Source organism: Nerophis ophidion, linkage group LG06 (genome assembly GCF_033978795.1).
Source record: "Nerophis ophidion isolate RoL-2023_Sa linkage group LG06, RoL_Noph_v1.0, whole genome shotgun sequence".
In the NCBI taxonomy this organism is placed as follows: Eukaryota; Metazoa; Chordata; class Actinopteri; order Syngnathiformes; family Syngnathidae; genus Nerophis; species Nerophis ophidion.
This window is the reverse complement of record NC_084616.1, coordinates 71383658-71527836: the sequence shown is the minus strand read 5'-3', so window position 1 is coordinate 71527836 and position 144179 is coordinate 71383658. Positions and strand designations below refer to the sequence as shown.

The window sequence follows — 144179 nt, the reverse complement described above, 5'->3', positions numbered from 1 at the left end:
AAAAAATGTATATTTTGTTGATTTCTTACTGTACCGAAAATGAATCGAACCGTGACCTTCTAAACCGAGGTACGTACCGTACCGAAATTTTTGTGTACCGTTACAACCCTAATATATATATATATATATATATTAGGAGTTGGAGAATTCTAGCTGTAAATATTGTAGCGGCTGTCTACGGGGTGAGACTTCCGGGGAATTTAGGGAAGTGACGCTATTGACAGGGAGCGTTGGTTCGAGTTTTGCCGGGAAAAGGAAATAGACTTCTTGGTAAACACTAAGGTGAGTGTAAAGTCAACATTTTTAACTCCAGTAAATGAGTTATTTTAGTATTTGTGAGTCCATGGAATCTTCACTTTTATCTCCCGTTGGATCTACATCGTTCGAGGATGGAGACAGGCTAGCTGTTAGCTTCAAGCTAACCAACACCCGAGCAGACTCCTCCACCTCAAAAACATACTTTGCAGGTCAAAAAACGGGGCAGTTGTTTGCCTTTTGAAGTGTTAATGTGCGAGAGTGTTCAAAAGTAGTCTCTTGGAGAAGTGGCTGACAAGTTAGCATCGCTGACAGTGACGTCATGACTGTCATTGTTTACTGAAGCAGAGATGGTGACTGTGTGTTATGATAAACGCGATAGATTTATCAGATTTAATTTTTTATCATCTATAGCAGAGGTGTCAAAAGTGTGCCAAAGAGGCCATTTGCGGCCCACAGCTAATGTTTTAAAGGCCCACGGCACATTCTAAAAATACTATTAAAATAAACTAAAACATAACAAAAGTTAAATAAAAAAGCTTAAAGGTGAAATGTAATTTAGAAAAAGTTGCAATGTTGACTGCAAAAACAAAACTGTTTTTTTTTCTTTCAAACTGTCGTTGCTCAAAACATAATATTGAATCAAAATCAATGTTTTTATGAATTATTGACCTATCCGAGGTTCCCATTACTTCACATCAAATATTCCACTAAGAAAAATATTTTTAGTGGAAGATTTTGCATATTTTGTGTGTTTGCCATTAAAAACATAGGTTTGTTTGACAAAAAAGGGCGGAAAACAAAAAAACAACATAAAAAAACTAAACATTTTGAAATGAGGGAGAGATGTGCTGTTGATGTAGACTCCAGAGATGTAAGCGTTAAATTTAAAATATATGTATTTTACACCATTATCATCATTTCATGACCGAAGCAAAAGACTTTTTACACTTTTATACTGAAATAAATACAGCTACAACTTGTTAAATAAAAACATAGAAAAAAACTACCAGCAGCGGTTAAGTTTAGATCCATGAAGGAAAGAAGAAAGTGAATGAATGTTTATAACTGAATACATTTACATATGTATACACATTTGTTTTCTTTTTTTTTTAATGAATTAAGTAACGTTTATCACAATCTTTTTCCAAAACACGATATGGAATGTGAGCTACAACAGGATAATGAATACGTTTATCATTTGTTTTCAAAACGCTTACAAAAAAGTGGGACCCCAAAAATTTACTGTGGTACCCCATTTTTATGACTTGATGGGGTCCCCGGGACCCCATTTTAAGAATCCCTAGCACCAACACAGCAGTCAACAGAGGAGAAAAAATGCTTTATTTCCATCCTTCCATTTCCTACCGCTTATTCCCTTGTGGGGTCGCTGGCGCCTATCTCAGCTACAATCGGGCGGAAGGCGGGGTACACCCTGGACAAGTCGCCACTTTATCGCAGGGCCAACACAGATAGACAGACAACATTCACACACTAGGGCCAATTTTAGTGTTGCCAATCAGCCTATCCCCAGGTGCATGTCTTTGGAAGTGGGATTTAAATAAATATATTATTTCTAAAGCAAGTTCGAGTATCATTGGCAAATTTTCACCTACTCCCGGCCTTGGCACGCATATATTGTGTCCTCTTTTTGGGATTTCACAATATGGTCAGCCTACCGTAAACATAAAAAACAAAATTCAAAAAAATGTTATAACGACAGACAGACCTGAAGTTGATCTCAACATTCAAGCGTTAAATGAAAAAAATAATAATTTATGACTTATTTCTAAAATTCTTATGACTGATACCCTTCCGGACACCTGGGACCAAACTTGAGGAAAGCCATAAAGGTAAAAAAAAACAACTATTGTATTGATTTAAAAAAAGAAAAACATCAAAATGGCCCCCCCGCATACTTTGATTTTTCAGTCTGCGGCCCTCAGCGGAAAAAGTTTGGACACCCCTGTTGTAATGCATAAAAACAACAAAATGGCGTGAGCCGGTCTCGCTTCGCCTCGAATTCATTTTCAGTTGGAATTGAACACGCACAGACACGGACAGGGCTTTGTTGGCGTTGAAAAGACGCTCAATTCACAGTCCAACATCGTGGCGACCGTCCCCTCTAAGATTACATCCACGTTTAGGCGTCGCCATAATCATGTTTATCAACGTTATTCCACGGGAGAGTTTTTTTTTTGTTTTTTTTAACACATCTCAGCTCCGCCATGCCGTGTGACGGTCGCCTCCGTGATAATCCACTTTAGCTTTGTCCACCAATATTTTGAAATTGTACTCCCACGGGTTTATTGGATTTTACCATTGGATACGGTTCCACCAGAGCCATGAGAGGAAGGCATTCCAGGCGCGTCCCGAACAGGGTGAGTAGTAAGCAGTGAACTAAAATGTCTGCCCTTCTTTCTCCTCTTCCCTCCGCCCTGCTGCATTGTTCTCTTCTCCTTCTCTGATTGGCTGGTTGTGCACATGCGCAGACGGCCTTGATAAGAGCTCAGTCCTGCCTTGATACTGAGTCTTAAAATAGTAACACTGCAGATGAACGTCATACCTGTGTTGTACTTCCCTGTTGTCATTTGTTACATTATTACATTATAATACAACTATCCTAAAATAGTTATTTTGCTTTTTTTTTTTTTACAGTTATGTAGTGCAGTGGTTGTCAACCTTTTTTCAGTGATTAATTAATTCAAGTACCCCCTAATCAGAGCAAAGCATTTTTTGGTTGAAAAAAAAGAGATAAAAAAGTAAAATACAGCACTATGTCATCAGTTTCTGATTTATTCAATTGTATAACAGTGCAAAATATTGCTCATTAGTAGTGGTCTTTCTTGAACTATTTGGAAAAAAAAAGATATGAAAATAACTAAAAACTTGTTGAAAAATAAACAAGTGATTCAATTATAAATAAAGATTTCTACACATAGAAGTAATCATCAACTTAAAGTGCCCTCTTTGGGGATTGTAATAGAGATCCATCTGGATTCATGAACTTAATTCTAAACATTTCTTCTCAAAAAAAGAAATCTTTAACATCAATATTTATGGAACATGTCAACTCTGAATATTGCATTGTTGTATTTTTTTTTCACAGTTTATGGACTTACATTTATATTTTGTTGAAGTATTATTAAAAAAATATATATATATAAATCCATCCATCCGTCCATCATTTTGCGCGTGTCTGAGGTCGGGTTGCGGGGGCAGCAGCCTAAGCAGGGGAGCCCAGACTTCCCTCTCCCCAGCCACTTCGTCTAGCTCTTTCCGGGGGATCCCGAGGCGTTCCCAGACCAGTCGGGAGACATAGTCTTCCCAACGTGTCCTGGGTCTTCCCCGTGGCCTCCTACTGGTTGGACGTGCCCTAAACACCTCCCTAGGGAGGCGTTCGGGTGGCATCCTGACCAGATGCCCAAGCCACCTCATCTGGCTCCTCTTGATGTGGAGGAGCAGCAGCTTTACTTTATATATATAAAGTATTTTTGAATTGTTGATATTTTTTAGAATATTTAAAAAAAATCTCAAGTACCTCTTGGCATACCTTCACGTACCCCCATTTGAGAACCACTGATGTAGTGGACATTAGTATCACAAATAGACATGTCCGATAACGGCTTTTTTGCCGATATCCAATATTCCGATATTGTCCAACTCTTAATTACCGATACTGATATATAGAGTTGTGGAATTAACACATTATTATGCCAAATTTTCTTGTGATGTCCCGCTGGATGCATTAAACCAGGGGTCTCAGACACGCAGCCCAATTGCGGCCTGCGAGACGTTATTTTGTGGCCCCCACCTTAATATGAAAGTTTAATGTTAGTGCGGCCCGCGAGTTTTATATGAATGACGCTTGACAGCGTTGTGTGCGGAGCTGGAGTAATCTACCAATCCTGGTGTGGTGATTGGTAGATTGGCTCCCCGTTGGCTCCAGACAGAGGAATTTTTTGTTATTTGGGTCCAAAATTGCTATTTTAACGTTCTGGGTTGCCTACCCCTGCATTAGTGGAAAAGGGGCAAATGAGTGAAAGTGACAGAGACGTTGCCAGGGAAACAACGTTTTTTTTACGTGCCTGGCTGCAGTCACACAGGGAATCCTGTCCGTCAGTAATAACAGTCCCCGATAACCTGGACCAATTCAAACCGTTATTTGTTTGTTTTATTGTTTAATTTGAATTGCCGCACATGATGAACATTACATATATTTCTATTTGCCCCTATTTTAACGTTCTGGGTTGCCTACCCCTGCATTAGTGGAAAAGGGGAAAATAGAAATATATGTAATATTCATCATGTGAGGCAATTCAAATTAAACAATAAAACAAACAAATAACGGTTTGAATTGGTCCAGGTTATCGGGGACTGTTATTACTGACGGACAGGTGTCCCTGTGTGACTGCAGCCAGGCACGTAAGAAAACCGCCGTTTCCCTGGCAACGTCTCTGTCAATTTCACTCATTTGCCCCTTTTCCACTAATGCAGGGGTAGGCAACCCAGAACGTTAAAATAGCAATTTTGGACCCAAATAACAAAAAATTCCTCTGTCTGGAGCCAACGGGGAGCCAATCTACCAATCACCACACCAGGATTGGTAGATTACTCCAGCTCCGCACACAACGCTGTCAAGCGTCATTCATATAAGACTCAGAGAGCCGTCACTTTTTTGCGCTCGCCATCCTGGTACTTTCCCGGCTATTATCCGCCAATCGCCATGCTGCTGTAGGGAGGAAAAGCGAACGACACACATTGCGGAAATAACATTATTGTCCATCGTCGGCTGAATAGAAATATATTCCACAACCCCAAACATGTCTTTTTCAAAGCTTGCAGTGAAAAGGGTTAGTGATGAGCAAAGACAATTCCAGGAAAAGTGGGAGATGCAATATTTATTTGTTGAGCACAGAGAAAGTTGCGGTGCACAAGGAATACAATTTGAAACGTCATAATACAACTAGACATGCTGAGGAGTATTGAAAAAATGTTTAAAGAAATATTTTCTCGCGGCCCAGCCTCACCCAGACTCTGCGTCCAGTGGCCCCCAGGTAAATTGAGTTTGAGACCCCTGCATTAAACAATGTAACTTTACCGTGAATTGATTAAAGTGGACCCCGACTTAAACAAGTTGAAAAACCTATTCGGGTGTTACCATTTAGTGGTCAATTTTACGGAATATCAATCAATCAATCAATCAATGTTTATTTATATAGCCCCAAATCACAAATGTCTCAAAGGACTGCACAAATCATTACGACTACAACATCCTCGGAAGAACCCACAAAAGGGCAAGGAAAACTCACACCCAGTGGGCAGGGAGAATTCACATCCAGTGGGACGCCAGTGACAATGCTGACTATGAGAAACCTTGGAGAGGACCTCAGATGTGGGCAACCCCCCCCCCCTCTAGGGGACCGAAAGCAATGGATGTCGAACATGATACTGTGAAAGTTCAATCCATAGTGGCTCCAACACAGCCGCGAGAGTTCAGTTCAAAGCGGATCCAAGACAGCAGCGAGAGTCCCGTCCACAGGAGACCATCTCAAGCGGAGGCGGATCAGCAGCGTAGAGATGTCCCCAATCGATACAGGCGAGCGGTCCATCCTGGGTCCCGACGAGCGGTCCATCCTGGGTCTTGACTCTGGACAGGCAGTACTTCATTCCTGGTCATCGGACCGGACCCCCTCCACAAGGGAGGGGGGGACATAGGAGAAAGAAAAGAAGCGGCAGATCAACTGGTCTAAAAAGGAGGTCTATTTAAAGGCCAGAGTATACAGATGAGTTTTAGGTGAGACTTAAATGCTTCTACTGAGGTAGCATCTCGAACTGTTACCGGGAGGGCATTCCAGAGTACTGGAGCCCGAACGGAAAACGCTCTATAGCCCGCAGACTTTTTTTTGGGCTTTGGGAATCACTAATAAGCCGGAGACTTTTGAACCCAGATTTCTTTCCGGGACATATGGTACAATACAATCTGCAAATAGGATGGAGCTAGACCGTGTAGTATTTTATACGTAAGTAGTAAAACCTTAAAGTCACATCTTAAGTGCACAGGAAGCCAGTGCAGGTGAGCCAGTACAGGCGTAATGTGATCAAACTTTCTTGTTCTTGACAAAAGTCTAGCAGCCGCATTTTGTACCAACTGTAATCTTTTAATGCTAGACATGGGGAGACCCGAAAATAATACGTTACAGTAATCGAGACGAGATGTAACAAACACATGGATAATGATCTCGGCGTCTTTAGTGGACAAAATGGAGCGAATTTTAGCGATATTACGGAGATGAAAGAAGGCCGTCTTAGTAACGCTTTTAATGTGTGACTCAAAGGAGAGAGTTGGCTCGAAGATAATACCCAGATTTTTTACCGAGTCACCTTGTTTTATTATTTGGTTGTCAAATGTTAAAGTTGTATTATTAAATAGAGGTCGGTGTCTAGCAGGACCGATAATCAGCATTTCCGTTTTTTTGGCGTTAAGTTGCAAAAGGTTAGCGGACATCCATTGTTTAATTTCATTAAGGCACGCTTCCAACTGACTACAGTCCGGCGTGTTGGTCAGCTTTAGGGGCATGTAGAGTTGGGTGTCATCAGCATAGCAGTGAAAGCTAATACCGTATTTGCGTATGATGTCACCTATGTACTGTACTGTGCAATCTACTAATAGAAGTTTCAACCAATCAATCAAAAACAAGGTTTTCCAAAATAAGAGAACAACTTCAACTCCAGTTATGAAAAAAAAAATGCCAACATGGCACTGCAATACTTATTATTAAAGTGACAAAGTGCATTTTTATTTTTTTTGACATGCTTCAAAACAGCTTGGAATTTGGGACATGCTCTCACTGAGATAGTCCTGATACCCATTTCAACTGTGGGAAATAATATACTTTGACTTTCACAAAGTGCATTATTTTTTTTATTTTTTTTAAACATCCCTCAAAACAACAGCTACAAAAACAATGAAGGCACACAGCTTCAGTCCAGAGTATACTAGACCTACGTCGGTGTTTTATCAGATATGTACCGCTCCCTACAGCGGCGTTTTAAAGAGTCATTAATTTTATTTTTTGAAACCCATCCAACCGATAAATTCCGATATTACATTACTACCTTTTAAAGCTTCACGGTGGAAGAGGGGTTAGTGCGTCTGCCTCACAATACAAAGGTCCTGAGTAGTCAGGGTTCGATCCCGGGCTCGGGATCTTTTGGTGTGGAGTTTGCATGTCCTCCCCGTGAATGCGTGGGTTCCCTCCGGGTACTCCGGCTTCCTCCCACTTCCAAAGACATGCACCTGGGGATAGGTTGATTGGCAACACTAAAAAAAAAATAAAAATAAAAATTGGCCCTAGTGTGTGAATGTGAGTGTGAATGTTGTCTGTCTATCTGTGTTGGCCCTGCGATGAGGTGGCGACTTGTCCAGGGTGTACCCCGCCTTCCGCCCGATTGTAGCTGAGATAGGCGCCAGCGCCCCCCGCGACCCCGAAAGGGAATAATCGGTAGAAAATGGATGGATGGATGAACATTTTAAAGCATTTATTGGCCGATAATATCGGCAGGCTGATATTATCGGACATCTCTTATCACAGATCACGCCCTCGACAGCAGTTTTTCATCTGTTTTGAGAAATTATGGATGGCCAAAAATGCATTGCTGGTTCTTAGGAGATATTTTCCTCCATTTCTTTGCAGGGGTGTCAAACAGTCATGGCTGCTCGCCGAGGGCCAGTTGTTACTGTGTGAATATATATGAATTTTAATCTATCATCTCCTCATGATATTATTACACAATTCTCTCCACATTTGATGATAAATGTGTTTTACGCACAAATTGATGGATGAACGCACTTGCTTTAGAAATCATACGTCTGTGGAACAAGCATTTTATTTTATGCGGGCCGCATAGTACATAGTATATGATATATTGTTATTTTTTGAAAAGAAATGCTCATAACAATTTTAAAAAGTTAAAGTACCAATGATTGTCACACACACACTAAGTGTGGCGAAATTAACCTCTGAATTTGACCCATCACCCTTGATCACCCCCTGGGAGGTGAGGGGAGCAGTGAGCAGCAGCGGTGGCCGCGCCCGGTAATCATTTTTGGTGATTTAACCCCCAATTCCAACCCTTGATGCTGAGTGCCAAGCAGGGAGGTAACGGGTCCCATTTTTATAGTCTATGGTATGACTCGGCCGGGGTTTGAACTCACAACCTAACGATCTCCCCTAACCCAGGGGTGTCAAACTCAAATACAGAGTGGGCCAAAATTTAAAAACTGAACAAAGCCACGGGCCAAAATTGAACAAATTAACCTTTTAATAGGACCTAAACAAGTTTGGCATTGAATATTGAACAAGCAAAGCTTATGTTACTTTATAGTGACATGCAAAATCGAGTTTCAAATAATAATTAAAAAAATATCAATGGCATATCAAATAAAATTTGAATAACAATGTAATAGGGACGGCGTGGCGCAGTGGGAGAGTGGCCGTGCGCAACCCGAGTGTCCCTGGTTCAAATCCCACCTAGTACCAACCTCGTCGCGTCCGTTGTGTCCTGAGCAAGACACTTCACCCTTGCTCCTGATGGGTGCTGGTTGGCGCCTTGCATGGCAGCTCCCTCCATCAGTGTGTGAATATGTGTGTGAATGGGTCAATGTGGAAGTAGTGTCAAAGCGCTTTGAGTACCTTGAAGGTAGAAAAGCGCTATACAAGTACAACCCATTTATTTATTTATTTAATGCCTTTTTTCTATTTGCAGCCCTCTGAGGTAAGTATCAAAATAAACTTTTTCCAAAGGCTATTAGTACATTTGAAAATAAAATAACAATAATGAATGAATCAAACATTCAATTAGCCAGAGAAAGTGCAAGAAAAAAAACATTAATTATTGCTCAGTTTGCTAAACTGATTTGCTTTAACACCGAATATAAAACAAGCAACGCTTATATAACTTAACAGTGCAAAATCCATCCATCCATCCATTTTCTACCGCTTATTCCCTTTCGGGGTTGCGGGGGGCACTGGCGCCTATCTCAGCTACAATCGGGCGGAAGGCGGGGTACACCCTGGACAAGTCGCCACCTCATCGCAGGGCCAACACAGATAGACAGACAACATTCACACTCACATTCACACACTAGGGCCAATTTAGTGTTGCCAATCAACCTATCCCCAGGTGCATGTCTTTGGAGGTGGGAGGAAGCCGGAGTACCCGGAGGGAACCCACGCATTCACGGGGAGAACATGCAAACTCCACACAGAAAGCAGCCCGAGCCTGGATTTGAACCCAGGACTGCAGGACCTTCGTATTGTGAGGCAGACGCACTAACCCCTCTGCCACCGTGAAGCCCCCAGTGCAAAATCAATTTTCAAAAAACAAACGAAAGAATATCAATGGCATATTAAATAAAATGAAGATAAAAAAAAATGGTGGTAGCAGGGGCGGGGGTCGTATAGTGTAGCGTCCCGGAAGAGTTAGTGCTGCAAGGGGTTCATGGTATTTGTTCTGTTGTGTCCATGTTGAGAATGTTCTCTCGAAATGTGTTTGTCATTCTTGTTTGGTGTGGGCTCACAGTGTGGCGCATATTTGTAACAGTATTAAAGTTGTTTACACGCCCACCTTCAGTATGGGTGTTGACCAAGTATGCATTGCATTCGCTGCGGTGCGTAAAAGCCGCATTTATTATGTGACTGGGCTGGCACGCTGTTTGTAGGGAGGAAAAGAGAACATGACGACAGGTTGTAGAGTACGATAAAGGCAGGGTCCTCAATATTGTTGTCCGGGTGGAAATCGGGAGGAATTCGGGAGAATGGTTGCCCCCGGGAGATTTGCGAGAGGGGCACTGAAATTCGGGAGTCTTCTGGGAAAATCGGGAGGGTTGGCAAGTAAGAGTATTAGCGGTGAATGCGGTGTTACAGCAACACCACTGTTGTATAATACCGGTGGGCCAGCTCTAATGTTAATTTGATATTGCCTTAAGGGCCAAATTAAATTACACGGCGGGCCAAATTTGGCCCGCGGGCCAGAGTTTGACACCCATGCTCTAACCACTAGGCCACTGAGTAGGTATTTAGGTTTAGTAGTGAAGTGAAGTGAATTATATTTATATAGCGCTTTTCTCTAGTGACTCAAAGCGCTTTTACATAATGAAACACAATATCTAAGTTACATTTAAACCAGTGTGGGTGGCACTGGGAGCAGGTGGGTAAAGTGCCTTGCCCAAGGACCCAACGGCAATGACTAGGATGGCGGAAGCGGGAATCGAACCTGCAACCCTCAAGTTGCTGGCACGGCTGCTCTACCAACCGAGCTATGCCGCCCCACAGGGGGTCAGCAACCCTCGGCATGAGAGGCTCTTTAGCGCCACCCTAGTTGCTCCCTGGACCTCTTTCAGAGATGTGTGGAAATGGCAAAAGATGAAGAGAAAAAAAATATCTTGTGTTTTAAAATATTTTCTGTAGGAGAACAAAACTCGACACAAACCTTACTAATTGTTAAAAAATCCCACTGTTTATATTATACATGCTTCACTGATGAGAGTATTTGGCAAGCGTCGTTTTGTCCGACTGATTTCAGCGATCCTTGAACTCATTGTAATTTGTTTACAGCAGGGGTCACCAACCTTTTTGAAAGCAGGAGCTACTTCTTGGGTACTGATTAATGCGAAGGGGCTACCAGTTTGATACACACTTAAATAAATTGCCAGAAATAGCCAATTTGCTCAATTTACCTTTAACTCTATGTTATTAATAATAATCAATGATATTTATCTTTCAATCAATCAATCAATGTTTACTTATATAGCCCTAAATCACTAGTGTCTCAAAGGGCTGCACAAACCACTACTACATCCTCGGTAGGCCCACATAAGGGCAAGGAAAACTCACCCCCAGTGGGACGTCGGTGACAATGATGACTATGAGAACCTTGGAGAGGACGAAAGCAATGGATGTCGAGCGGGTCTAACATGATACTGTGAAAGTTCAATCCATAATGGATCCAACACAGTCGCGAGAGTCCAGTCCAAAGCGGATCCAACACAGCAGCGAGAGTCCCGTTCACAGCGGAGCCAGCAGGAAACCATCCCAAGCGGAGGCGGATCAGCAGCGCAGAGATGTCCCCAGCCGATACACAGGCAAGCAGTACATGGCCACCGGATCGGACCGGACCCCCTCCACAAGGGAGAGTGGGACATAGGAGAAAAAGAAAAGAAACGGCAGATCAACTGGTCTAAAAAGGGAGTCTATTTAAAGGCTAGAGTATACAAATGAGTTTTAAGGTGAAACTTAAATGCTTCTACTGAGGTAGCATCTCGAACTGTTACCGGGAGGGCATTCCAGAGTACTGGAGCCCGAACGGAAAACGCTCTATAGCCCGCAGACTTTTTTTGGGCTTTGGGAATCACTAATAAGCCGGAGTCCTTTGAAGGCAGATTTCTTGCCGGGACATATGGTACAATACAATCGGCAAGATAGGCTGGAGCTAGACCGTGTAGTATTTTATACGTAAGTAGTAAAACCTTAAAGTCACATCTTAAGTGCACAGGAAGCCAGTGCAGGTGAGCCAGTACAGGCGTAATGTGATCAAACTTTCTTGTTCTTGTCAAAAGTCTAGCAGCCGCATTTTGTACCAACTGTAATCTTTTAATGCTAGACATGGGGAGACCCGAAAATAATACGTTACAGTAATCGAGACGAGACGTAACAAACGCATGGATAATGATCTCAGCGTCATTAGTGGACAAAATGGAGCGAATTTTAGCGATATTACGGAGATGAAAGAAGGCCGTTTTAGTAACGCTTTTAATGTGTGGCTCAAAGGAGAGAGTTGGGTCGGAGATAATACCCAGATTCTTTACCGATTCTTTTTACAGATTTACAGATTTTTTATCTTTGTGGAAACACTGATCATCTTCATGATTTCTCACATTAAACATATATAGAAATAGATACGTATTTTAAAATGGGTTTTCGTACATTTTTTTTCCTTCTACGGAAGGTTTTTTTGTAGAGAATAAATGATGAAAAAAACACTTAATTAAATGGTTTAAAATAGGAGAAAACACGAAAAAAATGAACATTTAATTTTGAAACAAAGTTTTTCTTCTATTTCAACTCTTTTTTTCAGCCGAAAAAAAGAAGAGAAAAACTAGCTAATTCGAATCTTTTTGAAAAAATTAGAAAAATAATTTATTAATAATTTTTCCTGAGTAAGATTAATTTTAGACTTTTGATGACATGTTTTAAATAGGTTAAAATCCAATCTGCACTTTGTTCGAATATATAACAAATTGGACCAAGCTATATTTCTAACAAAGACAAATCATTATTTCTTCTAGATTTTCCAGAACAACATTTTTTAAAGAAATTCAAAAGACTTTGAAATATGACTTAATTTTTGTTCTACAGATTTTTTAGATTTGCCAGAATATATTTTTTTTAATAATGTTAATTATAATATATTTGAAGAAATATTTCACAAATATTCTTCGTCGAAAAAATCAGAAGCTAAAATGAAGAATTTAATTAAAATGTATTTATTATTCTTTACAATAATAAAAATAAAGAAATACTTGAACATTGATTAAATGGTCAGGAAAGAAAAGAAAGGAATTTGAAAGGTAAAAAGGTATATGTGTTTAAAAATCCTAAAATCATTTTTAAGGTTGTATTTTTTCTCTAAAATTGTCTTTCTGAAAGTTATAAGAAGCAAAGTAAAAAAATAAATTAATTTATTCAAACAAGTGAAGACCAAGTCTTTAAAATATTTTCTTGGATTTTTAAACTCTATTTGAGTTTTGTCTCTCTTAGAATTAAAAATGTCGAGCAAAGCGAGACCAGCTTGCTAGTAAATAAATACAATTTAAAAAATAGAGGCAGCTCACTGGTAAGTGCTGCTATTTGAGCTATTTTTAGAACAGGCCCGCGGGCGACTCATCTGGTCCTTACGGGCTACCTGGTGCCCGCGGGCCCCGCGTTGGTGACCCCTGGTTTACACGTACAACTTTCTCCGATGCTGTCACATAGACATGTTTTGTGCCACTCCTTTGTCTAATTTTTTCCACCAAACATTTTATGCTGTGCTTGAATGGACAAAGGGGAGCTTTGTTGATGTTATTGATTTGCTGCAGTGCTAATCAGGCATATCAGTCAATCCATGACTGCAAGCGAATCGATGCTAACACGCTATTTAGGCCAGCTGTATGTAAATATTGCATCTTTATGCCTCGTTTGTAGGTATATTTGAACTCTTTTAATTTCCTTTACTTACGTCCTCTGTATATTTGCATGTCTCATGACACTTTATCTGTAATTTAATATTGGTTCCTTTTCTCATAGTTGTTTCTGTGCCATGTTGTTCCAGACCACAGCAAACATTACCCAGCTTGCACAGATTGTTATAAATCCATTAGAAGAAGACTACCGTTTCCTTGAAATTGGACACACACATCTATACATTTGGCCATTTTGAGCCAGTCCTTTCCAGAATTAATCTCATCCTGTGAGAAGCCCCAAATTTACGAATGATATCCGATGTTGCAAAAATGTGTAGAATATACTGAAATACAACACTTCCGTCAACAAAGTTTTGTGTCAGCCTTTGATAGTAGGCTAATATAGACACTTACGTCATGTGTTGCCTTCATTATAACACTTATATAAGGCTTTTAAGTTTTTGCGGCTCCAGACAGATTTTTCTTTTGTATTTTTGGTCCAATATGGCTCGTTCAACCTTTTGGGTTGCCGACCCAAATTTTAAAAGTCTATTTCTGCATTCCCCAACAGTGCTTATCAATGCAGATTGTCCACCTTTGTACTGTGCTCACATGCTTTTTTGCTCGTTACTTATTAGCCCCAAAACGACGGACCAGGTTAAAGTGAAACTCAAGTTATGTTAGACAGAACATAGCGAAAGGCAGGCGAAGAACGTAGACTAATAGAATTATGCAAATTTTAAAGCCATGATGTGGAGACGTTTGACTGACTTATGAAAATATTTATTGACTTTTTAAAGAAAAACGAAACACATCAGATAAGTTCAAGTTCAATGGTTGTTACCTTTGCATTTGAAGTTTAAGGACAAGTACAAGGAGTTCTATGTACAGTACAGGAATACTAAAATATTAGTTGCTCTGACTTTTTGAAGTACACTTACATTTCTGCGGTCATTATTCTGTGGTACTTATATACATACTTTAGTGCATCCATCCATCCATCCATCATCTTCCACTTATCCGAGGTCGGGTCGCGGGGGCAACAGCCTAAGCAGGGAAACCCAGACTTCCCTCTCCCCAGCCACTTCGTCTAGCTCTTCCCGGGGGATCCCGAGGAGTTCCCAGGCCAGCCGGGAGACATAGTCTTCCCAACGTGTCCTGGGTCTTCCCCGTGGCCTCCTACCAGTTGGACGTGCCCTAAACACCTCCCTAGGGAGGCGTTCGGGTGGCATCCTGACCAGATGACAGAACCACCTCATCTGGCTCCTCTCGATGTGAAGGAGCAGCGGCTTTACTTTGAGTTCCTCCCGGATGGCAGAGCTTCTCACCCTATCTCTAAGGGAGAGCCCCGCCACACGGCAGAGGAAACTCATTTCGGCCGCTTGTACCCGTGATCTTATCCTTTCGGTCATGACCCAAAGCTCATGACCATAGGTGAGAATGGGAACGTAGATCGACCGGTAAATTGAGAGCTTTGCCTTCCGGCTCAGCTCCTTCTTTACCACAACGGATCGGTACAGCGTCCGCATTACTGAAGACGCCGCACCGATCCGCCTGTCGATCTCACGATCCACTCTTCCCTCACTCGTGAACAAGACTCCTAGGTACTTGAACTCCTCCACTTGGGGCAGGGTCTCCTCCCCAACCCGGAGATGGCATTCCACCCTTTTCCGGGCGAGAACCATGGACTCGGACTTGGAGGTGCTGATTCTCATTCCGGTCACTTCACACTCGGCTGCGAACCGATCCAGCGAGAGCTGAAGATCCCGGTCAGATGAAGCCATCAGGACCACATCATCTGCAAAAAGCAGAGACCTAATCCTGCGGTTACCAAACCGGAACCCCTCAACGCCTTGACTGCGCCAAGAAATTCTGTCCATAAAAGTTATGAACAGAATTGGTGACAAACTTTAGTGCAGTAGTTCTCAAACTTTTTTCACCAAGTACGACCTCAGAATACACTTGGCTCTCCAAGTACCACCGTAATGACCAACATTAAAATAAAGTAGTGTAGCATTTATTATAAACAATTCAGAGGTTTTATTTAACACCCATCCATTTTTCTTCGGGGTCGCGGGGGGCGCTGGAGCCTCGCAGCTACAATCAGGCGGAGGGCGGGGTACAGCCTGGACAAGTCTCCACCTCATCGCAGGGCCAACACAGATAGACAGACAACATTCACACTCACATTCACACACTAGGGCCAATTTTTTTTTTTTTAGTGTTGCCAATCAACCTATCCCCAGGTGCATGTCTTTGGAAGTGGGAGGAAGCCGGAGTACCCGGAGGGAACCCACGCATTCACGGGGAGAACATGCAAACTCCACACAGAAAGATCACTACTCAGGACTACTCAGGACATTCGTATTATGAGGCAGACGCACTAACCCCTCTCCCACCGTTGTTATTTAAAGGGGAACATTATCACCAGACCTATGCAAGCATCAATATACTGTATACCTTGATGTTGCAGAAAAAAGACCATGTATTTTTTTAACAGATTTCCGAACTCTAAATGGGTGGATTTGGGCAAATTAAACGCCTTTCTGTTTATCTGTCTTTTAGCGATGACGTCAGAACGTGACGTCACCGAGGTAACACACCCGCCATATTCATTTTCACATTACAAACACCGGGTCTCAGCTCTGTTATTTTCCGTTTTTTCGACTACTTTTTGGAACCTTGGAGACATCATGCCTCGTCGGTGTGTTGTCGGAGGGTGTAACAACACTAACAGGGAGGGATTCAAGTTGCACCACTGGCAAGAAATCTGCCGCCAGACCCCCATTGAATGTACCAGAGTGTCTTCACATTTTACTGGCGATGCTAAGACAGACATGGCACAGAGATGTATGGATAACCTGCAGATGCATTTGCAACGATAAAGTCAACGAAATCACAAAGGTGAGTTTTGTTGATGTTGTTGACTTATGTGCTAATCAGACATATTTGGTCACGGCATGACTGCCAGCTAATCGATGCTAACATGCTACGCTAATCGATGCTAACATGCTATTTACGCTAGCTGTATATACATTTGAAACCAGATACCCACATTTAATGCAAAACAAACACTTACCAATCGACGGATTTAAGTTGCTCCAGTGTCACAAGATGCGAAAGTCCTGATCGTTTGGTCCGCACATTTTACCGGCGATGCTAATAAGGCAGCCATGCTATGGCCGAATAGCGTCAATAGCTATTCGCTCAATAGCTTCAATTTCTTCTTCAATTTCGTTTTCGCTATCTGCCTCCATACTCCGACCATCTGTTTCAATACATGCGTAATCTGTTGAATCGCTTAAGCCGCTGCAATCCGAGTCTGAATCCGAGCTAATGTCGCTATATCTTGCTATGGTAACCGCCATGTTGTTTGTATTGGCAGCCCTGTATGACGTCACAGGGAAATGGATAGTGGTTTCGAAGATAGCTAAAATAAGACACTTTAAAGCTTTATTTAGGGATATTCCGGGACCGGTAAAATTTTGCAAAAAACCTCAAAAAATACAACAAGCCACTGGGAACTGATTTTTTATTGTTTTTAACCCTTTTGAAATTGTGATAATGTTCCCCTTTAACAAGTGTATTTATTTTTGTGGCCAGGGTAACACACATGTTTGAACAGTAACACTGTGTTTGAATGTTGTTTGTTGGCATCCGTAAGTCTCGGAAGACAATGGATTGGCGCCCCTTGGATGTGATTTAGTTGGTCATGCAGCGTCTGCTGTGGCCGTACGGACCCACACTGGAGTGACAGTCTCTGTCGCACTTGGTTCATTTCCAGGTCGAGTCAGCTACGGGATGTAAGTGCCTGCTCTTTCTCTGAGCTCGCTTCTCATCTGCAAGCTTGCAAAGTTTTGCCTCGCCAGCTTTCGGTCCAGTGTTCACGGTGTGTCTCCGGCTGGATCTGTCCTGAGCAAGCTCTTCCCAAGTGTTCAGGTCCGTGTCGAGCGCTTTCAGGTCATGCTTGCAGACATCCTTGAAGCCAAGATGTGGCCGTCCCGTTGTCCTCTTGCCCGAGGCAAGCTCTGCGTGGAGGATGTCTTAGGGCATGGGTGTCAAACTCTGGCCCGCGGGCCAAATCTGGCCCGCCGTGTAATTTCATTCGGCCCTTGAGGCAATATCAAATTAACATTAGAGCTGGCCTGCCGCTGTAACACCACATTCACCGCTAATACTCATACTCGTCAACCCTCCCAATTTTCCCGGGAGACTCCCGAAGTTCAGTGCCCCTCCCGAATTTCTCCTGATTTCCACCCGGAGAATAATATTGCGGGCGGGCCGTAAAAGCACTGCTTTTGGCGTTCTCTACATGTCGCCACGTCCGCTTTTCTTCCATAAAAACAGCGTGCCGGCCCACTCACATAATATATGCGGATCATACACACACACAAGTGTATGCAAGGCATACTTGGTCAACAGCCATACAGGTCACACTGAGGGTGGCCATATAAACAAGGTTAACACTGTTACCAATATGCACCACACTGTGAACCCACAGCAAACAAGAATGACAAACACATTTCGGGAGAACATCCACACCGTAACACAACATAAACACAACCGGACAAAAACCCAGAACCCCTTGCATCACTAACTCTTCCGGGACGCTACAATATACACCCCCGCTACCACCAAACCCCGCCGAAAAAAGGCCCTAAATGTATGGAGAGTATGGCTTCTGGATCCGCTCATTGTTTAAAGTGCCTTGATATTAATCAATTGCCGCTACATAAATACAATTAGCTTGAGAACATTGATTAACAGTAGAAATGTCCGATAATATCGGACTGCCGATATTATCGGCCGATAAATGCTTTAAAATGTAATGAAGAAAATTATCGGTATCTGTTTCAAAAAGTAAAATTTGTGACATTTTAAAACGCCGCTGTAAGGAGTTGTTCTGGGACATAAGGAGAAATACAGAGCGCCAATAAACCTTAAAGGCACTGCTTTTACGGTACCGGCCCAATCACATAATATCTATGGCTTTTCCCACAGACAAGTGAATGCAAGGCATAATTGGTCAACAGCCATACAGGTCACACTGAGGGTGGCCATATAAACAACTTTAACACAAATATGCACCACACTGTGAACCCACACCAAACAAGAATGACAAACATCCGCACCATAACACAACATAAACACAACAGAACAAATACCCCGAACCCCTTGCATCACTAACTCTTCCGGGACGCTACAATATACACCCCCGCTACCACCAAACCCCGCCCCAACTCAAACCCGCTGGCGAAAAAAGGCCCTAAATGTATGGAGAGTATGGTTTCTGGATCCGCTCATTGTTTAAAGTGCCTTGATATTAATCAATTGCCGCTACATAAATACAATTAGCTTGAGAACATTGATTAACAGTAGAAATGTCCGATAATATCGGACTGCCGATATTATCGGCCGATAAATGCTTTAAAATGTAATAAAGAAAATTATCGGTATCTGTTTCAAAAAGTAAAATTTGTGACATTTTAAAACGCCGCTGTAGGGAGTTGTTTTCGGACATAAGGAGAAATACAGAGCGCCAATAAACCTTAAAGGCACTGCTTTTACGGTACCGGCCCAATCACATAATATCTACGGCTTTTCACACAGACAAGTGAATGCAAGGCATAATTGGTCAACAGCCATACAGGTCACACTGAGGGTGGCCATATAAACAACTTTAACACAAATATGCACCACACTGTGAACCCAAACCAAACAAGAATGACAAACATCCGCACCATAACACAACATAAACACAACAGAACAAATACCCCGAACCCCTTGCAGCACTAACTCTTCCGGGACGCTACAATATACACCCCCGCTACCACCAAACCCCGCCCCAACTCAAACCCGCTGGCGAAAAAAGGCCCTAAATGTATGGAGAGTATGGTTTCTGGATCCGCTCATTGTTTAAAGTGCCTTGATATTAATCAATTGCCGCTACATAAATACAATTAGCTTGAGAACATTGATTAACAGTAGAAATGTCCGATAATATCGGACTGCCGATATTATCGGCCGATAAATGCTTTAAAATGTAATAAAGAAAATTATCGGTATCTGTTTCAAAAAGTAAAATTTGTGACATTTTAAAACGCCGCTGTAGGGAGTTGTTTTCGGACATAAGGAGAAATACAGAGCGCCAATAAACCTTAAAGGCACTGCTTTTACGGTACCGGCCCAATCACATAATATCTACGGCTTTTCACACAGACAAGTGAATGCAAGGCATAATTGGTCAACAGCCATACAGGTCACACTGAGGGTGGCCATATAAACAACTTTAACACAAATATGCACCACACGGTGAACCCACACCAAACAAGAATGACAAACATCCGCACCATAACACAACTTAAACACAACAGAACAAATACCCCGAACCCCTTGCAGCACTAACTCTTCCGGGACGCTACAATATACACCCCCGCTACCACCAAACCCCGCCCCAACTCAAACCCGCTGGCGAAAAAAGGCCCTAAATGTATGGAGAGTATGGTTTCTGGATCCGCTCATTGTTTAAAGTGCCTTGATATTAATCAATTGCCGCTACATAAATACAATTAGCTTGAGAACATTGATTAACAGTAGAAACGTCCGATAATATCGGACTGCCAATATTATCGGCCGATAAATGCTTTAAAATGTAATAAAGAAAATTATCGGTATCTGTTTCAAAAAGTAAAATTTGTGACATTTTAAAAAGCCGCTGTAAGGAATAGTTCTCGGACATAAGGAGAAATACAGAGCGCCAATAAACCTTAAAGGCACTGCTTTTACGGTACCGGCCCAATCAGATAATATCTACGGCTTTTCACACAGACAAGTGAATGCAAGGCATAATTGGTCAACAGCCATACAGGTCACACTGAGGGTGGCCATATAAACAACTTTAACACAAATATGCACCACACGGTGAACCCACACCAAACAGGAATGACAAACATCCGCACCATAACACAACATAAACACAACAGAACAAATACCCCGAACCCCTTGCAGCACTAACTCTTCCGGGACGCTACAATATACACCCCCGCTACCACCAAACCCCGCCCCAACTCAAACCTGCTGCCGAAAAAAGGCCCTAAATGTATGGAGAGTATGGTTTCTGGATCCGCTCATTGTTTAAAGTGCCTTGATATTAATCAATTGCCGCTACATAAATACAATTAGCTTGAGAACATTGATTAACAGTAGAAACGTCCGATAATATCGGACTGCCGATATTATCGGCCGATAAATGCTTTAAAATGTAATAAAGAAAATTATCGGTATCTGTTTCAAAAAGTAAAATTTGTGACATTTTAAAACGCCGCTGTAAGGAGTTGTTCTCGGACATAAGGAGAAATACAGAGCGCCAATAAACCTTAAAGGCACTGCTTTTACGGTACCGGCCCAATCACATAATATCTACGGCTTTTCACACAGACAAGTGAATGCAAGGCATAATTGGTCAACAGCCATACAGGTCACACTGAGGGTGGCCATATAAACAACTTTAGCACAAATATGCACCACACGGTGAACCCACACCAAACAGGAATGACAAACATCCGCACCATAACACAACATAAACACAACAGAACAAATACCCCGAACCCCTTGCAGCACTAACTCTTCCGGGACGCTACAATATACACCCCCGCTACCACCGAACCCCGCCCCAACTCAAACCCGCTGCCGAAAAAAGGCCCTAAATGTGTGTTTTTATTTAATTTGATATGCCATTGATATTTTTTAATTAATATTATTTGAAACTGGATTTTGCATGTCACTCTAAAGTTATATAAGCCTTGCTAATTCAATATCCAATGCAAAACTTGTTAGGGTCCCTATTAAAGGGTTAATTCGTTCAACCTCGGCCCGCGGCTTTGTTCAGTTTTAAATTTTGGCCCGCTCTGTATTTGAGTTTGACACCCCTGTCTTTGGGGATCCGGCCATCGTCCATTCGACGCACTTGGCCCAGCCATTTAAACTGACGGAGGAGAGTGACCATGCTGGGAATCTTGGCTTGCATCAGCACCTCGTTGTTTGTCAGACGATCTCTCCATATAATCCCGAGTATGCGACGGAGGCAGGGCAGGTGAAAGGCACTTAGCCTCTTCTCTTGCGAGGAGTACAGAGTCCAGGATTCGCTGGCGTTCAAGAGAATGCTTAGCACGTTCATTGTCAGCATCCTGTTGTTCCACACTTTTTGCGACAGCCTGGCCAAGGTTGTGGATGCCTTGCCGATCCTTTTCTTGATCTCTGCTTCCAGTGATGGTGGAACCCAGGTATGTGAACTGGCCGACGACATCTAGTTCATAGTCTTTGATGGTGATACAGAGTGGTTCAGCATCCTGGGCCATCACGTTTGTCTTCTTCAGACTGATAGTCAGGCTGTACTCGTCGCGTGCCTTTGCAAAGCGGTCCATCAGGTTCTGTAGCGCTTCTTCTGTGTGGGTGGCCAGAACTGCGTCATCTGCAAACAGCATGTCTCTGATGGTTACCTCCCGGACCTTGCTCTTTGCTCTTAGGAGAGCCAGGTTGAACAGTCGGCCGTCTGATCGAGTGTGGAGGTAAACGCCCTCGGTCGACGATCCGTAGGCGTGCTTCGGCAGAACGGCAAAGAAGATGCCGAAGAGAGCGAGAGAGGGTATTTGAATGCAAGTGTTTGAATATAGGAAATTAAAACGCTGGACTTTAATCAAGGGAGTCTTCGGTGTACTACGAGGTGGATCCAGTTCGAAAAATAGTGGATCGTATTACAAAAGTGTGAATATTAATTGTTTTATGAAGCAAAATAATGTAGGAAAAAGCGAGTATGGTCGGGCTATGGCTATATCCATCCATCCATCAATTCATCTTTTTCCGCTTATCCGTGGTCGAGTTGTGGGGGCAGCAGCCGAAGCAGAGAACCCCAGACTTTGTCCAGCTCCTCCCGGGGACCACAATGAGTTCGCTAGATCACTAGAGCAGTGATTTTCATACTGGTTCCACCTAGTGCTATGTCAAAGACCCACTTTATTAAAGTACAGTGTTTTATTTTCCTATATTCAAACAAGGGCTGTAGCTATATTGCTACATTACAAATGGGTTGATGTAATTAATCAAAATACCAATATAGTATTCATCTACTTACAGTTAAAAGCAGAACGGAAGTCAATTCAAACCACAATCAAATAATCTGAGAGTAGCATATGTCAGGATATTCCCCAAAAAATTGCTGGTATGGAAGCTAACGCTTAGGTCAGAGCTAGGCAAATATTTTGACTTGGGGGGCCACATTGAGAGAAAAAAATGTGTCTGGGGAGACCAAGATTTATGTGTGTATAAATTATATGTAAAAATCTACTTTACAGTATGTGTGTTTGGGTCCCTTTTTTTCCGGAACACTAAAACCAAAAGTTAAAATGTCCGATAGAGTTCTAAAAACGTTATGAACGACCGCCTCAAAAAACGGAATGGAATTTTACAGTTTTTTTTACTGAATAAGACACCCAAAATGTGCATTAAAATAGAGAAAGTGGGATTTACAATATTAACTATGAACGATAAAACACTGAATATTAACAACATATGAACATCATTCTTCTTTTACTTCTCGATAGTTGTGTATCTTTTACAATCAAGCAAAACACAACAAAAATGTAACAAACAGCAAAATATGAATGCAAAATGTAATAAACCCCTACAAAATTGTTACGGCGTGGTTGCAGCTTGCTGCAAGGTTCGTTCCCCCCGGGGTGCAAACTGAACACTCCGGACTAGACTTGCAGGTAGGAACGTGATTTAATTCTCAGAACACAATCAAAGCACCATCAAGAACAGAAAACAAGTTGAAAGGAAACACGTGCCAATCGCACTCAAAGCATGGGCTAGCACACAAGCAAAACTCACATAACAGGAGCGTGAAGCAAACAAAGAACCCAGGCTGACTGACTGGCAAAGGCAGGCTTCAATAATGCCTCTGATTAGTGCTCGAGAAACAGGTGAGTATCCCGAACACCAATCAGAGGCAGGTGAAAACAATTAGCCACCATGGCGACCAAAACAAACTCAAGGGTACACTAACCAGGAACTGACGGAGTCCGAAACTAACAGAAAATAACAAAACATGATTCGGGCCATAGATCATGACACAATATGATATATTACAACGTAAAAATACGCTTCCGTATTTGTTTCTGACAGATGTGTTTGGGGCTGGCTGCTCTGAAAACAAACCCCGCCCACTCTGCTTTGTTCCTTGTCCGAGCTGCTGTGACGTAGATTACCGTAATAACTCCTATAACACTCAAAAGCGCAGATTTCGAACATTGAAATACTTTTTATAGTTCAAGACTTACGGTAATTAAAAAATAGCACTGCACATCACAATGGCAGAGACAGTTTTGTCCAAAAACAATTATGTAGAACATCCCGACGGGTTGGATTGAAAATCAAACCGGGCCGCATGTGGACCGCGGGCCGAATTTTTCCCCAGATCTGACTTACCTGCTCTGACCAGTGCAATTATTCCTCTACCTCTCAAACTCACTGCATGGACAAGAAGCCAGAAAAGGGGAAACAATAACTGCTGTATTTTAATTTGATCACAAATTGTGTCTTAATTTGGCAGTTTTCTGTTTCTAACTTTGTTTAAAGGGAATGAAGTTATGTTATTACTTGAACTCCTCCCAAGTGGAGGAGTTCAAGTACCTAGGAGTCTTGTTCACGAGTGAGGGAAGAGTGGATCGTGAGATCGACAGGCGGATCGGTGCGGCGTCTTCGGTAATGCGGACGTTGTACCGATCCGTTGTGGTGAAGAAGGAGCTGAGCCGGAAGGCAAAGCTCTCAATTTACCGGTCGATCTAAGTTCCCATCCTCACCTATGGTCATGAGCTTTGGGTCATGACCGAAAGGATAAGATCACGGGTACAAGCGGCCGAAATGAGTTTCCTCCGCCGGGTGGCGGGTCTCTCCCTTAGAGATAGGGTGAGAAGCTCTGCCATCCGGTAGGAACTCAAAGTAAAGCCGCTGCTCCTTCACATCGAGAGGAGCCAGATGAGGTGGTTCGGGCATCTGGTCAGGATGCCACCCGAACGCCTCCTTAGAGAGGTGTATAGGGCACGTCCAACCGGTAGGAGGTCACGGGGAAGACCCAGGACACGTTGGGAAGACTATGTCTCCCGGGATCCCCCGGGGAAGAGCTAGACGAAGTGGCTGGGGAGAGGGAAGTCTGGGTTTCCCTGCTTAGGCTGTTGCCCCCGCGACCCGACTTCAGATAAGCGGAAGATGATGGATGGATGATGGATGGAAGTTATGTTATTATCATGACCGTGGTACACTCATCTCACGTGGCAAGACGACATATTGGGTTCACGAGAACCAGAAAAGACAAGATTTGAACATTCACTTTAAGCTTTTAACCTACGCATTAGCTTTTAATTGTTTAACTTGTTTCCACAGATACAATCTAAACTAAACAATTATAAAAGTCAAAATAAATATCATTAAATGCATTTTTAAGGAGCCCTGCAATGAGGTGGTGACTTGTCCAGGGTGTACCCCACCTACCGCCCGAATGCAACCTAGACGGACCCCCCATAATCCTAAAAGGGACAAACGGTAGAAAATGGATGGATAGATGGCATTTTTAAGGAGCTTTCTGGGTCTTCCGTAGTTCTGTTTGTGTGGTGTGTGCGCAAAGCACTTATAGGCCTACTGAAACCCACTACTACCGACCACGCAGTCTGATAGTTTATATATCAATGATGAAATATTAACATTGCAACACATGCCAATACGGCCTTTTTAGTTTACTAAATTGCAATTTTAAATTTACCGTGAGTTTCGTCTTGAAAACGTTGTGTTATGATGTGTACGCAAGACGTCACGGGTTTTTAGGAAGTATGAGCGCTACGCACACACACAGCTAAATGTCGTCTTCTTTAACGGCATAATTACACAGTATTTTTGGAGAACTGTATTGCTGAATCTTTTGCAATTTGTTCAATTAATAATGGAGAAGTCAAAGTAGAAAAATGGAGTTGGGAAGCTTTAGCCTTTAGCCACACAAACACAAGGTGATTCCTTGTTTAAAATTCACGGTTGTATCAAGGTTTATACAACTCTACAGCAGTGTTTTTCAACCAATGAGCCGTGAGATACAGTCTGGTGTGCCGTGGGAGATTATGTAATTTCACCTATTTGGGTTAAACAAACATTTTTTCCAACCAGTTTTTATAATCTGCAAATGATGTTCCGTTGTAGAGTGCCGATGCTGTCTAGAGCTCGCCAGAGTAACCGTGTAATACTCTTCCAAATCAGTAGGTGGCAGCCGGTACTTATTTGCTTTATAGATGTCAGGAACACGTTGTGTTAACGCTTTAACCAAAAATAAACAAAAGGCATGGAAGCTTAGGGAAGGCTATGCAGAACGAAACTAAAACCTTACTGGCTACAAAGTAAACAAAAACAGAATGCTGGACAACAGCAAAGACTTACTGTGACGTCCACAAAGTACATCTGAACATAACATGACAATCCACAATGTCCCCACAGAGAAGGATAGCAACAACTTAAATAGTCTTGATTGCTAAAACAAAGCAGATGTGAAGACCAGCGTTTAGGGAAGACATGACACTGCTACAGAAAAACACCAACAAAACAGGAAAAGCCACCAAAATAGGAGCGCAAGACAAGAACTAAAACACTACACAGGAAAACCGCAAAAAAAGTCTAAATAAGTCAGGGTGTAATGTGACAGGTGGTGACGGTACACCTACTTTGAGACAAGAGCTATAGTGATGCATACTTGGTTATGGTTTAAAATCATATCCAACAATTGCGATGACGACTTTTTACCGTCAAATGAGTTTCATTTTTTAATGGTTTCAATCAATCAATCAATGTTTATTTATATAGCCCTAAATCACAAATGTCTCAAAGAACTGTACAAACCATTACGACTACGACATCCTCGGAAGAACCCACACAAGGGCAAGGAAAACTCACACCCAGTGGGCAGGGAGAATTCACATCCAGTGGGACGCCAGTGACAATGCGGACTATGAGAAACCTTGGAGAGGACCTCAGATGTGGGCAACCCCCTCCCCCCTCTAGGGGACCGAAAGCAATGGATGTCGAGCGGGTCTAACATGATACTGTGAAAGTTCAATCCATAGTGGCTCCAACACAGCCGCGAGAGTTCAGTTCAAAGCGGATCCAAGACAGCAGCGAGAGTCCCGTCCACAGGAAACTATACCAAGCGGAGGCGGATCAGCAGCGTAGAGATGTCCCCAACCGATACACAGGCGAGCGGTCCATCCTGGGTCCCGACGAGCGGTCCATCCTGGGTCTCGACTCTGGACAGCCAGTACTTCATCCATGGTCATCGGACCGGACCCCCTCCACAAGGGAGGGGGGGACAGAGGAGAAAAAGAAAAGAAGCGGCAGATCAACTGGTCTAGAAAGGAGGTCTATTTAAAGGCTAGAGTATACAAGTAGAGTGATTTGCCTTGAAACCGGATTGAAAGGTTTCACATAGATTGTTAAACGCTAAGTGTTCATTGAGCTGCTCTGCAACAATTTTTTCGAGGATTTTTGAAATAAAGGGAAGGTGAGACACCGGTCGGTAGTTAACCATGAGGTCAGGATCAAGGTTAGGTCTTTTATGGAGAGGAGGAATAACTGCTTTTTTGAATGCTAGGGGAACAGTGCCCGAGGAAAGTGATAAGTTTATAATATTTAGCACTGAGGGACCTAATAATACAAAAAGCTCCTTGATAAGTTTCCCAGGAAGTGGGTCAAGTAAACATGTTGTTTCTCATTGTCATCCCATTGGGTTGAGGTTTTTTTCTTGCCCCGATGTGGGATCTGAGCTGAGGATGTCGTTGTGGCTTGGGCAGCCCTTTGAGATGCTGGTGATTTAGGGCTATATAAGTAAACATTGATTGATTGATTGATTGATTGATTGATTGATTGATTGATCGATTTCTGCTGGTGGTGTGCCTCCGGATATTTTCATGGAAAAAAAATGTGCCTAGGTTCAAAAAAGGCTGAAAAACACCGCTTTTACAGTATGTGCCTGGTTTTTACATCACGACGATTATATTTAATCACACACACACACACACACACAAACACACACACACACACACACACACACACACACACACACACACACACACACACACACATTTGAATATGAATGTGTGCTCAACTGTATCATATAGCGCACTGGTGTCAAACTCAGGGCCCGGGGGCGGTATAAGTCGGTCGGTGGAGCGACCGTGCCATCAACTTGAGGGTTCCAGGTTCGAGTCCCGCTTCCGCCATCCCAATCACTGCCGTTGGGTCCTTGGGCAAGACACTTTACCCACCTGCTCCCAGTGCCACCCACACTGGTTTGAATGTAACTTAGATATTGGGTTTCACTATGTAAAGCGCTTTGAGTCACTAGAGAAAAAGCGCTATAGAAATATAATTCACTTCACACATCAGGCCCGCCACAAACATCGTATGTGGCCCGCAAAAGCCTGGTAAATATGTGTTAATAAAACACATATACAACCCAAACTCACAAGTGTCTCAAAGGGCTGCACAAGCCACAACGACATCCGCAGATCAGCGCCCACATAAGTGTCAGGCTTGCCCCTGACAGTTTGTCTATGTTTTAGTTTTTCCCTCTGCATTTGTCTTTCTTTCCTCTGTGTGTGTAGTGTTTCCTGTCAGTGCTCTTATTTTGTCTGTTTCCTGTGTTTCTCCCTGGGCGCTGTTTCCCCTCAGCTGCGGCTGATTGGCACCCGGCCACACCTGGTGTCAATCAGCCCGATCCTATTTGTACCTGCTTTGTACCTCCAGTCAGTGTTGGATTATTGTCACGTATTGCATGCCGCTTCTGTATTGTCGATGACTTCCGTATTTTCGCTCCTGTCGTGTCATTGCAGCGTAGCGGTAAGCTATATTTCGGTATCTTTTTGTAGCTTACTGTCTTTTGTTCCCTTCCTGCTTCCGTTTTGTTTTCATTCTACAAGTAACGACTTCTGTTTTCCTGTTTGCTACCCGCTAGCTTCCATGCTAAGCTCCTTTGGTTTTCTAGTTCCCATACTAGCTCTTTTAGTTTTGTTATCCGCCTCGTGCGCGCAAGCTGCGACCCCCCCATCGTGACATAAAATACTTCTTACCATTAATGCGACTTCTTGAACAGGTGCGGTAGGAAACGGATGGATGGATTTAAATGCATGAGAATGTTTTATATTTTGAACGTTATTTTTAGCACTGTAAATTCCAGCCGAATTATTCATAATTATCGTGTTAAGAAATGTCAGCTAGGATTTATCTGAGACCCAGATGCAGTCATCAAAAGAGCCACATCTGGTTCTCGATCCATAGGTTCCCTAACCTTGCTTTAATGCGATGTGGCCCTCAATGAAAAACAAGTTTGACACAGTGGAACATGGAGGCTTGACTGTGTGAGCGCATGGCAGAGCAATGATGGGATCCTCCTGGATCAGTCGAATGCGGTCTCAGATGTCAAAGCAGCAGGGCTTTTCTCACGCATGCGTACTGGCGTGTGATCTCATCCGTAGGAAGGAAGAGTCCGGTGGGGGGGGGGGGGTTCACACATACACACGCACGCGCACGCGCACTGACAACATTTAAGCCACGCCTGCGCGGTGGTGTCCCAGTCATTACAAACCCAAGTTGCTGCATCTTTTTAGGAAGCTCCACGCTTTCTCTCTCTCGCTCTCTCTCTCGCTCAAAGGTCGCATGGTGTCAGGGACGCGCCTCGTCACGGGAACGTCCCGGAGCGCGTTCACGAGGTGCAAGGTCGCGCTTTAAAAAAAACACACACAAAAAAAACAAAAAAAAACAGTGAAGCGTATCAAACAGCGTGTGCGGAGGCAAGAGGGCAACCTAATGATCTACATTTGGGATACCGCGACCAGTCCGTGATCTTTTGCCTTTTTTTTTTTTTTTTTTTTTTGCATTGGAATAAACTGACAGAGCAGAAGTGATCTGTATGATCGCGGCACAGGAGCGCGCAGTATGGTTCGGGAAACCAGACATTTATGGGTGGGAAATTTACCCGAAAATGTGCGAGAGGAGAAGATCATTGAGCACTTTAAGCGGTGAGTAATTTTTTTATTTTTTATTTATTATTATTATTATGATTTTTTTTTTTATGCATAACCAGCACCGGCCTCTCTTTAAACACACATTTTAATGAAAGCATCATTGCCACTTGTGCATGCAAACTGGAGGTTTAATTAAGTGCAGACCACCTGTCCACCTGGTAAAAAAAAAAAAAAAAGGTGCATAAAGCAACTCCATTTCATCAATGGCATTGGAATATAATGTGCATAAAGCCATACTGTTTGCGTTGCCGACATTTTTCCGCCAGCTGAATGTGATTGCACTGCAGCAACCGATTTCGCATTGCCCCGATCGACACACAACGGTTATCTTTGTTGTTGTTTTTTTTGTTTTTTTCCCCCTCTTCTTGCTGAATCAGCCCGCATCGCGTCAAGATAGACGATTGTGTTGTGTCGATGCCGAGGCGTGTTTTTGTCGGCGCTGTCAAGGCTTCAAGGAAATAACATGTCTACCGTTTCCCTGCTTGCAGGCGTCGTCATGTCAGCCCCCCCCCCCGAGCAGCATAATTCATGCACGCCCAATAAAATAATAAAAAAAAACTCAACACGTCTGCCTCCGTTGCACATCATGCACCCGTTATCAATAAATGCGTTCCGTCCTGCAGGATTGTTACGTGTTGCAATGGCGTTGGTGGAGGACTTGCCTCTGCAGAGGCAGGATCCTGAGGAAGGCAGCAAGAATGCATGCAGGTGCATGACAGCCGTGTGGTGATGTGATGATGGGGGGGGGGGAAGAAGGCAAGGCAGAATGAGTAAGCAAGTGAGAGGGAGAAATTTGTAAAATGGCGTCGGAGGCTATGTGTGCAGAATTGGGGAGACCTGCATGCATGCCATGCTTGTGTTGGCATGGGAGAGGTGGGCTCTCCAGGGTGGTGATATAGGTTTTTTTTTTGGGAGAGGGGGGGGTATGGAAGGCAGCAGATGTGTGACACCAAAGCTTTCTCACCAAGTCCCATCTCCCCCCCCAAAAAATAAAAATTCTGCTATACAAGTACCAACATGTCCAATATTGGTGTATTAAAGACCTACTAAAACCCACTACTACCCACCACGCAGTTTTATAGTTTATATATCAATGATGAAATATTAACATTGCAACACATGCCAATACGGCCGGTTTAGTTTCCTAAATTACAATTTTGATGTCTTCGAAATGTCGTGTAACAAGACGTCCCGGGTTTATAGGAAGTATGAGCGCTGCACACACACACACAGCTAAAAGTCGTCTGCTTTAACGGCATAATTATACAGTTTTTTTGGACATCTGTGTTGCTGAATCTTTTGCAATTTGTTCAATTAATATCGGAGAAGTCACAGTAGAAAGATGGAGCTGGGAAGCTTTAGCCTTTAGCCACACAAACACACGGTGATTCCTTGTTTAAAATTCCCGGAGGTGAAACTTTCCTATGGATCAAGAGAACATGGATCCCGACCACATGTCAACCGGTAGGTTTCGGTGAGAAAATCGTGGTTAAAAAGTCAGTTCTTACCGGAGAAAAGCTGAGCTTGTGCCGTCCATAGCTGGCGTCGACTCCCCTGAGACACTGCGCGTCAAGACACCCGTGGATACACCCTTCCGACTATCAGGTACTATTAAACTCACTAAAACACTAGCAACACAATAGAAAGATAAGGGATTTCCCAGAATTAACCTAGTAAATGTGTCAAAAAACACCGGAATCCGTCCTAATGCAATCGCGTTTTTTTTTTCTTTCTAGTCCGTCGCTATCAATATCCTCAAACATGAATCTTTCATCCTCGCTCAAATTAATGGGGAAATTGTCGTTTTCTCGGTCCGAATAGCACTTTTTGTTGGAGGCTCCCATTAAAAACAATGTGAATATGTGAGGAGCCATCAAACATGTGACGTCATCGTCTGCGACTTCCGGTAGAGGCAGGGCTTTTCTCTCAGCACCGAAAGTTGCGAACTTTATCGTGGATGTTCTCTACTAAATCCTTTCAGCAAAAATATGGCAATATCGCGAAATGATCAAGTATGACACATAGAATGGACCTGCTATCCCCGTTTGGATAAGAAAATCTCATTCCAGTAGGCCTTCAAAGGGGAACATTATCACAATTTCAGAAGGGTTAAAACCAATAAAAATCAGTTCCCAGTGGCTTATTTTTTTTTTCGAAGTTTTTTTCTAAATTTTACCCATCACGCAATATCCCGAAAAACGTCTTCAAAGTGCCTGATTTTCACCATCGCTATAGTGATGGTGTGAGAAGTGAGAGTGAGAAGAGGTTTTAAATTAATTAGCGCCCCGGCGGCAATTCAAGGAAATACAAGAGGTTTTATTTTAAAAGTACCGTATTTTTCGGACAATAATCCTTTTGATTTTCTCAACTCGACAGTGTGCTTGTAACCCGGTGCGCCTGATCATTTTGGTTGTGCCTACCTACCTCAAAGCTATTTTATTTGGTACATGGCATACTTGCCAACCTTCCTGATTTTTCCAGTAGACGGTGGCACAGGGGTTAGTGCAGTGGTTCTGGGGGTACTTGAAAGTATGCCAAGGGGTACGTGAGATTTTTGAAAAATATTCTAAAAATAGCAAGAAATCAAAAATCCTTTATCAATATATTTATTGAATAATACTTCAACAAAATATGAATGTAAGTTCATAAACTGTGAAAAGAAATGCAACAATGCAATATTCAGTGTTGACAGCTAGATTTTTTCTGGACATGTTCCATAAATATTGATGTTAAAGATTTCTTTTTTTGTGAAGAAATGTTTAGAATTAAGTTCCTGAATCCAGATGGATCTCTATTACAATCCCCAAAGAGGGCACTTTAAGTTGATGATTACTTCTATGTGTAGAAATCTTTATTTATAATTGCATCACTTGTTTATTTTTCAACAAGTTTTTAGTTATTTTTGTATCTTTATTCCTTACCAAGGATGTCGTAGTGGTTTGTTTTGTGGTTTGTGCAGCCCTTTGAGACACTAGTGATTTAGGGCTATATAAGTAAACATTGATTGATTGATTGATTGATTTTTGCAAATAGTTCAAGAAAGACCACTACAAATGAGCAATATTTTGCACTGTTATACAATTTAATAAATCAGACACTGATGACATAGTGCTGTATTTTACTTCTTTACCTCGTTTTTTCAACCAAAAATGCTTTGCTCTGATTAGGGGGTACTTGAATCAAAAAAAATGTTCACAGGGGGTACATCACTGAAAAAAGGTTGAGAACCACTGGGTTAGTGCATGTCTCACAATACGAAGGGGGCTCGGGATCTTTCTGTGTGGAGTTTGCATATCTGTCGTAAACTTCCCCCAGAACTCATTGCAAACAGACACGGCCTCGTGAATTGATTCAAGTGGACCCCGACTTAAACAAGTTGAAAAAATTATTCGGGTGTTACCATTTAGTGGTCAATTGGCAGCACGGTGGCCAAAGGGGTTAGTGCTTGTGCCTCACAATACGAAGGTACTGAGTAGTCCTGAGTTCAATCCACCGGGCTCGGGATCTTTCTGTGTGGAGTTGGCATGTTCTCCCAATGACTGCGTGGGTTCCCTCCGGGTACTCTGGGTTCCTCCCACTTCCAAAGACATGCACCTGGGGATAGGTTGATTGGCAACACTAAAATTGGCCCTAGTGTGTGAATGTGAGTGTGAATATTGTCTGTCTATCTGTGTTGGCCCTGTGATGAGGTGGCGACTTGTCCAGGGTGTACCCCGCCTTCCGCCCGAATGCAGCTGAGATAGGCTCCAGCACCACCCTCAACCCCCAAAAAGGACAACTGGTAGAAAAATGGATGGATGAATGGACTCCCGATTTTCAGTGCCCCTCTCAAAAATCTCCCTTGGCAACCATTCTCCTGAATACCTCCCGATTTCCACCCGGACAACAACATTGGGGGCGTGCCTTAAAGGCAGTATATTTCGCCTCCTCTACAACCTGTCGTCACATCCTCTTTTCCTCCATACAAACAGTGTGTCAGCCCAGTCACATAACATTTTACAGACGCACACAAGTGAATGCAAGTCATACTTGGTGAACAGCCATACAGGTCACACTGAGGGTGGCCGCATAAACAAACTAAACACTGTTACAAATATGCGCCACACTGTGAACCCACACCAAACAAGAATGACAAACACATTTCGGGAGAACATCCGCACCATAACACAACTTAAACACAAACAGAACAAATATCCAGAACTTCTTGTTGCGATATCTCTTCCGGGACGCTACAATATACAAATCTGCTACCACCAAATCCTGCCCCCCCCCACACACCTCACATCCATCCATCCATTTTCTACCGCTTATTCCCTTTTGGGGTCGCGGGGGGCGCTGGCGCCTATCTCAGCTACAATCGGGCGGAAGGCGGGGTACACCCTGGACAAGTCGCCACCTCATCGCAGGGCCAACACAGATAGACAGACAACATTCACACTCACATTCACACACTAGGGCCAATTTAGTGTTGCCAATCAACCTATCCCCAGGTGCATGTCTTTGGAAGTGGGAGGAAGCCGGAGTACCCGGAGGGAACCCACGCATTCACGGGGAGAACATGCAAACTCCACACAGAAAGATCCCGAGCCTGGATTTGAACCCAGGACTGCAGGACCTTCGTATTGTGAGGCAGACACACTAACCCCTCTGCCACCGTGAAGCCACACCTCACACACATATCCCAAATTCCAAGCTGCTGTTTTGAGGCATCTGCGATGAGGTCTCGACTTGTCCAGGGTGTACACCGCCTTCCGCCCGATTGTAGCTGAGATAGGCACCAGCGCCCCCCGCGATCCCAAAGGGAATAAGCGGTAGAAAATGGATGGATAGATGGATGTTTTGAGGCATGTTAAACAAAATAATGCACTTTGTGACTTCAAACCAGCTTGGTTGGTAGAGCGGCCGTGCCAGCAACTTGAGGGTCGCAGGTTCGATTCCCGCTTCCGCCATCCTAGTCACTGCCGTTGTGTCCTTGGGCAAGACACTTTACCCACCCGCTCCCAGTGCCACCCACACTGGTTTAAATGTAACTTAGATATTGGGTTTCACTATGTAAAGCGCTTTGAGTCACTTGAGAAAAGCGCTATATAAATATAATTCACTTCACTCTTTCTCCCGAATTCGGAGGTCTCAAGGTTGGCAAGTGTGGTACATGGTGAAATAAGTGATTATATGCATCAAGTGTTAATTCAAGGCTAAGGCAAAATATCGTGATATATATTGTGTATCGTGACATGGCCTAAAAATATTGAGATATCAAATAAAGGCCATATCGCCCAGCAATACTTGTCCTATTTGCCTTTTTTTTTTTGTTGCATCTCTCAGCCACCGTAGCTATCCGCCATTCTTGTTTTGCCAACTGATGCCAATGACGCCACAGATGAGCGGATAGATCATTAAAAGTGTTGAATTTCATATAAACTATTGTGTTCTTAAAGTTGTAATATCGATAAAAATGGATTTATTTCCATCTAAATCAATGTTGGAATGATACCTATCTTCCAGAAGGTAAACCTGCCGAGCTCAGATTGATGATGTTGAATCTAAAGAATTTAAATGGACATATCGATCAATCTCAGAGGCCTTGTGGTTTGAGTGTCCGCCCTGAGATCGGTAGGTCGTGAGTTCAAACCCCAGCCGAGTCATACCAAAGACTATAAAAATGGGACCCATTTGCCTCCCTGCTTGGCACTCAGCATCAAGGGTTGGAATTGGGGGTTAAATCACCCAAAATGATTCCCGAGCGCGGCCACCACTGCTGCTCACTGCTCCCCTCACCTCCCAGGGGGTGAGCAAGGGGATGGGTCAAATGCAGAGGACCAATTTCACCACACCCAGTGTGTGTGTGTGTCAATCATTAGTACTTTAAAGGGGAACATTATCAGCAGACCTATGTAAGCGTCAATATATACCTTGATGGTGCAGAAAAAAAGACCATATATTTTTTTAACCGATTTCCAAACTCTAAATGGGTGAATTTTGGCGAATTAAACGCCTTTCTGTTTATCGCGCTGGAGGCGATGACGTCAGAATGTGACGTCGCCGAGGTAACACCTTCTTCCGCTTATCCGAGGTCGGGTCGCGGGGGTAGCAGCCTAAGCAGGGAAGCCCAGACTTTCCCTTTCCCCAGCCACTTCGTCTAGCTCTTCCCGGGGGATCCCGAGGCGTTCCCAGGCCAGCCGGGAGACATAGTCTTCCCAACGTGTCCTGGGTCTTCCCCGTGGCCTCCTACCGGTTGGACGTGCCCTAAACACCTCCCTAGGGAGGCGTTCGGGTGGCATCCTGACCAGATGCCCGAACCACCTCATCTGGCTCCTCTCGATGTGAAGGAGCAGCGGCTTTACTTTGAGTTCCTCCCGGATGGCAGAGCTTCTCACCCTATCTCTAAGGGAGAGCCCCGCCACACGGTGGAGGAAACTCATTTCGGCCGCTTGTACCCGTGATCTTATCCTTTCGGTCATGACCCAATGCTCATGACCATAGGTGAGGATGGGAACGTAGATCGCCCGGTAAATTGAGAGCTTTGCCTTCCGGCTCAGCTCCTTCTTCACCACAACGGATCGGTACAACGTCCGCATTACTGAAGACGCCGCACCGATCCGCCTGTCGATCTCACGATCCACTCTTCCCTCACTCGTGAACAAGACTCCTAGGTACTTGAACTCCTCCACTTGGGGCAGGGTCTCCTCCCCAACCCGGAGATGGCATTCCAAGGTAACACACCCGCCATATTCATTTTCAACACATTACAAACACCGGGTCTCAGCTCTGTTATTTTCCGTTTTTTTGACTATTTTTTGGAACCTTGGAGACATCATGCCTCGTCGGTGTGTTGTCGGAGGGTGTAACAACACTAACAGGGAGGGATTCAAGTTGCACCACTGGCCCGAAGATGCCAAAGTGTCTGCCGCCAGACCCCCATTGAATGTGCCGGAGTGTCTCCACATTTTACCGGCGATGCTAAAGCAGACATGGCACAGAGATGTATGGATAACCTGCAGATGCATTTGCAACGATAGTCAACGAAATCACAAAGGTGAGTTTTGTTGATGTTGACTGCCAGCTAATCGATGTTAACATGCTACGCTAATCGATGCTAACATGCTATTTACCGGCGGTGCTAAATCAGACATGGCACAGAGATGTATGGATAACCTGCAGATGCATTTGCAACTATATTACCTTTCCTTCCACCCACATTTAATGCGAAACAAACACTTACCAATCGACGGATTTAAGTTGCTCCAGTGTCACGAGATGCGAAAGTCCTGATCGTTTGGTCCGCACTTTTTACCGGCGATGCTAACGCAGCTATTCGGCCATGCTATGGCTATGAATAGCGTCAATAGCTATTGGCTCAATAGTTTCAGTTTCTTCTTCAATACTTTCATACTCCAACCATCCGTTTCAATACATGCGTAATCTGTTAAATCGCTTAAGTCGCTGAAATCCGAGTTTGAATCCGAGCTGATGTCGCTATATCTTGCTGTGCTATTCCCATTGTTTGTTTACATTGGCAGCACTGTGTGACATCACAGGGAAATGGCCAGTGTCTTCGCAGAGAACGAAAAATAAGGCACTTTAAAGCTTTATTTAGGGATATTCCGAGACCGGTAAAATTTTGAAAAAAACTTCAAAAAATACAACAATTCACTGGGAACTGATTTTTATTGTTTTTAACCCTTTTGAAATTGTGATAATGTTCCCCTTTAACCTAACTAGTATTTTTCTCATATTGTCCCCAAGTTTGTGTGTATTTGTGTTCAGAACGGTCCAGTTACAAGTTGGCTCCTGTTTAAATTTTGATGTCAAATTTGACCAATTTGCACACTTGTACAGAGCACTTCACCGTAAGTTTATTTTGAATCTCTTGCGGTTTGCACGGCACAAGTACGGGGAGCGTGTGGAGGATGGCCGCTACATAAAGTGTGTCAGCAAAAGCACTGTATGCAAATGTCCAAATGAAACACAAGCCTCTTTCACAATGCCTGGAAAAGGCAGCATGTCTTTATTTGACCTTTTGACCCCAGTCAACATTCCGGACAAATGACACTGTCACAAAACGGGGAGAACAAAGTCCATCCATCCGTCCATTTTTCTACTGCCTGGCCATTTCATGGCTTCAGAGTGTGGGTATCAGAGCTGTAACAAAGGCTGGATACCACCTGTGTTTAAAAGGAGTGTGACAATATATCGCGATATTTAACCTTACGAGATGATTGTTCCATCCATCCATCCATCCATCCATCATCTTCCGCTTATCCGAGGTCGGGTCGCGGGGGCAACAGCCTAAGCAGGGAAACCCAGACTTCCCTCTCCCCAGCCACTTCGTCTAGCTCTTCCCGGGGGATCCCGAGGCGTTCCCAGGCCAGCCGGGAGACATAGTCTTCCCAACGTGTCCTGGGTCTTCCCCGTGGCCTCCTACCGGTTGGACGTGCCCTAAACACCTCCCTAGGGAGGCGTTCGGGTGGCATCCTGACCAGATGCCCGAACCACCTCATCTGGCTCCTCTCGATGTGAAGGAGCAGCGGCTTTACTTTGAGTTCCTCCCGGATGGCAGAGCTTCTCACCCTATCTCTAAGGGAGAGCCCCGCCACACGGCGGAGGAAACTCATTTCGGCCGCTTGTACCCGTGATCTTATCCTTTCGGTCATGACCCAAAGCTCATGACCATAGGTGAGGATGGGAACGTAGATCGACCGGTAAATTGAGAGCTTTGCCTTCCGGCTCAGCTCCTTCTTCACCTCAACGGATCGCAAAAAAGCCATTATCGGACATCTCTATTAAAAACGATTGGAACAATCGTTTTTAATAGAGATGTCCGATAATGGCTTTTTGCCGATATCCGGTATTGTCCAACTCTTAATTACCGATTCCGATATCAATCGATACAGATATATACAATAGGGGAATTAACACATTATTATGCCTAATTTTGTTTTGACTCCCCGCTGGATGCATTGGACCAGGGGCGCTCACACTTTTTCTGCAGGCGAGCTACTTTTCAATTGACCAAGTCGAGGAGATCTACCTCATTCCTATTTATAATTTATATTTATTTATTTATGAAAGAGACATTTTTGTTAACAAGTTAATGGTGTTTAATGATAATACAAGCATGTTTAACACACATAGATTCCTTTCTTTCATGAAGACAAGAATATAAGTTGGTGTATTACCTGATTCTGATGACTTGCATTGATTGGAATTAGACAGTGGTGCTGATGACGTCCGCATTTTCAAATGGAGGAAAAAAAAAAGTCCTCCTTTCTGTCCAATACCACATGAAAGTGGTTGGATTTGGCATCTCATTTGTCCAACTTGCATACTCGTTTTTAAACACTTTGTTATGAGAGTAGCATATGTGTGTGGCCCTTTAATGTCTGGCAGCAGGTGAGTGACGTCAGTGAGTGTGCGGGTGGGCAAGCAAGTGAGAAAGCGGTCGCTGAGGGCGGGGGAGAAATACATTGGCATCAAACGCCGTAGCTTGCTAGCTTGCGCACGCTAGCTTTCTGAGACTCTTATTTTGTTAGCACAGGCAGGATGAAACAGGTCTTTTATGGTGAAGACAGGAACTGTGCAGTCGGTCTTTAGAGTTTTGACAGTAGGTACGGAGTCTCTAGAAATAAAATGTGTTTCTCTGCGTCCGCCCTGTTAGTGATTTTTTTCTTAAATATGAGCTCGCAGCAGCCAGCGTCATCTCACAAGATCCTCGGGTGCCGAGAATGTCAAACAACTGACGAAAGTGAAGTCTTGGTATGATTGATGATTGCTCATTTTTATGTCTATTTTTTAATGCCTGGCTAGAGATCGACTGACACACCCTCCGAGATCGACCAGTCGATCGAGATCGACGTAATGGGCACCCCTGCCTTAAACAATGTAACAAGGCAGGGTTTCCCACACATTCATTTAGTGTATATATATATATATATATATATATATATATACTCTGTATATACATATGTAGGTGTGGGAAAAATCACAAGACTACTTCATTTCTACAGAACTGTTTAACCTCCTAGGTAACACATGAGCCAATCACCACACCCTACGCCTGCCTGTACCCACCCACTCTGTGCCCTATATAAACCATTGTATGTGAATGCTTCTATTGCAATCTCCTGATGATTGAGGGAAACCTTCATGAAACAGTTCTGTAGAGATGAAGTAGTCTTGTGATTTTTCCCACACATACATATTGCGCTCTACCACGGTATCGAGCACTATTCTCTGGATAATCCAATCAAGACATATATATATATATATATATATGTATATATATATATATATATATATATATATATATATATATGTATATATATATATATATATATATATATATACGTATATATATATATATAGTATATATATATACGTATATATATATATATATATATATATATATACATATATATATATATATATATATGTATATATATATATATATATATATATATATATATATATATATATATATATATATATATATATATATATATATATATATATATATATATATATATATATATATATATATATATGTCGTCTCTTTTCATCGCATAATTACACAGTAATTTGGACGTCTGTGTTGCTGAATCTTTTGCAATTGGTTAAATGAATAATGGAGACGATAAAGAACAATGCTGTTGTTGGAAAGCGGTGGATTGCAGCTGCCTTTAGCACCGAAACACAGCCGGTGTTTCTTTGTTTGTTGTGAAGCTTTAACACGGAGCGGTCAAGCGAACATGTTTCTCTACGTCAACCACCAAGTTTTTGGATGGGAAAATTGTGATATTAAGTCAGTTCTTACCGGAGACATCCGGGAATTATACCTCCTCCTACTGCAGCTCAAAAAGACAGCTGTGATCTTGGCTCCTCGGCTTCTCTCAGAGATACTGGCGTTCACCGCAGCCATCCGACTTTCAGGTATGACTTTACAATCTCACTAAAACACTATTAAAACAATAATCAGATAAGGGATTTTCCAGAATCATCTTAGTAAATGTGTCTGATTAGATCTGAAACGCTCACACTGCCGCCGCCTGGAGCCGTCGCCTTTTCTTTTTGTTTTTGTTTTTGTAGTCCTTCACTCTAACTTTCCTCATCCACGAATCTTTCATCCTCGCTCAAATTAATGGGGAAATTGTCGCTTTCTCGGTCCGAATAGCTTTTGCTGCTGGAGGCTATGATTGTAAACAATGTGAGGATGTGAGGAGCTCCACAACCCGTGACGTCACGCGCACATCGTCTGCTACTTCCGGTAAAGGCAAGGCTTTTATATTAGCAACCAAAAGTGGCGAACTTTATCGTCGATGTTCTCTACTAAATCATTTCAGCAAAAATATGGCAATATCGCGAAAGGATCAAGTATGACACATAGAATGGACCTGCTATCCCCGTTTAAATAAGAAAATCTCATTTCAGTAGGCCTTTAATAAAATGTAACAGGATTCGCAAAAAATGTAAATATAGAGGAACTATTTTCTGCAAGTTATGCTCAGGTGTGAGCACGGCTAAGATGGTGTGGTGTTACTGATTACAAACACCTTGGTATCAACTCCAGTTTTATTACTCATTTTATCTAGAGGGGGGGTTTGCCCACATATGCGGTCCTCTCCAAGGTTTCTCATAGTCATCATTGTCATCGACGCCCCACTGGGTGTGAGTTTTCCTTGCCCTTATGTGGGCCTACCGAGGATGTCGTAGTGGTTTGTGTTGTGGTTTGTGCAGCCCTTTGAGACACTAGTGATTTAGGGCTATATAAATAATCCTTGATTGATTGATTGATTGATTGAATTTAGTTAATATTGGCTGTTAGCGTGTCACTCCCAGTGATCAGTGATTCCTTCCTTCCTGTGTTGCCCAGTTACCATAGAGCGGGTGCCATTGTTCATGCAACCAACCTTGTTTCGCAACTTCCCGTTTCTTCCGGGGAAGAAAAAAAAAAAAAAATTGTTGTAGAACACTCTTTTTTTATTGTATCAGTTACGTGTCTATGAAGATTAATATCGATATACGTGATAATCTCTAATGGTTCTGATGCCGAACATTTTGAGGGATCTCTGTGTGAGGCTCACACAATTGTAATACAAACCAATTAATGATGTTTGTGTCAAAATTGACATCCTTTTGCAATTGTGCTTGATGTCTTTTCTTCTGTCAGAAAGTAAAAGCAAGTGGACACAATTTATTAGGGACGGCTAATAAGATTTTTCTGGTTTTGATTACACTTTCATTTCTGTTTAATGATTCGGTTCCTTAACGGTTCTCATATCGATTCGTATTTAAGGAGAAAAAAGGGCAAATTAGCATAAATTTTGTTTATTTTAGAAGTAACATGACTTTAAAAAGCCTACATGCAGGCCTTGAGAGGCATGTACAGTGGGGCAAAAAAGTATTAAGTCAGCCACCGATTGTGCAAGTTCTCCCACTTAAAATGATGACAGAGGTCTGTAATTTTCATCATAGGTACACTTCAACTGTGAGAGACAGAATGTGAAAAAAAATCCAGGAATTCACATTGTAGGAATTTTAAAGATTTTATTTGTAAATTATGGTGGAAAATAAGTATTTGGTCAACCATTCAAAGCTCTCACTGATGGAAGGAGGTTTTGGCTCAAAATCTCACGATACATGGCCCCATTCATTCTTTCCTTAACACGGATCAATCGTCCTGTCCCCTTAGCAGAAAAACAGCCCCAAAGCATGATGTTTCCACCCCCATGCTTCACAGTAGGTGTGGTGTTCTTGGGATGCAACTCAGTATTCTTCTTCTTCCAAACACGACGAGTTGAGTTTATACCAAAATGGATACATGGATGATGGTGTAAACTCAACTCGTCGTGTTTGGAGGAAGAAGAATACTGAGTTGCATCCCAAGAACACCATACCTACTGTGAAGCATGGGGGTGGAAACATTATGCTTTGGGGCTGTTTTTCTGCTAAGGGGACAGGATGATTGATCCGTGTTAAAGGGGAACATTATCACCAAACCTATGTAAGCATCAATATATACCTTGATGTTGCAGAAAAAAGACCATATATTTTTTTAACCGATTTCCGAACCCTAAATGTGTGAATTTTGGCGAATTAAACACCTTTCTGTTTATTGCTCTTTTGGCGCTGACGTCAGAACGTGACGTCACCGAGGTAGAACAGCCGCCATTTTCATTTTCTACACATTACACACATCGGTCTCAGCTCTGTTTTTTTCCGTTTTTTCGACTTTTTTTTGGAACCTTGGAGACATCAGGCCTTGTCGGTGTGTTGTCGGAGGGTGTAACAACACTAACAGGGAGGGATTCAAATTGCACCGAAAATGCGAAAGTGTCTGCCGCCAGACCCCCATTGAATATGCTGTAGTGTCTCCACATTTGACCGGCGATGACAGACATGGCACAGAGATGTATGGATAACCTGCAGATGCATTTGCAACGATAAAGTCAACGAAATCACAAAGGTGAGTTTTGTTGATATTGACTTATGTGCTAATCAGACATATTTGGTTGCGGCGTGACTTCCAGCTATTCGATGCTAACATGCTACGCTAATCGATGCTAACATGCTATTTACCGGCGATGACAGACATGGCACAGAGATGTATGGATAACCTGCAGATGCATTTGCAACTATATTACGTTTTCTTCCACCCACATTTAATGCGAAACAAACACTTACCAATCGACGGATTTAAGTTGCTCCATTATCACAAAATGCGAAAGTCCTGATCGTTTGGTCCACACATTTTACCGGCGATGCTAACGCAGCTATTCGGCCATGGTATGGCTATGAATAGCGTCAATAGCTATTCACTCAATAGCTTCAGTTTCTTCTTCAATACTTTCATACTCCAACCATCTGTTTCAATACATGCGTAATCTGTTGAATCGCTTAAGCCGCTGAAATCCGAGTTTGAATCCGAGCTAATGTCGCTATATCTTGCTGTGGTATTCGCCATTGTTTGTTTACATTGGCAGCACTGTGTGACGTCACAGGGAAATGGATAGTGGTTTCGAAGACAGCGAAAATAAGGCACTTTAAAGCTTTATTTAGGGATATTCCGGGACCGGTAAAATTTTGAAAAAAACTTCAAAAAATACAACAAGCCACTGGGAACTGATTTTTATTGTTTTTAACCCTTTTGAAATTGTGATAATGTTCCCCTTTAAGGAAAGAATGAATTGGGCCAAGTATCGTGAGATTTTGAGCCCAAACCTCCTTCCATCAGTGAGAGCTTTGAATGGTTGACCAAATACTTATTTTCCACCATAATTTACAAATAAATTCTTTAAAATTCCTACAATGTGAATTCCTGGATTTTTTTTTCACATTCTGTCTCTCACAGTTGAAGTGTACCTATGATGAAAATTACAGACCTCTGTCATCATTTTAAGTGGGAGAACTTGCACAATCGGTGGCTGACTAAATACTTTTTTGCCCCACTGTATGTAACATAGAAGGAAAACACACTTTTTTTGTAAATAAATATAAGAAATAATATTAGGGTTTGGCAGGGGGTGGGGTTTGGTGGTAGCGGGGGTGTATATCGTAGCGTCCCGGAAGAGTTAGTGCTGCAAGGGGTTCTGGGTATTTTTTCTGTTGTGTTTATGTTGTGTTACAAAATAAACAGCGTTCGTTGTGCCCAGGCTCTGCCATTTTGACGTCACTACGCATGTACGTAACGATGTCATCCCCACCCGGAAAAAAACGATAAGAACCATGTGAGAAAATGGCTGGCGATTCCAAGGAATTGATACACTGGGAACCGGTATTGAACAAGAACTGGTTCTTGATTCTAATCCCTACAACTGATGCCACTTTGTTCCATGGATAAATATTTGCCAGTGTGTCAATAGCTCTTACATTGGAAACTTCCAACGATTTATACCGTACCAAAGGCACCCAAATCACTTCAGAGTCATGCATGTGGATAAATGCTTAAATGCCTACTGAAATGAGATTTTCTTATTCAAACGGGGATAGCAGGTCCGTTCTATGTGTCATACTTGATCATTTCGCGATGTTGCCATATTTTTGCTGAAAGGATTTAGTAGAGAACATCCACGATAAAGTTCTCAACTTTCGGTGCTAAGAGAAAAGCCCTGCCTCTACCGGAAGTCGCAGACGATGAAGTCACATGTTTGATGGCTCCTCACATATTCACATTGTTTTTAATGGGAGCCTCCAACAAAAATAGCTATTCGGACCGAGAAAACGACAATTTCCCCATTAATTTAAGCGAGGATGAAAGATAGCTCGGTTGCTAGAGTGGCCGTGCCAGCAACTTGAATGATCTTGAATGGGATTGTGCTGAAAATTGTAATTTTCCTGACGGAATAAATAAAGTACTATCCATCTATCTATCTATCTATCTATCTATCTATCTATCTATCTATCTATCTATCTATCTATCTATCTATCCATCTATCTATCTATCTATCTATCTATCTATCTATCTATCTATCTATCTAACTTGAGAGTTGCAGGTTCGATTCCCGCTTGTGCCATCCTAGTTACTGCTGTTGTGCCCTTGGGCAAGACACTTTACCCACCTGCTCCCAGTGCCACCCGCACTGGTTTAAGTGTAACTTAGATATTGGGTGTCACTATGTAAAGCGCTTTGAGTCACTTGAGAAAAGCGCTATATAAATATAATTCACAATTCACATTTGTATTTGAGGATATTGATAGCGATGGACTAGGAAAAAAAAATAAAAAACGTGATTGCAATCGCGTTGCATTGAGACGGATTCATCTGTTTTTAAACACATTTAATAGGTCAATTCTGGAAAATCCCTTATCTTTCTATTGTGTTGCTAGTATTTTAGTGAGTTTAATAGTACCTGATAGTCGGAAGGGTGTCTCCATGGGTGTGTTGACGCGCAGTGTCTCGGGGACGTCGATGGCAGCTATGGACGGCACAAGTTCAGCTGATCTCTGGTAAGAGGCGACTTTTTAACCACAATTTTCTCACCGAAACCTGCTGGTTGACATGTAGTCAGGATCCATGTCCGGTGTGATCCATACTAAAGTTTCACCTCCGTGAATTTTAAACAAGGAATCACCGTGTGTTTGTGTGGCTAAAGGCTAAAGCTTCCCAACTCCGTCTTTCTACTTTGACTTCTCCAATATTAATTGAACACATTGCAAAAGATTCAGCAACACAGATGTCCAAAATACTGTGTAATTATGCCGTTAAAGCAGATGACTTTTAGCTGTGTGTGTGTGCAGCGCTCATATTCATAACAGCCCGTGAGGCCACGCGTATACGTCATCATTACGCGACGTTTTCAAGAAAAAAGTCCCGGGAAATTTAAAATTGCAATTTAGTAAACTTAAAAGGCATTGGCATGTGTTGCAATGTTAATATTTCATCATTGATATATAAACTATCAGACTGCGTGGTGGGTAGTAGTGGGTTTCAGTAGGCCTTTAATGTGAATGTTTCCATCAGATTCCATGAATTAACAAAATGAATACGGTCATGCTGAAGTACCATACCAATGTGTAGACATGATCTAAGACAGGGGTTTTCAAAGTCTGGCACATTTAGCTTCCCCCTAGAAAACCGAATACATTTGGCGCTACACCTACTGCCCCAAAAACTGAATTTCTGGAGAATATTTTGTGGAGGTTTTCTCCGATCTCCTTACTGTGGTAACTATCAGGTAATCTGTCCTTTGACAAAACTGAATTTATCTTAGCGCAGGGGTCACCAACCTTTTTGAAACCAAGAGCTACTTCTTGGGTACTGATTAATGCGAAGGGCTACCAGTTTGATACACACTTAAATAAATTGCCAGAAATAGCCAATTTGCTCAATTTATCTTTAACTCTGTTATAAATTATATTTATCTTTGTGGAAACACTGGTCATCTTAATGATTTGTCACATTAAATATATACAAAAACAGTCAAATATATTTAAAAAAAAGCGTATTTCTGTCTTTGATTCCGTCGTACATTTTTTTTCCTTTTACAGAAGGTTTTTTGTAGAGAATAAATGATGAAAAAAACACTTAATTGAACGGTTTGAAAGAGGAAAAAACACGAAAAAAATGAAAATCAAATTTTCAAACATAGTTTATCTTCAATTTCGACTCTTTAAAATTCAAAATTCAACCGAAAAAAAGAAGAGACAAACTAGTGAATTCGAATCTTTTTGAAAAAAAAAAATATATAATTTATGGATCATCATTAGTAATTTTTCCTGATTAAGATTAATTTTAGAATTTTGATGGCATGTTTTAAATAGGTTAAAATCCAATCTGCACTTTGTTAGAATATATAACAAATTGTACCGAGCTACATTTCTAACAAAGACAAATCATTATTTCTTCTAGATTTTCCAGAACAAAAATTTTAAAAGAAATTCAAGACTTTGAAATAAGATTGAAATTTGATTCTACAGATTTTCTAGATTTGCCAGAATAATTTTTTTGAATTTTAATCATAATAAGTTTGAAGAAATATTTCACAAATATTCTTCTTCGAAAAAACAGAATCTAAAATGAAGAATTAAACTTAAATTTATTTATTATTCTTTACAATAAAAACATAAAGTTACATGATTATTTATTTAAATTGTCAGGAAAGAAGAGGAAGGAATTTAAAAGGTAAAAAGGTATATGTGTTTAAAAATCCTAAAATCATTTTTAAGGTTGTATTTTTTCTCTAAAATTGTCTTTCTGAAACTTATAAGAAGCAAAGTAAAAAAATCAATGATTTTATTTAAACAATAAATTCAATATTTGTGAAGAAATACTTCACAAATATTCTTTGTCAAAAAAACAGAAGCTAAAATGAAGAATTAAACTCAAATTTATTGATTATTCTTTACAATAAAAATATAAATTTACATGATTATTTAAATTGTCAGGAAAGAAGAGGAAGGAATTTAAAAACTAAAAAGGTATATGTGTTTCAAAATCCTAAAATCATTTTTAAGGTTATATTTTTTCTCTAAAATTGTCTTTCTGAAACTTATAAGAAGCAAAGTAAAAAAATAAATGAATTTATTTAAACAATAAATTCAATATTTGTGAAGAAATACTTCACAAATATTCTTCGTCAAAAAAACAGAAGCTAAAATGAAGAATTAAACTCAAATTTATTGATTATTCTTTACAATAAAAATATAAATTTACATTAACATTGATTTAAATTGTCAGGAAAGAAGAGGAAGGAATGTAAAAAGTAAAAAGGTATATGTGTTTTAAAAATTCTAAAATCATTTTTAAGGTTGTATTTTTTCTCTAAAATTGTCTTTCTGAAACTTATAAGAAGCAAAGTAAAAAAATCAATGATTTTATTTAAACAATAAATTCAATATTTGTGAAGAAATACTTCACAAATATTCTTTGTCAAAAAACAGAATCTAAAATGAAGAATTAAACTTAAATTTATTTATTATTCTTTACAATAAAAATATAAATTTACATTAACATTGATTTAAATTGTCAGGAAAGAAGAGGAAGGAATGTAAAAAGTAAAAAGGTATATGTGTTTTAAAAATTCTAAAATCATTTTTAAGGTTGTATTTTTTCTCTAAAATTGTCTTTCTGAACCTTTATAAGAAGCAAAGTAAAAAAAAAAATTTATTTAAACAAGTGAAGACCAACTCTTACAAATATTTTCTTGGATTTTCAAATTCTATTTGAGTTTTGTCTCTCTTAGAATTAAAAATGTCGAGCAAAGCGAGACCAGCTTGCTAGTAAATAAATACAATTTAAAAAATAGAGGCAGATTGTAGCTGAGATAGGCACCAGCGCCCCCCGCGACCCCAAAAGGGAATAAGCGGTAGAAAATGGATGGATGGATGGAGGCAGCTCACTGGTAAGTGCTGCTATTTGAGCTATTTTTAGAACAGGCCAGCGGGCGACTCACCTGGTACTTTTAACCCTGTTTTAGCGGTTTAAAAGTACCTTTTCTTCCCTTTGAAAACCCCTGATTGAGGAGCTCTGTAACCTGTTTTGTTACACTTCACTCATTGGCCCGTTTCTAATGTTTTCTCTGCAGATATGGACGTGTAGAGAGTGTCAAAGTCCTGCCTAAACGGGGTTCAGAGGGCGGAGTCGCAGCCTTTGTGGATTTTGTGGACATTAAAAGCGCTCAGAAGGCTCACAATGCGGTCAACAAGATGGGCGACAGAGACCTGCGCACTGATTATAACGAACCGGGCACCATTCCTAGTGCCGCCAGGGGGCTGGACGATAGTCTGTCCTTAGGTTCTCGCGGCCGGGATGTATCAGGGTTCACACGGGCGGCAGGGGGGGCTGTGTATGGCCCCCCCACGTCGCTCCACGGCAGAGATGGACGCTATGAACGGAGACTAGACGGGTAAGTGGACCAAGTTTCTCTGAAGGCAAAGGGGGAACCGTGCTTTGTCGTACACCTCACCTCCAAGCATCTTTCCACCATGTTCATTTACTGCTTTGGGGGTTAAAGAGGAGGAAAAAAATGTTACGAAATCTTACAGGTCTCTTAAGTCTTGGAAGCATACTTAAAGTTATTATACGAAGTGTAAGGCTAAATTTCTGAGATGGATATTGGTGAGTAGAAGCAACTCTGTCAGACGGATGTATCATTTGTGGAAATTACAGGGGGAAAAAGATTGGACATTGAAAAATTTCCCAGGATTGTTGAAGATTACTAAGGTTCAGAAAGAGTGGTCCCTGGGATTCCTCCCCTAATCTGGAGTTACGTGGCTGACCTGGTGGATTATATCACCCCCCCCTTCCCCATCCCCCCCCCCCATTTTAGTGAAACAAACGAGCACACATTAAACATACCATTTATTTGGATTAGTCATTTTTTTCAGTTATGCACGCTGGAATCACGCGGATAACCTACTTGGGATTTTGATCCCTGCTATTGGATTAACGCTGTCAAGAAACACTAAAGGATATGCTATCCTGCCAAAGGTACGGGGTTACGTTCTTGGTATCTTTTTTTTTTTTCATTTCTTTTATTTTGGGATTATGTCGGAAATCAGGGCATTGCGGTTTGAGAGCTGGGAGATCTCTACAAAAAAACAACAACTTGTGAGCTAGACCATTCTTTCCCCTGCCTTTTTTTTTTTGAAGAGTTTTTGTGACGGACTGATATGGACACGGATGGTAGAAAAATGCTGACTGGAGATAACCTGCCTCAAGCCTGTGGAATACCTTCTACTTTCCGTTGTGTGGAACTATAAATCTTGGATACAATGACAGAATCAGAACTGTTTTTTTTTTTTCTGGTGAACAACACTTCTCATGGACTTTGGTCATATTTTGACTGACTCTCGTGTTTACAGAGGAACAGCATGGACACGCCACTACAATTTTTTTTTTTTTAACTGACTGCAATACTGAAGATGGATTACCATTGATTGACAGCATCCCACTAAGTACGACTGAAAGTGCAAAAAGGAATGTCTCCCCCCTTTTTTTCTGGAAGTTGCCCGACAAAGAGACAAGTCTAGAACCTTAGGGGAAAACCAATACTGATACACTTACCTGAAAATGGACTCTTGGATGTTTTTAATACTTGGACGGATATATGGACTCATTGGTTAGTTTAAAAAAAGACAATCCACCTCATCTGGACTCTCCTGCCCTGAAGACAAGGATTACGTTTTTAAAATACAACCACACTCCTCCACTCAGCATTTTTGCCACTTTTTTTTTTTGCTCACAAAGTTCTATCTCCCTGTATTTTATTTGGAATTATAGGTCAAGTTACCACTCTCTCAAAAGGTTGGTATGTCCTGCCCTGTGTATTTTAGCTGTCCTCTCTAACCCCCTAGTTTGCACCTCCTGACTCTTTATTCCCCCCCCCACTAACTGCACTAGCTGGTACATGAAGTTATTACGTGTCTATTTTTCCAAATCTGTTCCTTTCGCCTCGTATTGTTCTCCTTTCTCTTCCGCTTTCCTTACCTGACAACCGGCTCCTACTCCCAGCTCTCTTTTATGTTATAGTGTTACTCCGCAGTCAAAAACGCACAGCGTACGACTGCATAACTTCAAAGACTGCTTTCATTTTTCTGCTTTTTAGCCACGATATGCTGGATCTAACAAGTTATAGAATTAGCATCCATTAAAAAATGTTTTTTTCTTTCATAAACAAATACATAATTAGAAATAATCCATTCCAGAGGGCGGTATAACTTGAGGGTTCCAGGTTCCAGCCTAGTCACTGCCGTTGTGTCCTTGGGCAAGACACTTTACCCAGTGCCACCATCCATCCACCCATCTTTTTCCGCTTATCTGAAGTCGGGTCGCGGGGGCAGCAGCCTAAGCAGAGAAGCCCAGACGCTCCTCTCCCCAGCCACTTTGTCTAGCTCTGCCCGGGAGACATAGTCTTCCCAACGTGTCCTGGGTCTTCCCCGTGGCCTCCTACCGGTCGGATGTGCCCAAAACACCTCCCTAGGGAGGCGTTCGGGTGGCATCCTGACCAAATGCCCGAACCACCTCATCTGGCTCCACTCGATGTGGAGGAGCAGCGGCTTTACTTTGAGTTCCTCCCGGATGGCAGAGCTTCTCACCCTATCTCTAAGGGAGAGCCCCAAACTCATTTCGGCCGCTTGTACCCGCGATCTTGTCCTTTCGGTCATAACCCAAAGCTCATGACCATAGGTGAGGATGGGAACGTAGATCGACCGGTAAATAGAGAGCTTTGCCTTCCGGCTCAGCTCCCTTTTTCACCACAACGGATCGATACAGCGTCCGCATTACTGAAGACGCCGCACCGATCCGCCTGTCGATCTCACGATCCACTCTTCCCTCACTCGTGAACAAGACTCCGAGGTACTTGAACTCCTCCACTTGGGGCAGGGTCTCCCCCCGGGGTTGTCAGAGCCCGTGCAGTAACCAGACTGCCCAATGCCCGAAGTGTTTACCACTGCCTTGGTTGACCAAAGGCTAGGGGAATAAACCCCCAAAGACAAATCACAGCTTCAGGGTGAGGCCGGACATCCTGGAAGTTCCAATCAAGCTACTGTCACAAGGTCTGTGACAGTCGCTGCAACGAGTCGCGAAATCAGATGGCACTCCACCCTTTTCCAGGCAAGAGCCTTGGATTTAGACTTGGAGGTGCTGATTCTCATCCCAGTCGCTTCACACTCTGCTGCGAACCGATCCAGTCAATCAATCAATCAATCAATCAATGTTTACTTATATAGCCCTAAATCACTAGTGTCTCAAAGGGCTGCACAACCCACTACGACATCCTCGGTAGGCCCACATAAGGGCAAGGAAAACTCACACCCAGTGGGACGTCGGTGTCAATGATGACTATGAGAACCTTGGAGAGGACGAAAGCAATGGATGTCGAGCGGGTCTAACATGATACTGTGAAAGTTCAATCCATAATGTGAGGGCTGAAGATCCCGGTCAGAACCACATCATCTGCAAAAAGCAGAGACCTAATTCTGCAGCCACCAAACCGGATCTGGATGCCAGCTTAGTTCTGTAGCCACCAAACCGGATCCAGTGCCACCCACACTGGTTTAAATGCAACTTAGATATTGGGTTGAGGAGGGAGGCTACCTGGTGCCACACCTTTCCCAAGGGTGACCTGGGGTTTTCTGTCGGGGTTGTCCATCCCCTAGCCTTTGGTCAACCAAGACCTGCCCGCAAGGCAGCGGGGTTGTCAGAGCCCGTCCAGTAACCAGACTGCCCACTGCCCGAAGTGTTTACCGCTGCCTTGTGGTTAAGGTCTTGGTTGACCAAAGGCTAGGGGAGTAAACCCCCGAAGACAAATCACGGCTTCTGGGTGAGGCCGGACATCCTGGAAGTTCCAATCAAGCTACTGTCACAAGGTCTGTGACAGTCGCTGCAACGAGTCGCGAAATCAGTCTGTCTCGGCCTGGCCTTGCCCCTGAGAAACCTCGATTCACCAAGTTTGTGCTGTTATTTATTGGGTTTCGCTATGTAAAGCGCTTTGAGTCACTAGAGAAAAGCGCTATATAAATATAATTCACTTCACACTTCACTAGAGTCTTGAATTATTACTACCTCATTTCCTTGAATTGCCGCAGGCCATATAGTATGCGCCTGCCTTGAATTACTGCCTGGGTCAAACTCGCTTTGCAAAATAATTAGCACCTGGTCAAACTCGTGACGTCACGAGTGACACTTCCCTTGTCATCATTTTCAAAATAGAGGAGGCTTATTTCAATGCCGGTAATTTGAAATCGCATAAAGGGATGAAGATTAAGAGCTATTCAGTGGGATATAAGGTCCAAGCTTACATCACACTCAAATTTTTACTGCATTCCTTTGGTAAGTGCCAGAGTGAGAAGAGGTTTTAAAATAATTAGCGCATGCTTACTTTTACCACATGCCTTTGGTAAGCGCTGGAGTGAGAAGAGGTTTTAAATTAATTAGCGCACCAGCGGCAATTCAAGGAAATACGGTATACCAACTATTTAACCATTTACCTGAAAATTGCAACAATTTGTGTGCACCCAAAAAAGATCAGACCGATACGTGACATTATGACATCACATCAATAACTCAGATACCTTTTAAAACTAGCTCTGCTAATACAAAAAAAAAACGCTCCATTGAGATTTAATAACCTGTACTGTGTTTGAGGCGTGCTAGGGTGACAAAATCAAGCGCTTCTTTTTGTAAATTTGTCGTAAACTTCCCTCAGAACTCATTGCAAACAGACACGGCCCCCTGACTTAAACAAGTTGAAAGACCTATTCGGGTGTTACCATTTAGCACGGTGGCACAGGGGTTAATGCTTGTGCCCCCCAAGTGATCCTGAAAGGGACAAGCGGTAGTAAATGGATATACAGAATATGTACTGTACTGTACAATCTACTAATAATAGTTTCAATCAATCAAACTCGATCATGTAGGACAGGGGTCACCAACCTTTTTGAAACCCAGAACTACTTCTTGGGTACTGATTAATGCGAAGGGCTACCAGTTTGATACACACTTAAATAAATTGCCAGAAATAGCCAATTTGCTCAATTTACCTTTAACTCTATGTTATTATTAATAATTAATGATATTTATCTTTGTTGAAACACAGTTCATCTTCAATTTCGACTCTTTAAAATTCTAAATTCAACCGAAAAAAAGAAGAGAAAAACTAGCTAATTCGAATTTTTTTTCAAAAATATTTAAAGAGGAATTTATGGAACATCTTTAGTAATTTTTCCTGATTAAGATTAATTTTAGAATTTTGATGACATGTTTTAAATAGGTTAAAATCCAATCTGCACTTTGTTATAATATATAACAAATTGGAACCAGCTATATTTCTTCTAGATTTTCCAGAACAATGATTTTAAAAGAAATTCAAAAGACTTTGAAATAAGATTTAAATTTGATTTTTACATATTTTCTAGATTTGCCAGAATATTTTTTTTGAATTTTAATCATAATAAGTTTGAAGAAATATTTCACAAATATTCTTCATCGAAAAAACAGAAGCTAAAATGAAGAATTAAATTAAAATGTATTTATTATTCTTTACAATAAAAAAAATATATTTACTTGAACATTAATTTAAATTGTCAGGAAAGAAGAGGAAGGAATTTAAAAGGTAAAAAGGTATATGTGTTTTAAAATAATTTTTAAGGTTGTATTTTTTCTCTAAAAATGTCTTTCTGAAAGTTTTAAGAAGCAAAGTAAAAAAATAAATGAATTTATTTAAACAAGTGAAGACCAAGTCTTTAAAATATTTTCTTGGATTTTCAAATTCTATTTGAGTTTTGTCGCTCTTAGAATTAAAAATGTCAAGCAAAGCAAGACCGGCTTGCTAGTAAATAAATAAAATTTAAAAACCAGAGGCAGCTCACTGGTAAGTGCTGCTATTTGAGCTATTTTTAGAACAGGCCAGCGGGCGACTCATCTGGTCCTTACGGGCTACCTGGTGCCCGAGACCCCCGCGTTGGTTACCCCTTCTCTAGTACTTGTGGTCATTTTTACACTCATTCACTCACTCATCAGTTTCACCATAACAAGCTCAGGGATTCGTTTGCATGTTCTGTGACCTTTTTTTGGATATTTTTTTTGTGAGAAGCCAAAATCGAAAGTCATTAAAATGAGATTAATCTTCCAGCCCTCATATAACAACAATGCTGCCATGAATCATTATCCTAAACTTTAATTTATTTGTTTATGTAGCTTAAACCTGGAAAAAAAAAAAAAATGACAAAAGTGTTGCCGGGCAGATATTTCAGGACTGGCTACTTATAATACTTCCCTTCCTAAATGCATTTTGTCCAAGCTGCTGGATGCATCTCTTATTTAAAAATGCTTGTGCTCCAATCTAATCGCCCACAGATGTGCTAGGCATGCACTGACGCACACTAATAATCAAACAGTGCAGGACATTTTGCCAAAGAAATGACTGAAATTGTTTTAAGCCTCATAAATAATGTAGAGGCCGCTTTTTCCAGCACAGACTCGAAGGCTATCCGTTGAAAGATCAACCTGCGATAGCAAAATTTGCATTTTTGGATGGCATCTCAGGGTCGAGATAATCCATCAGTTTCCCCGGCTGCCATACATCATTAAGCTATAGATGATATTCATGAATTCTGCTCCCAGATAACGGCAAACAAGATGAAGCGGGATTCAACTGTGACCTTCTCCTCATGCATAGTGCAGCGAATTGTAGATGGGATTTTACTTCTTTCAACTCTTGTAGCCTTCAGGAGAGAGAAAATGACAGTACATAACATTTCCGTGTTCTTGTCCTTAGAACACATTGTTCTCCCCCCCGAATTTTGCTCAGATTAATATTGATTGTTTGACCAATTTATACAGAATGTCAGCATCATTTTACAAAGGCTGTATAAAAATCAATCAATCAATGTTTACTTATCCATCCATCCATCCATCATCTTCTGCTTATCCGAGGTCGGGTGCGGGGGCAGCAGCCTAAGCAGGGAAGCCCAGACTTCCCTATCTCCAGCCACTACGTCTAGCTCTTCCCGGGGGATCCCGAGGCATTCCCAGGCCAGCCGGGAGACATAGTCTTCCCAACGTGTCCTGGGTCTTCCCCGTGGCCTCCTACCGGTTGGACGTGCCCTAAACACCTCCCTAGGGAGGCGTTCGGGTGGCATCCTGACCAGATGCCCGAACCACCTCATCTGGCTCCTCTCGATGTGGAGGAGCAGCGGCTTTACTTTGAGTTCCTCCCGGATGGCAGAGCTTCTCACCCTATCTCTAAGGGAGAGACCCGCCACACGGCGGAGGAAACTCATTTCGGCCGCTTGTACCCGTGATCTTATCCTTTCGGTCATGACCCAAAGCTCATGACCATAGGTGAGGATGGGAACGTAGATCCACCGGTAAATTGAGAGCTTTGCCTTCCGGCTCAGCTCTTTCTTCACCACAACGGATCGATACAACGTCCGCGTTACTGAAGACGCCGCACCGATCTCACGATCCACTCTTCCCCCACTCGTGAACAAGACTCCTAGGTACTTGAACTCCTCCACTTGGGGCAGGGTCTCCTCCCCAACCCGGAGATGGCACTCCACCCTTTTCCGGGCGAGAACCATGGACTCGGACTTGGAGGGGTTTACTTATATAGCCCTAAATCACTAGTGTCTCAAAGGGCTGCACAAACCACAACACAAACCACTACGACATCCTCGGTAGGCCCACATAAGGGCAAGGTAAACTCACACCCAGTGGGACGTCGGTGACAATGATGACTATGAGAACCTTGGAGAGGACTAAAGCAATGGATGTCGAGCGGGTCTAACATGATACTGTGAAAGTTCAATCCATAATGGATCCAACACAGCCGCGAGAGTCCAGTCCAAAGCGGAGCCAGCAGGAAACCATCCCAAGCGGAGGCGGATCAGCAGCGCAGAGATGTCCCCAGCCGATACACAGGCAAGCAGTACATGGCCACCGGATCGGACCGGACCCCCTCCACAAGGGAGAGTGGGACATAGGAGAAAAAGAAAAGAAACGGCAGATCAACTGGTCTAAAAAGGGAGTCTATTTAAAGGCTAGAGTATACAAATGAGTTTTAAGGTGAGACTTAAATGCTTCTACTGTGGTGGCATCTCGAACTGTTACCGGGAGGGCATTCCAGAGTACTGGAGCCCGAACGGAAAACGCTCTATAGCCCGCAGACTTTTTTTGGGGCTTTGGGAATCACTTATAAGCCGGAGTCCTTTGAACGCAGATTTCTTGCCGGGACATATGGTACAATACAATCGGCAAGATAGGATGGAGCTAGACCGTGTAGTATTTTATACTTAAGTAGTAAAACCTTAAAGTCACATCTTAAGTGCACAGGAAGCCAGTGCAGGTGAGCCAGTACAGGCGTAATGTGATCAAACTTTCTTGTTCTTGTCAAAAGTCTAGCAGCCGCATTTTGTACCAACTGTAATCTTTTAATGCTAGACATGGGGAGACCCGAAAATAATACGTTACAGTAATCGAGACGAGACGTAACAAACGCATGGATAATGATCTCAGCGTCTTTAGTGGACAAAATGGAGCGAATTTTAGCGATATTACGGAGATGAAAGAAGGCCGTTTTAGTAACGCTTTTAATGTGTGACTCAAAGGAGAGAGTTGGGTCGAAGATAATACCCAAATGTGCATTTGACAAGTTTATATGCACGAACAGGTTTTATCCGGCCCGCGGGATGAGTTTGCCAAGTATAGAAATTTGCCGAAATATTTGAATGGAAGAAACTGCTGTTCTAAATGTGCCCACTAGATGTCGTTGCAGAACCGAACAAGGGAACACTACTTGCTTGCATAATTTAAAGTACTGTATTTTTCGGACTATAAGGCGCACTTAAAGGCCTACTGAATTGAGATTTTTTTTATTCAAACGGGGATAGCAGGTCCATTCTATGTGTCATACTTGATCATTTCGCGATATTGCCATATTTTTGCTGAAAGGATTTAGTAGAGAACATCCATGATGAAGTTCGCAACTTTCGGTGCTAAGAGAAAAGCCCTGCCTCTACCGGAAGTCGCAGACGATGACGTCGCATGTTTGATGGCTCCTCACATATTCACATTGTTTTTAATGGGAGCCTCCAACAAAAAGTGCTATTCGGACCGAGAAAACGACAATTTCCCCATTATTTTGAGCGAGGATGAAAGATTCGTGGATGATGATATTGATAGCGAAGGACTAGAAAAAAAATAAATAAATAAAGTTGAGACAGATTCAGATGTTTTTAGACACATTTACTAGAATACTTCTGGGAAATCCCTTATCTTTCTATTGTGTTGCTAGAGTTTTAGTGAGAAACAAGTGATTCAATTATAAATAAAGATTTCTACACATAGAAGTAATCATCAACTTAAAGTGCCCTCTTTGGGGATTGTAATAGAGATCCATCTGGATTCATGAACTTAATTCTAAACATTTATTCTCAAAAAAAGAAATCTTTAACAGTTATATTTATGGAACATGTCCACAAAAAATCTAGCAGTCAACACTGAATATTGCATTGTTGTATTTCTTTTCACACTTTATGAACTTACATTCATATTTTGTTGAAGTATTATTCAATATGTATATTTATGAAGGATTTTTGAGTTGTTGCTATATTTAGAATATTTTTCAAAAATCTCACGTACCCCTTGGCATACCTTCAAGTACCCCCAGAACCACTGCACTAACCACTGTGCCACCGTCTACTGGAAAAATCAGGAAGGTTGGCAAGTATGCCATGTACCAAATAAAATAGCTTTGAGGTAGGTAGGCACAACCAAAATGATCAGGCGCACCGGGTTACAAGCACACTGTCGAGTTGAGAAAATTAAAGGATTATAGTCCGAAAAATACGGTACTTTTAAAATAAAACCTCTTGTTTTAATGAATTGCCGCCGGGGCGATAATTAATTTAAAACCTCTTCTCACTCTCACTTCTCACACCATCCCTATAGCGATGGTGAAAATCAGGCACTTTGAAGACGTTTTTCGGGATATCGCGTGATGGGTAAAATTTTGAAAAAAACTTCGGAAAAAAAAATAAGCCACTGGGAACTGATTTTTATTGGTTTTAACCCTTCTGAAATTGTGATAGTGTTCCCCTTTAAAGGCCTACTGGAATGAGATTTTCTTATCTAAACGGGGATAGCAGGTCCATTCTATGTGTCATACTTGATCATTTCGCGATATTGCCATATTTTTGGTGAAAGGATTTAGTAGAGAACATCCACGATGAAGTTCGCAACTTTCGGTGCTAAGAGAAAAGCCCTGCCTCTACCGGAAGTCGCAGACGATGACGTCACATGTTTGATGACTCCTCACATATTCACATTGTTTTTAATGGGAGCCTCCAACAAAAAGTGCTATTCAGACCGAGAAAACGACAATTTCCCCATTAATTTGAGCGAGGATGAAAGATTCGTGTTTGAGGATATTGATAGCGACGGACTACGGGTGTGTTGATCCACATTGGGAAGAATTCCGATGTTTTTAAACACATTTACTTGGATAATTCTGGGAAATCCCTTATCTTTCTATTGTGTTGCTAGTGTTTTAGTGAGTTTAATAGTACCTGATAGTCGGAGAAGTGTGTCCACGGGTGTGTTGATCCACATTGGGAAGAATTCCGATGTTTTTAGACACATTTACTTGGATAATCCTGGGAAATACCTTATCTTTCTATTGTGTTGCTAGTGTTTTAGTGAGTTTAATAGTACCTGATAGTCGGAGAAGTGTGTCCACGGGTGTGTTGATCCACATTGGGAAGAATTCCGATGTTTTTAGACACATTTACTTGGATAATTCTGGGAAATCCCTTATCTTTCTATTGTGTTGCTAGTGTTTTAGTGAGTTTAATAGTACCTGATAGTCGGAGAAGTGTGTCCACGGGTGTCTTGATGCACATTGGGAAGAATTCCGATGTTTTTAGACACATTTACTTGGATAATCCTGGGAAATCCCTTATCTTTCTATTGTGTTGCTAGTGTTTTAGTGAGTTTAATAGTACCTGATAGTCGGAGAAGTGTGTCCACGGGTGTGTTGATCCACATTGGGAAGAATTCCGATGTTTTTAGACACATTTACTTGGATAATCCTGGGAAATACCTTATCTTTCTATTGTGTTGCTCGTGTTTTAGTGAGTTTAATAGTACCTGATAGTCGGAGAAGTGTGTCCACGGGTGTGTTGACGCGCAGTATCTCTGAGGGAAGTCATGAAGCTGCAGCAGGACGGAAGCTCCGCTGATATCCGGTAAAAGTGACTTTTTAACCACAATTTTCTCACCGAAACCTGCTGGTTGACATTTGGTCCGGATCCATGTCTGCTTGACCGCGCTCTGATCCATAGGAAATTTTCACCTCCGGGAATTTCAAACAAGGAATCACCATGTGTTTGTGTGGCTAAAGGCTAAAGCTTCCCAACTCCATCTTTCTACTGTGACTTCTCCAATATTATTTGAACAAATTGCAAAAGATTCAGCAACACAGATGTCCAAAATACTGTGTAATTATGCCGTTAAAGCAGACGACTTTTAGCTGTGTGTGTGTGCAGCGCTCATACTTCCTGAAAACGCTTGACGTCTTGCGTACACGTCATCATTACACGACGTTTCCAGAACGAAACTCCCGGGAAATTTAAATTTGTAATTTAGTAAACTAAAAAGGCCGTATTGACATGTGTTGCAATGTTAATATTTCATCATCGATATATAAACTATCAGACTGCATGGTGGGTAGTAGTGGGTTTCAGTAGGCTCTTAAAAATCCTTTCGTTTTCTCAAAACTCGACATCGCGCCTTATAACCCGGTGCGCCTAATGTACGGAATAATTTTGGTTGTGCTTACCGACCTCGAAGTTACATTATTTGGTACATGGTGAAATAAGTGTGACCAGTAAATGGCAGTCACACATAAGAGATATGTGTCGACTGCGATATGATGGTAGTTGTTGCGATCTGCTGCTCAGATCTACACTATTTTTATTTTTTTCCATTTTGTATATTTCTCCGACTCCTTATTTCCTGTTTGCTTTTGTCACCATGGTCACTCATCGGTCCACCTGCTAGTCTCGCCCCGCACACCTGCTACTAATTATCACCCCCCTATTTAAGCCATTCGGTCTGGGTTCATAGTTTGCTTTCACGCCACCGTACGTCTGGATTTTGATCATTTGCTTTCTCGCAAGTATTTCTATTCTTGCTAGCTTCTCACGTTTACATACTGATGATTTGTTTTCTCTTTTGTGCCAACTTGCTATTTAAGTTTGTCTATTTTAACTTCCTAGTTTTCATACTAGCGTTTTTGGTTTGCCTTTTTATTAGCTCCAGTATTTCTGTTCAGAGCTCCCTTTTTGTAAAATAAATATTTTAAGATCCTACCTTTTGTTGTGTTCACGTAAACGCATCCTCGAGGGAATCGAACCCGGCATCACAATGCCCACCAGTCCTCACAGTAGTCACACATTACAGATAGGTGTAGACTCCAATATGACTCAAATGAAATAAAATATATAATGATAATAATAAATAAAGGCTTCACGGTGTAGACTGCAATATGACTCAAATGAAATAAAATATACAATGATAATAATAAATAAAGGCTTCACGGTGGTAGAGGGGTTAGTGCGTCTGCCTCACAATACGAAGGTCCTGCAGTCCTGGGTTCAATCCCGGGCTCGGGATCTTTCTGTGTGGAGTTTGCATGTTCTCCCCGTGACTGCGTGGGCTTCCTCCCACCTCCAAAGACATGCACCTGGGGATAGGTTGATTGGCAACACTAAATGGTCCCTAGTGTGTGAATGTGAGTGTGAATGTTGTCTGTCTATCTGTGTTGGCCCTGCGATGAGGTGGTGACTTGTCCAGGGTGTACACCGCCTTCCGCCCGATTGTAGCTGAGATAGGCGCCAGCGCCACCCGCGACCCCAAAAGGGAATAAGCGGTAGAAATGGATGGAAGGAATAATAAATAATATATATATATGTATATTTATATATATATTATATAAAAATTTGACGAAATTTTTGAATGAAAGAAACAACTGTTTTAAATGTGCCCACTAGATGTCGCAATAGCAATTCTGTACTGGCTCACCTGCACTGGCTTCCTGTGCACTTAAGATGTGACTTTAAGGTTTTACTACTTACGTATAAAATACTACACGGTCTAGCTCCATCCTATCTTGCCGATTGTATTGTACCATATGTCCCGGCAAGAAATCTGCCTTCAAAGGACTCCGGCTTATTAGTGATTCCCAAAGCCCAAAAAAAGTCTGCGGGCTGTAGAGCTTTTTCATTTCAGGCTCCAGTACTCTGGAATGCCCTCCCGGTAACAGTTCGAGATGCTACCTCAGTAGAAGCATTTAAGTCTCACCTTAAAACTCATTTGTATACTCTAGCCTTTAAATAGACTCCCTTTTTAGACCAGTTGATCTGCCGTTTCTTTTCTTTTGCTTCTATGTCCCACTCTCCCTTGTGGAGGCGGTCCGGTCCAATCCGGTGGCCATGTACTGCTTGCCTGTGTATCGGCAGGGGATGTTTCTGCGCTGCTGATCCGCCTCCGCTTGGGATGGTTTCCTACTGGCTCCGCTGTGAACAGGACTCTCGCTGCTGTGTTGGATCCGCTTTGGACTGGACACTCGCGACTGTGTTGGATGCATTATGGATTGAACTTTCACAGTATCATGTTAGACATTTGGACATTTTCCGAATGTGCTTCTTCTATTTTTAAACAAAGAAAATAATCTGAAGTTGTCTTTATGTTTAAGTTATCGTGCTGTGATTTTACTACTCCGGCACAGTTTGTAGTAGATTTTTCTCCATGTGGCCCCCCCGTCTAAAATGAGTTTGACGCCCCTGGATTAGGGCTGTACTTGGTTACACACACACACACTGGTTATATTTACACACACATATACTGGTTATCATTTGGAATGAGGACCAAGTTTTTGATCATGACTTGTGGGGACCCCTGTTTCCACAGGTTGTAGAGGCATAAAAAAAATGAGGTAAAATGTTCACCGCCCAGTTAGCTCATACACGTCTTTAAATCTCTTAATTGATGAAGTAATGTGCTGATCATTCTTAAAGGGGATCCTGGGGAAAAATAGCTAATATGTTTCATGGGGACCAAATTTAAATAATTTTGCATAATTCACACAAATCTGTACGTGACTACTGAAAACCATTGAGAAAAAAAAAAGTTGTAATTATATATGACATGATTCTCAGAATACGGCACTACAGCTGTCCTCTTATAGGACAGGTGGAAGTGATTAACTATAGGAAGAAGTGTGAGCAGAGCAGTGAGTGCAGTACCAGCTACAGCCCGATGAGGGGGCTGCTGTGCAAATGCCTCACTCTCAAACTAACCAGTAAACACGTTTTTATGGTCCTAAGCTTAAAAATCACTTTGGCATCTTCAGAATGGATCTGACTATCATTTAAAGAGGTTTCCCTCTAGAGCAGTGATACCGGGCCGCAGAAGAATTTTTTCTTTTTTTTAATTAAAAAAAAAAAAAAAAAAAAAATATTTATTTATTTATTAAATCAACATTATAAAAAAACAAGATACACTTACTAGAGATGCGCGGATAGGCAATTATATCATGCGCAACCGCATCACTAAAGTCATCATCCACCCGCCATCCACCCAAACCAACATTTTATCAGAACCGCAACCGCCCGCCATCCGCCCGTTGTTATATATCTGAAGTCGGCGACCTTTACCACTAAGGAGCTAGTTTGACCCATGTCACAAAGTAAAGAAGGCAATGGGAGCCGCTAACGTTCTCGCGAATATCCGATGGTGCTCATCCAGGTAACAAGAATAAGGGCGCGCTGTGAAGCCATTGCCTTTGACACCTTCTACATCATGTACAAATTTTTTCGCCAGTCCAGCAACATGTTGTATGCAGCTTCTTCAAACACACGTATAAGATTGAAAGGCATACTGGGTGATACAGAGCACACAGATGGTTGTGATATAAACATTTTTAACACTCTTACTAATATGTGCCACACTGTGAAGCCACACACAACAAGAATGACAAACACATTTCGGGAGAACATCCTCACAGTAACACAACATAAACGCAACACAACTAATACCCAGAATCCTTTGCATCCATGAGACAACCTGAATATATTTCACAACCCCGCACCTCCAACCCCGCCCACCTTACCGACGCACGGGGAGGTGGGGAGGTGGCGGGGTTTGCCGCTAGCGGGGTGTATAATATAGTCAGGTATCGTCATGGATACAAAGGATTCTGGGTATTTGTTGTGTTGCGTTTATGTTGTGTTAATTTGAGGATGTTCTACCGAAATGTGTTTGTCATTCTTGTGTGGCGTGGCTTCACAGCGTGGCGCATATTAGAGTGTTAAAATTGTTTATATCGCAACCATTAGTGTACTCTGTATCACCCAGTATGCCTTTCAGTCATGTGCGTGTCTGCGGAATCCACACACAACATGTTGCTGGACTGGCAAGGAGATTGTATATGTTGTAGAAGGTGTCAAAGGCAATGGCTTCATATCAAGCCCTAATTCATGTTAACTGGGTGACTACCGGCAGACGTTCTTGTGAATGTCTCCGACTCTTATTGTCTTCTTTGCTTTATAACACGGGTCCAAAATGGCTCTTTGAACGGTAAAGGTAACCGATCCCTGAACCATGTATAACAAATATTTACAAATCGTTCAACCGCCACCTGCCCGAATCATCTATTTAAAATCTATTTTTTCATCCTGTCACCCGCCCGACCTACGGTTTATCCGCGGACTCCGCGGATGAGACTGCAAACCGCGCATCTCTAACACTTACAATTAGTGCACCAACCCCCCAAATCCCCCCCGCCCCCTTTTTTTCATGACAAAGAAAAAAAAAAAATTAATTCAAGCGTTGACCGGTCCGCAGCTACAAAAAGGTTGGGGACCATTGCTTTAGGGGACCTGTTTTTTTTTGTCCCCATACCGTCAGAGGTCCCCTAAAGCAGTGGTCCCCAACCTTTCTATCCGCGGACCGGTCAACGCTTAATAATTTGTCCCGCGGCCCGGGGGCTGGGTGTGGGAGGGGGGGGATCCTTTTTTATTTATTTATTTATCTTAATTTTTTTTTTCTTTGTCATGAAAAAGGGACGTTTTTGTCATGAAGAAGGGAGGTTTTTGTGGTTGGTGCACTAATTGTAAGTGTATATTGTGTTTTTTTGCTCCCAGTGCCACCCACACTGGTTTAAATGTAACTTAGATATTGGGTTTCACTATGTAAAGCGCTTTGAGTCACTAGAGAAAAGCGCTATATAAATATATTTCACATTTCACATTTTTATGATGATTTAATAAAGAAAAAAATTACAAAAATATTTTTTATTTTATTTTATTTGTTTTATTTAATAAAAATTAATCAAAAATTATTCTGCGGCCCGGTGGTTGGGGACCACTGCCCTAAAGGTGACTGTGTAAACAGAGGGATGTCCCCATTAGGTAAGCATTGCCAGAACACACACACACACACACACACACACACACACACACACACACACACACACACACACACACACACACACACACACACACGTGCAACCTAGCCGACTGATGGATTGCCTGCAATGCAATCCCTCCCTGCAAGTTGTTAAAGATAAGCGGCACATTTCATTATATAAATAATCGGAACGACTCCAAATAATCCAAAAGTCAAACCAATGGAATGCTTGCTGACGTTTGTGCACGTAATGAAGATTGCTTCTCTCAAAAGTAATTCATAACAACCACACTGCAAAAAGTCAGTGTTCGAAAACAAGAAAAAAAAATACAAAAATTAGTGGAATATTATTTGAACTAAGCAAAATTATCTGCCAATAGAACAAGGAAATTTTCCATGTAAAGACTTTCCAAAACAAGTCAAATTAGCTAACCTGAATGAAGCCACAAATACCTTAAAATAATTATATTCTCACTAATAACAAGTGCACCACTCTTGGTGGAGAAAAAATGGACCTTTTTTCTCAATATGTTGAAAAATATTCTTAAATAAGTAAATGCTAGTGCCATTATCTTGACATAATGACATCGTGATTTTTTTTTTTCATGCTTGAAGTACGAAATTATTACTTTAAAAAAGTAGTTTTATACTTGTGAGTGTTGATGACACAGCTTTGCAACACTTTATATTCTAGTTTCAAGCATGTTTTACTCAATATAGGTCATCAAATCTCAGCAACGAGCTGTAATATCTTCCTGAGATAATTTCGGACCTAAACACTTAAAACAAGTAAAACATCAACATAAAATATGCTTAGTGAGAAGAATAATCTGATCAGACAGAAAATATGCAAATATCACCCTTATTTGAGATATTTAATCTTACTTGTGGGGCGGCATAGCTCGGTTGGTAGAGTGGCCGTGCCAGCAACTTGAGAGTTGCAGGTTCGATTCCCGCTTCCGCCATCCTAGTCACTGCCGTTGTGTCCTTGGGCAAGACACTTTACCCACCTGCTCCCAGTGCCACCCACACTGGTTTAAATGTAACTTAGATATTGGGTTTCACTATGTAAAGCGCTTTGAGTCACTAGAGAAAAGCGCTATATAAATATAATTCACTTCACTTCACTTAAATTTCCGTTTTTGCAGTGTACCGCCTTGCACAAAAGAAATAATCAGAACTACTCAAAAGAAGAAAGGGACTATTAGCTATGCGGCAGAATAGAATTCCTTGCACAAGCGAATGAGACAAAGCATGGATGCTCATTATGAGTGCAGACCAGCGCGGGCCAGCAGAGGGAGGAGGGGATCGAGTCCAAGTCCAGCACGGTACGAGGAGCTTAAAGGCCTACTGGAATGAGATTTTCTTATTTAAACGGGGATAGCAGGTCCATTCTATGTGTCATACTTGATCATTTCGCGATATTGCCATATTTTTGCTGAAAGGATTTAGTAGAGAACATCGACGATAAAGTTTGCAACTTTTGGTCGCTAATAAAAAGCCTTGCCTTTACCGGAAGTAGCAGACGATGTGCGTGTGACGTCCCGGGTTGTAGGGCTCCTCACATTCTCACATTGATTATAATCATAGCCTCCAGCAGCAAGAGCTATTCGGACCGAGAAAGCGACAATTTCCCCATTAATTTGAGAGAGGGTGAAAGATTTGTGGATGAGGAAATTTAGAGTGAAGGAATAAAAAGAAAAAAAAAAGGCGTTTGCAGTGGGAGCGATTCAGATGTTATTAGACACGTTTACTAGGATAATTCTGGAAAATCCCTCATCTGCCTATTGTGTTGCTAGTGTTTTATTGAGATTAAATAGTACCTGAAAGTCGGAGTGGTGTGGCCACGGGTGTGTTGACCGCCAGTGTCTATGAGGGAAGTCACGCAGCTGCAGCAGGACGGAAGCTCCGCCGATGTCTCCGGTAAAAGCCGACTTAATATCACAATTTTCCCAACCAAAAACCTGCCGGTTGACGTTGAGAAACATGTTCGCTTGACCGCTCTGTGTTAAAGCTTCACAACAAACAAAGAAACACCGGCTGCGTTTCGGTTGCTAAAGGCAGCTGCAATCCACCGCTTTCCACCAACAGCATTCTTCTTTGACGTCTCCATTATTAATTGAACAAATTGCAAAACATTCAGCAACACAAGCTATCCACTCATGTCTACGGTAAGAGCCGACTTATTACCACCATTTTCTCACCGAAACCTGCCGGTTGACATGTGGTAGGGAACCATGTTCGCTTGACCGCTCTGTTCCATAGTAAAGCTTAACCGTCATCTTTAAGGAATGTAAACAAGGAAACACCGGCTGTGTTTGTGTTGATAAAGGCAGCTGCAATACACCGCTTCCCACCTACATCTTTCTTCTTTGACGTCTCCATTATTAATTGAAAAAATTGCAAAATATTCAGCAACACAGATGTCCAGAATACTGTGTAGTCATGCGATTAAAGCAGACTACTTATAGCTGGGATCGGGGCTGGAACAACATGTCCGCTACAATCCGGGACGTCACACGCACACGTCATCATACCGCAACGTTTTCAACAGGATACGTCGCACGACATCTAAAATTGCAATTTAGTAAACTAAAAAGGCCGTATTGTCATGTGTTGCAATGTTAATATTTCATCATTGATATATAAACTATCAGACTGTGTGGTCTTAGTAGGCTTTTAACAACAACCTGACAGCAAAAACCCCAAATGAAACCATTAAAAACCAGAACGGCCTTTTGAGATGATACTCTTCCAATATCAGTTTTTTAAAAAAAATAATTTTCTGTAACGCCCCCCTTTTGGAAGAAAAAAATATCCCCCTCCACCCCCACTCTCCACCATGACTATAAATAGTATAATTTGTCAATAAAGTTGTTTTAACTATACCTCTACATAACATCGTAAGCTTATTCACATTAAAAGAAACCACTTAGCAGTCTTTAATTGCCCCCCACCGTGGTTACAGCACAGCTCGGTTGCTAGGGCGGCCGTGCCAGCCACTTGAGGGTTCCAGGTTCGATCCCCGCTTCCACCATCCTATTCACTGCCGTTGTGTCCTCGGGCAAGGCACTTCACCCACCTGCTCCCAGTGCCACCCGCGCTGGTTTAAATGTAACTTAGATAATGGGTTTCACTATGTAAAGCGCTTTGAGTCACTAGAGAAAAGCGCTATATAAATATAATTCAGTTCACTCACTAAAAACGCTTTATTATATTCTGATACGTCCAAAAAAAAAAGCATGTTCCGCGAGGTCACACGCGCCCCACTGTAAGGCAAGTAATACTTTGAAAAGAAATCCTGAAATCAAAAAGTGATCCGGATCACCGCCAAAATGTAATCGCTTACCACATATTTGCGTTGGTGTCGGTATGATGTCATTGCAAAATTTAGCATAATTGGCTAAGACTCATGTATTTTTTTCAAAAGATGACAAAAACATCATGCATAAATTGAAAAACTAATCTGTGTTATTAGTATCATGGCTTTTTCTTGTTAGATTATATAATAGTGGCCTTGTGATGAGGTGGCGACTTGTCCAGGGTGTACCGCGCCTTCCGACCGATTGTAGTTGTGAGATAGGCTACAGCGCCCCGAAGGGAATAAGTGGTAGAAAATGGATGGATGGTCGGGGTGTAACGGTACACAAAAATTTCGGTTCGGCACGTACCTCGGTTCAGAGGTCATGGTTCGGTTCATTTTCGGTACAGTAAGGAAACAACAAAATATACATTTTTTGGTTATTTATTTACCAAATTTGCTAAATCTTCCAACAAAAAATTTTTTCTTAGTGGAATATTTAATGGGTAGTAATCGGAAACTTGGACAGGTCAATAATTCATAATAACATTGATTTTTGATTAAAAAAAAACAGCTTCGTTTTATTAGTCAACGTTGCAACTTTTTCTAAATTATATTTAGCCATTAAGCTTTTTTGTTTCACTTTTATTTATGTTTTTGTTTATTTTAATAGTATTTTTAGAATGTGTTTTAGGCTTTCAAAATATTAGCTGTGGGCCGCAAATGGCCTCCGGGGCACACTTTTGACACCCCTGCTATAGATAATAAAAAATAAAATCTGATAAATCTATGGGTAAAAAGCAGAGCCTGGCGACGCATGCGCGTTTATCATAACTCTCTCGCTCTCTCTGTCTCCGCCCCTCCCTTACGAATGTTGCTGTGCACATAATTTGTTTTGTTTTTAACCCCTTCTTAACCCTGAACGTACATTGAAAATACACGCAACCCTAACTTAAGATGCCGGACATTTGAGGCATTTAGGAAACTCCACCCGGACAGCCCCGCAAACGAGGACATATCCGGTGAAAAGAGGAGGTATGGTCAGTCTATCGTGAGCATGCCGTGTGTTTTTGTTTTTTTGTTCGATTGATACTTTTATTAGTAGATTGCACAGTACAGTACATATTCCGTACAATTGACCACTAAATGGTAACACCCAAATAAGTTTTTCAACTTGTTTAAGTCCACGTTAATCAATTCATGGTGCCTCGGTGTGCATTGTTTACACAACGTGCGGTGCGCTACTTATTATGTCCATGTGGAACTCGTTTGGTACACCTCCGAACCGAACCAAAACCCCCGTACCGAAACGGTTCAATACAAAAATACACGTACCGTTACACCCCTAAAGGATCGATTATATAATTGTGTTGTATTTTTCAATCGGTGCTGTTTATTGTATTACTCCCTGATTTATATACTTACTTTATTCTGCCCTCCCTGAATGTTGGACTTTAGTTTGGCCGATACATAAACAATCCTTTTGAATTAGAGCTGAAAAAAGGTTTGTTTATTGATATTTTTAATTAAACATGTATGTAGGATTCATGGGGCAGCACGGTGATACAGGGGTTAGTGCGTCTGCCTCACAATACGAAGTTCCTGCAGTCCTGGGTTCAAATCCAGGCTCGGGATCTTTCTGTGTGGAGTTTGCATGTCCTCCCCGTGAATGCGTGGGTTCCCTCCGGGTACTCCGGCTTCCTCCCACTTCCAAAGACATGCACCTGGGGATAGGTTGATTGGCAACACTAAATTGGCCCTAGTGTGTGAATGTGAGTGTGAATGTTGTCTGTCTATCTGTGTTGGTCCTGCGATGAGGTGGCGACTTGTCCAGGGTGTACCCCGCCTTCCGCCCGATTGTAGCTGAGATAGGCGCCAGCGCCCCCCGCGACCCCAAAAGGGAATAAGCGGTAGAAAATGGATGGATGGATGTAGGATTCATGGAGCAGCACGGTGGAACAGGGGTTAGTGCATGTGCCTCACAATACGAAGGTCCTGAGAAGTCTTGAGTTCAATCCTGGGGTTCGGGATCTTTCTGTATGGAGTTTGCATGTTCTCTCCGTGACTGCGTGGGTTCCCTCGAGTACTTTGGCTTCCTCCCACCTCCAAAGACATTAACCTGGGGATAAGCTCCTCCCACCTCCAAAGACATTAACCTGGGGATAAGCTCCTCCCACTTCCAAAGACATTACCTGGGGATAAGCCCCTCCCACCTCCAAAGACATGCACCTGGGGATAGGTTGATTGGCAACACTAAATTGGCCCTAGTGTGTGAATGTGAGTGTTGTCTGTCTATCTGTGTTGGCCCTGCGATGAAGGGGCGACTTGTCCAGGATGTACCCTGCCTTCCGCCCGATTGTAGCTGAGATAGGCTCCAGCACCCCCCAGAAAAAGGGAAAAGAGGTAGAAAATGGATGGATGGATGTAGGGTTCATGTTAAATCAACAATACAGTTTGGTATCAACTATCAACTAGAACAGGGGTCGGCAACCTTTACCACTCAAAGACCCGTTTCACAAAATGAGGAAGACAATGGGAACCGCAACTATTCTCGCCAATATCTGCTGGTGGTCACCCAGATGACAAGAATAAGGACGAGCTATGAAGCCATTGCCTTAAACACCTTCTACAACATGTTGTGAGAGGCTTCCGCGGATGCACGCACACGACTGGAAGGCATACCGGGTGACACAGAGTACACTGACGGTTGTGATATAAACAACTTTAACACTCCTACTAATATGCGCCACATTGTGAACCCACACAAAAGAAGAATGACAAACACATTTCGGGAGAAAATCCTCACAGTAACACAACATGAACGCAACACAACAAATACCCAGAATCCTTTGCATCCATGACACACTCGGACTATGTTATACACCCCACGAGCACCAAACCCCGCCCACCTCAACCACGCGGGGAGGTGCACAATGTGGCGCATATTAGTAGGAGTGTTAAAGTCGTTTATATCACACCTAGTACGCCTTGCAATCTCATACATGTACCGAATGAAGCAGCGAATTGCATGTGTCCGGTCGGCACGCAAATAGCATTCCGTGAATGGCGGGCGTGATGACGTTTAAAAGGACGCAAAGAGCATTCCGTGAATGGCAGGCGAGATGACGTTCATCACGGCACACCCTTAATATTGTAGTCCGAGTGAAAATTGGGGAACGTTGACTCCGGGTGATGTCTGGGAGAGGCATTGAATTTCGGAATCTCCACGGAACAATCTGGGGGGTCGACGATTGTGCAGCTGAGCCGCATCAGAGTTGCCAAAGAGCCGCATGCCGACCCCTGAACTACAAAAAAGCAATACAATTATTATACAGGATAAAGGTTAGCTCTTATGCCGCTAGCTTAATGCTAACATACAAAGGATTATCCCATTGACAGGCTGACAAATATTAGCATCACGATCATTTTGAACTTGTACAAACGTTTATCTGAACAAATTTGACCTAAAGCAGCAAATGCTTACAGGTCTACTTTTTATATCTGTTTTATATTTATTTATTTTTATTTTTTATTCAGTCATTAGTGGAGCGTAATAGTGTTTTTTAATATTGTTTTTAACATGGCTGTGCAGAACTTTGGAAACGTTCTTGTTGTTTAAATGTGCTATATAAATAAAGTGGATTGGATTGGATTGCCCATCCATCCATTTTCTACCGCTTATTCCCTTTTGGGGTCGCGGGGGGCGCTGGCGCCTATCTCAGCTACAACCGGGCGGAAGGCGGGGTACACCCTGGACAAGTCTCCAGGGCTTCACGGTGGCAGGGGGGTTAGTGCGTCTGCCTCACAATACGAAGTTCCTGCAGTCCTGGATTGGATTGGATTGAAGAAAATAATCACCAAACTGTGAAAACAAATACTAGCTCAGTCTTCTGATCTAAAGACTAAATTATGCTCGCGTGTCACATAGCAAGCGTTAGCCAACAGTGCCTGCAACCTGAGGGGTTCCTAGTTCAATCCCCACCCTCTACCAACTTTGTCACGTCCGTTGTGTCCTTGAGCAAGACACTTCACCCTTGCTCCTGATGGATCCTGGTTAGCGCCTTGCATGGCAGCTCCCGCCATCAGTGTGTGAATGTGTGAGTGAATGGGTGAATGTGGAAATAGTGTCAAAGCGCTAGGGGTGTAACGGTACGTGTATTTGTATTGAACCGTTTCGGTCCGGTTCGGTGGTGTACCGAACGAGTTTCCACACGAACATATTATGCTAAAGTCTTAACAAGCTGCTCCGCTCCGTTCTGCCTCTGTGTCTGTCTGTAAACAGCACCCAGCATTGTCCCACCCACACAACCATCTGATTGGTTACACGCAAAGCGGTAACAGCCAATCAGCAGTGCGTGTTCAGAGCGATAAGAGCCAATATTTCACTTGTCCTTTTTCTGTGTTGATTGAGCTGTGTTGAAGCAGCAAAAAAGGACATGATGTTAAATGAAGAGTTTCTGTCTGTGATAGTTGATCGAATAATGTAAGTGCATCATTAAGCCTACATCAGGGGTGTCCAAAGTAAGGCCCGAGGGCCATTTGCGGCCCGCAACTAATTGTTTACCGGCCCGCCACACATTCTGGAAATGCTATTGCAGAAATAAAAAAAGAACACTTAAAAAAAGGGAAATGAGGTGAAATCTAACAAGAAAAAGTTGCAATGTTGACACAAAGCTGCCATGCAGGCTATTTTTATTTATTTATTTATTTATTTTTTCGTTGCTCAAAAAAAAATCTATGTTATAATTAATTATTTTGAAGGCTCCAAAGACTTCAAGTATTTCACTTTAATATGTTTTGTGTTCTAAATATTGCCTATATTGTGTGGTTGCCATATAAAAACATCAAAGTTTTATTTGACAAAAGAGCATAAAACAAACAAAATAATAGTTCAGATGTAAAATCGATAGATTTTGATCCTGTAACTTATGTGTTGAAAGTAAAAGAAAAACCTAATAAAAATGTATCACTTTATGAGTGGGGCACCCTTTGGATCCCAAATATATTTATTGGTATTTATCTTTTCACTGTTATTACTCCAAAAATATAAAGTAATTAAAATCGATGGTGTCCTGCATTATTGATCTTTTAGGGCTTTAATTAATAAATACTGCATATTTCAGTTTTACTATAAAAAAAAGTAGTTTTTGACAGAAAAGCCATAAAACCTTTTTTTGTATTACTTTATATCAACTTGAAGTTGATATAGAGATGTATTGTAAGTGTTAAATTTAAAAAAATAACAATAATTGACATATTTTCAACATTTTAATGACTAAGACCCTTTATGGTCATCGGGACCTTTTAAAAGTAAAATAAAAAAATAAAAAATCCATACATTTTGTTCTGGTTTGAAAATGACAAAATATCAAATTGGCCCCCGCACACTTTCATTTTTCCATGTTCGGCCCTCAGTGGAAAATGTTTGGACACCCCCGGCCTACATGAACTCCATGGTGTTCAGGGATGAATAGTCTCTCCTATTGCTATTGTACTATTTTTTCAGCTATAGTTACAGTAATCATCAGTAATGTAGCAGCCTAGTTTTGAATGGCAGGGTCCCTGCTATCACATGTTGATACAAATATAACATTTAAATAATAAAAATCAACTACAGGCTTCCCAAATGCTGTAATAAATTAAGCATGATGGGGTGACATGAAACTGTTTAATGTTGCACTTTTTATATGTAGAAGAAAGAAACGTTTTGTCATTTTATTTAATCTGAGCAACAACTTGAGGCAGTTTAATGTTGAATAATGTGGGCAGAATTATTATAGTGTTCCCAATGTCAAAAGGAAGAAGCCATTGTTTACAAATTTAGTAAATAAATAACCCAAAAATGTATATTTTGTTGTTTTCTTACTGTACCAAAAATGAACTGAACCGTCACCTCTAAACCGACATTTTTGTGTACCGTTACACCCTTACAAAGCGCTTTGAGTACCTTGAAGGTAGAAAAGCGCTATACAAGTACAACCCATTTTAGCATTTACCCCTTGGGAAGAGAATTGCAATTCACCAGTCAGCCCCCAGCTATAAACAAATCAAGACAGCAGGTATGCAGAAAATTTTCCAGTCGTGCGTGCTGGCTAGCTATAAAATTTTGTCTTCTGTCATCTCAAACCCTCATTTTAAAACTCCATGTTATGTGGAACATGATTCACATAAATCACCTGGAAAGTGAAATGTTACTTTATTGTATAACAAAATACTGTATTTGTGTGTACATATACAGTAGAGGCCAAAAGTTTGGACACACCTTCTCATTTCAAAGTGTTTTCTTTATTTTCATGACTATTCACATTGTCGATTGTCACTGAAGGCATCAAAACTATGAAATCTGTGAAGAGAAACCCCTTGAAGCTCATCGAGAGAATACCAAGAGTGTGCAAAACAGTAATCAGAGCAAAGGGTGGCTATTTGGAAGAAACTAGAATACAAAACGTGTTTTCAGTTATTTCTCTGATTACTGCTTTGCACACTCTTGGCATTCTCTCGATGAGCTTCGAGAGGTAGTCACCTGAAATGGTTTTCACTTCACAGGTGTGCTTGAAGTTCATTGAGAGAATGCCAAGAGTGAGCAAAGCAATAATCAGATAAACTAGAAAATAAAACATGTTTTCAGTTATTTCTCTGATTACTAGAGAGGGGGGGTTGCCCACATCTGAGGTCCTCTCCAAGGTTTCTCATAGTCAGCATTGTCACTGGCGTCCCACTGGATGTGAATTCTCCCTGCCCACTGGGTGTGAGTTTTCCTTGCCCTTTTGTGGGTTCTTCCGAGGATGTTGTAGTCGTAATGATTTGTGCAGTCCTTTGAGACATTTGTGATTTGGGGCTATATAAATAAACATTGATTGATTGATTGATACTGCTTTGCACACTCTTGGCATTCTCTCGATGAGCTTCGAGAGGTAGTCACCTGAAATGGTTTTCACTTCACAGGTGTGCTTGAAGTTCATTGAGAGAATGCCAAGAGTGTGCAAAGCAGTAATCATAGAAACTAGAATATAAAACATGTTTTCAGTTATTTCACCTTTTTTTGTTAAGTACATAACTCCAAATGTCATAGTTTTGTTGCCTTCAGTGACAATCTAAAATGTAAATAGTCATGTTGTTTACCTTGTTTACCTGTATCTCATTTTTTTTGTAAGGGGCGCTGGAAGCCGGCAGACCCGTCAGCGATCCTGTTCTGTCTCCCTGTAATGTTTGTCTAATCTTGAATGGGATTGTGCTGAAAATTTCAATTTTCCTGAAGGAACTCTCCTGACGGAATAAATAAAGTACTATATAATCTATCTAATCTAATCTAATCTATGAAAATAAAGAAAATGCATTGAATGAGAAGGTGTGTCCAAACTTTTGACCTGTACTGTACTTATAACCGCAATTTTCGGGCTTCAGAGTGCACCTAAATATAAGCTGGCATGGCGTAGTGGGTAGAGCGGCCGTGCCAGAAACCTGAGGGTTGCGGGTTCGCTTCCCACCTATTGACATCCAATTCGCTGCCGTTGTGTCCTCGGGCAGGACACTTCACCCTTGCCCCCGGTGCCGCTCACACTGGTGAATGAATGAAGAATGAATGATTGGTGGTGGTCGGAGGGGCCGTAGGCGCAGACTGGCAGCCACGCTTCCGTCAGTCTACCCCAGGGCAGCTGTGGCTACAGATGTAGTTTACCACCACCAGGTGTGAATGAATGATGGGTTCCAACTTCTCTGTGAGCGCTTTGAGTATCCAACAATAGAAAAGCGCAATATAAATCTAATCCATTATTATTATTATTATTATTATTATTATTATTATTATTGAGCCGCACCGTAGTACTTGTGCAAAGACAAAAAAGATCCTTCCGTGGTCCTACCTGCACATCCTGTCCGGAGTGTTCGGTCTGCATCCCGGGGGAACAAACCCCGCAGTAAACTGCGAACCCCCCGACGTGACAGACGGAACACTCCGGACAGGTCGTGCAGGTAGGAACATGGTTTGTTTGTCAAAAGTCAAACAAGTACCAAAAACTGAAAACAAGCCAGAGGAAAGGCTAACACTTATCATAAGCAAGAAGACAAAGAATAAATGATAAATGATAAATGGGTTGTACTTGTATAGCGCTTTTCTACCTTCAAGGTACTCAAAGCGCTTTGACACTACTTCCACATTTACCCATTCACACACTGATGGAGGGAGCTGCCATGCAAGGCGCCAACCAGCACCCATCAGGAGCAAGGGTGAAGTGTCTTGCTCAGGACACAACGGACGTGACGAGGTTGGTACTAGGTGGGATTTGAACCAGGGACCCTCGGGTTGCGCACGGCCACTCTTCCACTGCGCCACGCCGTCCCATAGTCACGTAACTGTAGCCTAAGCAAACAATGAAGCCAATCCGACTGACCGGCAAAGGCAGGCTTAAATAATGCCTCTGATTAGTGCTCGGGGAACAGGTGAGCAGCCTGAACACTAATCAGAGGCAGGTGAAAATAATTAGCAACCATGGTAACTAAAACAAACTCAAAACAGGACCTAAGGGAGTCCCAAAACTAGCAGAATATAACAAACATGATCCGGGCCACGGATCATGACTGATACAGCTTTGGCGGGTCTCTAGGGCCATAAGTAGAAGCATTTAAGTCTCACCTTAAAACTCATTTGTATACTCTAGCCTTTAAATAGACCTCCTTTTTAGACCAGTTGATCTGCCGCTTCTTTTCTTTCTCCTATGTCCCCCCCTCCCTTGTGGAGGGGGTCCGGTCCGATGACCATGGATGAAGTACTGGCTGTCCAGAGTCGAGACCCAGGATGGACCGCTCGTCGGGACCCAGGATGGACCGCTCGCCTGTATCGGTTGGGGACATCTCTACGCTGCTGATCCGCCTCCGCTTGAGATGGTTTCCTGTGGACGGGACTCTCGCTGCTGTCTTGGATCCGCTTGAACTGAACTCTCGCGGCTGTGTTGGAGCCACTATGGATTGAACTTTCACAGTATCATGTTAGACCCGCTCGACATCCATTGCTTTCGGTCCCCTAGAGGGGGGGGGGGTTGCCCACATCTGAGGTCCTCTCCAAGGTTTCTCATAGACAGCATTGTCACTGGCGTCCCACTGGATGTGAATTCTCCCTGCCCACTTGGTGTGAGTTTTCCTTGCCCTTTTGTGGGTTCTTCCGAGGACTTTGTAGTCGTAATGATTTGTGCAGTCCTTTGAGACATTTGTGATTTGGGGCTATATAAATAAACATTGATTGATTGATTGATTGATTGAACTCTGGAATGGATTTTAAGTTTTTTTAAACTAATGTTATGTTATAGTTCTCTCTAAATCCCAATCATGAAAGTTTGGTTACCTGACCAAAAAAAAAAAAAAAAAAGACCAGAACACTGAGGTCCTAATACTGCTGATTTAAAAACTGGATCTCATAAACATTTATGTTTAGAAGTGAAGTGAATTATATTTATATAGCGCTTTTCTCAAGTGACTCAAAGCGCTTTACATAGTGACACCCAATATCTAAGTTACATTTAAAACCAGTGTGGGTGGCACTGGGAGCAGGTGGATAAAGTGTCTTGCCCAAGGACACAACGGCAGTAACTAGGATGGCACAAGCGGGAATCGAACCTGCAACCCTCAGGTTGCTGGCATGGCCACTCTACCAACCGAGTTATGCCGCCCCTGAGTGGTTGTGTAATGCAACAAAGAAAAAGCTGACTCAGGTTGATTTTGTGCTAGTTCTTAGAATAAAACAGCCTTCTGACAACATGTTGTTTCCTATTGTATTTTTTCCTAGGACTGCTGAAAGTCGAGAGCGGGCGTATGACCACAGCACGTACGGTCATCACGAGCGTGCAGGGAGCAGTTTCGAGCGTCAACGACATTATGACACGGACTATTACACGAGAGAAAGGACTCTCAGCTCGTCTGGGACCGGGTCTGGCACCTCCCTGGGAAACGGTACGGCCCTGTCCGCTGGAGTCGGGAGCATCGTCAACGCCATCGCCGGCAACACCGGAGCAACTGGGGCGGCGGGGTCCGCCACAGGAGGAAACGGTGGTTCTACGGCCAGCGGAGTCGGCTTCTACCGCTCCCACAGCAGGAGTCCGTGTCGCTTTGAGACACCGGAGCCTCGGTATGAGCCTCGGACCAGGGAGGCCTTCACTCTGGCCAGTGTGGTTCACAGGGACCTTTACAGAGAGGACCGGGGTCGACGCGGCGAGCGCTCGTATCGACACAGTCGCAGCCGGTCTCCGCACTCGACGCACTCGCGGAACCCGTCTCCTCAGAGACTGGCAAGTCAGGCGACCAGACCTCCGTGCTCCCACAGCAGATCGGGTTCTCGCAGCCGATCCTCCAGTTCAGACTCGGTCAGCAGCACCAGCAGCAGCACTAGTGGCAGGTGAGTGATGCTCTTTGATGTTTGTGCACGCCTGTGGCGCCACATTTTATATGACTAGACTGCTGAGTGCTGGGATTTCTTACAAATTATTCACAAGCATAGTGGAATTCAGGACTTGTCTTTGGGAGTTAAAAGTTTAAATCCCACCGTCGACAGAAAAACTACCGTCATTTCCAAACGATAAACCCCGTTTCCATATGTGTTAGATGTAAATATAAACGGAATACAATGATTTGCAAAATCCTTTTCAACCCACATTCAGTTGAATGCACTACAAAGACAAGATATTTGATGTTCAAATTCATAAACTTTATTTTTTTTTTTAATAATAATTAACACGTGCCAAAGTAGTTGGGAAAGGGCATGTTCACCACTGCGTTGCATCACCTTTTCTTTTAACAACACTCAATAAACGTTTGGGAACTGACGAAACTAATTGTTGAAAGTGGAATTCTATCCCATTCTTGTTTTATGTAGTCCAGGTGCGCTCACACTTTTTCTGCAGGCGAGCTACTTTTCAATTGACCAAGTCGAGGAGATCTACCTCATTCCTATTTATAATGTATATTTATTTATTTATGAAAGAGACATTTTAGTTAACAAGTTAATGGTGTTTAATGATAATACAAGCATGTTTAACACACATAGATTCCTTTCTTTCATGAAGACAAGAATATAAGTTGGTGTATTTGATTCTGATGACTTGCATTGATTGGAATTAGACAGTGGTGCTGATAACGTCCGCATTTTCAAATGGAGGAAAAAAAAAAAGTCCTCCTTTCTGTCCAATACCACATGAAAGTGGTTGGATTTGGCATCTCATTTGTCCAACTTGCATACTCGTTTTTAAACACTTTGTTATGAGAGTAGCATATGTGTGTGGCCCTTTAATGTCTGGCAGCAGGTGAGTGACGTCAGTGACTGTGCGGGTGGGCAAGCAAGTGAGAAAGCGGTCGCTGAGGGCGGGGGAGAAATACATTGGCATCAAACTCCGTAGCTTGCTAGCTTGTGCACGCTAGCTTTCTGAGACTCTTATTTTGTTAGCACAGGCAGGATGAAACAGGTCTTTTATGGTGAAGACAGGAACTGTGCTGTCGGTCTTTAGAGTTTTGACAGTAGGTACGGAGTCTCTAGAAATAAAATGTGTTTCTCTGCGTCCGCCCTGTTAGTGATTTTTTCTTAAATATGAGCTCGCAGCAGCCAGCGTCATCTCACAAGATCCTCGGGTGCCGAGAATGTCAAACAACTGACGAAAGTGAGGTCTTGGTATGATTGATGATTGCTCATTTTTATGTCTATTTTTTAATGCCTGGCTTGAGATCGACTGACACACCCTCCGAGATCGACCAGATCGCGATCGACGTAATGGGCACCCCTGGTCCGGGGTCTCCGCTGTCGTATTTTACGCTTCATAATGCGCCACGCATTTTTGATGGGAGACACGTCTGGACTGCAGGCGGGCCAGTAAAAATACCTGGACTTTTTTTTTACGAAGCCACGCTGTTGTAACACTTGTCTTGCTGAAATAAACAGGGGCGTCCATGATAACGTTGCTTGGATGACAACATATGTATGGAGCATTTAGCATTAATGGTGCCTTCACAGATGTGTAAGTTACCCATGCCTTCAATCAATCAATCAATGTTTATTTATATAGCCCCAAATCACAAATGTCTCAAAGGACTGCACAAATCATTACGACTACAACATCCTCGGAAGAACCCACAAAAGGGCAAGGAAAACTCACACCCAGTGGGCAGGGAGAATTCACATCCAGTGGGACGCCAGTGACAATGCTGACTATGAGAAACCTTGGAGAGGACCTCAGATGTGGGCAACCCCCCACCCCCCTCTAGGGGACCGAAAGTAATGGATGTCGAGCGGGTCTAACATGATACTGTGAAAGTTCAATCCATAGTGGCTCCAACACAGCCGCGAGAGTTCAGTTCAAGCGGATCCAAGACAGCAGCGAGAGTCCCGTCCACAGGAAACCATCTCAAGCGGAGGCGGATCAGCAGCGTAGAGATGTCCCCAACCGATACAGGCGAGCGGTCCATCCTGGGTCCCGACGAGCGGTCCATCCTGGGTCTCGACTCTGGACAGCCAGTACTTCATCCATGGTCATCGGACCGGACCCCCTCCACAAGGGAGGGGGGGACATAGGAGAAAGAAAAGAAGCGGCAGATCAACTGGTCTAAAAAGGAGGTCTATTTAAAGGCTAGAGTATACAGATGAGTTTTAAGGTGAGACTTAAATGCTTCTTGGGCACTAATACACCCCCGTACCATCACAGAGGCTGGCTTTTGAACATTGCGCCTATAATAATCCGAATGGTTATTTTCCTCTTTGTTCTGGAGGACACCGCGTCCTCTGTTTCCAAATATAATTTGAAATGTGGACTCGTCAGACTACAGAACACCTTTCCACTTTGCATCAGTCCATCTTAGGTGAGCTCGGGTCAAGCCAAGCCGGCGGCGTTTCAGGATATTGTTGATAAATGGTTTCGGCTTTGCATAGTAGAGTTTTAACTTGCACTTACAGATGTAGCGACCAACTGCAGTTACTGACAGTGGTTTTATGAAGTGTTCCTGAGCCCATGTGGTGATATCCTTTACACAGTGATGTCGGTTTTTGATGCAGTACCGCCTGGGGGATCAAAAGCCCGTAATATCATCGCTTACGTGCAGTCATTTCTCCAGATTCTCTGAACTTTTTGATTATTTTACGGACCGTAGATGTTAAAATCCCTAAATTCCTTGCAATAGCTGGTTGAGAAATGTTGTTCTAAAACTGTTCGACATTTTGCTTCCAAATTGGTGACACTCGCCCCATCCTTGTTTGTGAATTACTTAGCATTTCATGGACGCTGCAATCATGGCACCCACCTGTTCCCAATTAGCCTGCACACCTGTGGGATGTTCCATATAAGTGTTTGATGAGCATTCCTCAACTTTATCAGTATTTATTGCCACCTTACCCAACTTCTTTGTCACGTGTTGCTGGCATCAAATTCTAAAGTTAATGATTATTTGCAAAAAAAAAAAATGTGTATCAGTTTGAACATCAAATATGTTGTCTTTGTAGCATATTCAACTGAATATGGGTTGAAAATTATTTGCAAATCATTGTATTCTGTTTATATTTACATCTAACACAATTTCCCAACTCATATGGAAACAGGGTTTGTATAAGCCAGTGGTTCTCAAATGGGGGTACGCGTAAGCCTGGGGGTACTTGAAGGTATGCCAAGGGGTACGTGAGATTTTTTTGAAATATTCTAAAAATAGCAACAATTCAAAAATCCTTTATAAATATATTTATTGATTAATACTTCAACAAAATATGAATGTAAGTTCATAAACTATGAAAAGAAATACAACAATGCAATATTCAGTGTTGACAGCTGGATTTTTTGTGGACATGTTCCATAAATATTGATGTTAAAGATTTCTTTTTTTGTGAAGAAATGTTTAGAATTAAGTTCATGAATCCAGATGGATCTCTATTACAATCCCCAAAGAGGGCACTTTAAGTTGATGATTACTTCTATGTGTAGAAATCTTTATTTATAATTGAATCACTTGTTTATTTTTATATCTTTTTTTCCAAATAGTTCAAGAAAGACCACTACAAATGAGCAATATTTTACACTGTTATACAATTTAATAAATCAGAAACTGATGACATAGTGCTGTATTTTACTTCTTTATCTCTTTTTCCCCCCAAAAAAGGCTATGCTCTGATTAGGGGGTACTTGAATTAAAAAATATGTTCACAGGGGGTACATCACTGAAAAAAGGTTGAGAACCACTGCACTACGCGGCTGCAACCAGAAGGGGCGCTGTTGATTGAGTTTGCCTTCTGAAGAAGAACAATATGATGTCAGCCATGTGACGAGGATCAATACTACACCCATGCAGACCTCATATGTGCAACATTATCCTGGTATATCAGTAGCTACATAAACGTCATTTCAATCAATCAATCAATGTTTACTTATATAGCCCTAAATCACTAGTGTCTCAAAGGGCTGCACAAACCACTACGACATCCTCGGTAGGCCCACATAAGGGCAAGGAAAACTCACACCCAGTGGGACATCGGTGACAATAATGACCCAGTGGGACGTCGGTGACAATGATGACTATGAGAACCTTGGAGAGGAGGAAAGCAATGGATGTCGAGCGGGTCTAACATGATACTGTGAAAGAGCGGGTCTAACATGATACTGTGAAAGTTCAATCCATAATGGATCCAACACAGTCGCGAGAGTCCAGTCCAAAGCGGATCCTACACAGCAGCGAGAGTCCCGTTCACAGCGGAGCCAGCAGGAAACCATCCCAAGCGGAGGCGGATCAGCAGCGCAGAGATGTCCCCAGCCGATACACAGGCAAGCAGTACATGGCCACCGGATCGGACCGGACTCCCTCCACAAAGGAGAGTGGGACATAGAAGAAAAAGAAAAGAAACGGCAGATCAACTGGTCTAAAAAGGGAGTCTATTTAAAGGCTAGAGTATACAAATGAGTTTTAAGGTGAGACTTAAATGCTTCTACTGAGGTGACATCTCGAACTGTTACCGGGAGGGCATTCCAGAGTACTGGAGCCCGAAATGAAAACGCTCTACAGACCGCAGACTTTTTTTGGGCTTTAGGAATCACTAATAAGCCGGAGTCCTTTGAACGCAGATTTCTTGCCGGGACATATGGTACAATACAATCGGCAAGATAGGATGGAGCTAGACCGTGTAGTATTTTATACGTAAGTAGTAAAACCTTAAAGTCACATCTTAAGTGCACAGGAAGCCAGTGCAGGTGAGCCAGTATAGGTATATATGTATGTATATATGTATATAAAGGTATATACAGTACAGGCGTAATGTGATCAAACTTTCTTGTTCTTGTTAAAAGTCTAGCAGCCGCATTTTGTACCAAATGTAATATTTTAATGCTAGACATGGGGAGACCCGAAAATAATACGTTACAGTAATCGAGGCGAGACGTAACAAACGCATGGATAATGATCTCAGCGTCTTTAGTGGACAAAATGGAGCGAATTTTAGCGATATTACGGAGATGAAAGAAGGCCGTTTTAGTAACGCTTTTAATGTGTGCCTCAAAGGAGAGAGTTGGGTCGAAGATAATACCCAGATTCTTTACCGTGTCACCTTGTTTAATTGTTTGGTTGTCAAATGTTACGTGGTTTTGCCGTTATATTGATGTAAATGTAATTCTGCATGTGGATTTATTCGACTACAGAAGGATAACTAAGGGGTGCGTTCATGAAACAAAACCTAAAATCCCTTTTTAAATTGTATTTTATTGTGTCGAGCCGCGTCCTCTCTTTTGGACTTTGCCAGCGGGTCAGAGCGACACCTGTGGTCAGACGCGGTATCGCCATCGGGGTGTTTTCAGGAGAGGGCTGCTATATATTTTTTTCCTTCACTGCGTACCTCTGTGGTAATGCCCCCCCTCCCCCTCCGTGAGATCCAGTTGGAACTGGAAATTTCTGGCCAGCGCTGGCTGCCTGCCCACTCCCACAGGCCAGCCTCCATCAGGAGCACTTCCGGCAGTGTCTGAAACACAGAGACGAGAGAAAAGGAGGGAGGGGAATCGACGGAGAGCCCAGAAAAAAACGAAGGCGGGCATGGGAATGGTTTGAGGAAAATGAGGCAGCCATGATTTCGCATCCATCTTCTCGTGCTGGGAGACGGACGAAGCCTAAATAATGAATTTTTTTCTCTGCTTCAAATGCAAGACCGTTTTTTTTTTTTTACATTTCTGCACTGAAAATATGAATTTGTATAGGTTTGGACAGACCAAGCCATACATTGACTGTGAATTGAAAAGTCTTATGTTTTAGGCTATCATTTAAATACTGGGAAATCCAACAAACATGCTTTTTAAAGTGCACTTAACCATATGAATATCCATCCATCCATTTTCTACCGCTTATTCCCTTTTGGGGTCGCGGGGGGCGCTGGCGCCTATCTCAGCTACAATCGGGCGGAAGGCGGGGTACACCCTGGACAAGTCGCCACCTCATCGCAGGGCCAACACAGATAGACAGACAACATTCACACTCACATTCACACACTAGGGCCAATTTAGTGTTGCCAATCAACCTATCCCCAGGTGCATGTCTTGGGAGGTGGGAGGAAGCCGGAGTACCCGGAGGGAACCCACGCATTCACGGGGAGAACATGCAAACTCCACACAGAAAGATCCCGAGCCTGGATTTGAACCCAGGACTGCAGGACCTTCGTATTGTGAGGCAGACGCACTAACCCCTCTACCACCGTGAAGCCCATATGAATATCTATTTGTTTAAATAATAATGCTCAAATGATTTGCCTGCCTCATAGTGAGGCATGTCCAAAGTCTGTTAAAGCATCAAGGGCGAACTATGATGATTTTTAATCTACATTTTTCAATCAATCAATCAATCAATGTTTATTTATATAGCCCTAAATCACCAGTGTCTCAAAGGGCTGCACAAACCACAACAACATCCTCCATAGAGCCCACACAAGGGCAAGGAAAACTCCCCCCAGTGGGATGTCGGTGACAGTGACAATGATGACTATGAGAAACCTTGGGGGGGGGGACCAAAAGCAATGGATGTCAAGCGGGTCTAACATGATACTGTGAAAGTTCAATCTATAGTGGATCCAACACAACTTCGAGAGTCTAGTCCAAAGTGGATCCAACACAGTAGCGAGAGTCCCGTCCATAGTGGAGCAAACAGGAAACCATCCCAAGCGGGGGCGGATCAGCAGCGCGGAGATGTCCCCAACCGATACACAGGCGAGCGGTTCCCGCTAGAATCTTCAAGGTGCTTTTGTTGACCAGAGAGGAGATTCTGTAGAGGAATCTCATTCTTTGGTTGACCTTTCTGATGATCTTGGTTGCCATTTTATCACAGGAAGGATTAGCCTCTAGAATGGAACCTAGGTAGGTGACCTGGTTATAACCACTTTAATAAGTCACTGACTTTCTTAAGGCTGACGTGGGACCCAAAAAGGATGGATACCGATTTACCCAAGTGTATGGATAGCTTGTTGTCAGCGTGCAAGGTGCAAATACAACAGAATTCATCATTGAGGATTTGTTCCACCTGCTACTTGTCCTTGCCGGATACCAGCAGGGCCGAGTCATTCGCAAACAGGAACAATTGACAGTGTCATGCTGATGGCATGTGGTTTACCTATATTAGGAACAGTAAAGGTCCTAGTATACTGCCTTGGGGGACTCCACAGCTTACTGAGAGGGGAGGGGCACCTCTACCACCTGTTTCCTCCCCTCCAAGTAAGGAGGCATTCAGCTCCATGAGGTTTTATCGAATCCGATGGCTCTGAGCTTATCCTCAGTATAGCGTGGTTAACGGTGTCAATTAAAGGCCTACTGAAAGCCACTACTACCGACCACGCAGTCTGATAGTTTATATATCAATGATGAAATATTAACATTGCAACACATGCCAATACGGCCTTTTTAATTTACTAAATTGCAATTTTAAATTTAGCGCAAAGTATCTTGTTAAAAACGTCTCGGTATTATGTCGCGTGCGCGTGACGTCAAGGATTGCAGCGGAGATTTTGTTCCAGCCCGATCCCAGCTATAAGTCATCTGCTTTAAACGCATAATTACACAATATTCTGGGCGTCTGTGTTGCTGAATCTTTTGCAATTTGTTCAATTAATAATGGAGACGTCAAAGAAGAAAGATGTAGCTGGGAAGCGGTGTATTGTAGCAGGCTGTAACAACACAAACACAGCCGGTGTTTCCTTGTTTACATTCCCAAAGGGGAAGCTTTACTATGGAACAGAGCGGTCAAGCGAACATGGTTCTCTACCACATGTCAACCGGTAGGTTTCGGTGAGAAAATTGGGGTAATAATAAGTCGGCTCTTACCGTAGACATGAGTGGAGCTTGCGTCGTTCCTCGTGCACCTGTCAAAGAGGCAGCTGCGGACTCTCTTGCCTCCTCCGACCGGCCGCCCCCGAACGTGGGATGCTTCCACCGTGTAGGAGTGGGAAAAAAAGCTCAGCTCGGCCTGACCGGCTGCCTTCGCTTCGCCTCGTCGAGAAACGTGGCTCCCCTCAGGCACACTGGCGGTAACTCCACCGGTGGCCACACCCCTCCGACTTTCAGGTACGACTATATAATCTCACTAAAACATTAGTAACACAATAAGCAGATAAGGGATTTTCCAGAATTATCCTAGTAAATGTGTCTAATAACATCTGAATCGCTCCCACTGCCCTGTCTTTTTTTTTTCTTCTAGTCCTTCACTCTCACTTTCCTCATCCACGAATCTTTCATCCTTGCTCAAATTAATGGGGAAATCGTCGCTTTCTCGGTCCGAATCGCTCTCGCTGCTGGTGGCCATGATTGTAAACAATGTGAGGATGTGAGGAGCTCCACAACCCGTGACGTCACACGCACATCGTCTGCTACTTCCGGTAAAGGCAAGGCTTTTTTATGAGCGACCAAAAGTTGCAAACTTTATCGTGGGTGTTCTCTACTAAATCCTTTCAGCAAAAGTATGGCAATATCACGAAATGATCAAGTATGACACATAGAATGGACCTGCTATCCCCGTTTGAATAAGAAAATCTCATTTCAGTAGGCCTTTAATTTTTATACTTAGCAAACTCATCCCACGGGCCGGACAAAACCTGTTTGGGGGCCTGAGCCGGCCCCCGGGCCATACGTTTGACACCCAAGGTTTAGATATATATATCTTCAAGAAGTCACTGATATTTTTTCCCTGGAACATGGTCAGAAATAAAGTGTGTAAACATTACAAACATAATACCGGTCACCAAGTTGGGTGCACCTGCACACTTGCCGGTCCAGTTAGAGAGCTACATAGAAAAGCTCTTTATTGAAGCATCGATGTCACGACATGTCGCACGTCTGTGTTATTATGCACCTGCCATAATTACATTTAAATAGTGCTTCATCTGTCTGTTTATCCATTTAGTTATGTAATGCTTGAGAAATAGAGATGTCCGATAAAATCGGACTGCCGACATTATCGGCCGATAAATGCTTTAGAATGTAATATCGGAAATTATCGGTATTTGTTTCAAAAAGTATAATTTATGACTAAAACGCCGCTGTATGGAGTGGTACACGGACGTAGGGAGAAGTACAAAGCGCCAATACACCTTAAAGGCACTGCCTTTGAGTGCCGGCTTGATTATAATAATATCTACGGCTTTTCACACACAAAAGTGAATGCAAGGCCTACTTGATCAACAGCCATACAGGTCACACTGAGGGTGGCCGTATAAACCAGTGGTTCTCAACCTTTTTTCAGTGATGTACCCGCTGTGAACATTTTTTTTAATTCAAGTACCCCCTAATCAGAGCAAAACATTTTTGGTTGAAAAAAAGACATAAAGAAGTAAAATACAGCACTATGTCATGAGTTTCTGATTTATTAAATTGTATAACAGTGCAAAATATTGCTCATTTGAGGTGGTCTTTCTTGAACTATTTGGAAAAAAAGATATAAAAATAACAAAAAAATTGTTGAAAAATAAACAATTGATTCAATTATGAATAAAGATTTCTACACATAGAAGTAATCATCAACTTAAAGTGCCCTCTTTGGGGATTGTAATAGAGATCCATCTGGATTCATGAACTTAATTCTAAACATTTCTTCACAAAAAAAGAAATCTTTAACATCAATCTTTATGGAACATGTCCACAAAAAATCTAGCTGTCAACACTAAATATTGCATTGTTGTATTTCTTTTCACACTTTATGAACTTACATTCATATTTTGTTGAAGTATTATTCAATAAATATATTTGAATTGTTGCTATTTTTAGAATATTAAAAAAAAATCTCACATACCCCTTGGCATACCTTCAAGTACCCCCATTTGAGAACCACTGGTATAAACAACTTTAACACTGTTACAAATATGCGCCACACTGTGAACCCACACCAAACAAGAATGACAAAGACATTTCGGGAGAACATCCGCAACCGTAACACAACATAAACACAACAGAACAAATACCTAGAGCGCCTTGCAGCACTAACTCTTCCGGGACGCTACAATATACACCCTCCAACCCCCCCACCTCAACCTCCTCATGCTCTCTCAGGGAGTGCATGTCCCAAATTCCAAACTGCTGTTTTGAGGCATGTTAAAAAAAAAAAATGCACTTTGTGACTTCAATAATAAATATGGCAGTGCCGTGTTGGCATTTTTTTTCCATAACTTAAGTTTATTTATTTTGGAAAACCTTGTTACATTGTTTAATGCATCCAGCGGGGCATCACGACAAAATTAAGCATAATAATGTGTTAATTCCACGACTGTATATATCGGTATCGGTTGATATCGGTATCTGTAATTAAGAGTTGGACAATATCGGAATATCTGATATTAGCAAAGAGCCATTATCGCATATCTCTAATGAGAAACATGCATTTCACGCTTACAGTTAATAATAGCATGTTTGGACACGATAAGCTGTGTTAGTTTGTTAGTTACCTGCAGTTGTAACGGCAGACGACGTGTGAGATTGAAAAGGCAACATTGTCACATGCTGCTAATGATTCTGCTAGAATTTTCTCAATTAATAATAATAATAGTAATACATTTTATTTGGAATAGCGCTTTTCAGAGTACTCAAAGACGCTTTACAGCAGGGTGCACCAGGTAGCCCGTAAGGACCAGATGAGTCGCCCGCTGGCCTGTTCTAAAAATAGCTCAAATAGCAGCACTTACCAGTGAGCTGCCTCTATTTTTCAAATTGTATTTATTTACTAGCAAGCTGGTCTCGCTTTGCTCGACATTTTTAATTCTAAGAGAGACATAACTCAAATAGAATTTGAAAATCCAAGATAATATTTTAAAGACTTGGTCTTCACTTGTTTAAATAAATTCATTTATTTGTTTACTTTGCTTCTTATAACTTTCAGAAAGACAATTTTAGAGACAAAATACAACCTTAAAAATGATTTTAGGATTTTTAAACACATATAACTTTTTACTTTTTACCTTCCTTCCTCTTCTTTCCTGACAATTTAAATCAATGTTCAAGTATATATTTTTTTTTATTGTAAAGTATAATAAATACATTTTAATTTAATTATTCATTTTAGCTTCTGTTTTTTCGACGAAGAATATTTGTGAAATATTTCTTCAAACATATTATGATTAAAATTCAAAAAAATTATGCTGGTAAATCTAGAAAATCTGTAGAATCAAATTTAAACCTTATTTCTGTCAGTCCTAGACTTGGATTTGGTTTACTCCTTCGATGCAGAGAGGATACGGGACGAGCCAAACGAGAGTGTAAGTACATGGTTTATTGGAATACTAAATACAAAAATAATCGAACTAAGGGCGCTCACAAAGAGGTACAAAACTTGGCTACAAAAATACAAACGGGAAAACAAAACACCTGCTCGATGGCATGAAAGACGATAAAGTATAAACTTAAACTTGCACTGTGGCAGACCTATGAACAACTATAACAAAAACACTTACTGTGACCGAAACAAGGGGCATGGATAGCAGGGTGCGTAGCAGGTAGTCGTGAAGGCATGAAGCAGAATGCAAATAGACAAAATGACTTAAGTACTGGCTGTGGTAATAGAAAACAGGTGTGAGAGGCTGAGGATCGGGGCGCAATTTAAGGGGACCAGGTGGAAACTAATAGGTTGGGATGGAAACAAACAAAACCAGGAAGTGCAAAACGTGACTGAATGTCCAAAATCAAAACATAACATGACAAAACAACATCCATAGGTGTGACAATTTCAAAGTCTTTTGAATTTCTTGTAAAATTTTTGTTCTGGAAAATCTAGAATAAATTATGATTTGTCTTTGTTAGAAATGTAGCTTGGTCCAATTTGTTATATATTCTAACAAAGTGCAGATTGGATTTTAACCTATTTAAAACATGTCATCAAAAATCTAAAATTAATCTTAATCAGGAAAAATTACTAATGATGTTCCATAAAAAAATTTTTTTAATTTTTTCAAAAAGATTCAAATTAGCTAGTTTTTCTCCATTTTTTTCGGTTGAATTTAGAATTTTAAAGAGTCGAAATTGAAGATGAACTATGTTTCAAAATTAAATTTTCCTTTTTTTTCGTGTTTTCTCCTCCTTTAAATCGTTCAATTAAGTGTTTTTATTCCCTACATAAAACCTTCCGTAAAAGGAAAAAAAATGTACGGCAGAAATACCCTTTTTTTTTTATTTATATAGATTTATTTATTAAAGGTAAATTGAGCAAATTGGCTATTTCTGGCAATTTATTTAAGTGTGTATCAAACTGGTAGCCCTTCGCAATAATCAGTACCCAAGAAGTAGCTCTTGCTTTCAAAAAGGTTGGTGACCACTGCTTGTAAAATATAAACAGTTCAATGTAATAATATAAAATACAATAAATATCAAAGCAGTACATTGTAAAATACATAATAATACTGGATGATTACAAGACAGGACATTACAAGACACAGAACACTAATCACTGGTTAATTAAATCAATTACCGTATTTTTCGGAGTATAAGTCGCTCCGGAGTATAAATCGCTCTGGCCGAAAATGCATAATAAAGAAGGAAAAAAACATATATACGTCACACTGGAGTATAAGTCGCATTTGATAAAATCCAACACCAAGAATAGAAATCATGGCACGTCACTAAATAAAAATGTGTATATGGCTAATTATTATTTATTCATTATTTTTAGTAGATTTTCTCTTTTTTACATTTAACAAGAGAGCAAAGCTTACCAAGTCCATTTCCTTGAGTGTGAAACACACTTGGCCTATAAAGCGGATTCTGATTTTGATTATGTAGCACTCAATTAATTGTTCTGCCTGTCACTATATGTTACTGGCATGAAAAAAAAAAGTAGTAAATTAGAAGTTTTCGACACCAATTACCGTATTTTTCGATTGATAAGTCGCCCCGAAGTATAAGTCGCACCGGCTGAAAATGCATAATAAAGAAGGAAAAAAACATATATAAGTCGCACTGGAGTATAAGTCACATTTTTGGGGGACATTTTTTTGATAAAACCCAACACCAGGAATAGACATTTGAAAGGCAATTTAAAATAAATAAAGAATAGTGAACAACAGGCTGAATAAGTGTACGTTATATGAGGCATAAATAACCAACTGAGAAGGTGCCTGGTATGTTAACGTAACATATTATGGTAAGAGTCATGCAAATAATCAACCAATCAATCAATGTTTATTTATTTAGCCCTAAATCACTAGTGTCTCAAAAGGCTGCACAAACCACAACACAAACCACCACGACATCCTCGGTAGGCCCACATAAGGGCAAGGAAAACTCACACCCAGTGGGACGTCGGTGACAATGATGACTATGAGAACCTTGGAGAGGACGAAAGCAATGGATGTCGAGCGGGTCTAACATGATACTGTGAAAGTTCAATCCATAATGGATCCAACACAGTCGCGAGAGTCCAGTCCAAAGCGGATCCAACACAGCAGCGAGAGTCCCGTTCACAGCGGAGCCAGCAGGAAACCATCCCAAGCGGAGGCGGATCAGCAGCGCAGAGATGTCCCCAGCCGATACATGGCGAGCAGTACATGGCCACCGGATCGGACCGGACCCCCTCCACAAGGGAGAGTGGGACATAGGAGAAAACAGAAAAGAAACGGCAGATCAACTGGTCTAAAAAGGGAGTCTATTTAAAGGCTAGAGTATACAAATGAGTTTTAAGGTGAGACTTAAATGCTTCTACTGAGGTAGCATCTCGAACTGTTACCGGGAGGGCATTCCAGAGTACTGGAGCCCGAACGGAAAACGCTCTATAGCCCGCAGACTTTTTTTGGGCTTTGGGAATCCCTAATAAGCCGGAGTCCTTTGAACGCAGATTTCTTGCCGGGAAATATGGTACAATACAATCGGCAAGATAGGATGGAGCTTGACCGTGTAGTATTTTATACGTAAGTAGTAAAACCTTAAAGTCACATCTTAAGTGCACAGGAAGCCAGTGCAGGTGAGCCAGTACAGGCGTAATGTGATCAAACTTTCTTGTTCTTGTCAAAAGTCTAGCAGCCGCATTTTGTACCAACTGTAATCTTTTAATGCTAGACATGGGGAGACCCGAAAATAATACGTTACAGTAATCGAGACGAGACGTAACAAACGCATGGATAATGATTTCAGCGTCTTTAGTGGACAGAATGGAGCGAATTTTAGCGATATTACGGAGATGAAAGAAGGCCGTTTTAGTAACGCTTTTAATGTGTGACTCAAAGGAGAGAGTTGGGTCGAAGATAATACCCAGATTCTTTACCGAGTCGCCTTGTTTAATTGTTCGGTTGTCAAATGTTAAAGTTGTATTATTAAATAGAGGTCGGTGTCTAGCAGGACCGATAATCAGCAGTTCCGTTTTTTTGGCGTTGAGTTGCAAAAAGTTAGCGGACATCCATTGTTTAATTTCATTAAGACACGCCTCCAGCTGACTACAATCCGGCATGTTGGTCAGCTTTAGGGGCATGTAGAGTTGGGTGTCATCAGCATAGCAGTGAAAGCTAACACCGTATTTGCATATGATGTCACCTAGCGGCAGCATGTATATGCTGAAGAGTGCAGGGCCAAGGACAAAACCCTAATATATAGAGCAGGGGTGTCAAACTCAAATACAGAGTGGGCCAAAATTTAAAACTGAACAAAGCGGGCCAAGGTTGAACAAATGAACCTTTTAATAGGGACCCAAACCAGTTTTGCAATGAATATTGAACAAGCAAGGCTTAAATAGGGCAGCACGGTGCGACAGGGGTTAGTGCATCTGCCTCACAATACGAAGGTCCTGAGTAATCCTGGGTTCAATCCCGGGCTCGGGATCTTTCTGTGTGGAGTTTGCATGTTCTCCCCGTGACTACGTGGGTTCCCTCCGGGTACTCGGGCTTCCTCCCATGGAACAGGCAGAGCTTATATAACGTAATAGTGCAAAATCAACTTTCAAAAAACAAACGAAAAAACATCAATGGTATATTAAATAAAATGTAATTAAAAAAATGAATGCCTCTTTTCTATTTGCACCCTTCTGAGGTAAATATCAACATTGACTTTTTCCGCAGGCTAATAAATTGGAAAATAAAATAAAAATTAGGTGGCCGGGGTTTGGTGGTAGCGGGGGGTGTATATTGTAGCATTCCGGAAGAGTTAGTGCTGCAAGGGGTCCTGGGTGTTTGTTCTATTGTGTTACGGTGCGGGTGTTCTCCCAAAATGTGTTTTGTCATTCTTGTTTGGTGTGGGTTCACAGTGTGGCGCATATTTGTAACATTGTTGAAGTTTTTTACACGGCCACCCTCAGTGTGACCTGTATGGCTGTTGACCAAGTATGTGTGTGTGAAAGCCGCATATATTATGTGACTTGGCCAGCACGCTGTTTATATGGAGGAATAGGGGACGTGACGACATGTTGTAGAGGACAGTGCCTTTAAGGCACGCTCCCAATATTGTTGTCCGGGTGGAAATCGGGAGAATGGTTGCCCAGGGAGAATTTTGGGAAGGGCACTAAACTTCGGGAGTCTCCTGGGAAAATCGGGAGGGTTGGCAATTATGAGTATTAGCGGTGAATGTGGTGTTACCGGCGGGCCAGCTCTAATGTTAATTTGATATTGCCTCAAGGGCCAAATGAAATTAAGCGGCCAGAGTTTGACACCCATGATATAGAACATGCTATACGTTTACCAAACAATCGATAAATCCGATAAAATCTTCTTCCTCGATGTCGCTTCCAAACAACTCTGCCAACTCCAAAGGTATGCGCCGATTACTCTTGTTGTTTTCTGCTACATATTTCACTACGTCCAGCTTGTAATCTGCAGGACATGATTTCCTTTTCGGTGCCATTTTTGTTCAGTCCTTCTCAGTTTTTATAATTTACCGCCAACAATGAAATTATCTATCTCAGGGGTGCCCACACTTTTTCTGCAGGCGAGCTACTTTTCAATTGACCAACTCGAGGGGATCTACCTCATTTATATATATCATTTATATTTATTTATTTATGAAAGAGACATTTTGGTAAACAAGTTAAATTTGTTTAATGATAATACAAGCATGTGTAACACATATAGATGTCTTTCTTTCACAAAGACAAGAATATAAGTTGGTGTATTACCTGATTCTGATGACTTGCATTGATTGGAATCAGACAGTAATGATGATAACGCCCACATTTTCAAATGGAGGAGAAAAAAAGTTGTCCTTTCTGTACAATACCACATGAAAGTGGTTGGTTTTTGGCATCTAATTCATACAGCTTCCATACACTTTACAAGAAAAACATTGGCGGAAAATTCCGTAGCTTGCTTGATTGACATTCACGGCACCCGAGGGTCTTGTGAGATGACGCTGGCTGCTGCCAGTTCATTATTATGAAAAAATGACAGAGAGGAAGGCGAGAAACACTTTTTATTTCAACAGACTTTCACGCCGTACCTTCCGTCAAAACTCTAAAGGCCGACTGCACATTTCCTATCTTCACAATAAAAGCCCTGCTTCATGCTGCCTGTGCTAACAAAATAAGAGTCTCGGAAAGCTGGCGTGCACAAGTGATGTGCACGCCAGCTTTCTGAGGGATCGCTTGTGCACGCCAGTTTTCCGAGACTCTGTATTTAGTTAGCGCAGGCAGCATGAAGCAGGGCTTTTATTGTGAAGATAGGAAATGTGCAGTCAGCCTTTAGAGTTTTGACAGAAGGTACGGCGCGAGAGTCTGTTGAAATAAAAAGTGTTTCTCGCCTTCCTCTCGGTCATATTTTAATAATAATGATCTTGCAGCAGCCAGCGTCATCTCACAAGACCCTCCGGTACCGTGAATGTCATTTAAGTGACGTCTTGGTGAAGATTGATGATCACTAATTTTTAGGTCTATTTTTTTTAAAAGCCTGGCCGGAGATCGACTGACACACCCCCCGCGGTCGACTGGTAGCTCGCGATCGACGTAATGGGCACCCCTGGTCTATCTTAATAGCTACGGCAGTAGCATATAGCATATAGCAGTTAGCATCCCATGACCCACAATGCACTTCTGCCATGACCCTGCCGCGCTGAATTCTTATTGGTTGACGTGTATGTGACGATTGCTGACATTTTCTTCGTCTCTTCCGCGAATGAGATTGTGTTAATAATTTCACACATAAATCGCTTTGGAGTATGTCGCACCCTATGAAAAAAACTGCGATACGGTATATGTAATATTCACTTTGCAAGTGTCTTTCTTTGTCGTGATTTGATTCCAACGTCTGTTTGGCTGATCGGCCTGGTAACATCATACGTGCCCCCAGACATTGATTACAAAACTGATTACCAGGAATCGAAACCCTGGGAGACTCGGTGTTTGATTCCCATTCCTAGTGCAAGCTCAGCCCAAAATGCATAAAGCTTATGATGTGTCGCTTTGGCATTGTTTAACACAAGTATACAACATTGTAACAACATTTTAGGGTTGTACGGTATACTGGTATTGGTATAGTACTGGGATACTAATGAATCATATTCGATACTATTCTTTCTTGGCAGCTTAGTCACAGATGACCGTGCTAATTTACGTGCCAGACACTTATTTTGATTTGATGTTAAATTTTTTTATTTTATATTTACTTTTTTTTTAATTTTGTAATGGTACTTTAATTATTATTAATAGTTTATTGCTTTGTTATTCAAATAGTTTTGTCATCCTATTTTAGTCAATTATTTGTAATATCTTTTCAGTTTTAATGAGTGTTGTAATTTATACAATGCATTCGGTACTATACCGCCTCTAAAAAGTACCGGTCGTCAAGTTGTGACATTGCTGGTTTTACGAGCATGTTCGGCAGCGCACGGTCACAGACTACTTACAACCAGACACAGTGTGTAGACAGAAAAGGGAAAATGGACGCATTTTGGCTTAAAAACTAACGATAAAAGTGAAGTTATATAACACTGAAATGCCCTCAGGAAGAGGTGCTTTAAAGGGGAACATTATCACAATTTCGAAAAGGTTAAAAACACTAAAAATCAGTTCCCAGTGTCTTGTGTTTTTTGAATTTTTTTTCAAAATTTTACCGGTCCCGGAATATCCCTAAAAAAAGCTTTAAAGTTCTTGATTTTCGCTATTTGCGATGCGACTGTCCATTTCCCTGTGACGTCATACAGGGCTCCCAATACAAACAACATGGCGGTTACCACAGCAAGATATAGCGACATTTGCTCGGATTCAGACTCGGATTTCAGCGGCTTAAGCGATTCAACAGATTACGCATGTATTGAAACGGATGGTCGGAGTATGGTAGCAGATAGCGAAGAAGAAATTGAAGTTATTGAGCGAATAGCTATTGACGCTATTCGGCCATAGCATGGGTGTACCTAATGAAGTGGCCCATAGCATGGCTGCCTTATTAGCATCGCCGGTAAAATGTGCGGACCAAACGATCAGGACTTTCGCATCTTGTGACACTGGAGCAACTTAAATCCGTCGATTGGTAAGTGTTTGTTTCGCATTAAATGTGGGTATCTAGTTTCAAATGTACATACAGCTAGTGTAAATAGCATGTTAGCATCGATTAGCTGGCAGTCATGCCATGACCAAATATGTCTGATTAGCACATAAGTCAACAACATCAACAAAACTCACCTTTGTGATTTCGTTGACTTAATCGTTGCAAATGCATCTGCAGGTTATCCATACATCTCTGTGCCACGTCTGTCTTAGCATCGCCGGTCAAATGTGAAGACACTTTGCTACATTCAATGGGGGTCTGGTGGCAGATTTCTTGCCAGTGGTGCAACTTGAATCCCTCCCTGTTAGTGTTGTTACACCCTCCGACAACACACCCACGAGGCATGATGTCTCCAAGGTTCCAAAAAATAGTCGAAAAAACGGAAAATAACAGAGCTGAGACCCGGTGTTTGTAATGTGAAAATGAATATGGCGGGTGTGTTACCTCGGTGACGTCACGTTCTGACGTCATGGCTAAAAGATCGATTAACAGAAAGGCGTTTAATTTGCCAAAATTCATCCATTCAGAGTTCGGAAATCGGTTAAAAAAAATACATGGTCTTTTTTCTGCAACATCAAGGTATATATTGACGCTTACATAGGTCTGGTGATAATGTTCCCCTTTAAGACATGGCTAGCTAACTAGCAGCTCAAATCCATCCGCAGTCGGCAGTGTTTTAGCTGTATTATGCTGATAGTATATTTGTATTGTATTTTGTATAGTATATTTGTACCATAAATTAATTTACGTGGACCCCGACTTAAACAAGTTGAAAAACTTATTCGGGTGTTACTATTTAGTGGTCAATTGTACGGAATATGTACTGTACTGTGCAATCTACTAATAAAAGTTTCAATCAATCTAAAAGCTACTTCTAAATCACTAATCTTCGCCTCCATGGCGACAAATAAAGTACGTTTCTTACAAGTATCATCCCTGCAGGACTTCACTACACACCGTAGCTCACCGGCGTCAAAATGTAAACAAACGCCATTGGTGGATCTACACCTGACATCCACTGTAATGATACCAAGGACAGGAGCGTATATAGTCAATACTACTGTGATAACATCGATATTTGTGGCATCACCACATCTTCTTTTGTTTATTTTTTTGTTTTATGTTTATAAACTCAGGAAATATGTCCCTGGACACATGAGGACTTTGAGTATGACCAATGTATGATCCTGTAACGACTTGGTATCGGATTGATACCTAAATTGGTGGTATCATCCAAAACTAATGTAAAGCATCCAAACAATAGAAGAATAAGTGATTATTACATTTTAACAGAAGTGTAGATAGAACATGTTAAAATAGAAAGTAAGCAGATATTAACAGTAAATGAACAAGTAGATTTGTCAATAATGTTGACAAAATAATAGAATGATAAATGACACAATATGTTACTGCATTTGTCAGGAGATTAAATTAGGAGCATTTGTTTGTGAATTGAATTATATTTATATAGCACTTTTCTCAAGTGACTCAAAGCGCTTTTACATAGTGACACCCAATATCTAAGTTACATTTAAACCAGTGTGGGTGGCACTGGGAGCAGGTGGGTAAAGTGTCTTGCCCAAGGACACAACGGCAGTGACTAGGATGGCACAAGCGGGACTCGAACCTGCAACCCTCAAGTTGCTGGCACGGCCACCCTACCAACCGAGCTATACCGCCCCTTTTTTGCTTACTTACTAATAAAAGACAAGTTGTCTTGTATGTTCACTATTTTATTTAAAGACAAAATTGCAATAAGAAACATATGTTTAATGTAACGTAAGATTTTTTTATTAAAGTAAAGCCAATAATGCCATTTTTTGTGGTCCCCTTTTATATAGAAAAGTGCCAAAATACATTTTGGCACTGGTGCCAAAATATTGGTATCAGGACAAAACACGATGGGTAGAGAGGCCGTGCCAGAAACCTGAAGGTCGCGGGTTCGCTCCCCGCCTCTTGACATTCAAATCGCTGCCGTTGTGTCCTTGGGCAGGACACTTCACCCTTGCCCCCGGTGCCGCTCACACTGGTGAATGAATGATGAAGGAATGATGGTGGTCGGAGGCGCAAACTGGCAGCCTCGCTTCAGTCAGTCTACCCCAGGTCAGCTGTGGCCACAAATGTAGCTTACCACCACTACGTGTGAATGAATGATGGGTTCCCACTTCTCTGTGAGCGCTTTGAGTATCTAATAATAGAAAAGCGCGATATAAAATCTACAAATCCCGTTTCCATATGAATACAATGATATGCAAATCCTTTTCAACCCATATTCAATTGAATGCACTACAAAGACAAGATATTTGATGTTCAAACTCATAAACTTAATTTTTTTTTCGCAAATAATAATTAACTGGCAGCATATGTTGTTCCAAAATTAATGGTGCCTTCACAGATGTGTAAGTTACCCATGCCTTGGGTACTAATGCACCCCCATACCATCACAGATGCTGGCTTTTGAACTTTGCGTCGATAACAGTCTGGATGGTTCGTTTCCCCTTTGGTCCGGATGACACGATGTCGAATATTTCCAAAAACAATTTGAAATGTGGACTCGTTAGACCACAGAAACACTTTTCCACTTTGCGTCAGTCCATCTTAGATGATCTCGAGCCCAGAGAAGCCAACTGCGTTTCTGGATGTTGTTGATAAATGGTTTTCGCTTTGTATAGTAGAGGTTTAACTTGCACTTACAGATGTAGCGACAAACTGTATTTAGTGACAGTGGTTTTCTGAAGTGTTCCTGAGCCCATGTGGTGATATCCTTTAGAGATTGATGTCTGTTTTTGATACATTGCCGTCTGAGAGATCGAAGGTCACGGTAATTCAATGTTGGTTTCAGGCCATGCCGCTTACTTCAATCAATCAATCAATCAATGTTTACTTATATAGCCCTAAATCACTAGTGTCTCAAAGGGCTGCACAGACCACCACGACATCCTCGGTAGGCCCACATAAGGGCAAGGAAAACTCACACCCAGTGGGACGTCGGTGACAATGATGACTATGAGAATCTTAGAGAGGAGGAAAGCAATGGATGTCGAGCGGGTCTAACATGATACTGTGAAAGTCCAATCTACAATGGATCCAACACAGTCGCGAGAGTCCAGTTCAAAGCGGATCCAACACAGCAGCGAGAGTCCCGTTCACAGCGGAGCCAGCAGGAAACCATCCCAAGCGGAGGCGGATCAGCAGCGCAGAGATGTCCCCAGCCGATACACAGGCGAGAAGTACATGGCCACCGGATCGGACCGGACCCCCTCCGCAAGGGAGAGTGGGACATAGAAGAAAAAGAAAAGAAACGGCAGATCAACTGGTCTAAAAAGGGAGTCTATTTAAAGGCTAGAGTATACAAATGAGTTTTAAGGTGAGACTTAATTGCTTCTACTGAGGTGGCATCTCGAACTGTTACCGGGAGGGCATTCCAGAGTACTGGAGCCCGAACGGAAAACGCTCTATAGCCCGCAGACTTTTTTTGGGCTTTGGGAATCACTAATAAGCCGGAGTCCTTTGAACGCAGATTTCTTGCCGGGACATATGGTACAATACAATCGGCAAGATAGGATGGAGCTAGACCGTGTAGTATTTTATACGTAAGTAGTAAAACCTTAAAGTCACATCTTAAGTGCACAGGAAGCCAGTGCAGGTGAGCCAGTACAGGCGTAATGTGATCAAACTTTCTTGTTCTTGTCAAAAGTCTAGCAGCCGCATTTTGTAGCAACTGTAATCTTTTAATGCTAGACATGGGGAGACCCGAAAATAATACGTTACAGTAATCGAGACGAGACGTAAAAAATGCATGGATAATGATCTCAGCGTCTTTAGTGGACAGAATGGAGCGAATTTTAGCGATATTTCGGAGATGAAAGAAGGCCGTTTTAGTAACGCTTTTAATGTGTGCCTCAAAGGAGAGAGTTGGGTCGAAGATAATACCCAGATTCTTTACCGAGTCGCCTTGTTTAATTGTTTAATAATACTTGGAGTGATTTCTCCAGATTCTCTGAACCTTTTGATGATATTATGGACCGTAGATGTTGAAATCCCTAAATTTATTGCAATTGCACTTTGATAAAACGTTGTTCTTAAACTGTTTGACTATTTGTTCACGCAGTTGTGGACAAAGGGGTGTACCTCGCCCCATCCTTTCTTGTGAGAGACTGAGCATTTTTTGGGAAGCTGTTTTTATGCCCAATCATGTCACCCACCTGTTCCCAATTAGCCTGTGGGATGTTTCAAATAAGTGTTTGATGAGCATTCCTCAACTTTCACCTTGCCCAACTTCTTTGCCATGTGTTGCTGGCATCAAATTCTTAATTTAATGATTATTTGCAACAACAAAATTTTTTTATCAGTTTGAACATCAAATATGTTGTCTTTGTAGCATATTCAACAGAATATGGGTTGAAATGAATGTTCAAATCATTGTATTTTGTTTATATTTACATCTAACACAATTTCCCAACTCATATGGAAACGTGGTTATTACAAGGTTTCATGAAAGACCTCCCATGCAGACCTCCAACATGAAAACACTTTAAGACAACTTTATTTATTTCATTTTTACCCATGTCCATGCATTTTTTTGCATGGGATTATTTCATAATAATACAGTCTTGTGTCTTTCTTTGCTTCAGTGACTCCAGCAGTAGTTCAAGCGATGAGTCTCCGGCACGCTCAGTACAGTCAGCCGCTATCCCAGCCCCATCGGCACTTCCTTTATCATCTCTTGACAAGGAGGAACCACGTAAAAGCTTCGGCATCAAGGTCCAAAATCTTCCTGTGCGCTCTACAGGTGACTTGTCAGAACATGGTGTCCAAATAAATTCCCCCTTGATCTGCATACTTCAATACACGTGTTCCGTTCCACCACAGATACCAGTCTAAAGGATGGCTTGTTTCACGAGTTTAAAAAGCACGGAAAGGTGACATCCGTCCAAATCCATGGCGCTTCGGAGGAGCGCTACGGACTCGTCTTTTTCCGCCAGCAAGAAGACCAAGAAAAAGCTCTGGGAGCTTCAAAGGGAAAGCTTTTTTTTGGAATGCAAATAGATGTCACCGCCTGGAACGGTCCAGGTATGTTCTCATATCTGTTTGTCTTCTGTGGCTTGATAAGATCGGGAAGTAAAATACACGAATTTATTACGAGAGATGGATCTTTTTCAGAGACTGAAAGCGAGAACGAGTTCCGGCCCCTGGATGAAAGGATAGACGAGTTTCATCCGAAGGCCACGCGGACATTATTCATTGGGAATTTGGAGAAAACCACCACGTACCATGACCTGCTCAACATTTTTCAGCGCTTTGGGGAAATTGTGGTAAGTTTATATTCAGTTTCCGTTTATTTTGAAGACTCATACGTTACAATGTCATGCATCACACAATTCCAGTGGTTTCATTACAGCACGTCCGAAAAGGAGTAGGAAGCAGAGCTTATTTAATCCTACCCATGTTCATACCATAGCAATTTTATCCAATTTTATTATTTTCTGTAACAGAACTGAACAAATAAATAAGGAATATACCATACAGATATTATAAACACAAATCCTAGTTACTGCCGTTGTGTCCTTGGGCAAGACACTTTACCCACCTGCTCCCAGTGCCACCCACACTGGTTTAAATGTAACTTAGATATTGGGTTTCACTATGTAAAGCGCTTTGAGTCACTAGAGAAAAGCGCTATATAAATATAATTCACACTAGAAATCATCTTTGTCTCAATAAAAAGGAAAAAAAAAATGGTTCAAGATGTTCATCATAATTCTTGTCTTGTTTACTTTGTGAACACTTGTAGTTTGAACGGTCTCTTAAACTGAATCATACAGTGGGGCAAAAAAATATTTAGTCAGCCACTGTTTGTGCAAGTTCTCCCACTTAAAATGATGACAGAGGTCTGTAATTTTCATCATAGGTACACTTCAACTGTGAGAGACAGAATGTGAAAAAAAAAATCCAGGAATTCACATTGTAGGAATTTAAAACATTTTTTTTGTAAATTATGGTGGAAAATAACCATTCAAAGCTCTCACTGATGGAAGGAGGTTTTGGCTCAAAATCTCACGATACATGGCCCCATTCATTCTTTCCTTAACACGGATCAATCGTCCTGTCCCTTTAGCAGAAAAACAGCCCCAAAGCATGATGTTTCCACCCCCATGCTTCACAGTAGGTATGGTGTTCTTGGGATGCAACTCAGTATTCTTCTTCCTCCAAACACGACGAGTTGAGTTTACACCAAAAAGTTCTATTTTGGTTTCATCTGACCACATGACATTCTCCCAATCCTCTGCTGTATCATCCATGTATCCATTTTGGTATAAACTCAACTCGCGTGGAAGCTAACAGGTATCTAACAGGAAACAGAAGTCGTACTTGTAAAATGAAAGAACAAACTGGAAGCAGGGAACAAAAAACAGTAAGCTACAAACATCAAACGAATATAGCTTACCGCTACGCTGCAAAGACACGACAGGGTACGACACGACAGGAGAGATAATATACGACAAGACGAAGCAGGTACAAGTAGGAGCGGGCTGATTGACACCAGGTGTGGCCAGGTGCCAATTCGCAGCTGAGGGGAAACAAAGCACTCAGGGAGACAAACAGGAAGCTGAACCAAAATAAGAGTGCTGACAGGAACTAAGGACAGGAAATACTAAACACAGAGGAAAAACTAAAACACAAACAAAGCCTGACTCAAGTTTGACAGGATATTGCTTACTGATGATATATTTCTTTTTTGTAATGATCACGAAGGATATCGACATTAAGAAAGTGAATGGAGCCCCTCAATATGCATTTCTGCAATACTGTGACATTGCAAGTGTCTGCAAAGCCATAAAGAAGATGGATGGAGAGTACCTTGGAAACAATAGACTTAAGGTGAAATTTGACACTACCTATAAACAAAGCTAAGGCTATTGATAATGTACAATACTTGTTTTGTAGTCTTGTTTTGACAACAAATTGTTGTTGTTTTTTCAGCTGGGCTTTGGAAAGAGTATGCCGACAACTTGTGTCTGGCTTGACGGATTAGCATCAAACACGACCGAGCAGTTTCTTACCCGGCATTTCTGCCGCTACGGACATGTTGTCAAGGTAATTTAAAGTTAATGCTGACTTTTTTTTGCAATGTTGTTGCAATACTTTGGCAAATTTCAAAGTATTGCAACAACATTGCAAAAAAAAAAAAAAAAGCTGCACTTTGTCACCGATTCTGTTCATAACTTTTATGGACAGAATTTCTAGGCGTTGAGGGGATCTGATTTGGTGGCTGCAGGATTAGGTCTCTGCCTTTTGCAGATGATGTGGTCCTGATGGCTTCATCTGGCCAGGATCTTCAGCTCTCACCCGGTGTGAAGCGATCGGGATGAGAATCAGCACCTCCAAGTCCGAGTCCATGGTTCTCGCCCTTAAAAGTGCCATCTCCGGGTTGGGGAGGAGACCCTGCCCCAAGAGTACCTATGAGTCTTGTTCAGGAGTGAGGGAAGAGTGGATCGTAAGACGTGCGGCGTCTTCAGTAATGCGGACGCTGTATCGATCCGTTGTGGTGAAGAAGGAGCTGAACCGGAAGGCAAAACTCCCAATTTACCGGTCGATCTACGTTCCCATCCTCACCTATGGTCATGAGCTTTGGCTAATGACCGAAAGGACAAAATCACGAGTTCAAGCGGTCGAAATGAGTTTCATCCACCGGGTGGCGGGGCTCTCCCTTAGAGATAGGGTGAGAAGCTCTGCCATCCGGGAGGAACTCAAAGTAAAGCCGCTGCTCCTCCACATCGAGAGGAGCCGGATGAGGTGGTTCGGGCATCTGGTCAGGATGCCACCCGAACGCCTCCCTAGGGAGGTGTTTAGGGCATGTCCGACCGTTAGGAGGCCACGGGGAAGACCCAGGACACGTTGGGAAGACTATGTCTCCCAGCTGGCCTGGGAACGCCTCGGGATCCCCCGGGAAGAGCTGGACGAAGTATCTGGGGAGAGGAAAGTCTGGGCTTCCCCGCGACCTGACCTCGGATAAGCGAAAGTTGATGGATGGATGTTGCAATACTTTGCCAAATTTCAAAGTATTGCAACAACATTGCAAAAAATAAAAAATAAATAAAAAAAGCTGCCCTTCGTCACCGATTCTGTTCATAACTTTTATGGACAGAATTTCTAGGCGTTGAGGGGATCCGGTTTGGTGGCTGCAGGATTAGGTCTCTGCCTTTTGCAGATGATGTGGTCCTGATGGCTTCACCTGGCCAGGATCTTCAGCTTTCACCCGGTGTGAAGCGATCGGGATGAGAATCAGCACCTCCAAGTCCGAGTCCATGGTTCTCGCCCGGAAAATGGTGGAGTGCCATCTCCGGGTCGGGGAGGAGACCCTGCCCCAAGTGGAGGAGTTCAAGTACCTAGGAGTCTTGTTCACGAGTGGGGGAAGAGTGGATTGTGTTATCGACAGGCGGATCGGTGCGGCGTCTTTAGTAATGCGGACGCCGTATCGATCCGTTGTGGTGAAGAAGGAGCTGAACCGGAAGGCAAAGCTCTCAATTTATCGGTCGATCTACGTTCCCATCCTCACCTATGGTCATGAGCTTTGGCTTATGACTGAAAGGACAAAATCACAAGTACAAGCAGTCGAAATGAGTTTCATCCACCGGCTGGCATGTCTCTCCCTTAGAGATAGGGTGAGAAGCTCTGCCATCCGGGAGGAACTCAAAGTAAAGCCGTTGCTCCTCCACATCGAGAGGAGCCAGATGAGGTGGTTCGGGCATCTGGTCAGGATGCCACCCGAACGCCTCCCTAGGGAGGTGTTTAGGGCATGTCCGACCGTTAGGAGGCCACGGGGAAGACCCAGGACACGTTGGGAAGACTATGTCTCCCAGCTGGCCTGGGAACGCCTCGGGATCCCCCGGGAAGAGCTGGACGAAGTATCTGGGGAGAGGAAAGTCTGGGCTTCCCCGCGACCTGACCTCGGATAAGCGAAAGTTGATGGATGGATGTTGCAATACTTTGCCAAATTTCAAAGTATTGCAACAACATTGCGAAGAATAAAAAATAAATTAAAAAAGCTGCCCTTTGTCACCGATTCTGTTCATAACTTTTATGGACAGAATTTCTAGGCGTTGAGGGGATCCGGTTTGGTGGCTGCAGGATTAGGTCTCTGCCTTTTGCAGATGATGTGGTCCTGATGGCTTCACCTGGCCAGGATCTTCAGCTCTCACCCGGTGTGAAGCGATCGGTATGAGAATCAGCACCTCCAAGTCCGAGTCCATGGTTCTCGCCCAGAAAAGTGCCATCTCCGGGTTGGGGAGGAGACCCTGCCCCAGGTGGAGGATTTCAAGTACCTAGGAGTCTTGTTCACGAGTAGGGGAAGAGTGGATCGTGAGATCGACAGACGGATCGGTGCGGCGTCTTCAGTAATGCGGATGCCGTATCGATCCGTTGTGGTGAAGAAGGAGCTGAGCCGGAAGGCAAAGCTCTCAATTTACCGGTCGATCTACGTTCCCATCCTCACCTATGGTCATGAGCTTTGGCTTATGACTGAAAGGACAAAATCACGAGTACAAGCGGCCGAAATGAGTTTCATCCACCGGGTGGCGGGTCTCTCCCTTAGAGATAGGGTGAGAAGCTCTGCCATCCGGGAGGAACTCAAAGTAAAGCCGCTGCTCCTCCACATCGAGAGGAGCCAGATGAGGTGGTTCGGGCATCTGGTCAGGATGCCACCCGAACACCTCCTGAGGTGTTTAGGGCATGTCCGACCGGTAGGAGGCCACGGGGAAGACCCAGGACACGTTAGGAAGACTATGTCTCCCGGCTGGCCTGGGAACGCCTCGGGATCCCCCGGGAAGAGCTGGACGAAGTAGCTGGGGAGAGGGAAGTCCGGGCTTCCCCGCGACCCGACCTCGGATAAGCGAAAGATGATGGATGGAGGTTGCAATACTTTTCCAAATTCATCGAAAGTTCATCTTCTTTTGCAGGTTGTGTTTGATCGTATGAAAGGAATGGCCCTCATCCTGTATAACAACATTGAATATGCTCAAGCTGCTGTAAAAGACACAAAGGGATGGAAGATAGGAGGCACTAAAATAAAAGTAAGCCTGCCCTAAACGTGTCTAAGATGTCTTAAGTGGCTGTTAAATCAACAACCAATAACTTTATTTCGTTTTTTAGGTGGACTTTGCAAACCAGGAGAGTCAGATGGCTTTCTACCGTTCAATGCAAGCATCTGGCCAGGACATTAGAGATTTTTATGATATTCTTTCTGAAAGAAGGTTTGTTTCCTTAACTCTATACCAAGCCTGGGCAATTATTTTACTCGGGGGGCCAGATTTAGATAAAAAAGTGTGTCTGGGGGCCCCGGTATGTCTATTTTTAGGAACACTAATACAAAACCTCACAATAATAATTGAAAGCTAAAAACGTTATGACAGACCGCCTTAAAAAAACAGAATGGAATTTGAATTTTTTTTTTTTACTGAATGAGACACCCAGAATGTCAATGATGATAATGAATGTGGGATTTACAATATTAAATATGAGTGATAAAACACTGAATATTGACAACGTATTTTACAATCGACCAAAATGCAACAAACTTAGTGGGGAAAAAAACCCCACCTACAATCTGAGAAATCTCATAGTGACCATAGTAAGTAATTAGAGGACCATAGTAACTAATTAGAGGACCATAGTAACTAATTAGATGACCGTAGTAACTAGTATATCATGCAGATTCCAAGCATTGAAAGACTTAGTGTAGTTGAAGACTCACTACACATCATAATGGCAGCTACACTTTCCATCTTAAAGGGGAACATTATCACCATTTCAGAAGGGTTAAAACAAATAAAAATCAGTTCCCAGTGGCTTATTTTATTTTTCAAAGTTTTTTTCAAAATTTTACCCATCCCCGGAATATCCCGAAAAAAGGCTTTAAAGTGCCTGATTTTCGCTATCTGTGAAGCCACCGTCCATTTTCCTTTGACGAAATCCAGTGATGCCAATACGCATAGCACAGCAAGATATAGCGACATTAGCTCGGATTCAGACTCGGATTTCAGCGGCTTAAGCGATTCAACAGATTACGCATGTTACGGAGGGTTAGAGTATGGAGGCAGATAGCGAAAACTAAATTGAAGAAGAAACTGAAGCTATTGAGCGAATAGCTATTGACGCTATTCGGCCATGTCTGCCTTAGCATCGCCGGTAAAATGTGCAGACCAAACGTTCGGGACTTTCGCATCTTGTGACACTGGATCAACTTAAATCCGTCGATTGGTAAGTGTTTGTTTGGCATTAAATGTGGGTGGAAGGAAACGCTGGATGCAAATATAGCTACAAATCTACATACAGCTAGCCTAAATAGCACGTTAGCATCGATTAGCTGGCAGTCATGCCGCGACCAAATATGTCTGATTAGCACATAAGTCAATAACATCAACAAAACTCACCTTTGTGATTTCGTTGACTCTATCGTTGGAAATGCATCTGCAGGTTATCCATACATCTCTGTGCCATGTCTGCCTTAGCATCGCCGGTAAAATGCGCAGACACTCCGGCACATCCAATGGATGTCTGGCGGCAGATTTCTTTGACTTTATCGTTGGAAATGCATCTGCTTCGAGTGTCGCAGGATATCCACACAATCTTGCCATCTCTGTAGTTGCATGGCTTTCATTGGTAAAGTGTGCGGAACAAACGACTGACCATTTCGTCGGCTTTACTAACACTATCGTATTTTGAACAAATTTCGTCCAATTTCTTGCCACTTTCGCATCTTTGGGCCGGTGGTGCAACTTGAATCCGTCCCTGTTAGTGTTGTTACACCCTCCAACAGGCATGATGTGTCCAAGGTACGGAAAACAGTCGAAAAAAATGAAAATAACAGAGCTGAGACCCAGTGTTAGTAATGTGTTTGAAAAAATGGCGGCTTTATTACCTATATGACGTCACATTCTGACGTCATCGCTCCGAGAGCGATAAATAGAAAGGCGTTTAATTCGCCAAAATTCACCCATTTAGAGTTCGGAAATCGGTTAAAAAAATATATGGTCTTTTTTCTGCAACATCAAGGTATATATTGACGCTTACATAGGTCTGGTGATAATGTTCCCCTTTAAACGTCAAAACAATTATTTGGGAATGTCCGACGGGCCTGATTGAAAGTTTTAAAGCCTTAGTTTGCCCAGGTCTGCTCTATACGCTCTTCAAATGTCAGTCATTGTATTTAATATGCATTATTTTCCACTTTGCTTGGCAGGGATGATCGACGCTCTCAGTATGAATTTCAAACGGAAAGACAATATTATGAAAATGTCCGCACACCGGGGACTTATGCTGAAGATCCTCGACGTAAATACACAGCCAGAAGTCGGGAGTTCTACACCGAATGGGATCCATATCAAGGAGATTACTACGATCCACAATACTATGAAGACACCAGGGAATATCGGGAATATAGAGCCGATCCTTATGAGCAAGATATTCGTAAATACAGTTATTTGCAACGGGAACGTGAGAGGGAGAGGGAGCGCTTTGAGACGGATCGTGGTCATGACCACGGGAGAAGAACCGTTGAACGGAGCCAAAGCCCAACGCTTGTTACTTCTCGTCGTCCCGCCAGCCCCACAGTATCACCTTCCCTCTCTGAAAGGATACCAAACGATTCGGACCGCCAAATATGTTGTCGATCTTCCGAAAGAAGTGGTAGCTGCAGTTCCGTCTCCCCGCCCAGATTTGAAAAACTTGAAAAGCTGCGGCCGGAACGTTACATTAAGACTGAGAAATTTGAAAAGGATCGTGTGTTTGAAGTTGAAATGGTGAACATTGTGGAAAAGGAGAAGCGGACTGGACGTAAAGATCGAGGGGACAAGGACAAAAGTGAAAGACAGCGACTTAAAAAGCTCAAAATTACTTCACCAATCATTCAAACCTGCGATACCGAGCCTGAACTTGATAGACACATAAACCCTGACTTGACCCAGTCTACTGTTCAAAGTAAAAACAGTAAAATTCCGAAAGATGGCTCAATTAAAGCCAAGTTAGATCTTCTGCCTTGTGTGGTGCAGCTAACGCGTGTGAAGGAAAAAGAAGTCAAACTGATTAGTCACGAAAAACAAGTATTGAGGGGCGGGAGTGACAGTCCTAGACTGGCATCACCTTCGGCGGACCAAAGAAGTCCTCTTTTTCGCACGGAGTCTACAAAAGGGGATCTCACGAAGCAAGCAAAGACGACCAGAGATAAAAGCATGCACAGTGTAGTGGAACATATCGATATGGATGTGAAAATAAAGTCTAAAAAACATGGGAAATCGGAGATTAGTTTTGACAGTGGCATTTCTATGGATTTTGATCGATTAGCTGCAAGAAAAAGGCGGTTTGAAGACTCGGGCAAAAACGATCGACAGAAGAGAATCAGTGAGGATGACCTGGGTACATCTGTACTTCTTAAGCCTTGGAATAATAAAGACCCAGAGTTCGAGAAGAACGTTTTCATAAAAAAGATGCTTAAAAAGGAGCATAACCGGGATAAATCTGTCCGGATATTTTCCATTAACAGTCCTAATGAGGGACAACATTGTGAAAACAACTCCTTAAGCCGTTCTACTCAGCCAAAGTCCCAGCCAGCAGCTCTCTCTGATGAACATTCAGGGCCTTTACACTACCCCTACTTAAAGATGGAATTATTGGGCTCAAAAAGTGAAAATACTTCCAGTCTCGCAAAGACATCGAGTTATGGCACCCTCAATTTGGATGACGAGAGAGAGGTATTGTGTGAAAAGGAACAAAGTGGAAAGCATTGCAGAGAATCCGAAGATGAGGAACAGTCGGCGCACATTGGTCAGACTAATGCTTTCACAAAAAATACGGAACAGAACCGATGGCTGCACGCCAAGCTGTGTGATCTGGACAAGCGTGACGTGAAGTACGACACTTCATCTAGCAACGAAGCTCAAGATTTTGGGACTGATTACGTCACACATGATATGAAAAAATCAAACCGGGACATAAACAACGATGACTTCTCTCTGTGTAAAAGAAAAAGAAATGAGACTTTTGACTCGGAAATAGTTACTTCGAAAATAGAGCGACACTTTGGAACGTCCCAAAAGTTGGACGAGGAGATTTTGGAGCGTCTAACATCCACAGCAGTTGCTATTTCGTTAAAGAGGGAAGATGAAACTATCCAGATTTCTGCATCAGTCATAAACAAAGATAGAAAGTCACCTATAATAAAAGAAGATATGTCAAACACACAGTCATTGAAAAATAGCTTGGGCCTGAAAACTAGACATTTTCAGACATCTGGAACTGAGCAAGCAAAGCTAAAGACCTCATTTCTTGGCTGCAGTGGGGACTTGGTGAACCATTGGGTCGGAAAGGTTTCGTCCGATTCTCCAAAAATGGAAATGGCTTTCCCAAGTGAGCTTAGAAAACATGAAACCATTGGTAAATGCCTTGGTCAGGATTTAGAACCAGGAGAAGTACAGTCTGATTCAGATGATGATGGTGATAGAAAACGCATATCTCCCAAGTCCAGTCGTTCCTTGTCTTATATCCTCAGGGAGCGTGATGAAAGGATGACGGAAATGAAACTCTCTGGTTCATTAGAAAAGAATAAATTTTACTCCTTTGCATTAGATAAAACCATAACCCCTGATACAAAAGCACTCCTTGAAAGAGCAAAGACACTTTACTCTGCACGGGAAGACAACTGGTCCTTTCTCCCGTCACGCTTTCCAACCACGCACAGCTACTCGGATAAAAATAAGGTAGAGTTAGCACCCCGTCCGATTCCTTCTTGGTATATGAAAAAGAAGAAAACCCGAGCAAATTCTGATGAAAACCTACACGAAAAAAAAGAGGAGCTTAAGCCTCACGACCAAGAACGTCAGGAATTGTTTGCCTCCCGCTTCCTTCATAGCTCGATCTTTGAACAGGATTCTCGTCGTTTGCAGCACCTTGAGCGTAAAGAGCAACATTCGGAAACTGGAGTTGAAAAGGATTGTACAAATCCAGGGGTTCCTGATGTAAAGACTGAATCTGAAGATGGTGATGTTCCACGAGAGCCCATAGTACTATTCCGCAGTCGGTTTTTGGAGCTTCAACAGCAAAGAGACAAGGGCCATTGTCCACTCGAACATGAGAATAATTCAGTTGGGGTGGATATTAAACACAATTTAGTGCCAGGTTGTGATGATTTGCTCTCTGATGAGAAGACTACGAGTACAGAATCGAAGGTTGATGAAAAATCACTTTGTGCCCAGGTGACCCCCACATCTGTTTCCCCATCTCTTCCATGTCCAAAAGAAACGCCTCTACCAGAAAATAATGATGTTGTCACACCGCCCGTTGATCAATATGTGCCATCTCAACAAGAACGTGTCGAGCCAGTTCCTGACGCCTCTCTATCTCCTCCTGTTCTCGAAATCTTGAAAGCGCTCACTCCTGAACTAACTATAAACCCTCCACTTTTACTTTCAGAGCCAGAAAATGAAGTAGAAACAAACATAGAGTTAATTGTCCCAAAAGTAGAGCTAGGGGAGAGTTTGACAATGAAACAGAATCATCCTGTGGAGGTTAAGCCTCTAACTCCTGGGAGTTGTGTAACTAGTTTAGAACGTGAGAATGCAGATACCTCAGATACCTTCCTTGAGGATACAAAGGTGAAAAATGTATGTGATGAAAAGACCGAATCTAAAACAGAAACTCAGGAAACACATATTTTTGAGGAATCCAAGACAACAGAGATAGAAATTGAAGTATGTATGCCAGAGATGGAGGTTGAAAAACCAGTGACAAACCGAAGACAGCCAAAGAACAAAAGGGCAAAAACGCTGCCAATATTACGCACAACAAAACCTCCCCCAAAAGATAAACCCGCAACACGAAAGAGTGAACGTATTGATAGAGAGAAACTGAAAAGGAGCTCATCTTCCAGGGCGGAAGCCTCCAAAGGAGCAGTGGAATGTAAAACCACTTCAAAGTCATCAACGAATGCAACAGAATCTGAACAAAACATCGAGTCAACTTTGGTTCATGGCAGAACACGGCGAAGGAACGTGAGATCTGTATATGCCACTATACATGAAGGAGAACAGCCTGCTAAGGAGGTAGTTGAGCCATCACGAACAATGCGTAAACGTATTACTGAAAAAGAACCAATACAGCAAGATATTCAAATTCCAACTACCAATCCTAGAAGAGGACGTCCCCCTAAAAGAGGTGTCAAACCAAAAGTTGACAATACATTACTAATAAAAGTGGATTCGCAGAAAACGGATGAGAGCACTCATGTTGGAGAGAACTCAACCACTCCGCAAGTTGTGAAATCATTCGAGGGATGGCGTTCTCCCAGGACTCAGAAAGTCCAGCAAACACAAATGACGTCATCAAATCCAGTTAATAAAAAAGTCGGCAGATTTGATAAACCGTCTGAGGGCACCACTGTAGAACAAACCACCATGACAAATGTTGATGAATCAGAGCTGAAACCAAAAGACTGTAATCCATTTGAAAAGTTACCAGAAAAAATTGACACAACATTGCAAACTCATAAAAAGGAAAAAGGTGCTGCCTCTTTTTCTACTAATGGGAATATTGAGAACACAACCACAGAAAGCAAACACCCTGAAATTAGTGTAAAAATGAAAACACCAAGGTTGAAACGAAATACCAAGCAAGCCATTGAAGATAAGTCCCACACCCTAAGAAATCTTGAAATACGTGTAAGCGTTGATGATGTTAAAGGTTTACTTCGGTCTGAGAATGACGACTCTGAATCATTTGAAGCCAGCATTAAGAAAACCAAGACATTAGTAGAGAAGGAAGAATCAAAAACAATTTGCTTTCCAAAACAGTCAAAGGAGCTTGATATGCAAAACGATGAAGACGCTGTATCGGAAGCTGTGCTACCGGCTTCTGCGATCCTGGCACATCAAATGGAACTGGAACAGGCTGTTGAAAATATTGCCAAACTTACAGTAGAGCAAACTCCACGGCCTTACAAGGAGACTGCTACTGCTCAACCCCCCGCATTGCCTCCTGCAGTGTCGGAGCCACAAAGTGAGGTTGAAGAGGAAAAGCGAGCTAACCCTTCGAGTGAAACAGAACTTGCCGCTGCTATTGATTCCATCACAGCTGAAGAAGCATGTGCAGAAGCAGATGCAGATGCTTTCACTGCCCCTCCTACTTTCACAGCCTTAATCCCCACACCTGATTCTTTGCTGTCTGCCTCTTCCAGTGAGATGATGGAACCTGAAACACACATGGTTATAAATAATATTCTTGCTGCCGACTCAGATGATGGTCTTTCAATGAGCAGTCCAAAGGGTCTAACGGCGGAATCTAAGATTACTGCGGATTCTCCATGCCCAGTTACACCTAAGAAAATTGGAAAGGTTAGAGCCAAAACCCAGAGAAAGTCAAGAACTCGAAAATGTGCAGTCAATAAGAAAGAAAAATCTGCTAAACAAAGAGTACATCCAGAGCCCTCCCCTCTGAAACTACCTGAGTCAATCCCGGAAGATCCAGAAATCATAAATTCCAAGGCAGCAGTTATTACGACGGGGACGACCGTAGCAGGATCTGTGGTCACAGCGGTTGCGACATGTAGACGTGATGTTGCAAGTGCTATATCATTAGGCACACCCAAGGAGGCAGAACAACCAGAAGTTGAACAGCCAGTTCCTAAAGAATCAGCCTTTCATTCAAATCCAAGCACCATCTCTAATTGCAAAAAGCATTTGCAAGCAGCAGAGCCATCTTCCTCTAGTCTTACCCCTGCACCTGCCCGTTTACAACCTATGACCCAGTCAGGTGTACCCTTAATAAGACCTGCCAAAATGGCAATTTCGCCAAGCTGGCCTCAGAGAACTGAAGAAAGTAGAATCTTTATTGCCCCACCTTGCCAGGTAACAGTGGCAACTTCTTCAGTATCAGCTTCCACTTCACTTGGACACTCTTCAATCAATCCTCAAATGCCTCCTGATACTAAGGCTTCTGATGTCAATCCGAGTTCCAGTACCTTAAGAAAAATTCTAATGGAACCCAAATATGTTTCTGCATCACACAGTAATTCTATACCCAGCACTACGGTGACATCTACTCTGTCAGATCCGTTACAGATGTCAGAAAATGAAAATCCCTCTGTTGCAATGGGTCCAAAGCATGTGGAGGAAAGATTCTCTTTACCCCCCCAGTCTATGCATCACAAACCTTCTCCACTGACTGAGTCCCAAAAGAATTGTGCTGAGAACACCCAACATACAGTCATTTCCCCAGCTACCTCAGTGATAAGTCGCATTCCGATACCTTACGATACAGACGAAACTCCACGGATTTCCCTTAGTAGCCGGAGCATGTGTCAGTTTTTGCCCAAACAAAAATTTAGAGCAAATTCTAATGAGAATAATCGGAACCGTGACCTAGATACGGTTAAAGAAGCAACTAGAGGACGTTCCGTGGTGGAGACAAGCCGCTCACTTCCTGGCCTCAGAGTAAATACATCAGAAGGTGTTGTTGTTCTGAGTTATTCAGGACAGAAGACCGAAGGACCTCACAGAATGAGAGCCAAAATCAGTCAAATTCCTCAAGCCAGTGCTGGGGACATTGAGTTTCAGCAGTCTGTGCCTAAATCACACACAAAGCAGGATTCCGTTGTCGCGTCGTCCCAGACACCCAACATAAAATTGTCCCTAAGTCCATCTGCTTATGGGCACACCAGTGTTCTTTCTAGCAGCCAGTATCACAACGCTCAACCTGTCATTTCCTGCACCAAGCAGGACAGTCGAAGATATGACAAGCCTGAAGTTTCATATCATACAACATCGCCGGGCAGTGTGGTTAAAATGTTTCCACAGCCCGTTTCTTCTCCTCAAGTCTTGGTGTACAACCAGCCTGTGATACAAAAACAGCATGGAAATAGACTAGGAACCGAAACCCTTCCAAAAAGGATAGACGTTGGCAAATCTGTCCAACAGTCTAACCTAAGCCCTATCAAAAACCCTCATCATCCCTCATTTTCTGGATCACGTAGTAACTCCAGCCCTGCCACACTAACTGATCGCGCAGCTCTACACTTAAAACAAGATCCCCAGTCCCCACAAACTGTTCACTCCCCCTCACCTTTTGGCAAACCCTGTACTCCTGGCAGTTCACCGGGAACCTCGGTCGTCATGGGTCACGGCATGTCAATACCTGCTTACAGTGCCGCTGTACAACATCCGCACTCAGAACAGTCTTCTGTCATAATGCAACCTCAAAGTGTCACCCAGTGTGTGACCAACGAAGCCAGGATGAATGCGACGCCTATGTCTGCCATAAACTACGGAAGACGAAGTAATTCTCTCTCTTCTCCTCTGCAACACTCGGGCATCTCTCAGTCTGTTGTCATCAGGCAGTCTCATTCAGCTTCCCAAGGGTCATTGTCAAGTGGTGGTGTAAATGAGGAAGACTCCAGACCCTTTAACCAAGACCTTAGCAGACCCTCAGTACCACAGCTTCAATCAGATGGCGTAATGCTTCACAGTGATCGCAGGGGCCACCATCCAAGCTTATGTATGGACCAGTATAGAGACATGCACCAGCGCATCCTCACACATCAGCAACTGGGAGAGCAGGCCGGTGTTGAAACAAGACACGCTTCAGATCCCGGGACAACGTCGTCAAGCAACATTACGAGCCCTTCTCAGGGTCTCGTAGTGAGGAAAAGCAGTGAAATTTCAAGAAAAGAAGCCCACAAACCACTGGAAGGACAGCTGATCCATTCACCTACCAATGAAAGTAGAATCAGGACAGTCCACGCATCGAGTCCTGTAATGGTGTCTCCTCACCCTCACGGCATCCAGCTGGTGCATCATGGGAGTGCTGCCTCATTTCCCGTGTATCATGACACACGGGGCTTCCCTCCGCAGTTAGCTGGACATTCTTCATCGGTACACAGCCTGGTGAACCAAAGCTGCACATCTTCACAGGTATGCTTTTATTCATGACTAAGCACATTTGTAGAATACGCTCACCTTATCGTGTATCTTTATTCTCATCTATTTCCTCACTTTCCAAATATCAGATTCCTCTAGATCATGATCTAGGGCATAGGCGGAAAATGCCCCAGTCGTTTGTGGGAGTTGGCGACGTCAAGCCCGAGAGTCCCCACCTCCGCCGTTCTACCTCTTCTGACATCCCGCACATGTCCCGTATACCACGGGAGGGAGTGTCGCCCTCCTACCAGTCTCCGATGACGACTCCCATTGGCCTGAATCACAAACCGGAGCTATCGCCGCAGAAAAGCCCTCCGGGTTTTCTGACAACACCACTGCCTGTGGTGCCCACATCGAGTTCACTTCAGCCGCGGCCTGATGCCAAGACGGAACGTTCTGGGCATCGCTCCATTGACATGGTCCAGCTTTTGACGGTAGGAATAACACCAAGTGGAACTATTACTAGGGTTTCACGGTGGCACAGGGGTTAGTGCGTCTGCCTCACAATACAAAGGTCCTGAGTAGTCAGGGTTCAATCCCGGACTCGGGATCTTTCTGTGTGGAGTTTGCATGTCCCCCCGTGAATGCGTGGGTTCCCTCAGGGTACTCCGGCTTCCTCCCACCTCCAAAGACATGCACCTGGGGATAGGTTGATTGGCAACACTAAAATTGGCCCTAGTGTGAATGTTGTCTATCTGTGTTGGTCCTGCGATGAGGTGGCGACTTGTCCAGAGTGTACACCGCCTTCCGCCCGATTGTAGCTGAGATAGAATTTGGACGGATGGATGGATGGAACCATTACTAGCCGTAATATGCTTTGGGACATCGGTTGACCAATTTTTCTTTTTACTAATTGAATCTTTGTTAAGTGCGTACATGATTTTATGGCACACATTCACATGTGTAAAACTGTTGTTAATAATAACAAAAACAAAACAGGTAGGTTTGTGAACCTGCAATAAAGGTGATTAGCGATGAACGCCATATTGGACTGGGCAGTCATGCCAGGTCTAGTGATTTTGTACTTTTCTCATAAGATATTCATGCAGGGACGGCGACTTGAAAGCCTCATACTGACCCAAATACGAGACAATACTTTTTCCCCCCCAGATCAAAGTCGAGGAAAAAGACAGTTCGTCTTACATGGGGGGGTCTTGAGATTTATACATCTACACCAGTAGGTGGCGCCATGCTACTTTTACAAAAGAATATCATGCTACTTTTAAAATGGAATATCATTGTTTATTGTAATCTACTCAATCAGCCAATCAATGTTTATTTATATAGCCTTACATCACAAGTGTCTCAAAGGGCTGCACAAGCCACAACAACATCTTCGGCTCAGATCCCACATCCGGGCAAGGAAAAACTCAACCCAATGGGACAATCAATCAATCAATCAATCAATGTTTACTTATATAGCCCTAAATCACTAGTGTCTCAAAGGGCTGCACAAATCACTACGACATCCTCGGTAGGCCCACATAAGGGCAAGGAAAACTCACACCCAGTGGGACGTCGGTGACAATGATGACTATGAGAACCTTGGGGAGGAGGAAAGCAATGGATGTCGAGCGGGTCTAACATGATACTGTGAAAGTTCAATCCATAATGGATCCAACACAGCAGCGAGAGTCCTGTTCACAGCGGAGCCAGCAGGAAACCATCCCAAGCGGAGGCGGATCAGCAGCGCAGAGATGTCCCCAGCCGATACACAGGCAAGCAGTACATGGCCACCGGATCGGACCGGACCCCCTCCACAAAGGAGAGTGGGACATAGGAGAAAAAGAAAAGAAACGGCAGATCAACTGGTCTAAAAAGGGAGTCTATTTAAAGGCTAGAGTATACAAATGAGTTTTAAGGTGAGACTTAAATGCTTCTACTGAGGTGGCATCTCGAACTGTTACCGGGAGGGCATTCCAGAGTACTGGAGCCCGAAATGAAAAAGCTCTATAGCCCGCAGACTTTTTTTGGGCTTCGGGAATCACTAATAAGCCGGAGTCCTTTGAACGCAGATTTCTTGCCGGGACATATGGTACAATACAATCGGCAAGATAGGCTGGAGCTAGACCGTGTAGTATTTTATACGTAAGTAGTAAAACCTTAAAGTCACATCTTAAGTGCACAGGAAGCCAGTGCAGGTGAGCCAGTACAGGCGTAATGTGATCAAACTTTCTTGTTCTTGTCAAAAGTCTAGCAGCCGCATTTTGTACCAACTGTAATCTTTTAATGCTAGACATGGGGAGACCCGAAAATAATACGTTACAGTAATCGAGACGAGACGTAAAAAATGCATGGATAATGATCTCAGCGTCTTTAGTGGACAGAATGGAGCGAATTTTAGCGATATTACGGAGATGAAAGAAGGCCGTTTTAGTAACGCTTTTAATGTGTGCCTCAAAGGAGAGAGTTGGGTCGAAGATAATACCCAGATTCTTTACCGTGTCGCCTTGTTTAATTGTTTGGTTGTCAAATGTTAGAGTTGTATTATTAAATAGAGTTCGGTGTCTAGCAGGACCGATAATTAGCATTTCCGTTTTTTTGGCGTTGAGTTGCAAAAAGTTAGCGGACATCCATTGTTTAATTTCATTAAACAATGAGAAACTTTGGAGGCCACCGCAGATGTGGTGAACCCCCCCCCTGGGCCACAGGTGCAATGGACATCGAGTGGATCTAGCATAATATTGTGAGAGTCCAGTCCGTAGTGGATCTAACATAATAGTGAGAGTCCGGTCCATAGTGGGGCCAGCAGGAGACCATCCCGAGCGGAGACAGGTCAGCAGCGCAGAGATGTCCCCAAACGATCCACAGGCGAGCGGTCCACCCCGGGTCTCGACTTTAGACAGCCAGCGCTTCATCCTTGGCCACCGAATCTGTCGTGGAGGGGGGGGCAGAGCAAAAAAGAAACGGCAGATCAACTGGTCTAAAAGGGGGGTCCATTTAAAGGCTAGTGTATACAAATGAGTTTTAAGATGTGACTTAAATGCTTCTACTGAGGTGGCCTCTCTGTTATCTGGAGGGCATTCCAGAGTACTGGAGCCCGAATAGAAAACGCTCCATGGCCCGCAGACTTTTTTTGGGCTCTGGTAATCACTCATAAGCCGGAGTTCTTTGAACGCAGATTTCTTGCCGGGACATATGGTACAATACAATCGGCAAGATAGGCTGGAGCTAGACCGTGTAGTATTTTATACGTAAGTAGTAAAACCTTAAAGTCACATCTTAAGTGCACAGGAAGCCAGTGCAGGTGAGCCAGTACAGGCGTAATGTGATCAAACTTTCTTGTTCTTGTCAACAGTCCCTCCACGAGTTTCAGGCATTGTTTTGGCATCTTTGCGGGCTAAAAGAAAATTGTGGCAAATGTTGCAACGCTTTTATTTTATTTTTTTCAATAACATTGAATTAACTTGTGATATTATGACTTTTGTTATCAATGTTCTGAGTGTTCCTTGTAACTTTAACCTGAAGCACAGGATTGCTATGAAACAAATTTCAAGTTTAAAATGTAATACCACACAGACCTTAGATGGCAGTAAAAGTACATACTCGGACCTCATTGTTAACATTTTATACTGTTTTATTTCAATCAATCAATCAATCAATGTTTATTTATATAGCCCCAAATCACAAATGTCTCAAAGGACTGCACAAATCATTACGACTACAACATCCTCGGAAGAACCCACAAAAGGGCAAGGAAAACTCACACCCAGTGGGCAGGGAGAATTCACATCCAGTGGGACGCCAGTGACAATGCTGACTATGAGAAACCTTGGAGAGGACCTCAGATGTGGGCAACCCCCCCCCTCTAGGGGACCGAAAGCAATGGATGTCGAGCGGGTCTAACATGATACTGTGAAAGTTCAATCCATAGTGGCTCCAACACAGCCGCGAGAGTTCAGTTCAAGCGGATCCAAGACAGCAGCGAGAGTCCCGTCCACAGGAAACCATCTCAAGCGGAGGCGGATCAGCAGCGTAGAGATGTCCCCAACCGATACAGGCGAGCGGTCCATCCTGAGTCCCGACGAGCGGTCCATCCTGGGTCTCGACTCTGGACAGCCAGTACTTCATCCATGGTCATCGGACCGGACCCCCTCCACAAGGGAGGGGGGGACATAGGTGAAAGAAAAGAAGCGGCAGATCAACTGGTCTAAAAAGGAGATCTATTTAAAGGCAAGAGTATACAGATGAGTTTTAAGGTGAGACTTAAATGCTTCTACTGAGGTAGCATCTCGAACTGTTACCGGGAGGGCATTCCAGAGTACTGGAGCCCGAACGGAAAACGCTCTATAGCCAATTTATATTTCAATATTAAAATAAAAAAAATACAGAAAGAAACACCCCCAAGCAATGTGGTGTTCTGTTTATCCATCCTAAACATGCATATGTGTTCATGCATATCAACCCTCTGCACATTCACAGCATTCATGAACTGTTGGAAGTAGAGATGTCGGATAATATCGGCTGATTAATGCTTTAAAATGTCATATCGGAAATTATCGGTTCATAAAGTAAAATATATGACTTTTTAAAACGCGGCTGTGTACACGGGCGTAGGGAGAACTACAGAACGCCAATAAACCTTAAAGGCACTGCCTTTGCGTGCCGGCCCTGTCTCATAATATCTGCGGCTTTTCACACACACAAGTGAATGCAACGCATACTTTGTCAACAGCCATACAGGTCACACTGAGGGTGGCCATATAAGCAAATTTAACACTGTTACAAATATGCGCCACACTGTGAACCCACACCAAACAAGTATGACAAACACATTTCGGGAGAACATCCGCACCGTAACACAACTTAAACACAACAGAACAAATATCCAGAACTCCCTTGCAGCACTAACTCTTCCCGGATGCTACAATATACACCCACGCTACTCCGTAAAAATCCCCACCCACCTCGACCTCCTCATTTCTCTCTCAGGGATAGCATGTCCCTAATTCCAAGCTGCTGTTCTGAGGCATGTTAAAAAAAAATAATGCACTTTGTGACTTCAATAATAAATATGGCAGTTCCATGTTGGCACTTTTTTCCATAATTTGAGTTGATTTATTTTGGAAAACCTTGTTACATTGTTTAATGCATCCAGCGGGGGCATCACAACAAAATTAGGCATAATAATGTGTTAATTCCACGACTGTATATATCGGTATAGGTAATTAAGAGTTGGACAATATTGGAATATCGGATATCAGCAAAAAAGCCATTATCGGACATCTCTAGTTGGAAGCAATCTTTAGTGCACATTTTTGGGTGGGAAATAAGAGATTATCATCACACTTCAACATTTGAGTCATGCAATTGCTGCCTCTTTGCCAAAGAGAATATGTTCTTGGATAAATCAATAACGGTTAATAGATGTCTAAATATGTGTAAGCCTAGAAGTCAGGAGGCTGGTGTGTTGCTAAATGTTTGTATAATACATTACCCAGAAAGCTTAGCACTCCAGACAGGAACAGGAAGTAGATTTAAGCTCTGTGGGACAACAGCAATTGTGCTGTTTGAGCAATGAAGAAAGACCAATGACCCCAATGACCAAAAATGGGCATTGCACAAAGTTGCAAGGCTGCACCTAATTTGCGGTGATTGGTTTTATTGATCCGATTGCCACTTACTACCAGTTATTATACTGATTATTACAAAAATCTGTAATATTTATGTCTGCTTTTATCTTTGATTCTTAAATAATTTTCCAAAAGCTGGACTTAAAAACACAAGTCGTCTTGTATTCAGTTTTACCTTATATTTGTGCCAGTGTGAAACCTGTGACTTTGACACAGGTGTCAAACTCGAGGCCTGGGGGCCGGATGTGGCCCTCCACTTCATTTTATTTGGCCCTCAAAAGCCTGCAAATGATATGTATCAATAAAGTACTGTAACTTTTTTTTTACTAAATGTTTTCTTTCTTAAAAAAATAGATGCCCTCCATGTAATCACAAATTATTTTAACGTAAATATTGCGTAATTATGCAAAAATATATTATCAAACATTCAAACCATTTTAAAATGGAAATAAATACTAATAATAATACATTCAAAGCAAGTTATCCATCAAATTGTGCCATGTAAAAGTAGCAATAGATTTCATTGTAAAAAAAATTTGAAATTTACTGTGGTTTTTAAAACATTTTTTTCTATGTGGGAAAAAAAAAACGTTTACCGTAATAAACTCTGATGCCGTTTTGGCATTTACAGTAACACGTCGAAAAATCTACAGTTGTTAATTTGTGGTAAAAAAAAACAAAAAAAAAACAACACAAACTTGCAGCTCAGGTACCAAAATTTTACTGTAAAATTGAAGTTTTTTTTTATTTACAGTAAACAATTGTAAGATTTACAGCAAAATTTTGGCAACTGAGCAAACAGATTTAAGAGAACACATGACAAGAATGACTGCATGTGAGCTGCGTGCTTGCTATTTTTATGTATTTTTTATCTCTTTATGTTCTTTTGTTTTGATGTGTTATTATGAATTTGCACTTAATTAGTTTTGTTTACAATGTACAATGAAAAATATATATTCTATTCTATTCTATTCTATTCGAGCTGCCTTTTTTCAACCATAAAGACAGCAGTAATTTTTTTTCATTCACAGTAATATACCCTCAAGTTTGAGGTGAAATTATTGCAACTTACCTTTTTTTTTTTAATTTTAGTTTTTTTTTAAATCTACTGAAAAAATGCATTAAAAAATTGTGTAATATTAGTATTTCAGTGTTAGAAGCGGCCCTCAGTGAAAACCACTTTGACACCTTTGCTTTAGGGCAGGGGGCACCAGGTCGCCCCCTGGCCTGTTCTAAAAATAGCTCAAATAGCTGCACTTACCAGTGAGCTGCCTCCATCCATCCATTTTCTACCGCTTATTCCCTTTTGGGGTCACGGGGGGCGCTGGCGCCTATCTCAGCTACAATCGGGCAGAAGGCAGTGTACACCCTGGACAAGTCGCCACCTCATCGCAGGGCCAACACAGATAGACAGACAACATTCACACTCACATTCACACACTAGGGCCAATTTAGTGTTGCCAATCAACCTATCCCCAGGTGCATGTCTTTGGAAGTGGGAGGAAGCCGGAGTACCCGGAGGGAACCCACGCATTCACGGGGAGAACATGCAAACGCCACACAGAAAGATCCCGAGCCTGGATTTGAACCCAGAACTGCAGGACCTTCGTATTGTGAGGCAGACGCACTAACCCCTCTGCCATCTCTATTTTTCAAATTGTATTTATTTACTAGCAAGCTGGTCTCGCTTTGCTTGACATTTTTGATTCTAAGAGAGACAAAACTCAAATAGAATTTGAAAATCCAAGAAAAATATTTATAAAGACTTGGTCCTCACTTTCCTTTTTGTTTTTACTTTGCTTCTTATAACTTTCAGAAAGACAATTTTAGAGAAAAAATACAATCTTCAAAATGGTTTTAGGATTTTTAAACACATAGAAATTTTTACCTTTTAAATTCCCTCCTCTTTTTCCTGACAATTTAAATCAATGTTCAAGTAATTTAATTATTTTTTTTATTGTAAAGAATAATAAATACATTTTTATTTAATTCTTCATTATAGCTTCTGTGTTTTCGGCAAAGAATATTGGTGAAATATTTCTTCAAACTTCAAATATATTCTGGCAAATCTAGAAAATCTGTAAAATCAAATTTTAATCTCATTTCAAAGTCTTTTGAATTTCTTTTAACATTTTTGTTCTGGAAAATCCATCCATCCATCCATCCATCATCTTCCGCTTATCCGAGGTCGGGTCGCGGGGGCAGCAGCCTAAGCAGGGAAGCCCAGACTTCCCTCTCCCCAGCCACTTCGTCTAGCTCTTCCCGGGGGATCCCGAGGCGTTCCCAGGCCAGCCGGGAGACATAGTCTTCCCAACGTGTCCTGGGTCTTCCCCGTGGCCTCCTACCGGTTGGACGTGCCCTAAACACCTCCCTAGGGAGGCGTTCGGGTGGCATCCTGACCAGATGCCCGAACCACCTCATCTGGCTCCTCTCGATGTGGAGGAGCAGCGGCTTTACTTTGAGTTCCTCCCGGATGGCAGAGCTTCTCACCCTATCTCTAAGGGAGAGCCCCGCCACCCGGTGGAGGAAACTCATTTCGGCCGCTTGTACCCGTGATCTTATCCTTTCGGTCATGACCCAGAGCTCATGACCATAGGTGAGGATGGGAACGTAGATCGACCGGTAAATTGAGAGCTTTGCCTTCCGGCTCAGCTCCTTCTTCACCACAACGGATCGATACAACGTCCGCATTACTGAAGACGCCGCACCGATCCGCCTGTCGATCTCACGATCCACTCTTCCCCCACTCGTGAACAAGACTCCTAGGTACTTGAACTCCTCCACTTGGGTGGCACTCCACCCTTTTCCGGGCGAGAACCATGGACTCGGACTTGGAGGTGCTGATTCTCATTCCGGTCGCTTCACACTCGGCTGCTAACTGGAAAATCTAGAAGAAATAATGATTTGTCTTTGTTAGAAATATAGCTTGGTCCAATTTGTTATATATTCTAACAAAGTGCAGATTGGATTTTAACCTATTTAAAACATGTCATCAAAAATATGTATTTATTGTGAGAAATCATTAAAATAATCGGTGTTTCCACAAAGATAAATGTCATGAATTATTAATAATAACATAGAGTTAAAGGTAAATTGAGCAAATTGGCTATTTCTGGCAATTTATTTAAGTGTCTATCAACCCTTCCCATTAATCAATACCCAAGAAGTAGCTCTTGGTATCAAAAAAGGTTGGCGACCCCTGCTTTAGGGACTTTGAATTGTCTAGATTCTCCTTGAATGAAGGATATAAAGAAGTTGAAAGAGTATAAAAGTGAAATGTGTGTTGTTTGTACAGAAGTACCCCATCATGTGGCAGGGTCTCTTGGCACTGAAGAACGACCAGGCTGCCGTCCAGTTGCACTTTGTCTCTGGCAACACTCTACTGGCTCAACGCTCACTGCCGCCTCCAGAGGGAGGTTCTCTTCTCCGCATTGTCCAGAGGATGAGGCTGGAAGCCTCTCAACTGGACAGTGTGGCGCGTCGACTGACGGTAAGACTCCACCGTGTCAGAAAGAGGGGCAGACCGAGCAACTGCATTGATGGAACATGTATGGGCAGGTGGACAACGACTACTGTCTGCTGCTGGCTTTGCCGTGCGGACGAGACCAGGAGGACGTCCTCAGTCAAACGCAGGCCCTGAAAAGTGGCTTCATCACCTATCTGCAAGCCAAACAGGCAGCTGGCATCATCAACGTACCCAATCCTGGATCCAATCAGGTCTGCGCGCACATAAACATCACAGCCATGCTCTGTAATATGGGATCGGCAGTTCTTTTGACTGTATTGAATCACTAGAATCAGTTCCTTAAATTGATTCGTTCAAAAGATTCGCTCACCGAATCACTTCTGCGGCAGCAGTTCTGTGTGCAGGTGGGCGAATCATGAGTCAGTCAGTAACAGCTTCCCCAGCGGCAGATCTCTGTGTGTGAATCTGACAAGATAATAATTTAAGAATTTGCTACAAATATTATTTTCTTTTTTTTGTGTCCTCTCCATGAGGTGTCAATGACATTTTAAAATGGATCTGAAAACAACAAAAAACAAGAAAAAAAAGTTTTTTAAAGTGGTAAAAATGACATACAAATTTACAAATGGTATTATTATTTTTACATTTTAACATTTGACTCGACGACAAAATTGAATTCTTAAATGTGTTTGAAATGCAATTGTTTTCTACATTATTACATTACATTTATTTTAACAATTCATCGTGGATTTGACAAGATAGAAAAAACGATTCTAAAATGTGTTACAAGTTTTCTTTTTTCACATTACATTTTTATTATTTTAACATGTAATGTTTCTAACAAAACATACATGTATTAAAAAATGTAATAAAAATCTCTCTTCCTTTTATATCACATCCAATGTGGGTTATTTTTTATTTTTTAAACAATTATGATCACTTTAAAAGCGGCATATAATAAACACGATATGAAAAATTGAATAAACACTACTCTGTAACACTGCTTGACTTCTTTTTTTCTCGGTAAAAAATTATTATTCATCAATAAAATATAGAGATGTCCGATAAGAGCTTTTTTGCCAATATCCCGATATAGTCTAACTCTTAATTACCCATTCAGATATCAACCGATACCGATACAGTCGTGGAATTAACACATTAATATGCCTAATTTTGTTGTGATGCCCAGCTGGATGCATTAAACCAGGGGTCACCAACCTTTTTACTTTAATCGCATAATTACACAGTATTCTGGACATCTGTGTTGCTGAATCTTTTGCAATTTGTTGATTTAATAATGGAGACGTCAAAGAAGAAAGATGTAGGTGGGAAGCGGTGTATTGCAGCTGCCTTTAGCAACACAAAGCTGGTGTTTCCTTGTTTGCATTCCTGAAGGTGAAGCTTTACTATGGAACAGAGCGGTCAAGCGAACATGGTTCCCGATCACATGTCAACCGGCAGGTTTCGGTGAGAAAATTGTGGTAATAGGTCGGCTCTTACCGTAGACATGAGCGGAGCTTGCGTCGTTCCTCGTGCACCTGTCAAAGAGGCAACTGCGTGGCTTTCCTCAGGGACACTGCCGGTCACCACACCCGCGGCCACACCCCTCTGACTTTCAGGTACGACAATATAATCTCACTGGAACACTATTAACACAATAAGCAATTAAGGGATTTTCCAGAATTATCCTAGTAAATGTGTCTAATAACATCTGAATCGCTCCCACTGCCGTGTCTTTTTTTTTCTTCCTGTAGTCCTTAACTCTAACTTTCCTCATCCACGAGTCTTTCATCCTTGCTCAAATTAATGGGGAAATCGTCGCTTTCTCTGTCCGAATCGCTCTCGCTGCTGGTGGCCATGATTGTAAACAATGTGAGGATGTGAGGAGCTCCACAACCCGTGACGTCACGCGCACATCGTCTGCTACTTCCGGTACAGGCAAGGCTTTTTTATTAGCGACCAAAAGTTGAGAGCTTTATCGTCGATTTTCTCTACTAAATCTTTTTAGCAAAAATATGGCAATATCTCGAAATGATCAAGTATGACACATAGAATGGACCTGCTATCCCCGTTTGAATAAGAAAATCTCATTTCAGTAGGCCTTTAAAATTTTTTATGTTTCCTCCTTGTCTGTTGTACATATGAAAAAAAATATTGTGTGTATTTCTTCCCCCTGGTTGATATTTTCATGTTTGTGCCCCCAGCCGGCCTACGTGGTGCAGATCTTCCCGCCGTGCGACTTCTCCGAGATCCACCTGTCCCGCCTGGCCCCGGACCTTCTCAACAGCATCTCCAGTATTTCACCTCATCTCATGATCGTCATCGCCTCCGTTTGATTACCTCTTTTTTTTTTTTTTTTTTTCTCTCTCTCTCTCACTCGGCTTTTTCCACAACACCAGCCGTCCTGGACTTGTCCACTTTTTGTAAAACTGGAATTGCCTCATATTTTCTATGACTTTTTTGAAAACTCTCAACGAAGCATTTAAATCCGTTCTGGTGTGTTGGGTCACTTCACCAAGTCCTTAAATTCACGAGGGGGTGTTGAGGTTCGTGCGCAGCGCAGGACTTGACGAGGCCGTCTAATACGTGGCTATTTCTTCTTGTGCAAAGCGTTTTTTTTTTGTTTTTTTTGTTTTTTTCCTCCTTCTTAGAAGTGTTTTTTTTAATAGCGAGGTAAGAGAAGTCATTGCACTATGTAAAAGACAAAAAATGTGAAGTGTGTACAGATTTGAGTGTCACGTGGGAGGAAAGATGAAAAATAATTTCAGCTCACTTAGCTGTTTTTTTTTTGTTTTTTTTTTGTTTTTTTTTTGTTTTTTGTTCTTTTCCACACTCCATGCGCCCCCTGCCTTTTGGTGGGAGGGTGGTCTTTAACCTTGTACAGTTTACAATCAAAACCTCGACGAGGGGACTGTATTAATTAATATCAGTTTGCAGCATCCTATCGTTTTCAGTGCAAATGTAAATACGATCAAATATTTAAAAAAGTCCGAGACCAATTTATTATTTTGAATTATTCATGTTTGCTTTCTTTGGAAAAGAGTTTTGAGGTGTCGACAGATATTTTCTAAATTATGTGCCAAAATGTTTGTGCTCGCGGACAATTTTAATATGTGACTTTGCATTTTTGCCTCCAGAAGGGCACATTTCATTCCTTTTCTGGGGAATGTATGAGATTTTGTTTTCTGTTATGCTGCTGTTTAGTTCTAAGGGTCCCATTCCGCCCCCTGCTGTGTGAAGATTACCCCTAAAAGTGAGGCCTGTGTCCTAACATTTTTTTTTTTTGTGCTAAAGAGCAAAAAAAAAACAACATAAAGGCGACGAATGTGACTCCATGCCGCTACTGGATGTGAATATTGTGTTACTGTACATGCTGTAAATTCTCCTGTCCTCGACGTGTCCTCATTTTTATGTTCGTCTGTCCTTCAGGGTCCTTCTTTTCAGCGTGAAAGCGACTGGAGGAAAGGCGTTACAGTATGTGAAACCGATGCTGAAAGTATATACAGTATGTATAAATATTAGAGAAAAAAAAAGAAAAGAAAAAAAAAAACGAACAGGCTTGTTCAGTTCTGTGGTGCGAATATTTTTGACGACTGCAAGCTGAATGCTATCGTTGTGTTGAAGGCACTTACCTTTTTTTGGGGGGTAAATGACAAGGACAAAAAAAAAAAAAAAAAGTGACATGAAAACGTTTGTCTTTTTTTTTTCCCCTCCCCCCCGCTACTCCTCCATGAGGACATTTTTAACTGTAAATTAATTTTGTTGTTCCAACTTTCTTCTGAAGATCATTAAATGGTCCATTACTGTCTCTCTCTCTGTTTCTGTCACTTTTGACAACCAGCAGGTGATGCAAAAAAAACAACAAATTTCTAGACCAGGGGTGTGCGGGCCAGATCAGGCCCGCAAACGGGTTTTATCCGGCCCGCTGGATGAGTTTGCCAAGTACAACAATGAGGCAAATTTTTAATGTATTAAACCGCTGTTCTAAACGTGTCCACTGGACCAGTGGTTCTCAAATGGGGGTACTTGAAGGTATGCCAAGGGGTACGTGAGATTTTTTTTTAATATTCTAAAAATAGCTACAATTCAAAAATCTTTTATAAAAATATTTATTGAATAATCCTTCAAGAAAATATGAATGTAAGTTCATAAACTGTGAAAATAAAAATACAACAATGCAATATTCAGTGTTGACAGCTAGATTTTTTGTGGACATGTTCCATAAATATTGATGTTCAGGATTTATGTTTTGTAAAGATATGTTTAGAATGAAGTTCATGAATCCAGATGGATCTCTATTACAATCCCCAAAGAGGGCACTTTAAGTTGATGGTTACTTCTATGTGTAGAATTCTTCATTTTTAATCAATCAATCAATCAATGTTTATTTATATAGCCCCAAATCACAAATGTTTCAAAGGACTGCACAAATCATTACGACTACAACATCCTCGGAAGAACCCACAAAAGGGCAAGGAAAACTCACACCCAGTGGGCAGGGAGAATTCACATCCAGTGGGACGCCAGTGACAATGCTGACTATGAGAAACCTTGGAGAGGACCTCAAATGTGGGCAACCCCCTTTCCCCCTCTAGGGGACCGAAAGCAATGGATGTCGAGCGGGTCTAACATGATACTGTGAAAGTTCAATCCATAGTGGCTCCAACACAGCCGCCAGAGTTCAGTTCAAGCGGATCCAAGACAGCAGCGAGAGTCCCGTCCACAGGAAACCATCTCAAGCGGATCAGCAGCGTACAGATGTCCCCAACCGATACAGGCGAGCGGTCCATCCTGGGTCCCGACGAGCGGTCCATCCTGGGTCTCGACTCTGGACAGCCAGTACTTCATCCATGGTCATCGGACCGGACATAGGGGGGGACATAGGAGAAAGAAAAGAAGCGGCAGATCAACTGGTCTAAAAAGGAGGTCTATTTAAAGGCTAGAGTATACAGATGAGTTTTAAGGTGAGACTTAAATTGATCACTTGTTTTTTTTCCAACAAGTGTTTAGTTATTTTTATATCATTTTTTCCAAATAGTTCAAGAAGCATGCTTCTATTAAGCATTACGATTTTAAAACGAGTGCTTCGAGGTATCTGTTCATAACCCTTGTGTATGCAGTTGAAAGGGGTAAAGACCTTGATGCTTGTCTTTTTGGAGACATACAACCACAAAATGGACCTGTTTTTCCTACAATATTGCTTATAAAAGTCATACTATTTTGGACCATATTCATGGGGTTCTTAGTATAGTGTAGTGGTCTTCAAATGGGGGTACGCGTACCCCTGGGGGTACTTGAAGGTATGCCAAGGGGTACGTGAGATTTTTTTTTAAATATTCTAAAAATAACAACAATTCAAAAATCGTTTATGAATATATTTATTGAATAATACTCCAACAAAATATGACAGCTTGACAGTGTTGACAGCTAGATTTTTTTGTGGACATGTTCCATAAATATTGATGTTAAAGATGTATTTTTTGTGAAGAAATGTTTAGAATTAAGTTCATGAGTCCAGATGGATCTCTATTACAATCCCCAAAGAGGGCACTTTAAGTTGATTACTTCTATGTGTAGAAAACTTTATTTATAATTGATCACTTGTTTTTTTTCCAACAAGTTTTTAGTTATTTTTATATCTTTTTTTCCAAATAGTTCAAGAAAAAAACACTACAAATGAGCAATATTTTGCACTGTTATACAATTTATCCATCCATCTTCTACCGCTTATTCCCTTTCGGGATCGCGGGGGGTGCTGGCGCCTATCTCAGCTACAATCGGGCGGAAGGCAGTGTACACCCTGGACAAGTCGCCACCTCATCGCAGGGCCAACACAGATAGACAGACAACATTCACACTCACATTCACACACTAGGGCCAATTTAGTGTTGCCAATCAACCTATCCCCAGGTGCATGTTTTTGGAAGTGGGAGGAAGCCGGAGTACCCGGAGGGAACCCACGCAGTCACGGGGAGAACATGCAAACTCCACACAGAAAGATCCCGAGCCTGGATTTGAACCCAGGACTGCAGGAACTTTGTATTGTGAGGCAGACACACTAACCCCTCTGCCACCATGAAGCCCAATTCAATAAATCAGAAACTGATGACATAGTGCTGTATTTTACTTCTTTATCTCTTTTTTTCAACCAAAAATGCTTTGCTCTGATTAGGGGGGACTTGAATTAAAAACATGTTCACAGGGGGTACATCACTGAAAAAAGGTTGAGAACCACTGCACTAGTAGTTGCAATGGCAATTCTTCGTATCTTTGCAGATGAGCCACAAATATAAAATATTGAACATGAACAAACTACATAAAAAACATCCTGTTATTTGATTTTGATATTATTTTCTTAATCTTTGTAAATTGAAAATTAACACCAATGAGTTGACTGATGAGCATAATCACATAAAGTTAAAGTACCAATGATTGTCACACACACACAGACACGAGGTGTGGTGAAATTTGTCCTCTGCATTCGACCCATCCCCTTATTCACCCCCTGGGAGGTGAGGGGAGCAGTGAGCAGCAGCAGTGCCGCGCCCGGAATCATTTTTCGTGATTCAAAGGCCTACTGAAATGAGATTTTCTTATTTGAACAGGGATAGCAGGTCCATTCTATGTGTCATACTTGATCATTTCGCGATATTGCCATATTTTTTCTGAAAGGATTTAGTAGAGAACATCCACGATAAAGTTCGCAAGTGGAGAAAAAGCCCTGCCTCTACCGGAAGTCGCAGACGATGACATCACATATTGATAACTCCTCACATATTCACATTGATTTTAATGGGAGCCTCAAACAAAAACAGCTATTCGGACCGAGAAAACGACAATTTCCCCATTAATTTGAGCGAGGATGAAAGATTCGTGTTTGAGGATATTGATAGCGACAGACTAGAAAAAAAAAAAAACGCGATCGCAATCACGTTGCATTGAGACGGGTTCATATGTTTTTAGACACATTTACTAGGATAATTCTGGGAAATCCCTTATCTTTCTATTCTGTTGGTAGTTTAACAGTACCTGATAGTCGGAAGTGTACGTCCACGGCCGGGTGTTGACGCGCAGTGTCTCGGGAAGTCGACAGCAGCTGAACGGGAGGCGCAAGCTCAGCTGATATCCGGTAAGTGGCGACTTTTTAACCACAATTTTCTCACCGAAACCTGCTGGTTGACAAGTGGTCGGGATCCATGTCCGCTGTGATCCATAGTAAAGTTTCAACTCTGTGAATTTTAAACAAGGAATCACCGTGTGTTTGTGTGGCTAAAAGCTAAAGATTCCCAACTCCATTGTTCTACTTTGACTTCTCCAATATTAATTTAACAAATTGCAAAAGATTCAGCAACACAGATCTCCAAAATACTGTATAATTATGGGGAACATTATCACCAAACCTATGCAAGCGTCAATATATACCTTGATGTTGCAGAAAAAAGACCATATATTTTTTTAAACGATTTCCGAACTCTAAATGGGTGAATTTTGGCGAATTAAACGCCTTTCTGTTCATCCCACTCTGAGCGATGACGTCAGTACATTGGTACTCAACACCATTTTTCACACGCATCGAGTCAAATCAGCTCTGTTATTTTCCGTTTTTTCGACTGTTTTCCGATACCTTGGAGACATCATGCCTTGTCGGAGGGTGTAACAAAACGATCAGGGACGGACTCAAGTTGATTTACGTAGAATGTGCATCGATTAGCACGGCATGCTAATCGATGCTAACATGCTATTTAGGCTAGCTGTGTGTACATATTGCAGCATTACGCCTCATTTGTTGCTATATTTACATCCAGCCTTTCCCTCCACCCACATTTCATGCCAAACAAACACTTAGCAATCGACGGATTTAAGTTGCTCCAGTGTCAAGAGATGCGAAAGTCCCTCGTTTGGTTTTGACCGGCGATGCTACGACAGAGATGGCAGAGAGATGACAAGAATGTCTGGATATCCTGCGACACTCAAAGCAGATGCATTCCCAACGATAAAGTCAACGAAATCACAAAGGTGAGTTTTGTTGATGTTGTTGACTTATGTGCTAATCAGACATATTTGGTCGCGGAATGACTGCCAGCTAATCGAGGCTAACATGATATTTAGGCTACCTGTATGTACATTTGAAACCATATTTACATCCAGCGTTTCCTTCCACCCACATTTAATGCGAAACAAACACTTACCAATCGACAGATTTAAGTTGATCCAGTGTCAATGTGAAAGTCCTGACCGTTTGGTCAGCACATTTTGCCGGCGATGCTAACGCAGACATGCATGGCCGAATAGCGTCAATAGCTGTTTGCTCAATAGCTTCAGTTTCTTCTTCAATTTCGTTTTCGCTATCTTCCTCCATACTCCAACCGTCCATTTCAATACATGCGTAATCTGTTGAATCGCTTAAGCCGCTGAAATCCGAGTCTGAATCCGAGCTAATGTCGCTATATCTTGCTGTGCTATTCGCCATTGTTTGTAATGGAATCGTTATGTGACGTCACAGGGAAATGGACAGTGGCTTAAGCAAATAGCGAAAATCAAGCACTTTAAAGCTTTTTTTAGGGATATTCCGGGACGGGAACAATTTTGAAAAAAACTTTGAAAAATAGAATAAGCCACTGGGAACTGATTTTTATTGGTTTTAACCCTTCTGAAATTGTGATAATGTTCCCCTTTAAAGCAGACGACATTTAGCTGTGTGTGCGCAGCAATTATATTCATAACAACCCGTGACGTCACGTGTACACGTCATTATTACGCGACGTTTTCAAGAAAAAAGTCTTGGGAAATTTAAAATTGCAATTTAGTAAACTAAAAAGGCTGTATTGGCATGTGTTGCAATGTTAATATTTCATCATTGATATATAAACTAGACTGCGTGGTCGGTAGTAGTGGGTTTCAGTAGGCCTTTAAACTGCAATTCCAACCCTTGATGCTGAGTGCCAAGCAGGGAGGTAATGGGTCCCATTTTATTAATTCCGATCGTATAAAAAAACCACAAATAAAGGTAGTATTAGATGTAAGTGTAAAAAACAAAACATTATCATTTTTACATTTTTAGAATGTGCATTCTTGTTCCGTTTTTAAACAAAGAAAACAATCTGATGTTTGTCTATATTTTCAAGTTATCGTGCTGTAATTTTCCTAGTCCGGACCAGATTTTTCTCCATGTGGCCCCCGATCTAAAATGAGTTTGACACCCCAGTTCTAGACTCTAGGGCGGGGGTCGGCAAACCGCGGCTCTTTAGCGCCGCCCTAGTGGCTCTCTGGTGCTTTTTCAAAAACGTATGAAAAATGAAAAAAAGATGAGGGGAAATCAAATACAAAAAATATATTTTTCGTTTTAATATAGTTTCTGTAGGAGGACAAACATGACACAAACCTCCCTAAGTGTTATAAAGCACACTGTTTGTTTTAAACAAGCCTCACTGATTTGAGTATTTGGCAAGCGCCGTTTTGTCCTACTAATTTTGGCGGTCCTTGAACTCACCGTAGTTTGTTTACATGTATAAACTTCTCCGACTTTCGAGGACGTGTTTTTTGCCACTTCTTTTTCCGTCTCATTTTGTCCACCAAACTTTTAACGTTGTGCATGACTGCACAAAGGTGAGTTTTGTTGACGTTATTGACTTGTGTGGAGTGCTAATCAGACATATTTGTAAACTGCATGACTGTAAGCTAATCGATGCTAACATGCTATTTAGGCTAGCTACATGTATGCCTCATTTGTAGCTATATTGGAGCTCATTTGGTTTCCTTTAAGTCCTCTTAATTCAATTTATATCTTATGACACTATCTGTATGTAATCTGGCTTTTATTTTGTTGCGGCTCCAGACAGATTTATTTTTGTATTTTTGGTCCAATATGGCTCTTTCATCATTTTAGGTTGCCGACCCCTGTCCTAGAGGGTCAAGTGACTGCAGTCCCTTCTTTGGCCGGCAGAGGTCAGTGTCTCACTATATCATTAACAATTGACTATTTGCTGCAACATATGTGTGAAACATTTAACTCCTAAAAGCTCCTGTAAACACATTTTGTCTTGTTATATGAAATGTCTTACCGTCAAAAGTACTACTGATGATAGTTATTTCAAAAGATGCAGAAAGTGCAAGATTAAACCCAAATATGTCCCGCATGTGAACACTATATAACAACCTTTACCACTAAAAGAGCCATTTTGACCTGTTTCACAAAGTAAAGAAAACAATGGGAGCCACATAACTCTTTTGAAATTTACAATGAAATAATACTGCATAGAGGTTGTTTTTTTTTGCTTTGTGCTATGTATAAACCAGGGGTCTCAGACACGCGGCCCGCACCTTAATATGAAAATTTTATGTTAGTGCGGCCCGCAAGTTTTATATGAATGCCGCTTGACAGCATCACATCTGTCAACTCTCCCAATTTTCCCAGGAGACTCTCGAATTTCAGAGTAATTATTCTCTCGAATATACGCTGGTGTTCACCCAATGACCAATAATAAGGGCGTACAATGAAGGCACTACCGCTAGCGCCCTCTACCGCTTGTACAAATAGCTTGCCAGTCCAAAGATTTGTTTGACCAGGCTATTGCAGACACATGTGAGAGACTGCAAGGCATGCTTATTCAACAGCAATACAGGTCACACTGAGGGTGGCCGTTTAAACAACTTTAACACTCTTACTAATATGCGCCACACTGTGAACCCACACCAAACAAGAAAGACAAACAGATTTCAGGAAAACATCCGCACTATAACACACCATAAACACGACAGAAGAAATACCCAGAATCCCATGTATCCCTGACTCTTCCGGGGTCCATTATACACCCAGCTACCACCAACCCAACCTCCCATCCCCCACCTTTCCGTGCGTCAGTTGAAGTGAATGAATGATCTATGGCCCACCGGTTGATATTTGATTAGTATTAGAACCGGCCCGCAGGCCACAGTCGCCTGCTGCTGTTTTGCACGCACAAATACTCCCATCAGTGTCCCAGGGACCCCATCAAGTCATAAAAATGGGGTCAAACAAATGACAAATGTACGCATTATCCTGTTATATCTCACATTGTGTTTTGGGAAAAAATGTCATAAACGTTACTTAATTCATTAAAAAATAATACTAAAGAAAACAAATGTTTATGCATATGTAAATGTATTCAGTTATCAACATTCATCCACTTTCTTCTTTCCTTCATGGATCTAAACTTTACCGCTTTTTTCTATATTTTTATTTTCAGTGAATGACTTTTGCAATAGAAAAAAAAAATTTGATTAATCTGTGAGTCGTATTATTGTTGTGTTATGTCTTAGTCATTTTTTATGTTTACTATCATCAGTGGTTGACTTATGTTTACACTTGTATGACAAAAACAATTGTATTCATGAACCATATTACTCTTGTGTTACATCTTAGTCACTCACCGGCAGAAATGTAGATGGGCGCCTCCGTCGCTAACCATAAAATGGACAGCAAATGCAAACCCGGGCGATATTTTGCTGAACATATGAAAAATCGGGTGTAAAAAAAAAAAAAAAAGATTTTTCTACACTCTACAGCAGGGGTCTCAAACTCAATTTACCTGGGGGCCACTGGATGCATAAACAGGGTGAGGCTGGGCCCCAAGAAGAGATTTCTTAAAAAAAATATAACATGCACTTTTTAATAAATTCACCTTCTTTGAATGGCTTTCCCACCTTACCTACATACTTGCCAACTGTCGCGATTTTTCCGGGAAACACCCGAATGTCAGTGCCCCTCCCGACAACCTCCCGGGGCAATCATTCTACCAATTTTCCCCCAGATAACAAAATTAAGTGCGTGCCGTGATGGTACTGCCGTTAAAGTCCTCTACAACCTGCCGTCTCGTCCGCTTTTCCACCATACAAACAGTGTGCCGGCCCAGTCACATATTGTATGAGGCTTCTGCAGACCCACGGAACTGACTGCAAGACATACTTGATCAACAGCCATACAGGTCACACTGAGGGTGGCAGTGTAAACAACTTTAACACTGTTACAAATATGCGCCACACTGTGAACCCACACCAAACAAGATTGACAAACAAATTTTGGGAGAACATCTGCACCGTAACACAACAGTACAGATACCCAGAATCCAATGCAGCTCTAACTCTTCCGGGCTACAATAGGGGGCGGGGTCGGGGGGACGGGGTGTATATTGTAGCCTGGAAGGGTTAGGGCTGCATGGGATTCTGGGTATTTATTATGTTGTGTTTATGTTGTGTTACGGTGCGGATGTTCTCCCAAAATGTGTTTGTCATTCTTGTGTGGTGTGGGTTCACAGTGTGGCACATATTTGTAACAGTGTCAAAGTTGTTTGTATGGCCACCCTCAGTGTGACCTGTGTGGTTGTTGATCAAGTATGTCTTGCAGTCATATACTGTGTCTACAGCAGCTAGTTACATCATGAGGTTGGACTGGCACGCTGTTTGAACTGGTTGTAGAGGATGCTAAAGGCAGTGTCTCCACAGTGCCCACTTAATATTGTTGTTTGGGTGAAATCCGGGGGGGGTTGATTACTCCTGGAGGGGCACTGAAAATCGGGAGTCTCCTGGAAAAATCGAGGGTAGACAAGTATGACGCTGTAAAGCGCCATTCATTCAAAACTCACGGGCCGCAAAAACACTAAATTTTCACATCAAGGTGCGGGCCGCAAAATAACGTCTCGCGGGCCGCAATTGGCCCCCGGGACGCATATTTGAGACCTCTGCTCTACAGGCAAAAGGTCTAAGGTCGCCATCGTCTCCTTCTCGCTCTATCCGTCCCGTGCCGTATACAGCAGGCCTGGGTAATTATTTTGACTCGGGGGGGCCACATTTAGAGAAAAGAATGTGTCTGGGGGCCGGTATATTTATTTTTAGGAACACTAATACAAAACCTCACAATAATGTCTGATTGAATGCTAAAAACATTATGACAGACCGCCTTAAAAAACGTAATGAAATTTTACAATTTTCTATGAAGGATAAAACACTGAATATTGAGACAATATGAATGTCAACACATTTTAGAATCAAGTGAAACGATAAAACACTGAATATTGACACAATATGAATGTCAACACATTTTTGAATCAAATGAAACGCAAAAAAAAATTCAAAAAAGTCCTTTTTTTTATTTTTTATTTTTCTTTGTCATGAAAAAGGGACGTTTTTGTCATGAAAAGGGAGGTTTTTGTGGTCAGTGCACTGATTGTAAGTGTATATAGTGTTTTTTTATGTTGATTTAATAAAAAAATAAAAATAAAATAATAATTTATATTTATTTATTTATTTTTTTAATAAAAATGAATACAAAATTCTAATGCAGCCCGGTACCACTCGGCCTGGTGGTTGGGGACCACTGACTTAGATGACCATAGTAACTAATTAGATTACCATAGTAACTACCTTGATCAGGGGTGCGCAACCTGCGGCTCTGGAGCCCCATGCGGCTCTTTCATGCCACTGCTGTGGCTCCCTTTGGCTTTGAAACAAAATGTCAACAAAAAATGGTTACTTAATTAATTACATTTATTTAGTTATTTTTAATCTAACAGTTGTTGTTTTGGAGAGTTCTGGTATCTTATCACATGATAATAAAACATTTTGATATATTGTCGATCGAAGGTAGGTAGGTAGGTAGGGAGGTATTTATTGTCATTGCACAAGTACAATGAATCTTTGTTTTCAGCACAAACCCGTTCAAGATTAGACAAACAAACAGTGTACAGGGTGACAGAACAGGAACCCTGATGGGTCGCCACAAGACGCCCTGTAAAAGATGGAAAAAATGTCAACTTTGGGGATGGGGATGAGTAAAAAAATACAATCCAGACTGGGCTCCTAAGAGGGCCCAGTCTGGAGTGGGTAAAAAACCTCCATAGCAAAGCACATATACATATTACAACATACATCTCGAGACTTGCAACAGAGGGGAGGGAGTGGGGGTTACGGTGGTTGGCTGCAGCTCCTCAGGCGCTGCCCAGCCGTCCATCACCCCTAAGGGATTCGCGTATGTCACCCCCCCTGTGCGTCAACTCTTGCTGCCAAGCAATTGTATTGTTTTTAGTGGTCAACCTCCCCCGGTAAGATAGCAATGGCCGGATCCAAAAAGAGAAACATTTCTGATGAAAATAGAACATTTAATGCTTCATGGACAGATTAATTTGCTTTTATTGATGACAAGGTTATTCCTTTTCCGTTTTAGTCGAATAAAATATGGCGCAGTTGAATGCCCTCAGAATATTGCCGCAACTTGATTTTTTTTTCTAAATTCATTAATTAAGGGAAGGACCAGTGTATTATTTTTCGAATGTTCAAAATAATTTGGTGATTTGCTTATACCCAGAAATAAAATGTAAATCGTTGTCAAGAGTTTGATTTCATTTGGGAGAAATGGGCTCAAATGGCTCTTTGTATGCTGAAGGTTGCCGACTCCTGACCTAGATTACCATAGTAACTGGTATATCATCTAAAATTGCTGATTCCAACCATTGAAATACAAACCCCGTTTACATATGAGTTGGGAAATTGTGTTAAATGTAAATATAAACAGAATACAATGATTTGCAAATCATTTTCAACCCATATTCAGTTGAATATGCTACAAAGACAACATATTTGATGTTGAAACTGATAAAACGTTTCTTTTGTTGCAAATAATCATTAACTTTAGAATTTGATGCCAGCAACACGTGACAAATAAGTTGGTAAAGGTGGCAATAAATACTGAAAAAGTTAAGGAATGCTCATCAAACACTTATTTGGAACATCCCACAGGTGTGCAGGCTAATTGGGAACAGGTGAGTGCCATGGTTGGGTATAAAAAAAGCTTCCCAAAAAATGCTCAGTCTTTCACAAGAAAGGATGGGGCAAGGTACACCACTTTGTCCACAACTGCGTGAGCAAATAGTCAAACAGTTTAAGAACAACGTTTCTCAAAGTGCCATTGCAAGAAATTTAGGGATTTCAACATCTACGGTCCATACTATCATCAAACGGTTCAGGGAATCTGGAAAAATCCCTCCATGTAAGCGGCATGGCCGGAAACCAACATTGAATTACCGTGACCTTCGATCCCTCAGACAGCACTGTATCAAAAACCGACATCAATCTCTAAAGGATATCACCACATGAGCTCAGGAACACTTCAGAAAACCTCTGTCACTAAACACAGTTGGTCACTACATCTGTAAGTGCAAGTTAAAGCTCTACCATGCAAAGCGAAAGCCATTTATCAACAACATCCAGAAACGCCGCCGGCTTCTCTGGGCTTGAGATCATCTAAGATGGACTGATGCAAAGTGGAAAAGTGTTCTGAGGTCTTAAAATTCCACATTTAAAATTGTTTTTGGAAATATTCGACATTGTGTCATCTGGACCAAAGGGGAAGCGAACCATCCAGACTGTTATCGACTCACAGTTCAAAAGCCAGCATCTGTGATGGTATGGGAGTGCATTGCACTAATTGCAAATCATTGTATTTTGTTTTTATTTACCTCTAACACAATTTCCCAACTCAAATGGAAACGGGTTTTGTACCTAGATGACCATAGTAACTGGTATATCATTCAAAAGCGCTGATTCCAACCATTGAAATACTTTGTATAATTGAAGACTTAGAAAACATGACTGCACATCACAATGGAACCTACACTTTCCATCTTAAAGACCTAAAAAAATTATTTGGGGGTGTCCGGCGGGCCAGATTGAAAAGCTTAACGGGCCGCATGTGGCCCCCGGGCCTTATTTTGCCCAGGTCTGGTCTACAGTAAGAAGAGAGGCGAGCGGCCGTGAGAGTTGAAGGTCACGTGATTTAACGGCCTCTCAAGCCACCGCTCGGAATGTTAATTGATGCCTGAGAAGAAGCAGAGCAGCTCAGGACGCGGCGCTGAGAAGGCGGGTCATGAAAGAGCTCCTATGATACTTTTATGCGCCCTCCTCCTCCTCCATGATTTGTTGCCCTGCTAGGATTACACAGTCTTGGAGTGATGGAGCAAAGCTGTGCAGGAGTCACGTCCTTGTCCTAAAACTAATCTCTCCTCTTTTTTTTTTTGCCTGAACTTGAATCGTTTACCTCAAACAGCCACTTTTAGCAGGGATGTGAAAAGAATGTTGGAAATGTAGAAGTTGGCTTTTCAGACATCGATAAGTGCTTGTTTTCCTGTTTTTCTGTCCTCCTGGCAGGCAGATTGTAACATTCCGTACAGCTCCATATAGGCGGAGGAAACAACAGGATAGAGTAGGCCTGGGCAATTATTTTGACTCGGGGGGGCCAAATTTAGAGGAAAAAAATGTGTGTAGGGGCCGATATATCTATTTTTAGGAATGCTAATACAAAACCCAAGCAATACGTGCCAACCCTCCAGGATTTTCCGGGAGACCCCCGAAATTCAGCGCCTCTCCTAGAAACCTCCCGGGACAAATTTTCTCCTGAAAATCTCCCGAAATTCAGGCGGAGTTGGAGGCCACGCCCCCTCCAGCTCCATGCGGACCTGAGTGTGGACAGCCTGTTTTCACGTCCGCTTTCCCACAATATAAACAACGTTATAACTGTAGAATGATCGAGGGCGAGGTCTTGGTTTCTTGTGTGGGTTTATTGTTAGGCAGTTTCATTAACGTCCTCCCAGCGCGGTAACAACACAACATCAGCAGTCACGTTTTCGTCTACCGTAATGCAGTTTGTCTGCCGTAAACAGCAATGTTGTGACACTCTTAAACAGGACAATACTGCCATCTACTGTACATGCATATGTGACAATAACATCTACAGCAGGGGTCACCAACTTTGTGAAACCAAGAGCTACTTCTTGGGTACTGATTAATGCGAAGGGCTACCAGTTTGATACACACTTAAATAAATTGCCAGAAATAGCCAATTTGCTCAATCTACCTTTAACTCTATGTTATTATTAATAATTATTGATATTTATCTTTGTGGAAACACTGGTCATCTCAATGATTTCTCACAATAAATATATATTTTTGATGTCATGTTTTAAATACAAACCCCGTTTCCATATGAGTTGGGAAATTGTGTTAGATGTAAATATAAACGGAATACAATGATTTGCAAATCATTTTCAACCCATATTCAGTTGAATATGCTACAAAGACAACATATTTTTGGTTCAAACTGATAAACATTTTTTTTGCAAATAATCATTTAACTTTAGAATTTGATGCCAGCAACACGTGACAAAACACTAAATTGGCCCTAGTGTGTGAATGTGAGTGTGAATGTTGTCTGTCTATCTGTGTTGGCCCTGCGATGAGGTGGCGACTTGTCCAGGGTGTACCCCGCCTTCCGCCCGATTGTAGCTGAGATAGGCGCCAGCGCCCCCCGCGACCCCGAAAGGGAATAAGCGGTAGAAAATGGATGGATGGATGAACACGTGACAAAGAAGTTGGGAAAGGTGGCAGTAAATACTGACAAAGTTGAGGAATGCTCATCAAACACTTATTAGGAACATCCCACAGGTGTGCAGGATCATTGGGAACTGGTGGGTGCCATGATTGGGTATAAAAGCAGGTTCCATGAAATGCTAAGTAATTCATAAACAAGGTTGGGGCGAGGGCCACCATTTTTAAGCAAATTGTCGAACAGTTTTAGAACAACATTTCTGAACGAGCTATTGCAAGGGATTTCGGGATTTTACCATCTACGGTCCGTAAAATCATTAAAAGGTTCAGAGAATCTGGAGAAATCACTGCACGTAAGCGATGATATTACGGATCTTTGATCCCTCAGGCGGTACTGCATCATAAAGCGACATCAGTGTGTAAAGGATATCACCACATGGGCTCAGGAACACTTCAGAAAACCACTGTCAGTATCTACAGTTGGTCGCTACATCTGTAAGTGCAAGTTAAAACTCTACTATACAAAGTGAAAGCCATTTATCAACAACACCCAGGAACGCCACCGGCTTCGCTGGGCCCGAGCTCATCCAAGAAAAGTGTTCTTTGGTCTGACGAGTCCACATT

General features: G+C 42.1%; 1 protein-coding gene across 2 annotated transcripts; it reads left to right on the top strand.

Moving 5' to 3' along the window:
- The first annotated feature begins 29168 nt into the window (after nucleotides 1–29168).
- On the top strand, nucleotides 29169–130011 carry spen (spen family transcriptional repressor). 2 transcript variants are annotated; one of them, XM_061904780.1, is made up of 15 exons: nucleotides 29169–29586; nucleotides 48612–48932; nucleotides 78079–78684; nucleotides 101838–101995; nucleotides 102076–102276; nucleotides 102367–102518; nucleotides 103960–104085; nucleotides 104188–104301; nucleotides 107163–107276; nucleotides 107356–107456; nucleotides 109445–117158; nucleotides 117254–117598; nucleotides 126033–126227; nucleotides 126296–126454; nucleotides 128408–130011. In XM_061904780.1, the coding sequence occupies exons 1-15, from the start codon at nucleotides 29504–29506 to the stop codon at nucleotides 128537–128539; spliced, it is 10521 nt and encodes a 3506-aa protein (XP_061760764.1). In that variant the 5' UTR covers nucleotides 29169–29503; the 3' UTR covers nucleotides 128540–130011. The 2 variants fall into 2 exon arrangements, with proteins under 2 accessions (XP_061760764.1, XP_061760765.1); XM_061904781.1 differs by lacking the exons at nucleotides 29169–29586; nucleotides 48612–48932 and adding an exon at nucleotides 48942–50332.
- Nucleotides 130012–144179: the final 14168 nt, after the last annotated feature.

Coding starts and splice junctions, on each gene's coding strand:
- spen (XM_061904780.1), top strand. CDS start 29,504: ATGGTTCGGGAAACCAGACATTTATGGGTGGGAAATTTACCCGAAAAT. Junction 102,277..102,366: donor CACCGCCTGGAACGGTCCAG/GTATGTTCTCAT, acceptor GATCTTTTTCAG/AGACTGAAAGCGAGAACGAG. Junction 117,159..117,253: donor AAAGCTGCACATCTTCACAG/GTATGCTTTTAT, acceptor TCCAAATATCAG/ATTCCTCTAGATCATGATCT.